General features: G+C 55.8%; 21 protein-coding genes across 21 annotated transcripts; 8 read left to right on the top strand and 13 right to left on the bottom strand.

Moving 5' to 3' along the window:
- Nucleotides 1-229: 229 nt before the first annotated feature.
- On the bottom strand, nt 230-2,368 carry GCG54_00013014 (Serine/threonine-protein kinase PRR1; the record flags this gene model as incomplete). The annotated part of the gene is made up of 2 exons (XM_045412877.1): nt 230-789; nt 844-2,368. 2 exons carry the CDS (start codon nt 2,366-2,368, stop codon nt 230-232), a joined length of 2,085 nt encoding a protein of 694 aa, XP_045267535.1.
- A 6,391-nt stretch (nt 2,369-8,759) lies between these two features.
- On the bottom strand, nt 8,760-10,694 carry GCG54_00013013 (uncharacterized protein; the record flags this gene model as incomplete). The annotated part of the gene is made up of 2 exons (XM_045412876.1): nt 8,760-10,404; nt 10,456-10,694. The coding sequence occupies 2 exons, from the start codon at nt 10,692-10,694 to the stop codon at nt 8,760-8,762; spliced, it is 1,884 nt and encodes a 627-aa protein (XP_045267534.1).
- Nucleotides 10,695-14,393: 3,699 nt separating this feature from the next.
- On the top strand, nt 14,394-14,781 carry GCG54_00013012 (uncharacterized protein; the record flags this gene model as incomplete). Its single annotated transcript, XM_045412875.1, has 2 exons — nt 14,394-14,519; nt 14,575-14,781. The coding sequence occupies 2 exons, from the start codon at nt 14,394-14,396 to the stop codon at nt 14,779-14,781; spliced, it is 333 nt and encodes a 110-aa protein (XP_045267533.1).
- Nucleotides 14,782-22,429: 7,648 nt separating this feature from the next.
- Nucleotides 22,430-24,485, top strand: GCG54_00013011 (uncharacterized protein; the record flags this gene model as incomplete). Its single annotated transcript, XM_045412874.1, has 2 exons — nt 22,430-24,391; nt 24,477-24,485. The coding sequence occupies 2 exons, from the start codon at nt 22,430-22,432 to the stop codon at nt 24,483-24,485; spliced, it is 1,971 nt and encodes a 656-aa protein (XP_045267532.1).
- A 703-nt stretch (nt 24,486-25,188) lies between these two features.
- On the bottom strand, nt 25,189-27,368 carry GCG54_00013010 (Heat shock protein 90-like; the record flags this gene model as incomplete). Its single annotated transcript, XM_045412873.1, has 2 exons — nt 25,189-27,033; nt 27,084-27,368. Coding segments are annotated over 2 exons (2,130 nt in total), but the record flags the coding sequence as incomplete, so codon positions are not given.
- A 2,783-nt stretch (nt 27,369-30,151) lies between these two features.
- GCG54_00013009 (uncharacterized protein) lies at nt 30,152-30,988 on the bottom strand (the record flags this gene model as incomplete). Its single annotated transcript, XM_045412872.1, has 2 exons — nt 30,152-30,849; nt 30,904-30,988. 2 exons carry the CDS (start codon nt 30,986-30,988, stop codon nt 30,152-30,154), a joined length of 783 nt encoding a protein of 260 aa, XP_045267530.1.
- A 1,361-nt stretch (nt 30,989-32,349) lies between these two features.
- On the bottom strand, nt 32,350-34,223 carry GCG54_00013008 (Vacuolar protein sorting-associated protein vps5; the record flags this gene model as incomplete). Its single annotated transcript, XM_045412871.1, has 4 exons — nt 32,350-32,511; nt 32,554-33,156; nt 33,204-33,584; nt 33,636-34,223. The coding sequence occupies 4 exons, from the start codon at nt 34,221-34,223 to the stop codon at nt 32,350-32,352; spliced, it is 1,734 nt and encodes a 577-aa protein (XP_045267529.1).
- A 577-nt stretch (nt 34,224-34,800) lies between these two features.
- Nucleotides 34,801-37,686, bottom strand: GCG54_00013007 (Transcription initiation factor TFIID subunit 5; the record flags this gene model as incomplete). Its single annotated transcript, XM_045412870.1, has 4 exons — nt 34,801-35,926; nt 35,973-36,778; nt 36,825-37,010; nt 37,468-37,686. 4 exons carry the CDS (start codon nt 37,684-37,686, stop codon nt 34,801-34,803), a joined length of 2,337 nt encoding a protein of 778 aa, XP_045267528.1.
- A 556-nt stretch (nt 37,687-38,242) lies between these two features.
- Nucleotides 38,243-38,791, top strand: GCG54_00013006 (uncharacterized protein; the record flags this gene model as incomplete). Its single annotated transcript, XM_045412869.1, has 1 exon — nt 38,243-38,791. The coding sequence occupies one exon, from the start codon at nt 38,243-38,245 to the stop codon at nt 38,789-38,791; it is 549 nt and encodes a 182-aa protein (XP_045267527.1).
- A 502-nt stretch (nt 38,792-39,293) lies between these two features.
- Nucleotides 39,294-45,538, bottom strand: GCG54_00013005 (Vacuolar membrane protease; the record flags this gene model as incomplete). Its single annotated transcript, XM_045412868.1, has 11 exons — nt 39,294-40,917; nt 40,967-42,121; nt 42,172-42,501; nt 42,724-42,881; nt 43,247-43,332; nt 43,495-44,020; nt 44,071-44,391; nt 44,446-44,612; nt 44,858-45,075; nt 45,123-45,333; nt 45,394-45,538. 11 exons carry the CDS (start codon nt 45,536-45,538, stop codon nt 39,294-39,296), a joined length of 4,941 nt encoding a protein of 1,646 aa, XP_045267526.1.
- Nucleotides 45,539-46,348: 810 nt separating this feature from the next.
- GCG54_00013004 (Glutathione S-transferase-like protein gedE) lies at nt 46,349-47,222 on the bottom strand (the record flags this gene model as incomplete). The annotated part of the gene is made up of 3 exons (XM_045412867.1): nt 46,349-46,731; nt 46,790-46,847; nt 46,896-47,222. The coding sequence occupies 3 exons, from the start codon at nt 47,220-47,222 to the stop codon at nt 46,349-46,351; spliced, it is 768 nt and encodes a 255-aa protein (XP_045267525.1).
- Nucleotides 47,223-48,569: 1,347 nt separating this feature from the next.
- On the bottom strand, nt 48,570-50,182 carry GCG54_00013003 (uncharacterized protein; the record flags this gene model as incomplete). Its single annotated transcript, XM_045412866.1, has 2 exons — nt 48,570-49,395; nt 49,446-50,182. The coding sequence occupies 2 exons, from the start codon at nt 50,180-50,182 to the stop codon at nt 48,570-48,572; spliced, it is 1,563 nt and encodes a 520-aa protein (XP_045267524.1).
- Nucleotides 50,183-52,992: 2,810 nt separating this feature from the next.
- GCG54_00013002 (Phosphatase DCR2) lies at nt 52,993-54,796 on the bottom strand (the record flags this gene model as incomplete). Its single annotated transcript, XM_045412865.1, has 4 exons — nt 52,993-53,257; nt 53,304-53,827; nt 53,875-54,720; nt 54,782-54,796. The coding sequence occupies 4 exons, from the start codon at nt 54,794-54,796 to the stop codon at nt 52,993-52,995; spliced, it is 1,650 nt and encodes a 549-aa protein (XP_045267523.1).
- Nucleotides 54,797-56,784: 1,988 nt separating this feature from the next.
- Nucleotides 56,785-57,628, top strand: GCG54_00013001 (uncharacterized protein; the record flags this gene model as incomplete). Its single annotated transcript, XM_045412864.1, has 2 exons — nt 56,785-56,923; nt 56,979-57,628. 2 exons carry the CDS (start codon nt 56,785-56,787, stop codon nt 57,626-57,628), a joined length of 789 nt encoding a protein of 262 aa, XP_045267522.1.
- A 10,723-nt stretch (nt 57,629-68,351) lies between these two features.
- GCG54_00013000 (uncharacterized protein) lies at nt 68,352-72,497 on the top strand (the record flags this gene model as incomplete). Its single annotated transcript, XM_045412863.1, has 1 exon — nt 68,352-72,497. The coding sequence occupies one exon, from the start codon at nt 68,352-68,354 to the stop codon at nt 72,495-72,497; it is 4,146 nt and encodes a 1,381-aa protein (XP_045267521.1).
- Nucleotides 72,498-73,410: 913 nt separating this feature from the next.
- Nucleotides 73,411-73,973, bottom strand: GCG54_00012999 (uncharacterized protein; the record flags this gene model as incomplete). Its single annotated transcript, XM_045412862.1, has 2 exons — nt 73,411-73,854; nt 73,950-73,973. The coding sequence occupies 2 exons, from the start codon at nt 73,971-73,973 to the stop codon at nt 73,411-73,413; spliced, it is 468 nt and encodes a 155-aa protein (XP_045267520.1).
- A 2,549-nt stretch (nt 73,974-76,522) lies between these two features.
- On the top strand, nt 76,523-79,492 carry GCG54_00012998 (uncharacterized protein; the record flags this gene model as incomplete). Its single annotated transcript, XM_045412861.1, has 4 exons — nt 76,523-77,784; nt 78,007-78,137; nt 78,196-78,431; nt 78,494-79,492. The coding sequence occupies 4 exons, from the start codon at nt 76,523-76,525 to the stop codon at nt 79,490-79,492; spliced, it is 2,628 nt and encodes an 875-aa protein (XP_045267519.1).
- Nucleotides 79,493-80,156: 664 nt separating this feature from the next.
- Nucleotides 80,157-80,630, top strand: GCG54_00012997 (uncharacterized protein; the record flags this gene model as incomplete). Its single annotated transcript, XM_045412860.1, has 2 exons — nt 80,157-80,333; nt 80,382-80,630. The coding sequence occupies 2 exons, from the start codon at nt 80,157-80,159 to the stop codon at nt 80,628-80,630; spliced, it is 426 nt and encodes a 141-aa protein (XP_045267518.1).
- Nucleotides 80,631-83,591: 2,961 nt separating this feature from the next.
- On the top strand, nt 83,592-86,753 carry GCG54_00012996 (Importin subunit beta-2; the record flags this gene model as incomplete). Its single annotated transcript, XM_045412859.1, has 4 exons — nt 83,592-83,775; nt 83,810-83,913; nt 83,982-86,603; nt 86,652-86,753. The coding sequence occupies 4 exons, from the start codon at nt 83,592-83,594 to the stop codon at nt 86,751-86,753; spliced, it is 3,012 nt and encodes a 1,003-aa protein (XP_045267517.1).
- A 5,442-nt stretch (nt 86,754-92,195) lies between these two features.
- GCG54_00012995 (uncharacterized protein) lies at nt 92,196-94,462 on the bottom strand (the record flags this gene model as incomplete). The annotated part of the gene is made up of 6 exons (XM_045412858.1): nt 92,196-92,487; nt 92,611-93,587; nt 93,638-93,674; nt 93,728-93,955; nt 94,007-94,306; nt 94,353-94,462. 6 exons carry the CDS (start codon nt 94,460-94,462, stop codon nt 92,196-92,198), a joined length of 1,944 nt encoding a protein of 647 aa, XP_045267516.1.
- Nucleotides 94,463-102,511: 8,049 nt separating this feature from the next.
- On the bottom strand, nt 102,512-102,853 carry GCG54_00012994 (uncharacterized protein; the record flags this gene model as incomplete). The annotated part of the gene is made up of 1 exon (XM_045412857.1): nt 102,512-102,853. One exon carries the CDS (start codon nt 102,851-102,853, stop codon nt 102,512-102,514), a length of 342 nt encoding a protein of 113 aa, XP_045267515.1.
- Between the last annotated feature and the right edge of the window lie 1,885 nt (nt 102,854-104,738).

Here is a 104,738-nt window from a genome sequence, read left to right as displayed (position 1 = left end):
CCCTAGGAAGCGAATGCTCCAACCCTACATGGGCGAGTAATGGTTCTCGCGTCGAACATGATAATGAAAGAAGAACAGATGATAATGCCCACCATCGAAAGTAAGAGCATGTGGTATGATGCCCGATATGCCCCCGCCCGCCCGCCAACCGTTCCTCCTACTCGTACATCCCAATGCGATAATATATCCTAACCTGGTTCCCGTCATGAATTCTCACGGAGTGCTGTCATCATACCTCTGCGCCGGCGACCTCTTCGCGGAAACGCAGGCCGCCTTCTACCTGGATCGCGCCCTTGACCCATTCGTTCTCTGCAACCTTCTCGAGCGTCCATCTACTCCTGGCGCGCTGGAGCAGGCCTTCGGTGATCTCCATGGCCCCTAGGAGGCCGCGTTCCTTGAACTTGGCCTCGTCGCCTTCGTGGTCGCCGTCTTCTCCGGCGTAATCGATCCAGCGCCACTCCGCGCGGGCGATGCGGTGGCTCGTGCGGCTGCGCATGCGGTGGCCGTCCATGGTGTTGGGGTACGGGTCGAACGGCAGGCGGGCTTCGAGAAGGGCATAGAGCAGAACGCCCAGGGACCAGGCGTCCGTCGCACGGCCGTCGTAGGGCAAGCCCATGATGACCTCGGGCGCCGCGTAGTCTTCCGACCCGCAGCGGGTCTCGAGCTTTTCGTCGTCGGCGATGCGCCGGGACAGGCCAAGGTCTGTCAAGGTGATGACCGAGTGCGGGTACGTCGTCCAGTCCGTCGAGGGATCCGCCAGCTCGGTTGCAGTCAGGTTGACGAGCACATCTATGGATTGTCAGTATCGTTTTTGAGTTTGTAGTCGCAACCCGGGTTACCCACTCTCGAGCTTGATATCCCTGTGGACGATTCTGCGTTCATGCAGGTATCTCACGGCGCCCACCAGTTCTGCAAACATCCGCCTCAACAGCGTTGGCTTGAGAACCTGGCGGTGGCCCGTAGCGACATCGAAAAGATCGCCTCCTGGGCAGTGGCCGAGGATGAGAATGGCGCGGCTGGGCTCAATGTTCCACGCCTTGAGATGTACCAGCGACGGATGGCTGATGCTCTGCATAATCTCCAACTCGCGCTTGAGAGACATCTCGATGCGGTCCTCGCTTGCTCCACCTCTAGGGCCATGCTCGCAAACCTTGACTGCGACAAGGGTCTTTCTGGCCGGTCCCATTTCTGAAATTGGCGTGAGGCTGTCGGGGTGTAACGTATCGTCGTCGTCGTCCATCTGGCTCGTCGCCAGCATGACACGGCTGAAGGTGCCCTGGCCCAGGGTCTTGACTGCCCTCCATCTCCTCCTCTTGTTGTCGCGGCGGTCGAAGGCCTCGAAATACTCGGGAATGGCTGTTTTCGGCTTGCTGGTGGAGTCGCTCGAGTCCTTGGAAGACTCGCTCGGCGGTGGGGTCGGCGGCTGGGCGATGGCGGGGGTCAAACCTCTGGACTCTGCGAGATTCAGCTCGCGGCGCATATGGGGTTCGGTGGCGGACTCCTGGGCTTCGGGCTTGACGTGGGAGCCAGAGACGGTGATGTGCCGCTTCGGTATATAATTCGGGTCGGGGATGTACTCGCTGATGCTGCGGTTTCGTGCATGCTCTTGCTTGGCGTTGAGGGTCACCTTTGCGCCTGATCCATCGGTGGTTTCTGTAACCAGACCGGCGTAAACCTTGCGTTTTGAAGCGTTGGCGAGGGCGGCTGCTATTGATTCGCCGGTTGCTGAGACCAGCACGGAATCTGGGGTAGGGTTGGGCATATCCCGCGAGGGTGGTCGTACGCCGAGACGCTTCCAAGGGCCCGGGGAGTCTCCTGATAATAACGGCGAGGGCAACGGGGTGACGTCGCTCATAGCCGACAGAATCGGGCTGGGCAGGCAGGAGCTCGTGGCCGAGGCGGGGCCGAGACTGTGAACAGCCGCCTTAAAGCTAGGGGTTCTCGAGACGGGCTTCAGGCTGGAGGACGATGTCTTGTGGGCGAGGCCGGCACTGGGTCGGCGAGGAGTGGTGTAGACGGAGACGGGGTGGTTGTCGTAGCGGGTAGGCAGGCTCGGGAGCAGGTCGTCGGTCTGGATTCGGAGGTTGTTGTTTGTGACAAGCGGACTCGGGCCGGGTCTGGTGGTTAATGTGGATTGAGGCTCGAGTTGCTGGAAGGAGGACTCGGACAAGGGCGGGGAGGGTGCTATTGTCGTTGTGCGGAACTGGATCTGGGGATGTGTGACGATGTAAGGGAAGGAGGTGTCGTTGTTGAAGTCTGCATTGCGGAGGAGTGTATCTGAGGCGACGGGGTCGGAGCTCCCATCAACCTTGTTCTGGTGTTCCGTGTGAATCGGCGGCGGCAAGGACTGGGGTGGACCGTTTGACATGATTATATGCAACGTGTGGACTGGAGGTGGTGGTGGGTACGGTGTGGTGTGCGTTGTGTGTTGGACGCAGACAAGACGGGACGACGGTCGTGCGTGTGTCGTAGGAAGAGTCGAGTCGGCGAGTCGCAGTCGCGCGCAGCAGCGGCAGCAGTAGTTGCAGTTGCAGGCTGTCGTGGGGGAAAGGAGGAAGAGGGATAAAGCGCGAGGTTATCAGCTGGATGGATGGGAGGGTGGCGACCGTCTGCGATTCGTAGGCGTAGGACGGTGGAGGGTACGGTAGGTGTGAACGGTGCACCGTGTGTATTCGAACAACACCCAAGACACCCGTATCCTCCCGTCAAACAGTCGACGTATTCGTAGGCGTTAGGCGTAGGGAGGAGAGACAAGACGGGGGACGGAACGGCGTTAGGTCGAGTCTGGGTGGGTTTAGGTCCAGTAAGGTCGACTAGCCAACTTGAGGTAAAAAGTGCCTAGGTACTGCGTACACGGCGCCCACAGGCCGGGCCAGCGTCAGTGTGAAGGTTCTTTTCTGGTCGGGGTCCGGCCGACCATTTGGATTGTGGATGGACTGGACTGGACTGGACTGCAAGGTATCTGGACTGCAGTAGCTGTAGACCGTCTTGTCTGCCTTGAGTCTGATGTGGAAACGGTCCGTCCGTGGGGGTGGTCTTTGGCGTGCGTGGTGTTTGGGGGACTCGAGGGTGAACAGGATGAACAAACTCACTGAAGCAAGAACCTTGGCGCTGGAATAACCTTTCTCGCTGCGTATGGCGGATTGACTCGATCCCTTGCAGGGCAGATAACAGAAGAGAGAGGGAGGGAAGGAGGAAAAGAAGAAAGCCAGGGCCCGGAAGGCCTCGGTAGGGGAGAGGGGGTTAAGGAAAGGAGAGGGAGAGGGAGACCATAAGGAGCAAGTAAGGTAAGGTAGTCTAGTGAGTGGTAGTATTCGGTAAGATACCGTACCTAGTGAAAAAGGAAAGGCGAGGAAACGACGGGGCTATGAGGAGAACACGGGCAACGAGGACGAGGCTCAGGGCGTCAGCAGTCGTAATGGCAGCTGCAGGGCATTGGCAGTGGCAGTGGCAGTGGCAGTGATGATGACAGTGACAGTGACAGCGACAGCGACAGCGACAGTGGCTGCACTGCGTTCTGCTTCTCCTGTGCCGTGCCTGTGCCTGTGCCTGCAAGTCGAAAAGGATCAGGGTGCGAACTTTGGAAGGCAGAGAAACAAAAAAAAAGGGCGAGAGGTGCAGGTGCAGATGCAGGCGTTTGGCGCAGTGCAGGGAGGGAGGGAGGCCGAGCGTGGAGGGAACATGGCTGCAGCCAGCGAAAGATTTCGAGGGACCCTTCGAAACGGAACCTGTTACGGCTTAGCTCCCCGACGGTGCGGCTGCCAGAGTCGTTGTGTCAGCAATTGACGGCCGGCCAATCAGCAGCAACACGGACAGCAGACAGTGCTCGTCCTCGACGGAATACCCACACTGTCTGTCTGTCTGTCTGTCCGTAATGGCGCTCAGAACACCGACAGCCGTTTGAGTTACCGGCCGCCGAACGGATTCGATCCAATACCACTGCGGATCCGGCCCAAGGCACCTACCTACCTTGCGGACATGTACTCCACAGTCACGTCGCCTGGCATTCGAGCATCGAGCATCGAGCAATTGGTCTCTTGTTGTTTTCTTTTCTTTTCTTTTTCCCCCTTCTGCATGATCAACCACTCGGTAATTCAACTGCTGCAAGATTAGGAAGAGATTGCGCCCCCCATCAGATATCGATATCAATACCAGCAGATGCCTATCACCTATCTGCGGATATAACCTACGCGAATATCCTTCCCGAAACTGACGCACTGCTTACTCGCAGATAACGGAGCCGCTCCCACCCACCTTACCTACTTACTCTAACTAGCCGTACGTACCTTATCTTGCATCAGCTGCAACAGCAACAGAAGAAGCAAAATGGACGCCTACCTAATTACAGATACTGCTATCACTAATTGCTCTGGGCTGCACCTCGCCGCGAGGGAGGGAACAAAGAATGCCAGCCCAGATCCACAATTACCCGAACTGGCCAGTGATTCATTCAATTAAATCAATCAGCCATCACCACTGGTCAGGTACACATACAAAGAAGAGGACGATCAATGTCCAATATCACGCCAGACATCCCAAGCTGCCAGACGACTTTACAACCACATTTCGCCCCTACCTTCCCTCTCACACGTCACAAACCTCGTGTGTGCTTCGTGGCCCAGCAGCCCACACACGGAATGGGCGTGCTGGCGTCTTCGAGCGAACATGTGGACGGACGGACGGACAGACGGCCGGGGACGGGTGACAATCTGCGGCGCAGTTCTCGTGAACGGGCCGAGCGGTCCAGCCCAGTCCTTTCAAGGGTCTAGATTCGATTCTCTCCTCTCACTCTGTCAATTCCTTCTTCCTCAGTGACGCCTGGGCAACAGAGTAAGGTGAGGTCTGGTAGTACCGCGCCGTATTGTGTGCCGTCTCACAGCATTCTGCAACCCTTCCCACCTGCTGTGCCCTTCCGCCCGGTACCTAATCATCTCCTGTGCTCTCCCTCCTTCCGTCCCTCTCTCCCTCCCGGGGCATGCAGTCGATCCAAAAGATGGGCAATGCAGAGGCCATGGTAAAGCCGGCCCACGTTGCCTCTGGCCGCGCCGCCCTCTGCCAAGCTCTCCCTCGTGCGTCCAAGTCTTCGTAGGCTTGCCGCGCGTTTTGCTCTCTCTTTCACACCACGTCTCGAATTTCTTTCATCGAGCAAACAAAAGGCTGAAAAGTCGAAACGGAGGGGCTCGGGGCCCAGACCGTTTAAACTCAATGCCTCGCGTGAGACAAAAGATATTGACGGCCCCGTAGGCGAGATTGAATCACCCAAACTATTGACTTCCCACTTCCGGCCACTACCCAGCAGAACTTCCCCCGCAATAAGAGAGCCATAGTCAGTCGTGTCACCAGTCACACCCGTCACCTACCCAGAACCGCAGCCTGAGCCTGAGCACAGCAGCGATGCAGTGCCCGTAACCGTAGCCCCCCTTCGATGCCCCAGGGTGATGTGCCCCTCGGATATTACGTTACAGTGCATCCAGGTGGGAGCGAAGCCTGCGCGACAGCCCGTGACAGGCACCACCTCAGCAGAGTGGACGTCCACGGTGGGGGAGACCCGTCCACAACCTTGACAAACCACCTGCTCTGCAAGGTATCTAATTGAGATTCAACCCAGCCCGCACCGCGCCCGCCTTGGGCTGTCCAACGCTCAAATGCCATAGGGCCAGCCCGACGCTGTAAAGGGCCCCGGAGCGGACGACGTAAGATTGCCCAGCGCTGCCGCCGCTCCCCGTTAAACCCCTTTGGGCTTCCCGGCTGAGGAACTGTTCCCACCTTCAAATTGTGCTGGATCCAGCGTCCCGTTGTTTAATTCTCCATTATTGCCAGGTTACACCGGCTGACTGGTTGGGCCTGGACTGCGCGTTCCCCCGTCCCGCTATGCCCGTCCGGCCCCTGTCTGTTGGTCTCGTCCGTCGCCCTTCTTCTTAACAGCTGACCTCGAAGCGAGGACGACGAGACCGTCTTTCCCCAAGCCTGGCACTGTGCTCCGTTCCAAACGTTCGCCGTTGGCTCCTCGAGACTCCAAGCTTCGTTTTCAACCTGCCAGCGCATCTAAGCTGTTAGCACTGAGCAGTTTGCGTCTGCACCTACCGGCGTCTGACATTCCCATGTGCATGCATTCGGCCATTAGATAGGCCTGCCATTGGCACTCCCAATCAAAGACGCACCCTTTCTTGTTACCCCAATCCAAGCCGCTAACGGTTTGTCATTCTGGGCCAGCCGCATGGAATTGAGTTCAGCCAGCTCCCACTGGGGCTCATGTTTCGACACCGTCGTCATCGCCATTGCTCTTAGTGATGCACCAAGCATGCGCGTTCTCATGAATCTCCTCGTTGGAGTCCGCGCGGGATAAGGCGGGACCGTTCCACTGCGCTACCCAGTTGCTGATGTCGCGTTGCTATTGGTGTTGGGCCGCCGCAAAATGAACTGTCTCGGAAGACATGAGGCTTCCTCCAACTGACCCGATACATTCGGATATCTTAAGCAAGACGGTCTCCCCGTCCTGGGCCTTTCCACGCACTTGGCACTGCTGGAACACATCCAACGCAAGCGTTCGGCGATGCCAGCGACATGTCGCGTGGCAGCCCGCGCGTGACAGTCCAACAACCAACGTTCGCGCCCGAGTCATTCGCCGCGGCCGCCGTTGATTGTTGCCGGTGCTTCCTTGTTTTTGTCCCGCCTCCAACGGTCTAAATGACGGATGAGAAAGAGTCAGGTCTCTGCAGGACCACGAGACCGATCTCGGTCAAACAAGGCAATCTCCCTTGATGCCGGTGAGAGTGGATGAGCTGCACGATCGATTACTGCAGAGCTATCGTGCGATGATCTTATCTCTGCTTCGGCGTTGCAATACCGGCCATTTCCCGGCAGGAATGGCAATACCGTCCGTTGACGCAGGGGGGGGCGGAGTCCAGCTGGACCTCCGTTTTGTGACCGGCAAAACGGCTAAAGCCCGAGAACACCAGAAAATGTCGCTTGGCCGCACAACGTACGCCTCAATAAGCACGCTGCACGGCATTGAGGAGAAACGCACCCCGGATCACGGAAATACTTCGAATTGGACGCGGTCCAGAGTCCGTCAGCTTCCACGTCTCCAGACATTCAATCTGAATCGTCTCCGCCCGCCACTCAGATCGTCCTGCCATGTCCCTCCCTCCACGTTCGCCAGGGACGGCGTCGATTGGCTGCATGCACCCACGATGGCCCGTTGGTGCGACCCATTGGTGCATTCGGATTCCGTAACCCCAAGGCCAACGCGCCAATGCCGCGACTCGAGACCAACGCTTTGGGAAGTGTTGGTGCAATGGTTTGTCAGACAAGGAGCCCGGCGATGCGTCAATATGCGTCTACCGGCGTAACAGTTGCGCATAATGACGTCTTGGAGCCGTGTGCTCGTCTTTGCTGCATCCACCAGCATCAAGATCGACGTGTGTGAGAGGCGGAGACTTGGCACTGATTTTTCTGCTCTGCCGGTGCTTCCGTGCCTATGACCGAGCCCTAGGAGTCCGAGGGACGCCGAAGCCGGTGGGCAAGACGAAGCCTCCGGGGCGAAAAATGGGCACACGGCGCCGAGACCTCGGGGCCGGCAGTCCTCGACCGGGGCCCGAGGGGTGCGTCATTTTCGATCTCGGGGCACGGGGCCGGTCTGGCTACCTCTTTACCATCATGCTCGACACGTAGGCTTGTAGGCAGCGGGAATGGTGACCTTGAGGCAGCAGTCAATGGCGTTGTGCTGACGATGTGCAGAAGCGAATGGACCCCTCAGTGGCGTCCGGTCTCGTGTCTATCTAACGGATTAGCAATGCAAAACCGAGTCCGCGGATTCGTTGGCCGACGCCTTTGTGTAGGCTGCCATCATTATTGGAAATATCTTGCCTGTTGGGGCAAGTTTGCTTCATTTGTGAATCAGTGGAGTTGGACGGACGTACGTGGTCTCGTCGTGTTGCGTGTCAGAAATAGGCAGCCTCATTGTGGTTGGAAGACTTAATGTATTTTTTTCTTGTTCTCATCTTTTTTGCTGTACAATAATTTGACAGAGTGGTATATTGGTTGCGCTTGCCGATGTTAAATCCTGCAATTACACGCTCTGCTTCTTTCCTCGTATTGCTCCTTCTCAATGCTGGGTGCGAGAGGCGGAAGGCGCCTTCCTACGCTCCTTCCATAACGTTCCTACAGGAAAATTTGCGCTGCCATCGCGCCTTCTACCTTGGACTTGAAGAATCTTCAAGCAGGAAGTTCACCTGTCGTGCCTTCATTTTTCCTCTCTCAAGCATCCAGAGCTGGCCCAGTAGCCGCTCTCGGACTTGTTTCGCTTGGATAGCCTCGCCTCCTCGACAAAGAGACCACCGTTCGAATGCTGTGTTCAAGCGACGTCTCCAACGATCAATCGTCTTTCGGAGCCCTTCCACCTACTCCGTCGACGTTTAAAGTCCGCCTCCGAGATTCGTTCATTTCTCAATCCCAACAGCCTGCGGACCTGATGCTTCCCGCAAGTCAAGTCCGAGAGAGCCACTACTTCCCGGGATTTTTCGAAATCTTTCTGGCGCCGGAATTGAGCGTCTTTGCCTTCCGTCTCTGTCCTGGGGCATTTTCAACCGCCGCGAGCACTAGTACCGGAACGCAAGCACTAACGCGTCGACGCATCTTGACTGCTTTTCCGGCTTGTCGCCGACACGAAGCCCCAGGGCCTCCATGAGTGGCAGAAAGCAAAAGGATCGAACGGAGCCCTCGACTTGGTGTCTTGATATCATCACTGATGGGTCGTTTCACCGCACCCCGCCTGCCTGTGCGTATAGAAATTCGACCTCCGGATCGATCAGGTGGCTCTCGATTCGGGGAGAGTATTCGGTCGATATTACGGCGGGAGACTCGGGCTGGGAAGTGTTTGCCCAGTCCAACGCGCCGCTAGGATAAGCAGCAAAGGAAGCTGGTGATTGCTTGTCCCAGGTGAACGGCGTCAAATCAGACCATACTTCAGGCTCGTCTTCGATATCGTCGCACTTCCACAGCCATTCCGGCAAGGCATCGAGTTCGATGGAAACGTCGTCGCTATCGTTGTCATAATCGTCGGAGAACCCCTTTTCCAAAAACGCTGATTTCTCTGCAAACTTGGCAACACGGTCCATTCGGTATTGGTGCACTCGGTTGGCCATGGTCGTTTTGTCCATCTTCTGGAATGACGCCTCCAAGTTTGACAGCGCCAGGTCGCAGATCCTCTCGTCTCCGTCCGATGTCAGGGCAACGCGTGCCGCCGACTTGAAGGACGCGATGGCAGCCACATCGTTGTTCATGTTGTAATATTTGACGCCCAGCGTGAGGTGGAGCGAAGCTTCTTGGTCGTTGGCCATACTGTACGCGTTCATGTGCGCCGCCAGTACCGCAATCGCTTCGTCCGGGCGCCCCTGGTTCTCTTTGCAGGTTGCGAGTAGGCCTGCGTGTGAGAGGGCCATGTCTTCAAGCCACAGATGTTCCCGCCCTGACCTTTGACTCCGAGATATATGGCTGCTAATTACCGACTCGCAGTCTTCCGCAGTCCTCCTACCATGCATACAGTCGAGATAGTCGCAGTACAGAAGGAACGTCAAGTAGTTGGCTGACCCAACGCGACCTTCGATCTCGGGAACCAACAATTCATACAACCTCATGGAAAGCTCGTAGTATGACGAGAATTCGGTCATTGCCAGCCTCCGCCAGATGTGCGCGAGAATATGATGCGGTCCCAACACAATCGGCATCAGATCTGCGAGGTAATGGAGGACAAGTCGTAGGAGATCATGCTTGTAGTGTCGCTCCAGATACCAAAGCAGAGAAATCGTCCTCGCAACGAAATTCGGGGTTTCGGAGCTCACGAGCCTCTTCAGCGTGTCGAAAGCCGGGCCGAGGACGCGGTTGATATCGATGTGATCACCGCATCTCATGCAGCGGTTGACCAAAGCGAAGCTCGCAACCACCCTTTCGAACAACTCGTTGCTTTCGTCGCTTTGCAGGGTCTGCGGGGCGCGAATGCTCGAACACTCCACGTCGTACTCGCACCACCAGGTACCGGATGAGAAGGAACCGTCGATATAGTCCCGGAACAGATACAGCACCTGCTCTGTGCTTTGCATTTCTGTCGTCGGGGCCAGGGCTCTGAGGGGACTCGGGGGCGGTGAAGGTGTTCGGCAAGTCACTTCGAGGGCTGTCTGGACGCTGGGCGTCTGCCCAGCTCTGAACTTGGCCATCAAACCCGGGTTTCGTTTGAGGTACCGCTGGATATTCTCCATGTCGACGGGCTGCCCGCGTATCCTGAACTCTGTTGGTCGTTTCAGAGCCTCGCGGTCACGTTGCAGCAGCATGATGGCCAACACCTCGTCTCCCTTCAGCTTCTTGTCGAGACCCCATTTCCAAATTCTGGACTTGTACATCTTGACACTATACACACCGTAAGCAAGGCTCACAAGCTGGAAGGAGCGTACAACTTACGTTGCAGTGAAATGGTAGTCTCGCTCCATGATTTCCATCACCTCCTTCAACGATTTCTTCTCTTCCTGGTACAGCCGCGTTATGATTGGGCGCTTGGTCTCCCAGATCTCAGCGGGAACGCGCTTGCGCGGCTTTGCTGACTTCCCAGGACTTGTCATGTCGTCGGCCTCGGAATCGGTAGAGGCTTTCCTCTTCGCCGGCACGGGGCCGTTGGGTGCTTTCACTGCTGATGATTTCATAATGTTTAGGGGCCGAGACCGCGACAAATCCACAAATTAACGCGCCAGACGAAGGCACAGGATGCTCGAGCTGTTCTATATCAAAAGCCGTCAAGTAACAATCGCCACGGAATGTTGTCTCAACGGAACGCGGGGAAGCGGTTGGATGAGTTTTTGAAGCAAGAACGAAAAGGGGATATGCCAACGAGAAGACATACCGCTAAGCCCGGCAAGGCTCCATTCGTCGCCCCCATCCAGCATGGCCAGGCTGGTGGTGTACGTTATTGGACCCAATTGCACCCCTCTCCCAGCGGCAGCAATCACCCCCTGCAGAGTGACACTCACTACTCTGCAAAGAGACCTTGCATTTCGTCCCCATCGTTGCCAGCGGACGACCGCACCTACCCGCCGAAGCGCTCCCGACTCCCACTACCCCCCAAGAAGTGTTACTCGCCATTCGCCAAGTCCTTCACCACCAACAGGGGGGGGCGTCTTCGTCGGTGGGGACGGTGTAGGGTTCGCAGGGCAGGGGGACGACAGGGAGCAGCGGGCGATCAATCACCGTCAGATGGCAGTGTGCGTGTGTGGCTGTTCAACAATTGGCAGGTGGAGGGTGGTGACGGCGGTTGACCGTTGAAGCTCGTCGTACCATTGTGTTGCTGACCAGCTGCAGCTGGGCTGCAGGAGCCCAGCCTAATTCGGAGACGTCCTGTTGGAATCACTCTCTCAGGATGCAAGGATGCGGGAAAAGATGCAGCCAACTCGATAGAAGCGGTTCTTACCTCTGCCACAGCCCTCCAGATCAACAACCGCTGCGCACCGCTCACAACCAAGATGCCTAACCCCGACGGTTCGATTCCAAATGAGTTCTCCGGTTCGGATTTGCCCCGGAATTAGGACGGTAGATGCCGTTGCACCTCTACAACATTGTCTCAATTTGAGAATGCTGCTGCCTCACGGGAAGTTCGACAAAAGTCAGGGTTTAGATGGAGAAAATCAAGCTATCCTCCTTACCCGACGACGGAGGTGTGGAGAGGCGGGTGTCATCTAAGCGCAGGTCAGTGCTTCTGGACCTCGCCTGCGGCCTGGCTGCCCTGTCACCCTAGGTCAGCACCCTAACGGAGCGGATGTTAGGACGACTAACCCGCTTGCTTGATGGAGCAGAGACGTCAATCAGCTCGCTATCCCGTTTTGAACATGCAGAGATGGAGACCACTATACAGCATGTGGTTTGGAACCAATGGTGCTGCCTTCGCCTAACCTCAACGCTGATTGGTCCTTAATACGGATTGCTTCGATCGTCGAAGAGTGGAATGCAACCGTTGACCAGCGGCCGCAGAGCCCCAGGAAGTTCCCCCTGCAACGGGGCCTGCTTATTGCTCCATCTGAAGCGCGCTCAATCCTCTGCAAAGCCGGTCAGTCGGGTCAAATCGCCTGTCGTCCCGTCCGTCCTGCCCCGGGCCTTGTCACCGGCCGAAGGCCTGGCTCCCAATGACCTCAGGAGCCTGGTTCACGGCTCCCACTCTTGGTCCGTATCCCGATGCCCATCTCTCGGGCTAGCTACCAAGTGGACAAGACAGTATGCGAGGGCGGCCGCTCATAGCGCAAGATCTCCAGACGCAGCATAGCGACAAGGATGATGTCTACAGAGAGCCCTAGACCAAGGGCTGAGGAGATCTGGAATCGAGCATGCGCAATACCTGCCAACCCAAATCCTCCCTACAGCTCCCCCGGTTCCTAAATTCCTAACCAACAGATGATTCATAATGACTCTCACCTCCGTACGCCGAATACGCAGCAATATCCGCGAAGCCCCGATGCATCTCCCTGCGTTATGCCACCCGGAGACCGTTCAGAAAAACCGGCCCCCGCCTCTCCACCAGGCCTGGCTCCCGCGCTGATTAAACCAACGCAGAGACTGAAGGCCCCCAGTCAAGGGGTGGATCTTGCAACTGTACATTGCATGGACCACGGCGCCAGAAAGGGTTACAAGATTCCGTGGCCCTGGTTCATGGGCAGTCGATGTTCGGTGCAGGGTGATCCTTCAGCTCCTAAGATGAGGCCAAACAGGAACACCCAGCGGAAGAGAAGTGCAAAACCGGACGACGATGTACGGCCCGCAACAAGAGTTCTACGTTCCGGCGTCAAACCTGCTGCCTGTTGCGGTTGTCGATTGACCTGAAGCCAGCCCCGGCATTTGTGGCCGATTATTTCCAGGCTGCAGAATTCTTGTTCCGCGGCAATTTCTCTGAGGACCACCGTTTCAATGCTGCCTGGAGTGAGCTAGTCGCCATGCATCTTGCATGCCTCGCTTCCATGGTTCCATCGCGGTTAGCACACCAATGTCTCATCAACTGCACACTGGCGCTGGAGCGGCCGCTCCCCCCCNCCCCCCCAAGGCGCCGCACTCAGCCAATGTTCGGTTGCACCAACAATCGGCACGTTGTTTGCGCCCCCAAACCAACAGAACAGACAGCCAACAACAGGCAGAACGCCTACCAAGAACGAGAAAGCCCGCCCCAAGATGTTATTCCATGCTATCTGCGCGCAAACATGAGCATCGCAATCAAAGAGCGCCCGACATATTGCGAAAACGATGAAGCGCCGCAGGTGAGCTGCGGCATCATACGGCGAAAGACGCCTCGTGGCAATCCGCAGATAGCAAAACCTGCCCATATGACTTGATATTCGTCATTGCACGTTGCTACGCCGCTGATAGTGACTCTCCGATTTCAAATCGGCGCCGGTAGGATCACGGCCGAATTGGCCGTTGCCGCGTGCGAAACAGGCCGCAACCATTACCGTTCAGCCATCCTCAGGTTCACACGCAGGCTTTGGATTGGATGGCTCCTCTCAGCCCTACGCTCAAGTAGGGTACGCTTCATGCCATGATGCGGCGTAGAGGAGAAAGTCCCTTTTTCTCTCCGTATTACTCAAATCCCGGGGTTACAACAATCTTTGGCTTTATCAATTCCTCTCAGGCCATTGGGTCACATTGCCATCACTTAGCATCACAACGGGCGTTTCCTTTGGCCGGTATCGAATTGAGCCATTCAGAATCGCTTTGGTCAGGTTTTGATCAGACAGATGACCTTGGAGCAAACCACATTGGGAGATCCGGCATGGTCCAGTCAATTACCCACATCGGAGGGGAATCCTAGCTCGCTAAGTGTTGGTACTCCCAGAACTACGAGACACATGACTTGTCACGACGGGACTTTGGTTTACACGCATGGGCAGTCATGGCTGTGACCGCACACCTTGAATATGCTCTGCCGCAGCCTAGTGGCTTTGCTATCCCTCCCTTTCACAACTTTGCTGCTCTTTTCTTCCTCGAAATGTGCTTGACTTCAGAACACAAGCAAGAATAGCCCCAAAAGTTCTTCCTGAAAGGAATGACGCTGGTTCTAGAAACGGGTCCATCAGGCAGATTATACCCATCAAGAGACATCCCTTCCTAGTATATTGCCTGCCTGACAAGGGTGTGGGAGGTTGAACTTTGACCACAAGGCCAGGAACTCTCTGCCTAGTTTTCAGCAAGGCGTGTTTCGAGACTGTTGAGTTGCTATGACAGCTTCGCCCAGGAAGGCTGGTTCTTCGACTTCCCAAAGTTCCTTTCCTTCAATCTATTCTCGTCTTGTATCTTAAGACGGGCAGAACTCTGTCTTCTCTCCCTCATCATCTTGGAGATATAAACCCTCGGACGAGGCGACCTTCATGATGAGCCAGCAAAGTCAACAACCTCTCAAGAACTCCATGAGCTCATCGCCATCTCCAGCAACCATTCCGTCCGTCCACAGTCAACAAGCATCCAGCGACCTCTTGCGCAAACTCCAAGAAACCACCGTGAGTCGAAACTGCTCCATCCTTCGCCTCACTGGCTCTTATATCGACTTTACAGATTGCCGCTCTCAGAACCTCAAGCAATAAGATGGATTCCAACTACGGTGGCAGCTCCAAGGGCACCTCCCCCGATACCAAAGGCAAGGGCCAAGAGCAGAGAGCCGTGTTCGACGGACTTTTCCCCCGAATAGAGACCAGAGGCCAGAGCAAGGTCTCTTCGAAGAATGGCAGTGGCAGGAAGAAAGAGGGCAAGAGCTCGCAGTGAGTTTCCTTGGTCCTCGCTCGGGGCCTGGCGTTGACGTCTTGAATCACAGCTAGGAACTCACTCGACCTCACGGAGCCGAACACCACCACATGAGGATCTGATATGAATTGAGAAGACGCCACGGTACCATGCCATGTCACTGGAATGGCTCCAACATGGCCGAAGCCTCGCGATATGCGCCTTCGTGCTGCGCTACGGACCGAAAATATGCCTGCCGCTGCAGATCCCGTACGGCCTGACGAGCTGGAGAATATCAAAAGAGAAAATGCTCGGGAAATGGCCACGACTCGGCCGACCTTCATCTGGCGGGTGTCAGTCATCCTTGACAGAGCTTCGAATGGGGTGTTGCGTACCATAGCATGTGGGTGCATTGTGGAACGGTCTCAAGTGAGATGGAGGTTTCCAGGGTTTATGGCGGGAATGGTTCGGTGTTCTTTGGCGACGCCCGCGATTGATGTGACTCGACAGAACCGCGGGTGTCTTTGGCGTTGCCTACCGGGAATTAGACATTGGGATATTCGCATATGATTTTACAGGATTTATTTGAATCTTTCCTCTCTTTTTTTCCATATCTGCGTTGCCAGAATTTAGCATTTTTAGACGAGTCTGAGCTGTCGCTGACAGTCGGGTTGGAAATGTGCACATTTGCAGCGATCGCATCACGTTTTGCCGTACCCTTACATGCATCCATGATACAAAAAGAGCCGAAGGGAGAGCATTTACCGATTTCGGTAAACAATGTGGATGCAGGTCAAGTATCCATGCCGAAGGGGGCAGGCAATGACCGGGCAAGGCCCACGAACCAAGTGGCCATCATTATGGCAACCTAGCGGCAAAGGCTCCTCTGGCATCTAGACGCATCGACGGGATGGCGTTTACGGCGTGAAACGACGTCGGTGAGGATTTCGACTGTCTCAACAGCTCGGTGAGAGGCAAACAATTTGGGACTTTTGTTCTTCTGTGATGCTGACCAGCCCTCGAGGCAGCAGAGACGGGTAGATTCGCAGGCTTATCGGATAAAAACACCCGCCAAACACTTGGGAGGAAATCAGCCATCAAGTCCAGGTACCCATGCCAGCCACTTCGCGCGCAGGGTTTGGTCATTAAGGAGCTTGACAAGTTTCCAGGTTGTCGGAATGACACACGCGGCACGCACGCAGACATCAACCTTGGCAGGATGGTCTGAGAAGGCCGGCCATTGTCCTCGCACCATGGAGAGGAAGAGAGAAAGAGCGAGAGTCAACAACGAATTTCCCCTTGTCCAGCGATGGAGACGCCATGGGGTCCCGCAAGAGCCATGACCCCATGCTTGATCGCGTACCTCGAATGGCAGTCCAGGAAGGGAATAGAGTCGTGTCGGCCGCTCTGTGGAGCATTTTTCATAGTGCGAGGGGCCCACCGCATTTGAATCGGGGTCGTGCGAGCAAGCGACCAGAATGCAACGTTCCAGGTTCATCTGTTTGATGCCTGAAGACGGGGAGCGGGGTGGTGCTGTTCGACAGCGTCGATGGCCGTACGTACGTATCGTGAGAGCAAAAGGGGTGGCCTCCGGTGTGTTAATGCCGGCCCGGTTCGGATGTTAAACAAACCACGCGAATTGGAAGAACAGGGAACGCGACAGCAGCCGCCCACTTCCCCATCAGCTATGCTAGGAACAGCGGCCTGGTTTGCGTCCTCTCTTACCTCCTGACGACGGAGACTGCTCCGAAGTCACTCGTGGGCATCCGGCCGCGGCATTGCGGCACAGCAACGGCCAGACATGCAGGCATGACATTTCCTACGTCTCCTTACGGAAACTCGTGCTTCTGACTTGATGCACATACGCACACACACGCACACAAAACGTTATGGGAAGGAGCTTGGCCCCCAACGTCCGCCGGGCTAGCGCGAACATCCCATCAATCAGACTTCACTCTAGAGCTCAACACCCCGGTACCCGGACGCTTAGACTCCCGCGTCGTGGCTGCTGCCAGCGGGCGGCGGAGATGGAGTGACGCACGAACCACTGCTCTCTTTCAGGACCAGGACTGCGAACGACCGGGGTTGCGTCCTTGACGGCAGGTGATTGGGACGCCTCCGAAGGAACCCGATGCCTCTTTTCCTTCCCGCTGCCCTGGGACGACCAAAGGGCTGAGAGGGAGTCTGCCGGCAGGATCCAAGGCAAGATCCTACAGAAGCATTCTGTATGCTTCGACGCCTTTGGGACTTTGGAGCCCCCCTTCTAGAGTGAGGTATACTATTCTGTTGTCCTGCTCAGCGCGAGGATTCGATTCCTTCCTCACCGCGGAGGGCTGGGAAGGTGTGGAATCATGTGTGGGAGGTGAGGGATTCGGCTACGGCCGCAAAGATGGGTAAGGTACCCCAGACCCTGGCGGTGCTGGATGTTTGTTTTCCTCTTGGCTGATTTGCTGAGCCGTCAACTTCTTGTCAATCACCTTCTCCATTCTCTCTCCGGTACATGGTCTTCAACGGCTGGAGTCACTTATTCAGCGGATAAAGCAGCGCACCAACTCCCTGCGAATGACAACGAAAGACCAAGGATGTCCAAGGCCAGCGTCGGTTTGATGGGTCAGTTTCATGCAGCTCGAGTTCTTGCTCTGCCAACTTGGCCATGTCGATCTCCAATCAGGGACAGATGCAACGACGTCGAAGATACGACGGAATCCCTGCATTTGCGTTCCCAGTCTCCGAAGTCTTGAACCCATCTCGACCTCGCGGCGTTCGGCCGAGGGGAGGGGTCCTGCTTCCAAATCCCTGACTACAAAGTGGAATGGCCACATTCTGACCCCGGCGAGGTACGGACGACCTCTGGCGGAGTCTGACAAACCCAAGCACACGGCAACGCCTTCCTTCAATGGGGCCCGTCTTATATGGGTCTCAGACCAAGAAGCTCGCCATCGTGGAGACTTCCAAGACCAGCGGCTAATTAACGAGCCCCCTAGGCTTCCGAATAACCTCTCGAAGCCCGCCAAAGGATGCACATGTTTTAGCCAGGGGACGCCGTCAGGAGGATTCACGGCGATGGCTCGGACCAGAGGCTATTCAGACGTCAACAATGATGCCCCGTCTTTGGCTACTCATTGGACCTCTCAACAGACGTGTTAATTTGACTGCCTACAGCCACAAAGCTCGGCGGAGATGGCCGCAGGATGAACTTTGGTCGCGCATCTCTTGCCCTTCTTCAAACCCGGCTGCCTCCCTCCCGTTTTGGGAAAATCAGGCAGCAGACATGTGCATGTGTGTGGTGTGTCGAGCTTATTCCACGATCGCAATATACGACTGCCTTACAAGGCCGGCGGCAAGGCAAGCAAGCCTACGGCAACGCACGATGCAAGAGCACAACGCCCTTCCCGTCCCGCAGGTTCCTGGATCATTCTTCCCGGTGGCCGGGAGTCAGGCGGCGTAATGGGACTTTGGTGTTTCTACGCTATGGCTGCTGTCGTCGTTCACCATCCCGTCGGTTTCCACGGAGCGTTCCACTGCTTATCCCCCACGGAGAAGTCGGGACCAGCAGCAACAAGGTGATCGTGACGTTGAACGGGGTTCCGCGGGCGTATGCCCTTTTTCCCGCTTTAACTCCAAGCTCCGCCGTTCCATGCCCACCCCCCCTCCTACTCCCCGTCCCCGCGCGCCCCTGAATTCAGGTGGATGGTGCTAGGCAGCACCAAACGGCCGGTTTCTGGGAGATGACGAGCGGCCAGGCGATCCCGTCTCCCCCTTCCCCTGGAGTTCGGGAGAGTTTGCTTTTTGGTGCGGTCTGGTGCGGCCAGCATGTGCTGGTCTTTGTGTTGCTCATCGCCGGGTCGGCTCGTGGTGAACCTTTTGGCGATTGTAGGTATGGCCATGAATGTTGGCGGGTGCTGGGGAAAGTGGGAAGAGTTTTTGAGGTGTGGGTTTTGGAAATGGGACTTTGGTTCGCCTCGGTCTGGAGCCTATGTAGTGGGGTGATGGGGAGTGTTTAGTCTTGCGGGAGATGTGGGAGATGCGTTGATGTGTGCGTTTGAAGGTTGAAAGTGATTCTCGACGAACTCATGTAAAGCTCGTGTTATCGTGTCATTCCATCTTGGGTCTTCTTGAACTTCCATACAGTCGACCTGTGTGCTGCAGCTACCCTCGTCACGAGCGCGGAGGACATAATCAAGAGTCCGAGGCCATTTGTTCGCTCTGCAGATAATGCGATCGGTTGCCCGGTACAGAATGCAGCGGCCTAATGGTTCTAGGGTCAAGAGGCATCCGGTCCAAGTACATGGACGTGTCGCTCATGAACTTTGCGCACCAGAGCAAGTCCCTATCACGCCGACTTTTACGATGATTCGAGCCTGAACAACTGTCTACGGGTGACGAAAAGGGGCCCTGAAGCCGGCTCCCCGAGAGACCTTTGCCCTTTCTTTCAAAGCCATACGGAACTGGAAAGACTTGTTATGAGACCCTTGAGCTGCTCGAAGTCCGACCCCAATGGCATAGGACCATTGCCGTCTTGGGTACTTCTAAGAAGGCCAAGGGATATTTGAAGTGTCCGCCTGCGAACCATTCATGCTCTGCGTCTACCCTTCGAGGCCATCGCCGCCCGCCGCTCTTGCGGGTTTCAACGATGGCGAGGAGCTATATAAGTGAGGGTCTGTTATGGACGCATACTGACTCACAGAGCGAATGAAACGGATCCAACGGCTTCTTCTCCGAAAAGTACATCAGATACCACAGTCTTCCTACGCAAGCCGTGTCTGGCAGCCGATCTGGTCCCATCGTGTGACCATCTTCGTCCGTCCTCGAGTATCCCGCCAGAAACGAAGTCCAGCGACGAACGATACCACAACATCACAGACTCATGCAGATAGCACTATGTCTGTAGACATCGTCCTTACAATGACGCGATCGCGTCAGACGAAACCTGGCAGCTGTGGAACTGCGGGTTCTCCTTCGCCAGGACCGACATCATTGATGGAATTTCCTGTCTTTGTTCGCATCGAAATGGATTTGATACTGCTTCAGAACGGAGAACTCAATATCAAATGGAGTTAGTAAGTTGACAACGCATGGCATGTTCTCAAATCATTCCGGGCATTGGCGGAGTACGACGTTTTGCTAACTTCAAACTCGACAGACGCACCCTCAAAAGGTCGGCATAAAACACGACCGCTCCCCGAAGCATTGGTACTTTTTTAACAGTGATACGGAGGTCTTCTTCGGTGCGCACCAGCGAAATGATGAGGCGGTCTGTAACTTCTCCGTTTGGGGTATCGCGAGCCCAATCAAGACCTATACTATGACTTGGGATTCTCCACCAGGAGTTTCGCGTCTGATCCGACATCCGATCACTGCCGTCGCCCATCAGTAGTATATCCTGGAAGAATCAATGGAAAAGAACGACGAGAGATCTTGAGTGATGTCGCTTGTCAGTCGAAGTCGGCCCAAAGCATGATGGACACGCAAGTCGGCAGCGTCCTAGACGTAACTTCTAGGCATGAAGGCAGAGGTATATCGCCTGCGTCTCCATTGGCGTTTACAACCTGCCATTGCTGGTGACGAAGTCAGTGTTATATACTACCAAGGCAGGTCTGTAAAGGTCCTCGAGAGCTTCGTTACAAGAGGAGTGCTTGCGAAGGCGATACCACCGCTCTCAAGACCTCGTGTACTGTACAACTCGGTACCATGGCTAAGAGTCAACTCCGCAGAATCGCTTCAAATGATCCATCTTGGTCCGGGGTGTCATGTCTCTGAAATTGTGTTTCTTGTCACGTTCGAGGCGTTGAGATTGTTTCGAGAAGCGCCTAAACCCCTTCAACATCCCTCTTCTCCCGGCTTTGGTATAGTCCCTCGTATCGACGTGCTTCAAATACACGACCAATACGGTGCCCATCGCTGCCCTGCTATGCTGTTGTTCTATCCAGAAGTCACCTCCTTCGAAGTTCGCAGCTCTCGGTCGCCACCTAAGGCTTGATTGACGGGCGTTACCGTGGGCTTTCAAGTGCAAAGGATGGAGAAAGTGCCCAATAAATAGCGGCCCGTAGCTGCTGTACGGAATCCCATAAATATGGACATTCCGCATGAGCTTAATCACACAAAAATGAGGGTTATTCCCATACCGCCGGCTTCAGAAGAGCTAAGACGGTATGAGTACTTGGCTACACATCGGCGCCCCGTGGTGTTTTGAAAGTTTTCTTTGTCTTTGGTTCCTGTATATTACGGCCGAATCAACCAGTAGCAGGGACGAAAGCTAGCATCGAGCTTCGTGTTTTTGTACATGTCCATGCCCGTCATCCGCATGACATTGTTTAGGTAGTCAAGGCTGTATACTTCTTCAGCCCGGTGTGGAAGTTGGTTGACAATCCTGGTGGACGAAGAATACCAAGATTTGCATGTTTTGAGGATAGGACGTACGTTGCCATTTTGCATAGAAGTTGGGCCGGGAGCTTCTAAGGAGAAATGGGGCCTTGGTAACTAGACATCGGTCAGTCATGGAGTAATGCGCTGCCCTGGATGGCGATGGAGAGAGTCCTCTTCTCGCCCAAGTTTCTTAAAAAGGTCGAGTCCAAACCGGGAATGGCTCCCTCACAATAGATTATTGAATATCATCTTTTTTCGTCCGGAAACAATCTCAACTGGAAGAGTATGAGGCTACATAAAACGCAGCTACGAAGCCGAGATCATCACGTTCGGTGTATCAACATCGACTTCCTATCGCCCTCTGTGTCTGTCTGTTCGTGAGTTTTATGTGGACGAAGACGAGGCCATGGACGGTTTGCAGCCTATTAGATCCTTGCACTGCTGGGTTGATGCAGTGTTCTTTGAAGACTTAGATCTATGTCCGGGCACAGCCCTTCAAAAGGAGATATTTGTGAGAAGGCAAGCAATGTCCGACGTGGCTTCAGTGTCACTTTATACCTAATATGGTTTGATACTAAGTAAGGCTTGACGAGTTCGAACAATCCAGAAGTTCAGATCCTCTAAATACAGACTTTGAGCAAAATTTGTGACAAACCAGCCGTATTTCATCAGTTGCTCAAGCTCAGCATTGTATCAAGGACATGTCTTCGAATATTGGACGATGAGACTTTGAAGCATTCCAGCCTGGACATCGACTAAATGAGTCCGGCACGCAGACGGGCTGTTGGAGTTGCCCAGTCGTAGCTCAATACGAATGCAATCAGTCGGGTGCATAATGCCGATATGGACGCAGCAGCCATTGAAGCCTAGCAGTCTTCACCAAGTCCGCCATCGTGCCTCAACGCAACGCGAGATCTCAGTCTCATTAACACTCCATCGACGTTGCTCACCACTCACCTGACCACCCACAACACCTGCACGCTGACATCAATCTGGCCTGCAGACACAATCGACCCCAATGCTACTCACCGCACTTCGATCGCAAATGTGACGACAAACCTTGGCAGCATACACGCATACAGCCTGCATCAAGCCCACGGCGCAAATACGACGATACTCACCGTTCAACCCCGCCCGCGGATAGACGCCCCCCAATCCCCTCGCGCAGATTTACCCCGACATCCCCTCAATCTGGAGAAATCGCGGGGAAATTCTGTCCATCTCCAACCCCCACTACGACACCCAACCACACAACACTATAGAAATAGCAACCACCAACCGCATACCCAATCTCAAAAAATGGCACGCCTCGCAAGGTCTCACGATGGCACGCTTCGGCTGGCTGCTGGCCCTTCTCCCCTTCGCCCAGGCCATTGAGCCGTCACCGTCACGGCCCTGGGAGTCTTACATCAAATCTCCGTCAACCCGCCTCGTCCCCCCTAAACAAATCCACGCCATCACCTCTGACGCCGAGGTAACGACCGCTCAAGATGGATCCTACATCCTCACCCTCCCGGCAAACTCCCAAATCTCCCTCGAGTTCCCCTACGTTGGCGGCCTCATCTCCCTAAACACATCAACAAACGTCACCAACAGCACCACCGCGCACTTCTCCCTCGCCTTCGCCGAATCCCCCTCCTTCGTCCGCGAGATCTCAGACGACACAGGCGCCGTCCCGACCCAGGACTACGACAAGGCCCTCAACGTCTCCCTCGCCGCGTCCCAGACCTCCTACAAGATGCCCACGGAGCGCTTCCGCGGCGGCTTCAAGTACCTCACCATCCACGCCTTCGCGCCCGTCACCCTCTCCAACATCATCTGCCACCTCGCCTACTCCCCCTCCCAGCCGGACCCCTCCGCCTACCACGGCCACTTCCACACCCCGGACGACGACCTCCTCACCCGCGCGTGGTACGCCGGCGTCTTCACCGCCCAGACCAACATCGCGCCCCCCAACACCTCCCGCCACCTGCCCCAGGTCAACCCCGGCTGGGCCTACAACGCCACCCTCGGCGCCGAGGGCCCCATGCTCCTCGACGGCGCCAAACGCGACCGCGCCGTCTGGCCCGGCGACCTCGGCATCGCGGGGACAACGGCCTACCTCGGCCTCGGCGCCGTCGGCCTCGAGTCCGTCTACTACGCCCTCGAGACCATGTTCATGTACCAGAACGCCACCACCGGCGCCCTCCCCTTCGCCGGCCCGACCACCGGCTCCTGGCGCCGCGGCGCCCGCAGCGACACCTACCACGCCTGGACCCTCATCGCCTGCTTCAACTACGCAATCTTCACCAGCAACGCCTCCTGGGTCGACGCCCACTGGCCCGGCATCTCCTCCGGCGTGTCCTACATCCTCCGCGCCCTCGACGCCAACCCCATCAGCCTCGCCGAGCAGGTCGAGCCGAACGACTGGGCCCGTCTCGGCGGCGGCGGCTTCAACTCCGCCCTCAACGCCCTCAACCACCACGCCCTCGTCTCCCTCGCCTCCCTCGCCGCCGCCACCTCCCGCCCCGCCGACTCCCGCGCCTGGTCCGCCGCCGCCTTCCGCCTCAAGACCGCCTACAACGCCGTCCTCTGGGACCCCGCCGCCTCACTCTACCGCGACAACGAGACCGAAGCCGGCGCCCTCCTCCACCCGCAGGACGGCAACGCCCTCGCCCTGCTCTACAACCTGACCACCTCTGCGTCCCACGCCGCCGCCCTCTCCGCCGCCCTCACCCGCAACTGGAACCCCATCGGCCCCGTCACCCCCGAACTGCCCGACACAGTCTCCCCCTTCATCTCCAGCATCGAGGTCCTCGCGCACTACGCCGCCGCCCGCCCCCTCCGCGCCCTGCGCCTCATGCGCCGCACCTGGGGTTACATGCTGGACGCTCCGCAGATGACGGGCGGCGAGACCCTCGTCGAGGGCATGTCCGCCAACGGCTCGCTGTACTACCGCTCGCGCCGCGGCTACAACTACGACGCGGCATACACCTCCCTCTCCCACAGCTGGTCCACGGGGCCGACGCAGGCGCTGAGCTTCAAGGCTGTCGGGCTGGAGGTTGTCGGGTGGAAGAGGTGGGTGTTTAGGCCTATGCTGGGCGATTTGAAGAGTGTGAGGGCGGCGTGGGGTGATGGCGGCGGTGCTGGAGGGGAATTCGGGGCCATTGTGGAGGCGAGAGGGGATGCGATTGAGGCGGAGGTCTGGACGCCGGAGGGGACATCAGGCGAGGTTGAGTTGGGATGCGAGGTTGTGTTTGTGAATGGGAGGAAATTGGACGGAGTTGTTGAAGGTGGGAAGATGAAAGTAAGAGGGGAAAAGTGTCGTGTAAGCTGTTGAGACGAAAACATTAGCCTCTTTCGAAGAAACGCACTATTACACTAATTTACAGCTGAAATGAGCAAAAATCACGAAAGAAAATGGAGAGAACGCGATGGTAACCATCTTCATTCGAAAAGCGACGAAAAAGCAAAAAGCAACTGCCCCCTCACGGGATTGAACCGTGGACCTTCGCATGACGATGTGCGTACGAGTGCGACGCTCTACCACTGAGCCAAAAGGGCTAGCCGAAATGATCAACCGATTTCGGATGCTGGGAGAGCTCAGCAATCAGCTTATGATTCGCGTGAATCCGGTTGCGGAGTCAGCTTCGTCAAGGTAGTCCACGCGGGGTCAACCGCGGGGCTTTGCCTTCGATCGCCAGTAGATCTTAGGGCTGTGGCGATTGAGGCTGCGATGAGTCAGGTTGAGCGCTGTGCTGCAAAGCTCGTCGGAAGCATTGTGGCATCGAAGCTCCGGGAGTTGGGATTTGTGAACGCTTGGTGAACTGGCGCTCGCTGAGATTTTCATGCCTTCCTTCCATCAACAGCGCCAACTGGCCTCTGAGGGAACACACAAAAGATACAATCGGACCATGATTAACTGTTTTAACCGTTCCAATTCTGGCGTCTACCTCATCTGTCTCATGATCATGACGGGCTAACTAGAATACACCCATGCTTCTAAGCTGGGGGAATTATGGAAACATTCCGAAACCTTAAAAAACCGAAAACCGTCCAACTCCAATGAACTTTTCTCTGGTATCCGTATCATTCCAAACCCATTTAGTCAACCTCCTCCATGGCGCTGTCGCCGGTCTCGACGGCAGGCGCGTCGGCGGCGGGAGCACCCTCGGTCTTCTCCTCCTCCTCATCAATGTTGAGGCCGAGCTGGACGAGCTTGTGGATGCGCTCGGCGAAGCTGGCGGGCTCGTCAATGGTGAAGCCAGAGACAAGCAGGGAGGTCTCGAAGAGGAGCTGGACGATGGACTTGACGGTGCGGTCGTTCTCGCCGTCGTTCTCGACCTTGGTCTTGAGCTCCTGGATGATGGAGCTCTTGGGAGAGATCTCAAAGGTCTTCTTGGAAGACATGTAGGAGGACATGGAGGTGTCACGGAGGGCCTGGGCCTTCATGATACGCTCCATGTTGGCGGACCAACCGAACTGGCCGGTACGGATGGCGCAGGGAGCGCCGACGAGCTTGTGGGAGACAACGACCTTCTCGACCTTGTCGCCGAGGACGTTCTTGAGGGCCTTGGCAAGACCCTCGTACTCCTTCTCCTCCTTCTCGCGCTTCTCCTTCTCCTCCTCGGTCTCCTCGAGCTCGAAGTCCTTGGTGATGTCCACGAGCTTCTTGCCCTCGAACTCCTTGAGCTGAGTCATGGCGTACTCATCAATGGGGTCAACAAGGAAGAGAACCTCAAAGTTCTTCTCCTTGAGGGAGTCAAGGAAGGGAGACTTGGTGACGGCCTTGATGGACTCGCCAGTGATGTAGTAGATGTTCTTCTGGACCTCGGGCATGCGGGTGACGTAGTCGGAGAGGGAGGTGAGCTCGTCGCCAGACTTGGTGGAGTTGTAGCGGAGAAGCTTGGCGAGGAGGTTGCGGTTCTGGGAGTCCTCGTGGATGCCGAGCTTGAGGTTCTTGGAGAAGGCAGAGTAGAACTTGTCGAACTGCTCCTTGTCCTCGGCGATCTCCTGGAAGAGCTCAAGAGACTTCTTGACGATGTTCTTCTTGATGACCTTCATGATCTTGTTCTGCTGGAGAGTCTCACGGGACAGGTTGAGGGGAAGGTCCTCAGAGTCGACAACACCCTTGACGAAGCCGAGCCACTCGGGAATGAGGTCGGTGGCGTCGTCGGTGATGAAGACGCGGCGGACGTAGAGCTTGATGTTGTTCTTGGTCTTCTTGGTCTCGAACAGGTCGAAGGGAGCGCGCTTGGGAACGAAGAGGATGGCGCGGAACTCGAGCTGACCCTCGACGGAGAAGTGCTTGACGGCAAGGTGGTCCTCCCAATCGTTGGAGAGGGACTTGTAGAAGGAAGCGTACTCCTCCTGGGTGATGTCCTGGGGGTTGCGGGTCCAGATGGGCTTCTGCTTGTTGAGCTCCTCCTCCTCGATGGAGGTCTCCTTGACCTTCTTGGTCTTGGGCTTCTTCTCCTCCTCGTCATCGTCGACCTCCTCGACCTTGGGCTTCTTCTCGTCGCCCTCCTCGGTGGTCTCCTCGGTGGCGTCCTCATCAGGGACCTCCTTCTCGGTCTCCTTGGTGACGTGGAGGTAGATGGGGTAGGAGATGAACTCGGAGTGCTTCTTGATGACCTCCTTGATCTTAGACTCGTTGAGGTAGTCGGTCTGCTCGTCCTTCAGGTGAAGGATGATCTTGGTGCCGCGGCCAAGGGCCTCACCCTCGGTGTCGGGGGTGATGGAGAAGGTGCCGCCGGCGGACGACTCCCAGATGTACTGCTCGTCGTCGTTGTGCTTGGAGACGACGGTGACCTTGTCGGCGACGAGGTAGGCAGAGTAGAAACCAACACCGAACTGACCGATCATGGAGATGTCGGCACCGGCGGTGAGGGCCTCCATAAACTGCTTGGTGCCGGAGCGGGCAATGGTACCGAGGTTGTTGACGAGGTCCTGTGGGAGTCAGCAGCTGAAGGTGAATTGGGAAGTGCAGGTCTACTTACGGCCTTGGTGAAACCAATACCGGTATCGCGGATGGTGAGGGTCTTGTTCTCCTTGTCGGGGATGATGTCGATCCTCAGGTCCTTGCCCGAGTCGAGCTTGCTGGGGTCGGAGAGGGACTCATAGCGGATCTTGTCCAAGGCATCAGAGGCGTTGGAGACAAGTTCACGAAGGAAGATCTCCTTGTTTGAGTAGACGGTGTTGATGATGAGAGACAGGAGCTGAGAGATCTCAGCCTGAAACTCGAAAGTCTCGGGAGAAGACATTGTGATGGAGGATGTGGGTATCTAGGGCGTAACAGTCGTGATTCTGGAGAGGTTTGTTAGCTGGTGTTGCAAACGGCCGGGGTGGTTGGCGGTGAATGGCGGGGTAGAGGGGTCAAGACGAATTCGAGAGACGGACGCAATCAACGCCTCCGGACGAGGATTCTGGGGAAGATGGGATGCAATTGTGAAGCTCGTCGACGAGGCTGACGACGATTGCGACAGAAAATGCAGGCCAAAAAGTGAAAGAGGGGTGGCGTTTCTCGATGCTTGGACGGGGGACCGGGGACGAGGGGCAGCAGGAGGAGCAGCAACAGCAGCAGGAAGCAGCTTCTTACCTTGATGAACAAATCTTCTACGATGCGGCAGGTGTTTCGCTGCTCTGATCGAGATGGACGTAAGAGAAGAATGTGAAAAAAGAGAAGAGAGGTGTGTGATGTGAGGAAAAGAATTGGAAGAAGCGGCGACTTGGGGAAGAGGAGGAGGCTAAAAAAGAAACCCGCCTGGCCAAAGCAGCGACGCTCACCCCCCAGCTCAGAAATTCTATGCGATTCCATCACCTCCAGGCCTTCCAGACCCTTCTCTGATTCGCTTGCCCTGCCACCACAGCAACCGTGCGGGGGGCTTGATTGGCTGATCTGGGGGCCACCTTTAGCGGGCTGGATGGAGATGCACCACCGGGCCACTGCCTGCTGCGTAGGTGTATGGGCCGTGGTCCCTTCCAGCAGATGGAAAAAAAGAGAATGGGAAAGGCGCCTTCTGCGATTGCCCATTCCCCATTGTCCGCCGTTCGTTTGTCTGCCTGCCGGTGCCTTTCACTGTGCCATTACCACCAAGGGAGCTGAGGCTTGAGCTGTCTTTGCCAATGCCTCACAGACGTCCAATAGAACAAGCAAGCAAGCATAGGTACACAGCTTTCAGAGCTTCGAAGTCCTTCTGTCCAGGTAAGGCAGGCAGTGTCCCTCCTCGTCTCTTGCCTCTGGAAAGTGGCCCCCTCCCCTCAGTGGGGTATTCCATCCGGGCGGTCATCCTCTTTTTTCCATCTACGGTGCTGCCTGTCGCCATTACCCCTCCTTGAACATCTTGCGAATAGCCTCAACAGCCTCGATGTTGCTGGCATCTTCTGTCCTGTTCGTAGCCCACAGCATCTCAGGTAGTTCTAGATCCTTGGAGCGAGATGCGACGGCGTGGGCCGCCAGACACAGTTCGCACCCTCACCGTCTCCAATCCCGTCTCTGGTGCCTGGACTGGCGCTGGTGCCTACCTGCAGGCTGCCCTGCGGCAGACTAAGAGGTGCGGGCAGCGCCCGGGCAGGCAGCTTGGGTTGGTCAGCCCGGGCAAGGCCGTGAGGTCCCCTGAAGTGAAGGCCGCTAGGTCCCACCCTCCCGCGAGGCTGAAAGTGAGGCGTCCATCTCCGTGCCACTCGGTCTGCCTGTGCCAACGCATCGACACCCATGCCGGAGCTGCAATTATTGGCACAACAGGGTTGTCGCACGGTCCATGTCTTGTTGCGACATTGACAGCTTGGTCCGGGGGGCCTTCAGATCACATATTAGACCATGTTTGCCTGCGTTGACCGGGGCTATTGATCACATTCCTGGGGAGTTGCAGTGAGGACGCAGGGCGTAAGCACAGCCAGCCATCCAGCTCAGAAACATGTTTCTATGGGCTTCTCCCGACTTCCATTCGTCCTTGTCTTGGTTGCCAGCAAGGCTTGAATACTCGGTGTCAACAAGACTGAGCGATCCAGACCGAGGTTCTCAATTTCTCTAGTATGATCGCTCTTACAGGGATGAAAAGAAATCAGCTCCCACAACCGCCAGAGACACATCCGCCCTCAAGCGCCGTGTTGAGTCGATTTTTCTAGAACAGGCTGCAAAAACAAGAGATTGGAAAGGAACTCTCTCCAACTACGACTGCATCCGATTTCTAGGCTCCTCTAGTAGATCTGCATGCAGCTAGGTCGACTCCTGGATCTCTGTTGTTTCTTCAACACTACCAAACTCCGGCAGCCGGCATCGTGACCACCGGGCGATTAATCGGATGCCGGATCGCATCCACCCCGTGACCCCGCCTCCGCCTCCGCAATTCCGATGAAACGGCCCGGCCTCCCGCAACGCCAACGGCTATCCCGTCCGCCTGGTTAGGCACCTAAATCATCGCAATGCCTATGTGTCAAGCGCATGTCAAATTGTCTTCCAATAATATCAAGGACCTTTCGACGATGACATTCATGCCCAATGCTCGAGTCTGATACCCGCTCTAATGTTGTCGATGTATTTTGGTTCCTTCATTTTGTCACCTTTCCTTGAATAACCTAGCTCTCTGTTTGTTGCCTAGCTGCAACGAATGATCTCAACATGGGACACTCCTAAACGAGCGTCACTATAGCTGACGGTGATTCCATGCTGGAAAGGCCATAAAAGTCCCTCAACACAGCCGACGGTGATGCTGGTATCTAAATGCTTATTCATAGGATCTTAACCGCGGCCTCTATGTCACACCTTACCCCCCCTCGGGATCGACCGACTGGCTTATAACCCCAGGCTTCTTCGCGATGTGGAGAACNACCCCCCCTCGGGATCGACCGACTGGCTTATAACCCCAGGCTTCTTCGCGATGTGGAGAACAAATGTTCACAATCACCTCGCAAAGCCATACAAATGCCTCCCTCAGACATAGCCCCCAATATGTTCAAGTGGGCGATTTTCCCTAATATACACTCTATCCGCATCTACGCATTGGTATCTTACACCTCGCACCCGCGCACAAATCGATTCATAATACTGAAGAGTGCCTCATCACCTCTACTCCCCCTTCACCAAAACATCCCCAAGCACACGATACCTCCGATCCGCATAAACAAGCCCAAACCCCTCGCCACCCCCCTTCCTCACCCCCTCCACCTCCCCAACGACAACAACATGATCCCGCACCCTCACCACCCCCTCCCCCAGCACCCGACACTTCAACACAAACAGCACCCCTCGGCCCCCAAGCACCGGCGCCTCCCCATCCTCCTCCTCAACCTCCACACCACTCGGCAACTCCTTGAACACCTCGCCGTCCGAGTTCCCCCTCGTAAACCACTCCGCGACCCTCGCCCCAGCCTCCCCCTCCGCCAGCACATGCACATTAAACCGGCCGCCTAAATCCTCAATCGCAGCCAGCGTCCGGCTCGGCGTCCGCACGTTAAAGCTCACAAGCGGCACGGGGTCCATGCTTAGGCTCACGAAGCTCGACATCGTCATCCCCCGCGGCCGCCCGTCCCGGTCCGTCGACGTGCACACCACCACCGAGTGCGCCAGCCGGCGCATCACGCCGCGCAGCTGGTCCGGCAGCTCCTCCTTCATGTTGACCTCGTTCGTCGGCGGTGTCGGCGGCTCGGTGCGCCATGTACACGACGCTCGCGGCGGTGATGTGTGTATCGCTCGGAGGAGGTCGGAGGACGGTGTGGGTGTTCGGCCGAGGGGGCATTGCGGTCTCGTCGGGACAGGAATCTGGGCTGCAAGACGTCAATTGCACGCTAAACACCATGGAGAAGCAAAATGAAGCTTACACGCTCCGAAAAGAGCCCTCCGCGACGTCTCCCCGCAGACATTCGCCCGGGCCGTCCGGCGCAGCGCATTCCCCAGCACACTCATTGCGCGCCAGGTACCATGCCTCTGTGGTGGTTTCTTTACCAAATTCTGCTTCGCTTAATCTTTCAGTCGGTTGTAAAGTCGCGGTGCCTCAATCGCCGCTGTATCGTCTAAAATTCCGTTCGTCGGTGTAATTGTATCGTCCTCTAGGCCCTTGCAGCAGCTCCCAGAAGCTGTGATGTAAAGGGTCCCTCATCCCCAAGAGCCCAGAAAAAATCCTTATCGATAAGAACATCCCCCCCCCCCCCNACCCCCCCCCCCCCCGGTGCGCCATCCATCCAAACCCACCTCACCGTGCACGGAACCTCCCGGCCCCGAACCGAAATTTTGGCAGCACGCTCACCACCGCATCGCAGCATCACGAAAGCTTCACATCTGACCTCTCAATCCACCACCACCACCACCACCGGTCAATCGCGCCCGCCCGCCGCGCACCCGCCCTTCCCAAAATGTCAAAACTCCCTTCCCACCTCCCGAGGCCAACAAGCCTTCTCGCCCTCCGCCCAACCCTCACATCAACCGCCTCCCGAACCTCGCCAGCGCCATACAACTCCACAACGCCCACCCTCACGACAACGCAAACCCGCGCAGCAACCTTCGTCCCCCGCGTCCGCCGCCCCTACACCTTCACCCAGCTCATCCAGCTCTCCGACGGGTCGACCTACACCCTGCGCTCCACCTCGCCCACCCCGCTCGTCCGCTCCGCAAAGGACTCCCGCAACCACGCTCTGTGGCAGCCCACCGACAAGTCCCTCCAGAACGTCGAGGTCGACGAGGCCGGGAAGCTCGCCGCCTTCCGTCAGCGTTTCGGCCGCGCCTTCGATCTCGCCGAGGGCCCCAAGGAAGCCGAGGGCGGTGACGTCGCAAAGGCCGGCAGCGGAAAGGATGCCGCCGCTGCAAAGGACAAGGACGCCGCCACCGCCGCTGAGGACGACGCCTACGACCTCGGTGATTTGATCGGCGACTATGGCGCTTCCATTGACCAGAACAAATTGAAGTCAGCAAAGACCTTTGGAAAGGTCAAGGGTGCATCATAGACGTGGCGATGATGGATGACGGAACTTGTACGATGGATGATGGATGGAATGGTAAAACGGTTGGAGGAGATTCAGAGCGCCCAGGCTGCCCGGGTCTGCAGCGAGTCGGGGATTACGGAGAGCCCTGAGCCTATACCACTGGGGTCTCTACTGTCATATATGTACAACAACAATAAACAACCAAAGAAAGGCTCGACACATGCGCTTGGTTCCAAACTCATCCGGCCCCCCACGCCATCTCATGCCTCATAAGAAGAAGAAACTGCTGCTCTGCGTTGGAAGGATGGTGTAAGCTAGCTTTTTGCGCCGTAACTCTGCGCCGGCCCTCTAGTCGGAGTCGTCGTTGATAGTCGCACGAGCCCTGTCAATAGCTGTGTTGCCGGGCGGCTTGCCCGAGGACTGGATGACCGGCGGCCGGTAAAAGACCGTCTCGTCGTCCTCGGCGTCCAGCTGCATCAGGAATGTCTCCCATTTTTCAATCAACTGCGGCTGTTAGCATGTGTGCCTGTGATGTATGGATATGTGACGTACCTCTTTTTGTGCCTCGACCGCGCTCTCCAAGAACGTCTCAACTCCACTCTTGAAGTCCTCCACCTTCTCCCTCTCGAAGCGATCTAACTCCGCCCTCATCAGACGGCCCATGTCCTCAAACAGGAGCCTAGCCTGGTGGACCTTCCTCTCCGCATCAGCCACCTCGGCGCTGACCTGGTTCAGCCTGTCCTGCTGGCTCTTGCCCTGCCGCAGCAGCTTGTCCTGGGTGTTCTTCTTCTTCTGCATCTCAGACTCGGCTGAGTGCCACGCGTAGAACGCCTTTTGTCTCTGGCCGAAGGCCTGCTTGACGGAACCAATGAGACGGATGTACTCCTCAATGATGATACCAAAGGTCAAGACATCCTGCTGCGCTTGGCGGTCGTAGACGTCGCGGATGGTCAGCTGGAGCTCTGACAGCGCGTCCAGGGGCCCGGACAAAGATGGCGAAAGCTCGACGGTGGAGAGGGCGTGCAGGGACGCCGAAAAGTCTCCAGCAGCCTCCGCCATCATCTTTCGCTGGCCGACCATTGTCTCCATAGCCTTGAGCAGCGCCTTCAGCTGGTTCTCGAGTGCGTCGAGGTACACCTTGCGGTCGTGGAACCACTGCAGCCGTCAGTCGCGCACCATCCAGACAACATCACTGCACTTACATCATCCTGCTCAACAAACTTGCTGCTGCTGCCAACACTGATGCCCAGACTTCCAAGAACGCCCTTGCTCTCGGTGGGAAGTGGCTCTCTGCGCTCCTTGTGCTTGACATCCACGTTGAAGGACTCACTCTCGAGGAACAGCTTGAGGTCCGCGTCATGCTGCAGTGTCGGGTGGGCAGCGGTCTTGTTCAGCATCTTCTCGAGAGCAGCCCGACGTCCCTCGACAAAGTTACTCTCGAAACGACCGACGGCCTGCTTCTCCGGCGGGGGCGGCACAACGACTCCAGGGTTGTTTCCGTGCAGCGTGTTGTAGAGCCACAGAAAATCGCGGTATCTGCGCTTGACCTCGAACTCGGGCTGCTTGTAAGCCTTGGAAGACGTCTACACCACATTAGCGCGAGTCCGACCCATCATGCGTTCTTCCCGACTAACCTTGGTCCGCACCGAGTAGACGATATGCGAGCTGGTCAGGTCGCCGACCTTGTGCGGGTCGCCCACTGTGATCTGGAAGGTCGGTTTGCTGGCCTGCTCCACGCTCACGCTGGGCTGGGTATGCGTCCGCACGGGACTGGGATGCGCGGCCTGCACCGGCGGCGGCTGTCTTGGGCCAGAGGGGCGGTCGTACTCGTCGTCGTCGATGCGGTGCGGGTCGGCCGGTCCGGAACGTCTGGCCTGCTGCTGCGGCATCGTGGTGCGGATCACCATCTGCTCCTTCTGTGGCGGGACGGGCGGAGCGTCCAGGCCCGCGTCGGCGCCATTGTCGGCCGCGGCGGGAGCGCCGAGAGGACCCAAGGGGCCGAGAGGATCGTCGACGGCCTCGAGGCGGGTGGGCTGGGCGACTAGACGGCGGACGGGACCGGAGCGTGACGGACGGGGTGCGGAGGTCGAGCTGGGAGCGTCCGACTTGGCCTCGGCCTGCGACGTCGTCGTCGATTGCTCGTTCTGGGAGGAGGGCGCTTGGGAGCTGGGCTCGGAGGTGGGTTGCGAATCGCCCCAGGGCGACTCTTCAAGAGGATCCATGGTAAGTGTATTTGCGCAGTAATCGGGATACTCGTGGATTGGATTGGCGTCGACGAGATCAAGACCACGCAGGCGGATGGGGGAGAGTAGAGGGCGGGATGTCGTAGTTGGAGGTTACGCAAGGCAGGACAAGGCAGCACGGCCGCTTCTGGTTCTGGTCTTACCTCACCTTAGGTACTGACGCTCAATGCGAAGGTACCAGCTGCTCCGCACCATGTGATTCGCTGCTGCCCATTCGGTATTGGGAGCTACAGCCACAGCGCCCGATCGGGAGCCCCCAAAGGCCCCTGTAGCTGCCCCAGGCCAATGCTTAATGGCGTCCCCTGTAGTCATCACTCACCGCACACCGAAGCGGTGGGTGACATTCCAGCCTGACAAACGAAACATCGCGAGTAAGGAGATGAAGTAACTACCGATTGTATTTCTGATTTACAGAGACAGCTAGCATGCGTGCTGCCTGGTCTGGTTATCCTATAGAGACATGCCTGCCCTTCGTCCCCCCCCCAACGCCAAACTGGATGAAAGCAATCTAATTCCACCCGCCCAGAACATTATTCGGCGGCCTTCATCCTTCTTTTCAACGGTCGGGGTCGTAGCAGCCGCCGGCCACAATCAGGTTCATCCGCGTGAACTGCACCTTCATGACCGGTGTCTTCTTGGTCGGGAACGCGCTGATCTGGTCAGGCGTAATCATCACCTCCTTGCCCTTCTTCTTGCCACCGCTTGGTGCGTTGGAGCTACCACCAGCAGCTCCCTGAGTGCTTGCGTTCGGACGCTCCGTCTGTCCAGTGGCAGCGACGATAGTATCACTCCCCTCTTGCGCAGGTGCTGTTCCAACCTGTTGCTGGACAACCTTATGGCCCTCGGCAGGCAGTTCAACATCCCAGACACGCACAGAGCCGTCTTGTCCACCAGACACGAGAACATTGGACTCGACGCTGAAGCTCATTGACCAGATACCACCCTTGCCGTGGCCGCGAGACCGCTTAATCCGCGCGCCCTTCTGGATGTCCCAGAAGAATATGTTGCCGCTGTTATCGGCACTGGCGAGGATCTTGCCGTTGGGTGCGCACTCAAGTGACGAGATGTAATCCGTGTGTCCACTAAAGACGCGGACGCACTGGCCAGTGACTACCGACCACATGCGAACCGACTTGTCCGTCTCGTCAGAGGCGGTGAACACGTAGGTACCGTTTGGATGCCAGGCAACCGCAGAGATGCTGGAGTCGTGTCCGACAAGGATACGCTGAGCCGAGGCGTGGTCCTGCATCCAGATGCGAGCTGTCTTGTCCCAACCGCCCGTCAAGAAGTAGTGTCCGTGAGGGCTCCAGCTTGCTCTCAGAACGGGACCGTCATGACCCTTGAAGACGCACACGCAGGCCCAAATGTCCAGAGACCAAATGCGAACGGTCCCGTCGGCGGAGCTAGACAGCAACAGCTTCGAGCTGGTCTCAATGGGCTGCTCGCCCTTGCCCTCCTCGCCGAACGGCGCGTGTTCAAGCTTGGCGATGGCGTCAGAGAAGGAGACGGAGTATACCGGTCCAGAGTGGCCAATGAGCTTGCGGTTGTTGAACTTAAAATCCTTCTCGTCGGCTCTCTTTGACTTGAGCGCCTTGCCCTCGAGATGCCACACGCGGATGTAGGAGTCGGTGGTGCCGACTGCGACCAGCTCGTGGTCTTGGGAGAAGTCCATGCATGCGACACTGTTTGGTTAGCTGCGTTTACCAGCAAAGAAGAGACGAGATTTACCTTCCGAGAGTGTTGTGGAATGTAAACATGCATGCGCTGACGGGAACGCCAACGCCACCGGTGCGGCCCTCAATCTTGAATCGATCGCGATTTTCTCTAACCTTCTGCATCTCCATTACAACATCGCGGGCGCGGGACGGGGGAAGGGGCAGGTCGCTTCTGTTAGGGCCATCCGCACTCTCCTCCCTCTTGATCTTGCGGTCAAACTCGTCGACCAGAGTAGACCTGCCATCGGGCGGGGGGTTGAGAGCGTCCTCGTCAGCAAGCTCAGCCCGGACGTCGTCACGGAGATCTTCCTCCATTGGCAAAGCACCCAGCTTCAAAGGCGCAGTCTTGTCGAGCAGGTCTCGATTAGAGATACCCGTAAAGGCTCCAGGGATTCCCTCCTGCAGGTCGACCTCGTCAAAGTCCAAGTTCTGACTTCGTCGGTAAATCGCCTCGAAGCTGAAGGGCTCGATAGGCCCACGAGAGGTCGAATCCAGCTGACAGAAGGTCTGGAGGATGTAGGTGATGACAGCGCCGCCGTTGTCACGCTCGCGCTCGAGGAAGTGGAAGAGATTGCCGCTAACATGCTGGTTCAGGGGAATGCGATACTTGTTCTCGCGGTAGAGCTTGGTGGTGGGGTTCTCCTTGGCGTGCAGGGCCAGGGTGACGGTAGAAAAGGTCTTGAGGTCGTCGCCGTGGATGTTCTCAAAGTATGGCTTCAGGGTGTTGAGGAGGCTCTTAGCATCTTCCGAGTAACCTTGCGTAACCAGCTCGAGCCAGGAGTAGACGAAGACGGGCCAAAGCAGCTTATTCAGCTCGAACTGGGAGGTGTTAGTATTGATAGATAGGAGGAGGCTGAGAACACACCTTGTAGATGTCGAGGTTGTTCTCGACCCATTCGCGCAGCAGGTTGAAGGCCTTGAGGTACTTCTTCGGGCCTAGATCGTCGACTTTGTTGTGAATGGGTCGACCGTCCGGGCCCAGATGACTTGATTCTTGGCGGAAGATGGTCTCGGTACGGGTATAACCCCTTTTGAGAAGGTAGTCTGTGACCTAAAGCTTTTGTTAGCAGTAATCCAAGGATCGTTGAGACGTGGATCAAGATGCGGGATCAAGATGCGCGCCTTGTGCCTCTCCCAGCCATATTTTTCCAAGTCGTAGAGTATCTGGCGTCATACTTCTCTATGCACCCTTTTCCGGAATAGATCATCAGGAGCCTGCACATGTTGGGCCACTTGGACCGTTGCAGCTCGCGACATAATTCCAGATGCGCAAAAGTCGTTACAGAAATGATGCAGGGTCGACAAATGAGGCGGTGACGATGTTTCGTCGTGGCTTCTGACAGGTGAAACTGGTGCAGCACATGGGAGAGCGAGACCCTTTGTGGACAATCTCACCTCATCACACTCGTGATGAAAGGGCCACCGTCGCTACGGCCACCTCGCAGGCAGCACCTTCCCCATCGACCTCACCCCGCCTGAGAATAAACATGGAAAAATAGGGCACCTACGATCTGATTCAGATTTTGATTCGACATTGGAGCGGCAGCAGGCGCCGGCGCGGGCGCTGGTGTGGTGGCAGGAGGCGGTATGGGCGTTGTCGAGACTGGGGGAGCTGCGGCGCCTGGTGTTGTAGATGCAGGTTGCTGATAGGTACCCGACGCGCCTCCAGCGTTTGGAGCTCCTCCTGGAGGGGCTCCTGCTCCCGTCTGACCGGGGTTGGCCGACATTTTGATCGTATCTTCCTAGATTTACAGTCTTCTTGACGTCCTTTTTCGATTACTCGGTCCAAAACTGATGGTACATCCTCCTCGTCGGGCAGATGAGGCGCTTGGTCGCAAACGTGAATCTAGGTCGAGAAAGAGCGACTATATCTATACGGAAATTCGAACTGAGAGTGATTACGGCGAGAAAGTGATCCGGGCCTTGCTCGGTGTTGATGGCTAGGTTTTCGCTGAGATGAGCTGGATGGTTTTGATGTCGTCGCGTCACCCCGATGAGTGAGGCTCGATCCCCTGCAAGGCTGCAAAGACGTGGAAAGAGTGGTTGGCAGCGGAAAATATCCATCAAAGGTCGCGCTAGCCTCTTTCGGGACTGGGGCCCTGCGAGCTTCCCCAATCATTGGAAGGAGCTCCGACCTTTTTCACCTTCCAGGTCCACATTTTCTTTGCGACGCGGTACCTCATTGATGTATCTTTGACCTTCACTCATTCAACCTCTCATCTCATCCTCGACGTCGCTTTGAAGGATTCGAGATCGAGACGGCAAACAAAGAATCCTCAAAACATGGCCGACACAAACATGTCAGGCGACCAGCCCGCCGAGCCCTTCACCCTCGAAGAGCGCATCCAACAGCTCTGCGACATCGACAAGAACATTGTCCAGCTCATGAACCACACCTCCTCTGCCATGTCCGCCCTGAGCAACAAGCCCCAGTCTTCGTCATCCAACACCACGAGTACCGTCTCCCCCGAAGACCAGAAGCAGCTCTTCAAAGACTCAATGGACTCCCTCTTGTCCACCCTTCACACAGTCGACGTTCACATGAAGCGCCAGATCATGGGCCTTGAGGAGGCCGGCATCATCAAGCTCCGCAACGACGCTTCTAAGGAAAGGCAGGTTGTCATGAATGAGGATGCAAAGATCGTCGCCAGACCCTCGTTGGAGCCAAACGGAGTTGGCACCATTGGCAACCTGGATGTTGGGTGGCTCAACAGCCGCAACAACAAGGTCGAGCGCGACATGGAGGCCGAGCTGTGGGCGAAGATGAGGGAGTTCCTTGAAAAATACCATGCAAATGAGCAGCCAGGAGGAGCCGACAGGATGCAGCAGTGAGAATGGCCTTGGCGAATGCAGTACTGAGAATATGCGATCGAGACGCCCAGCATGACGAGAGAATGACACAGTAGGTGACCTTGTCATTTATGTTCCCACGCAGTGCTGACCGTTCAGATAAAATACCCATCGTCAGCTTGATGCGTGACGATTAAAACTACGAGGCCGAGGGGCACGATGCCCGTTATTGGGGAGCAAAACACTCGGCGCTTTGAGCAGATAATGAAAAATGCTTCTGATTAAATGCTCCTAATTAATACTACCTATCCATGCTTCATGTGGCATCCACCCATCGTGACAAGGCATGTCTCGTAACAAGTGCGTGCTGATGATAAAAATGACCAATAACCGTACCCAAAGCGATGAAGCCATGCTCAAACGCCAATGCAAACAATGTGACAGACAGTCCCGTCCGAATCTCAACCATAGTGAGAGAAATGAGGAAGCGTTTTCCGTGTTGCCCTCCATTCAACTGCCGTAGAACGCATTAGGTATGGCCGGCTCAGATCTTAATGCTCTGATAGCCCTCGACAAGAGCGGCGGCGTTCTTAGTGACCGCAATCCATTCGGGAGCATATTGCAAAGCTTCATCAAACGCAGGAATGGTGCCCAAAGCGTTTGCATCACTCCATGCGCAGCTAATCTTACCCCTAAGCCGGGGTAGATCAATCAGAAGGTCGTCTGTTTGACGGAGTCGGAGCTCTTCGTGGGGGTCTGGACCAACGGCGGAGGTTGGAGAGTCTGCCGAGGGCGAAGACGCAGCGACCTCCGGGGCACCTTTACCCCATTCCAAGTCCACAGTCCAAGGCTTTGACCAATCTCTGCGCCAAAGGACGATGTTGGTCACAGGGGACCCTTCTGCCCTCCCCAAAACGGTCTCAATTCCAGCGTTTCCATGGACGTGCCAAGCCGAGACCTCGTCATCAAACCACAATACACAATTCTTGGACTTTTTGGCATCGATTTCAACTGTGGCCTTGTAGTTGCTCGAGTTTGAGCGGCTCACATTGAAGGTGATAAGGTCAGCGTACTTGTTTTTGGCCGAGTCAGTGGACAGGCTGCTTGTTATCTTGGGCAGCAGGACCGTGGCGTTATACACGCATTCGTGGAGTTCGAGTCGAGATGGGTGACATGAAATATCTTGGCCGACAGCTGAAGGAAGCTCCTTAATCATCTCGCGAACATACTTCTCGATGCCGGTGATGTGAACGAACGAGTACTCGTCTTGCAGTTGGACAGACTGCTGGAATCTGACCTTGAGACGACTTTCCGAGGAAAATGGAAACGCAACCAGATTGTAGACAAGGGTGATGCCAAAAAGGAAGACCAACAGCACAGGCAGATGGTATGTGACCCGGTGAATGAAAGGGATAACTGGCAGGAGAAGGAAGACACTGAAGAGAGCCAGGATCAGGTATGACCATAGCGAATCGATACCATCTGCACTGACTTGATTTAACGCAGACGTAATGAAGAGCGCGATTTGACTTAAAACCACAATGTTGATCGGCGCCAGTACCAGAAGCTGAACAATCCAGGTCCACGAGGGCAACTTGGCAGCCCATGGCTGTTCCTTCTCGTGTGGCGACTGGGCATCTTCCTTTGCTTTGGAATCACTGTCGCTGCCTGCAGTGGCTGCGTTAGATCGTCGGTAGCCCGAAGTGAAAGTCTGTCGAATCGTGCCGTGGTTTTCATTCTCCCCGCCCAACAGAGCACTGGTCTCTGTCGGCTCTCCGATTTGTTCTTCCGCGGGTGCGCGAGAGGCGGTCTCGCTTGGTGCGGGAGAAATCAGAGCATCCGAGTTGGGAACTTCGGCAATATCATCGCGATTTTGTTGGTCGTGGTAGGCTGCTTCGGCAAAATCCTTCTTCGCCGGCAAAGCGAAAAGGTCCAAGAGGCTGATCAGTGTCGCGACAAACACGGCCGAGTGGAAGAAGGCGAATGGATAGACGCCGGCGATTTTGAATCGATCGATGAGGACCGTTGCAGCAACCAGAAGAGTCCAGCTGAGGATGAACAGCCAGATGTGGGCATATCCTCGCTGTATGCCGCTGGGTCTCATGGAGCTTGCTCCCTTCGAGATCAACCAGAAGCTAATGAAGAATAAGGAGAGAAAATTCGCCCATCTACTCGTGTTAGAGGTACTCAATTTTGTTTGCTCTTGAGGGAACTTACACTACATATTCACTGCTGTAGATGATCTCAGGATTGACTTTGTGAGTCAAAAAAGCCGCAGCAAACGTGAGACCGGCGGAAAAGACGAAGGCAAGCGGAATTCGGAAGAAACCCTTCCACCCTCCAAGGGAAATGGACGTATCATTTGCGTCGACCTTGGCGTTGCGAGAGAAGTAGTAGTACTTGTCATTTCGGGACAAGAGGTAGCTGACGAGGACAAGAATCAATGGTGTCACGATGAGCAGAGTCAAAGCCCATGCGAAGAGGCCACGCAACTCCAAAGAGGCGAAGCCCTGTCCAAACATGTCGAACCAGGCACCCTCGGTGGGACGGCCACTTGACACCTTCCTCTTGTCTCCTTCTGCTGGTGAATCACCGGTGAAGGAGGACGTGTCTTTCTGGAGATGGTCGACAGCTGCCAGGGAGTTGGTCAGCATGTGCCACATGCTCTCTCTGGACGCATGGCGGGTGTCGTCCTGGTTGGTGTGGTATCTGGCGCGAGGACGGTAGAAGGCGATGTCAAGACCACGCTGGCCAAAGTTCTCCTTCCATACACTATAATCGGTTCCACTCTTAATGAGGCCCAACTGGAATCCATCGAAAGCAACCACAGAGCCGAAAGGATGTGGCGCATGATTGTATGCTTTGACGACTTCCAAATCAGTGGCGCGGAACAAAATTGCTCGTCCGCCCGCGCCGGCACCCTCAAGATTGACGAACGTGGTGGTGAAATAATACAGAGGGCTTTGGACGTATGCCATGGCTCCGTAAAGGCCATCCTCTTCGCCGTTGTTGAGAAGGAGAACAATGCCACGCTTGGGCTGACGGCCCGTGGCATTCTTCGTGTAGTAGTCAAGCATCTGGAGTACACTAACGCACCCCATACCGTCATCAGTTGCGCCATAGCCAGTGGAAACACTGTCGTAGTGAGCATTGACGAGGACACCACCCTTGCCAATCTTGCGGCCTTCGTCACGTTTCCACCACTCGCCATCCTCGTCTTCAGTGCCCCGGATGTACACGAGCTTGTTCGTGCTTTCAAAGTAGACGCCAGACCGTCCCCCGTTGTAGGATATATTCGAGATCGTGTCGTCAAATACTGTGACGCGAGGACCCTGGGAGGCTATCTTGTCAACTGGCGAAGTAGATGTCTCGCTGCATGAATGTTAGCTTCGGCATCAGTCACCTCTATGCAGAATACTCACACAAGAGCCTTGGGCCGCACAATGCCACCAGCATCCTTTTCCTTGGTCCATTCGACACCATTTCGGTTCAGAATCTCCTCGATCCGCTTCAGCAGGTAGTTGCCGACCTCATCGTTGGCACGGCTGTTGTACGGGTGGTACTGCCTCGTGATGGTCGTCAGGTCGTGCCACGCCTCGGTGACGTTCAGTCCGTCGGTTGGCTTGACATTGGGAACAGTCTCGTGGATCCAGACAAGCGGGATCAGGAAGGCTGCGTACACGACAATCAGCCAGAAGGTGACCGGTCCCTTGGTGAACCCGAACGGGTTGACAGCCATGGCTGCCGGTAGTCTTGGGTATCGCTCGGAGATAGCGGTACTTCGAAAACGATGGAAGATGACAATATTCGGTCAAAAAGGAGTGTGGCAAAGGCTCTCGCAGCACGTATGTCGGTCGGAGGATTCGGAGTTGAGGAGGCTGACGAGCGGAAACATGAAAGAGGACGGGAAGGCGTCATGTCCAGGCTGGTCTGCTGCTCCGCTGTCTGGGGACCATGCTGCGCTTGCCCCGTACCCGTATCTCTTGCGCAGGACGGCGGAACGCTCAAAGTGGATGATGCACAGCACTCCTAGCGCAGAAGGTGGCCCAAGCTCCCGCCTGCCCTGGGTCCAGCGTTCGCGACCTCCTCCACCAGCGCCCACTAAAGCGCCTGCGGCGGCCTGTACCTTAGGCTGCGATATAGATGTCATTAATGCGGGGTTCTCATGCAACTGCGACGCTCGACATGCAGCTTGCGCCTGCTTTTGCGACGGTTCGCCTTTCGATGTCTTGGGGTGGTGCGACTCAATTAGGACATTGCACGTATTCGGGGAGAGTCCAATCACGAACGGCCAATGGTGCACGAAGGTTTGAGGGACATCTGTCTGGAGCAACTCTCGGCGTCCACACTCGGATCCGACTCCGAGACAGCGCATGGGCTGTTACAAACAACTTCACGTGAACCAATTCAATTTTGATAAATGGGATGAACTACTACTGTCCATGCTGTGGCGTACGAAGGACCCTATAAATTAGTGCCGACTTCAACCTATCATACAATTTCATCTGCGCCTTCTGCTTCTCGAATCTGCTTCACATGAACGAGGGTACGGGCACCGGCAACCTGGAAGTCATGTTGAATCCCTGGTCGTTAGTCCATCGTTAGTCGGCGCGTGCCGTCAGTATCCTGTTAGTTGCCTGTTGTCCTTGCTGTGTCGCATCAAGCACCCGGGGGAGGCGGGGGAGGTTGGTCGCTTGGGGGCGGAGGAGGAGCATTGTCGGAGGGAGGTGGAGGGGGGGCACCACCGGCATACTGCTGAATGAGAGCGTTCAGACCACCGGCCAGACCAGGAGGAGCACCGAGACCGGGGGCGCCGGGGGGTGGAGGCGGGATGCCCGCGGGAGCACTCATGCCAGGAGGGGCACCGTATCCAGGGTAGCCGCCGTAGCCACCGCCGTAGCCGTTGTTCTGCGTTCCAGGAGGTTGATGCCAAGGGGCGGCACCGGGGGCGGCACCAGAGGACTGGCCACCGTAGCCCTGGCCGTAGTAGCTGTCGCCGCCGCCGTTTCCACCGTGATCATCACGGCGGCTGCCACGGTCACGAGCCCAGGGAGCAGCGCCGCCGCCACCGCCGCCACCACCACCGTCGCGGTCACGATCGTCTCGCGAGTCGCTGTTACGGCTGCGCCAGGGAGCAGGACCACCAGTGGGACCACGTTGCCAGGGCTTCGCGTCGCCGCTGGGACCATTGTTGTACGTGCCAGGACCGGCCTCGATGCGCGCAGGAGCGGCGCCGCTGGAGGAGCCGCCGCCGAGTTCTTGCATAAGTTGCTGCTTGGGTTAGCTTGTGCCACAAAAGTCAACGGATTGTGGGAACATACCTCGTACTCGCGGTCGACGGCATCTCCGCCTCCAATACGACCGGCAGGTCTGCCACCGGGGGCGTTGCCGTCGTTGCGCCAGCTGGCGCCCTTCTGGCGGTCGGGACAATCTCTGGCCATGTGTCCTGCGTTGCCACAGACACGGCAAATAATGCTGGCAGTGTAATTTTGTCTCTCGGGGCAGTCGTACTTGCGGTGACCGATTTGACCGCAGTTCTGGCAGGCCTGGTTCTCGTCGTCTCGGAGTGTACCGTTGAGAGCAGCGAGCTCACGAAGCTGGTTACGCTTGAGCTCGTTCTGTCCCTCGGGAATCGAGGCGGCCTTTTTCAGGGGTGATTAGCGAGTGGCGAAACAAACAAGGGGTGGAGAACGTACCGTTTCAATGATGTTGTGGATGAGCTTCTTGGCCTTGTTGACCTTCTCCTCTGTGTCGGCCATGATGAGACAGTGCAGGTCCTCCTCCTGGTTGCTGGCGTGGGCGGCGTCGGAACGACCCTTTCCCTCCTTGACGGAGCCTTTGCCACGAATGGCAATCTTGGCGCCTGATTCTGTTTCCATCTTTTTCAAAGTGTTGCCACGGGGTCCGATAAGTAAGCCAACTTCAATGGGAGAGCTACGCGTTAGTATCTGTATCAAAAGGGTGAAGCAAGTAATGACGGTCCCGGTCTGACAAGGCCAGGTCTGACAAGACACCTGGAGGATGCATGACAAGTTTGGCCGAGATCCAGGCAGGGAACAAGGGAAACAAGAATTTTGGTTAGGAGGGTTAGAGGGTTAGCAATCATACTGAAGTTAATCTCTGGATAGTCGTTAACAGGCACGTAGACCTTTTCCTGGGTCTTGGTGGGCCTGCGGTAATCCTGCGGCGGGTGGTAGTTAGGAATGGTCTTCATGGCCTTCTCGATGAGCTTGTGCCGCTCATCTTCGAGGCGCTTGCGGTATCGGTATTCGCGGGTGTTGATACGGCGACCGTGGTTGTCGTACTGCGGAGGCGGAGAGGGGGATCTAGAGAGTTAGCCAAAACCATCGAGTGCGCACGCGAAGGAGCTTACCTGTCTCCATCCGCGGGGACGACGTCGTCGATACGGAGCTTCTGGCTGATCTCCGTGATGCGCAAGTGCAGAGTGTAGGCCTCCAGCTGCTCGCCCGTCATGTTCGCCGTGATGGCCGTCGTCAGGCCCATCAGGCCGGCAGCCTTGTTCTCCGACGCGTCGCCCCAGCGGTTTCTCTTCTTTCTGCGTCGAGGTCCATCGGCGTCGGTGCCTGTTCGCGATGTCAGATTCTGTTGCAAAAACTCGGGGGCGCCAAACCGAAGAGACTTACGAGGCTCTGGGCTGCGACCGCGCTTCAGCTCGCCATTGCCGTTGCCATTGCTGTAGACTTCAGGCTCCTCATCGTCGCCACCGAAACGGCGCTTCCCGAGAGGGATGTTGTTGGAACCCGTAATTCCCTGGTTTCTCCACGACATCTTGTTTGCTGCGCGATAACAATGGTATGTCGCAAGGAGGTGATGTGGTGTGATGGCGAATGGGGATTGCGATGAAGGAGGAGGGAACTTTATATGGAACCGAGTTTAGCGTGGACCTGCGGAGATGGAAACCATGTCCGGGGCACTGGCTGACCTTGATCGGCTGCGACTGGTGCCAGCTGCGAGTCTTGGCAACGGCGAGGCAGGTGGGGCTCGCCACGTGATTAAGATTCAAAGTTTTTAGAGCAAACTCATTCAACCCTTCACTCACAGGCACCCGCTGCCCAAGAACGATAAGACCAGCAGTAACTTAGCAAGAAAGAAGGAAATCTGCAAAACAGATAGTGCTAAAAGGGCAAAAAATTATGATCAGTGGGAGGCTTGAACTCCCGGCCTTGGCATTACCAGATACACGAGGTGATGTATTAGTACCACGCTCTAACCAACTGAGCTAACCGACCTGATTCGGCTCATTGGAGCTTGAACGTGCAGCTCAGTTCTGGCATATTGTACCGAGGCCTAGGCCGTGCATTCGACCCAGGTTTGGGTCTCAGTGGGTTAAGTCTCTCATCTGTCGGCAAAGGTCTCAGTCATCTCTTGGGATGAGTGAGATGAGTGGATTGTTATCCGACTACTTAATTAGAACAATCAACATGTCCTGTTCACCTCTTATTGTATCTCACACTCAACTCAGCCTGCTAACCCAGTCTCGACTGGCTCCCATATCTCCCATCACGGGCACCACCAGATGTCACATTACTTAAAACATCAAGCGCTGGAATGAATTACTTTTCACGAGGTATCTACGCCCTATTTCTTGGCGGCATCCTCCTGCATGCCCTTCAGGATCCACGCGCTGGCACCCTTGGCCTGCTCATCCAGCTCCTCGTCCGTCTTGCTGTAGTGCTCCAGCGCCTTGTGAGGCGAGGGGACGTGACGTCCCGCCTCGAAACCGGGACGCTCGACAAGCTTCCACAGCCACGCCTTCAGCGCGGGGAACTCCTCGAGGTCGATGCCAGCCCACTTGGCAGCCGCGACCCAGCCCCAGCACGCCATGTCGGCGATGGTCACCCGGTCGCCGACGAGGTAGCCGTGGGGGTTCGCCTTGAGCTGGGTGTCCATGGTGCGGTACAGGCGGCGGGTCTCGTTGGTGTAGCGGTCGATGCCGTACTGGATCTTCTCGGGAGCGTAGCCTGGGCGGAGTGGTCAGCCTTTCTTCGGGATAATCTGTGACGTGCAGTAGCAACTCACGCTTGAAGTGGTTGGCCTGTCCCTGCATGGGTCCGAGACCACCCATCTGCCAGTGCAGCTGCATCACATTAGCTCAACTCTCTCAATCAACCCGCTTGAAGCATACCCAGTTGTTCACCTCCCAGTACTCGCGAGATCCGTACGGGTAGGAGACCTTGTGGTCCTTGTCGTAGCGGTCGACGAGGTACTGCATGATGCTTCCGCTCTCGAACAGACGGATGGACTTGCCATCCTCAAAGGTGTCGGTCAACGCGGGGATGCGGCCATTGGGGTTGATCTCGAGGAACCAGGGCTCCTTCTGGGTGTTCTTGGAAATATCAATGGCGGTGGTCTTGTAGTCCAGGCCAAGCTCCTCCAGCAGAATTGAGACCTTGATACCGTTGGGCGTGCCCATGGTGTACAGGTGGATATCGGTCTTGGTCTTGGCAGCCATGTTGAATACTTGTTTACTCAACTGTCCCAGTCGGGTAGTCATGAATGGGTGGGATGAACAAGGTAAGTGGGCAAATTTCGCAAGAGAATCAAGAGATGTCGTCAGAACAGGGTGTCGAAGATGGTTCAGTGCAAATGGTGGAAGAAGTCGACGCCGAGGCCAGAGTTCCTAAATACTAATCCAGAGCTCATTGACCCCTCCCCTCGCCCGCGTAGCTGTACAGCTGTTACCTTAATAATATGGGGTGGGAAAGACCCGCCAGGACCCCCGTGGAACATCGCTAAAGCCATGCCGCAAGCACTGTTCCAATGTTGGGAAATGCTTCCGTCACAGTGACCCCTCCACCGCGCCCTTCTTCCGCGGGGCCATCCAGACGTGCTTAGAAATCACACACCCAAAGCCACTGCTGCAGCCCAGGCATCCCACCACAATGAAGCGATGGCGTCACTCCGCTCCAGTCCCCCGCGGGCGGTTCGCGTGCCGAAAGAAGTGGGGCCAATTATAGAGCTCGGAGCTGCAGGCATGGAGCTGCGGCGTGTCCCAAACACGATAACTAAGCATCCCAACCTCACTTCACCTCGCCTGGTTGTATCGGTAAGCAAGAGGCTCTTCGCCGTCCGGCTCGTTGTCGAGTCGCGCCGGTCAGGAGTGCCGGCTCCGGATCAGCAGATCAAGTCCGTGGGGCTCCGGCTCCCGTCAGCAGAACCTGCCTATTGGGGTCATGCAGGGCCACGAAGGATGCGCTAGTATTCAGGAACCAAAGTCCCTTCGTGGTGTTTTCTGTCGTACCTTTCTTTTCATCGCCTCTGCGATTTCGTCTCATGATACCCACGTGGCCTCGCGTGTGTGTTATGGACCTTGATGCAGGATCGTGGCTAACATACATCCACCTTTGTGTTGCATATTTGTCTAGATGTGTGATTTAAAATCTCCACATCCCCCTCAGCCAGCGACGTGGTTTTTTATACTCTATATTCACCCATCACATCGCCAGGGACACAGACACCGGGGAATCGTTTAAACTGACACTGCGATTTCATACTTGTACTAACTGCTACTCAGGCTTACGCTTCAATCCCGTTAACTCCATACTCCTCATTGCCACGACGCTTGCGCCTATCCCGGCGACTCCTACAAATCTTATCGCTGGACCTGCTTCTACATGGAGGAACGCGTCATCTCCATCATTACCTCACATTCCGAACCATCTCTTGACCGATGGTCAAATCCTGATTCGCCCCAGCCTCTCCAACAAACCGGCTTCACGGCGCCGCACATCCCGTTTTATAACGCCCCTGACCCCGTCGACCAGTGCATGAACTGGGACCTTTGCCACTGCTGCTGCAATTATTGTTGCTGCTGAGGCTGTTGCTGTTGCTGTTGCTGTTGTTGTTGCTGTTGTTGTTGCTGTTGTTGTTGCTGTTGTTGTTGCTGTTGTTGCTGAACTTGTAGTTGCAGCTGCTGCAGTCGCTGCCGAGCCTGTTGAAGTTGCTGCCGAGCCTTTTGTCGTTGCTGCTGAACCTGTATTTGCAGCTGCTGCAGTTGCTGATGAGCCTGTTGAAGTTCCTGAGACTCCTGTAGCTGCTGGGGCTGTTGCTGCTGAGGCTGCTTCTGCTGTTGTTGCAACTGCTGACCCTGTTGCTGTTGAGGCTGTTGTTGCTGACGTCCCTCGTATACAAGCTGCATCTGCGGGTCTAACGGCAGATGGAATTGCGTCGACAATCCCGACGCAGGTTGCGATGGAGTCTGACCTTGCCGACGTAATCGTGAAGTCCCCCGTCTGCTGTGTTGTCGAGGCGGCACTCCATTCTGCGACGAGCTTGGCCCTGCCTTACAGCCGTGTCCATGCCACGCATATCTGGGTCCCCGGCCGTCTTCCAAGCGCGTGCGTCGCATGTCGTTATTGCGCTGGACTTCCCAGCGGCCGTCTCCCAAGGGCACGCATTTGACTCGGTCGTTGCCTGGAGAAGAAGTTGGGTCCTTGCGCATATACTCTCGCATGCCGTTATTGAGCAACTGAAGTTCCAAGGGAAGGCATGCTGGACTGTGCTTGGAATGCCCCGTCCACTCGATTGGGGTGGGTGGCAGTTCATGATGACCCTTTGCGTACAGACGATACGAGGCCAGCACACTCGACATCGCGATGCCTCGCGGTATACTTGCCGGCTGCCCACTGCGAGATCGTCAGCTAATTGATTACAGGTGTTTGTGGATTCAACATACCTCCTCAGTGCGGCACGGGCATTCCTCACAGTTAGTGACCATGCCATATAATCGCAGAAATCAATGAAAAGATGCTTCTTCTTGGCATCGGGAGTGTTGCCAGATCCTCGATCAATCTGTGCGGGGCCCCCGTTTATGGTCTGGCTCTTCCCGTTCATGACCTGGGCCTCCGCGTTCATGATCTGAGTCTCCGCGTTCATGTCCTGGGCCTTCGCGTTTGTGATCTCTGGCTCCTGGTTGGCGTAATGTGCCAGCAAGTCATTCAGGGCCTGCATCTCCTCGTTCATGGTCTTGGCCCCCGCGTTCGCGATCTCGGCATCCACATCCATGGTCTGGCTCTGCCGATCCTGGGTGTTTGCGCCACCGAAAGGAAAGACAACCGACGTGGGCTGCAAATCCGGTTGGAAAGGCTGGCCGGGCTGGTCAGTCTCCATCACCATAGGCTCTTCTGGGACAGCCGGGGTCGGCCATTGAATCTGAGGCTGCTCGCCAACTTGACTAGCAGCGCCAGAGCCGACCAGAGACGGGCTTGACTGCGGAGCTTGCTCGTCAATGCTGCCGAGCTGGGCATCTTGGCTTGACTGGTAGCTGTTGCCTGGGCTGGCTCCGACCGTGTAATCATGGCCTGGGCCGGCTCCAGATAAGAGTGCGTCCGCCCAACCGAGGTCCCTGACAAAGTTCGAATGCATGCGGTCACCCGCATCCGCGGAACTATCATTGAAAGGGTTGGGGTCCATCTTGCTTCTGTCGTGTGCAAGTCCGCGCGTAGCAGGTGAGGTTATAGAAGGATAAACTCAAATACTGAAAGAGATGCTCCAGGTCAGACGAAAAGAGACAGCGCAACTATGGCGGTGATGTGTGAGAGATGAAGGTAGGTGGAAATAGGCCAGCGGAAATATGTGTAATGTCAGGAGAGAAGAATGAAAGGACGGAAGGAAAGAAAGAGGGGACAGGGAGGGACAGGAAGGAAAAGGGGGAAGCAACTCACTATCTGGTACGTCGGCTCAACGCGTTACTCAACGGAAGAATTCGACAAGACTGACGCTGTCACAGATGCAAAAAAAAAAAAAAAAAAANAAAAAAAAAAAAAAAAAAAAGCCTCGATATTTTCGACTCAGGGTCTCTGCTCTCAAGCTTCGGTTTTGCACTGTAAATCTCTCTTGACCACGGGTGTTCGCAAATAATCCACGGTAGACCAATGTCAGAAGACACAGACACTTGAACGTCGATGGCAACTTGATCTTTTCTGGACGAGTGTTCGAAAAAGGTGCTGCTGGATGGATGGTGCAGAGGGAGAGGTTGGCCAAGAAGACAATGGGACAACGGCTACTTATACTGTGATGGCAGGAACTGGAATCACCCAGCCTACTTTTTGGCCCGCTCCCTCCCTCTTTGTCACTATGCTCAATCAGGATTATGGTTCATACAGGCGAGGGCCTGACATGGCTAGCAAGGTCGCGACGCCGTCAGGTTCGGTGTGTATCTCCTTCAGACGAATCGGAGGACATGGCCCAGCGCCATACTGCCAAGTTGAGTAAGCCCAGTGGTTGTGGTATCGGTACTCGTCCGCTTTTGTTGTGGGAAGCCCGTCTAGGTGTTCGCGAGGTCCAGAAGTCACGGGATGTACTTTTGAGAAATCTGCTGAGAAAAAGGGCGTGGCGGAATCACTGAGGCAAGAGTCATATCAGAGAGAGCAGTACCACAAGTCACGTACTCAGGGGAATGTCAAAGAGCGTATTATCACCACGCAATCTTCCACCAAATTTCCAACATTGATTCTTGAACCACGGCTTGTCTGAGCCTTCCATATGAATCTACTCTACAAGCCTCCCTCTTTGGAGACCACACATGATCTCGACGCCGCCCTGCTGAGATCCATACTATGCTCATTTTACCACAGCCACCTCTCAACACATGTTACACACATCTCACCGAAACCAGACGTGAACAAATCAAACTCTATTCAACTTGAGCACTTGTTGGCCTTAAGAATCAGTACCGCCGGTCACTCGCACGCTATATCAAGAAATTTCTGAACTCAGACCAGGCCATCTATGTTCGCGAAGTGTGTCACAATCGACCGTTGTGAACCATTGCCATTTTGTTTCTGGAACAAAAAATGGGGGAAAGACATTTGTCGATGCTATCTCGTGCCTCGTTTTCGAATATTTCAAGAAACAGACGGATTATCGTATGACCGGAGATATAAGGTGAGGCGCAATTTAGCTTGCATCTGTTGGCGTACAGGTCGGCAGTTGAACCAGCTCAACGGGCTACCACACCACGCCCAACACCGGACCCAAGTACATCTACGTACCGATGGCTTTCGATTTTGTGTTTGGATCTTTATGCCACAAAGGTCAGAAAGCTTTTCAAAAGTCATGCGGGCTTTCCGTAGAAGTTACGAAGGTCAACACAGCAGACAACATCCAGGTGTCCTCAAATCTGGTTCTAGAGCGCTCAATAGCTCGAGTCTTGACGAAAACATCCTGAACAAGGATCTACCGCTCTCCAGCGGGCTGACGGAAGATGATCGGGAAAGACGTTTTGCTTTCCTCATTCTGCAAACGTTATGAGTATGGTGGACAGGTTATTCAGATATGCCATCTCCGGCGCGACTGAGATGTGGACGCATAGGCTCCTCTTAACACAGCCAGTAACATACACGGCAGCACAAAGCCACCAAGGCTGCTCGTACAGAAGTGGCCAAGATACGATTGCCAAGGAGGTGTGTCGTGGGGAGAACCGGCTACGTTGCCCGCAAGGGTCTGTCATAGAGGTAGTTGGATGAACCTCAGGACAAATTCGAGTATCACATTCAGCCTCAATGTGGGACCCATGGCTTTGAGATAAATGTCTTTTCTTGTACCTATGTATCGTAGGTGCTTGGATACTTGGCCACTATCTTCTGCTCTTCAGGGTTATTTCAAGCTCTGATTCATCGCCTCAGCGCTGTAAATTCTCTGATTGGTCTAAAAAGGGGGTTGGGAATCTCAACTCTCCAAGTCCGTACAGTATTCTGAACTCTTGAGTAGCAACTACACGATTCAAGCCATCCACATGGCCTCTCCGCCACCGTAGCCACAACCCTTATTCGGTGAGGGACCCATCCACTTAACGGGTTAATGAGGCGCAGAATCGGGCAGAGACCACGAAGGTAGCCGGTCTCATTGAGGTTGATACCAGGAACTGTTCCGATGTGCAAAAAACCCATCAAGGCTGTCCGTCCGCCGCCTTGGTCATCAACTTGAACAAGTTTGATATAGATAAGAGGGAGGAAATCTACCAAGTACCAAATACATGTACATGTCGTTACACCCCTCTCCGCCTGATGCCGATCCATTAGATGCTTCTCAGGAAAATACATGCTATGAATCCCTTCGTCCGAGTCAACTCAAACGTCTCAGTGTCCTCATCTCGGGACTGGTAAAAAATGCAAACCCAGACTCCGTTGCCCGCCAAACTCCTTTTTTTCCGTATTTCATTTCAAACTGCTGTCTGGAACGAGACGAGCCCGTCAAGAAGTTTGAGCCTTGCGCTTGGTGCTTCAAGGCTGCACCCGCAAGCCCACTGGCCTTCCCTCGTCGACAATCATCTGCTCGTCAATTCTCTTGCCGGTATCGCCCCATTCCACACGCTTCCACGTCAATATGCGGGCCTGGTTGGTGTCAACTTCGAAGACGCGTATCCGCCGGTGGTAACCGCCGTAACCGCCATAGCCACCAAAGCCGACGCCGCCGGCGTAGCACATCCACAGGGCAGGTTTGTTTTCCTTGTCAGTTGAGAGAGAGCAGTAGTCGTTCGCGTGGTCACTGCGTTTTGTTAGACACGTCTGCGGGGAGGAGACAAGAGACTTACTGTCCGCAGCTGACCATGACGACGCCCTGGTCGACGAGGGCGTCGCGAAAACCAGAATTAAAGTTTGGTGCTGTCACACCCTCCCTCCATTCGCCCTTGATGGCGAGCTCTTGATCTCTGTACTCGGGAAGAGGGATGTGGATGAATGCCAGATCCATGTGAACATGGGTGTACTGCTTATGCGCCTGCTTAAGGCTCTGGGCCGTCTTCTTGAACCAGTCAATCTGGTTCTGCTTGATCCAGTCGTACCCATGCCATTTCTTTTCGTCAGGCGAGTAGGCGTGGGAGTCGAGCATATACAGGGTCAGCGCCGAGTGATCAGACTTGCCCCTAGCAAGAACCTCAACGTAATAGTTGCCGACACCCTCAATGTCCTCCGGGCCAGCCTGCGCAAGTGAGTATGGCAGGGATTCGAGGATGGACATTTGCGCGGAGCGAGGTAGCGTGAGATCGTCATGGTTGCCAAATATGGAGACGTAAGGAATCTTCATCTTGATGAGGATCGAAGCGATTTTGAAGATGGCCTGTTTTGTCAGCGCACGTCCATCTTTTGACCGCGGAGATGACCTACCGATTGCGCATCCGGCGCCGATTCACCATTCACTTGATCTCCGCTCAGCACAACCAAGTGTGGCTTCTCCTCGGTGAGGATCTTTTGCACAAAGTCCAGCGTCCGGGGGTCCGCCTCGCACACGTCCCCGTTGTAGCCCTCGGGCTGGGCGTCGCGGCACTTTCCAACGCCAGTGCTGAGGTGGAGGTCGGCGAGCTGAACAATCTTGAACTTGCCATTGTCGGCGATGCGCGGGTGCGGCTTCGTCGGCTCCTTTTGGCTGCCTCGTCGAACGGTGAGGTGGGAGACGGGAACGTCCTCGTTGAGGGGCAGGAGCAGGGGTGTCCCGCCAGTGATCTCCCACCCGTTGCGCGCCTCGACGGCATCGTCGCCGAAGAGGACGTCGACGCCGGTGACGGCCTTCTTAGAGTCGCTATCCTTCTGGTTGGACGAGCGCTTCACCCACAGGCCGTAGGGCCGGCTCTCCCACCGCTCGTCCTCCTCTCCCTTCTTGGCAGTTGTGGGGTCGAGTCTGCCGACGGAAACGTCCATAACGACCTTGTCTTCGGCGACGAGCTCCTCCTCCTTTTTGCGCGCAACGTGAACGTATGCGCTCGTCGTCCATGACTTGCCGAGATACAGATCCTTCTCGATACGGTGCCACTTGTTGATGTCGAGCTTGCAGGAGGAAAAGACGTTGAGGGAGGAACACTTTGTTATTGTGATGTCGGTGACGATCAGCCCATGGTGGTGTTGGGGCATGTAGTGGTGCATCGACTTGGGGAGGACTCGGAAGTTGCGGTCGAGGAAGACGACGACGATGAGGGTGACCAGCGTCACCGCAGTGAGCTGGACTATCGTGCGCACCTAAGGGAGGCAGGGCATCAGCGCGCGGGTCTTGGACGACGGGCAGACGGGCAGGACTTACTATGCGGCGCGTCATGTTGGGCGACACCGGGATTGTCGCAGAGAGTGGAAGGAGTAGTATTGTTTGGGGGCGATGGCCGGTGGTGGCGGCGTAACGTAGAAAATGCGGGATGCTAAGGGGAACACGAACACGAACAATCGGCTCCGGCGAGCCTAATTCAAGCTACTGCTTAGGCCATATCATGGCCCACAGACTCGGTATACAAGAAATAAGAGTTGCAGATGGGGCGACTGAGCTTGTTCTCGGATCATGAACGACGACAGCTCAGCAGGGCGACAGGGGGGGCGGCAGAAAAGGAGCAAAAAAGGCACGATGGACGATTTCATGGACTCGGTCGATACAGGTCCAGTTTAGTGGAGCCAGCTGCCAGAATCTGGGGTAGCAACCTCACTTTTGCTCACTTTCACAGGTCAGGCCTGGGTCCTTGGGGTCTTTGGGTCACACCAGTGACTGGTCACTGCCCACTGAGGTTGGCGCAAGGTCCCTGAGTGAACCCGGAACCCAACCTTACCACGCCAGCTGTTTGCGCGCCTGGTGGAACGCGGGCTGACGGGTAGGGTCGACAGATACGTACCCACCGCACATCCATCGATTAGGTTATCAAGGTTTGATTGGCTGGGCGGTCGAGATGTGAGGCCAGGAGACACCACCGACCCCTCCCAGGCCATCGCACGTGCCTCCCTCCTTCACCCCTTCTCTCTCTAATGATTCAACACACCGTTTCCGTTCTGGTCCAACGCATTGTGTCTCTTCAAAAGGCTTTGGAGAGACGGCCACCAAGCACACGGGCCAGACGACGGGGGGACGGACTACGGCACGGCAGCATCCAGCATCGTCCTCCCTCACGGCAGCCGGGGCGTCTTCCATGTCGGTGGAGCAGCCCTGCCCGGCCGTCCGCCGTTCCATCTTGACAGCGTCACAGTCCCTCCACGCGATACACGTAAGCTCGAGACGTGGAGGAGTTGGTCTGATGAGAATAGACGGACTCCTGCAGTGCACATCAGGCAAGAACTGCTGCCCCGTTGACGCATTCCACCCAGCCCGGCCGCGCGTCAATGGCCAATTGAGTTTGATTCGCAGCCATGCTCCCAGTTGATGGCAGTCTCGACACACGCGACGAGATGAAATACCGCTCATCATGTCGCCTCCTCTACGGATGACAGAAGCATAGACGGACCGGCGGGTCGATTAGGTTGAAGATCAGTTGGGGCTCTGCTGCTCGACGTCACACGGCGACTATGCGTGCGGCGCAGCTTGAGTCAGTTTCGACGCGCCACGAGCCGAGCGGAAGTCGTGACAGCGGAGACTCGGGGCCAGTCGCAACACGAGTGTCTGCAGACACGCGAACGAAGCCATCTTCATGCTTCACTTATTCTTTCAGATGTTCTCGACATCACTCTATGCCTCTCGACGTCCAAGTTGAAGCTGGACATGCCTGACTGAAAACGTCCTTGCAGCTTGCCGAAACGAGGCACACTACAAGATGAAAAAACCGCTGAAAGACACCACCCGTAACGCAACAGCCAAACATCCTTTGTTTCTTCTCCAACGGGAAGCCGCAGCTAATCCAAAGATAACCTCCATGGCCATTGTCTTTCCCATCGTCAATTCCATCAACAGTTGCAGCAAGCAATTTGGCTCATGCAGGAACAGTGGCCCGTGCTCCTGCATTCTCGCTTAGCTGCGCGGTACGTACCGCCGACAGCTTTGGCAGGCGCAGGAAGGCGCACCTAGGCACCTCGTGCTACCTTCCCGCCGCCGCTGCTGCCAGCTCTGCTCTGCTGTTGTCGTCCTGCGAACCAAACCAGCAACGACGCGCCTCACCTCAAAAATCGTCATAACCCCCGACGATCGTCAACCACCAGCCTCCCTCCACCGTTCCACTTCGTCATCATCAATCTCTTCCCATCTCCGCTTGCGCAGTTATCCATCCGCTTGCGCAATAACAATTCTTTCACATCTCGAATTATCCCGTATCCCCCAAAAACCACACAGTCGCAAGCATGGCCACCGACTACAGCTCATTGAAGGTGCCCGAGCTCAAGAAGCTTCTCCAGGAGAGGAGCCTTCCCGCCACGGGCAACAAGCTTGACCTGGTCAACCGCCTTAAGGAGAACGACAAGGCATCTGCCCCCGCGCCAGGTACGTCGACGGAATGAATGCGCCTCCGACCCCAAACTGACCGTCGCAATCCCAGCCGCAGAGGAGGACGAGATCGACTATAGCGACGACGAGCCCGCCGCGCCTGCCAAGGCCGCCGAAGCATCCAAGCCGGTCGAGGAGGCTGCACCTGCCGCTGAAACAGCCGCAGCCCCAGCTCCCGCCGCGGAGCCCGCTGCGCCAGCAACCACCGAGGCCGCTCCCGAGGCTGCGCCTGCCGCTGCCGAGACGACCACCGAAGAGAAGCCTGAGGAGGCCGCCGCGCCCAAGGAGAACTTCGCCCTCAACCTCGGTGCGACCGACGCCTCAGAAGAAGCTCGCAAGCGCGCCGAGCGTGCCAAGCGCTTCGGCATCGTCGAGGAGGACGACGACGCCAAGAAGAAGGCTGAACGCGCGAAGCGCTTCGGCGCCGATGCCGACGCCGCCAACACTTCCGCCCTCGACTCGGCCCTTCCCGAGAGACGCCCCAAGCGCGGCCGTCCCGAGCGTAGCGACGAGCAGCCCGGCCGTGACTCCAAGCGCCAGAGCACCGACGGCCGTGGACGCCGCGGCGGCAGGGGCAACAGACAAGGTCGCCAGGGCGGCGGTCGTCAAGGTGGCGGCGGCGTCGAGAAGCAGCGCAGTGCTGCGGTCGACCCGGCCGAGAAGGCCAGGATGGAGGCTAGAGCCAAGCGCTTTGCTGCCTAGATGGGGTAAGACGAGTTGGCAGGGGATTATGTATACTACTATGGTCGGGGAGCTGGAAGGCGTTTTCGTTCACGACGATGAACATGGAGACGCAAACGCAAAATTTGAAAAACGACAGGTCTTGGTCTACGCCGAACGAGACAGCGTGGTAGTTGGCACCACGCGTCTACTTTACCAGATATCTTTACAGTAATGGAATAGAGCAAAAAGCTTTTTTGTATCCCAACTCGGTTTCGTATGTGTTGGTCGATTTGAAGTGAGCTGGCATCGTTTAGATTCAACCGTGAACTTGATAGCCCAATTACTAGTCTGCGCAACGGGAAGAAGTCCAACGTTACCTTGCTGAGCGGAGGCGAAGTGTGGCAACTCCATGCTAACCGGGTAGTCGGCTCTCCCACAGCAGATGTGACATTGGCGATTGAATCCACCTCACGTCCCGAGGGCCGACTCCCTGGCAAACAAAAGTCTGATCGATGACCCAATTGAATATTACTCACTCAGAGATGCGAATCAGTTCGATGGCGTCTTATAAGGCTACCTATTCCGTGAGTGGCTGGCTCTTCAACAATGAGAACGCCTGTCACGGGTATTCGGCACCGTTGTTGAAGCCGTCCATCGACGCAGTCCAGCACCAAACATGGACCCGGAGCAACGATTCATTTGCATCTGGGTATGGATCGCCGTCCTTCCTTATGGTCACTTGGCGGTTATTCATCCTAAAGAGCTACGAGTTTGGAGACTGAGGCTATGCATTTCCGCAGTATACGACCCTACGTTCAGGCTTCATTCTTGTCCAAGCGACCAATATCACCGCACAATCGACTCTGTCGTCAGAGACATCATTTATGGAATATACTATAAACTTCACCACCATTATCTATATCCCAAGGCACAAAGGCTCGGCACAGTCCAGGGCCAAAGGCTAGGCGCTCGAAGAAGTATATCTATACACCCAGGCATGGCGCCAACAAGCGCAATTACCTCCCTCGACAAATTGTACAGTCTTTCCCCTAATTTTGAGAAAGAGAAATCAATCCTGCGTATGATTCAAGTTTAAATAAGCACAAAAACGTCGGTTGCAAGGGCTTTCGTAACGCCCTCGGAAGCCCTGTTGCCACTTTGCGAGCCTCACTCGGCGCATTTAAAGAGAGGGACAGAGCAAACTTTTCGGTATTCCACACAAACAATCAGGGGAACATCGCGAAATTCACATCATTACTTGACTCGAATTGGCTTTTCTTTTCGCGCATGTCACTCTGCCTGGACACGATTCCTGGATTAAAGCACAAGGCCACGGCACGTCTCATTGTCTGCGTCCTTCAAAGGTATTGCCCGAAGCGTATTCATACTTGATGTTCTGGATTAGACTTTAATTCAAGCGAAATATGGAAGTATGACCGAGCTTGATTCTGACATAGATTGCTGTCCGCCAAAGACTTGCCACCTCTAGCTCCGTTGAATCGCACTCATCGTCGTCTAATTGGTCGCTGAACGAGGAGACCTAGACTTCTAGGGGACGTTGTTTATATGGCGCTAGAAACCAAAGATAGTCTTAGAGCAGTTCCTTCACAGAGATCGGGGCCTCGCCTCTGTACGAGTCTTTGCTCAAAATGGATGCAGTACCCGCACATGAGCTGCGTACATCGGTGAAGATGAGTGCTAGTACCTGGGTTGTATATTGACACGGCCTTTCCAAATGTTATCGTGATTCTTTTGCTAGCGATGCTGGAATTCTGTTTCTGCGTGGGCTAATGACCTACCGTGACATTCTTCTCCAAGGGAGTTGTGGTATACTGGCGCGTGTAACCTCTCTATAAAGTTCTCTATCGCCCGTCATGTTGAGGATATTCATGGTATTCTCAACACATAGCTAAAAGATTGGCATTTATATAAGGCTGAGATAGAGCTGCGTTACAATATCCAACCACTGATACTTGCATTCCAAATCCCGAAGGACAGCCCAAGGGCACTTCTACCCATCCATCCCCGTCAGCTAGCAATCCGTTGACAAATGATGTCCGAAAACACAGTGTCGCCCTCCCTTAAAGACGGAGAATCCCTGGTCCTCGTTCTCCAAAGAGAGAGAAGCCGAGTCGTGATGAGGCGGGAGGCACTCCCGCAGCCAGCCAAAAAATCCTAGACATACGTGACAACCAAGAGACTTGCGGCTTTGAACATTGTGAGGGCTGCAGTCGATGTTTGATGGAAGGTTTCTCGTCCTCATCTGAAACGATGTTTAACGTATAGTAGCTTAGGAAAACATACCAAAAGTCATATGAAGAGTCACTTGCTTAGACTTTCAGCTAACAGGACGATGCTCTCATTCATTGCAACGCCATGGACGGGGATTGAGCTGGCGCATCGCACCCCAAATACGCTGATCTCACACCTGAGGTCAAAAACATGAGACGCGTTTTCGATGATGCTTAAGACCATCATCGTGTAATCTGGTGCTTATTCTAGACGTCTTCCGCGTATAAAAGGACCGAACCGATGAGGAACGAAGAACGAAGCGGAACCAAATCTCTCATCGTCAGTAACGTTGCCCCTGCCTGGGACATCACCTCCCTACCCCCAAGTGTATGATGCTCAGCATAACGCGAAAATAACCTACATCTTCTGGGCCCTGATTTGCCTCAGAAAAAAAAAAAGGGAATATGCGGAGATCACACAATATATACCACGAACTACATCCTAGACTTATTATCATTTCCACCTCTGAGCTCACGTACTGGAATTCCGACCCTGCCGTTAGCTCTTTGGGTAATTCCATGGCCTACTGGTGAAGTATAAAGCTCTACGCAGGCCACACCATTTTCCACAATCCACAATAGAAGTACAATATCCCGTGCTTTTTCTGAAGGTGATTGCAAAGGTCATCCACGTGATGCCACACCACAATCACTTACTTTTTAGTACCTTCACCGCCCATCGCCCTCAAAGCAGCCTCGTATCGTTCATTCTGTTGAATAATTCAACGATACTGAGGACGAACAGAGGCAACGAAAACCTGTATTGGCTGGGCATTGAGGAGATAGAGTGTCAGTGAGCACCACAGGGCGCGCTCACCCAACAGGAAAGAATGCGATCTCCGTCTTCTGGTCACACGCCCGAAGTCCATTTTCGTGTCCCGCCTAAAGAGAGCAAAAGACGGCCACAAGGCCTCTTATATCCTCAAGCAGGTCTCTGGACTGGAAGCCTTCACTCATATAAAGAACCTTCGGCACTATTTTGAAAGTCGCCGCCACCGACAATGATGTCGGTTTCTCGTTCTAGGAAGTCCTCCCAGTAATCCGTTGCAGTCCATGACGAGGCTGATAAGCGTAGTTCCCGTCAGTATCGCAGACTCTCACTTACAGCATCGCCGACCTCCACCTCTGCGACTCCTTACTTTTTGTCAGGTATTCTCTCCATGACGAAACCATTGAACTCTAAAGATGTTCGACGGTTCTCGAGATTGACGACATTAACAGGCGTAAAATTTCCAATGCCAACCCCCGGTCCAGACAATACAGACCCAGCCATGAGTCTTGTTGCTGCTATCTGAGAGCATGCATGTCTTTCACTCACTTATAACCAGATCTCACAACGTCCGTCGGGCCTCAAAACAATCCAAGTCCAATACAAAACCACTCCTCGCCACAGACCTCATCCCTTTCCCAAAGTCACATCCCCATCCCCTCTCATCTAACCCAACCCAAGCGCTACCTTAGTCCACTACCTCAGCCCTTCCCGCGGATCCAGTAAACCTGCCAGAAAAGCGCCCCCTCCCCCTTCTCGCGCAACCCAAACAGAGCGAAAGACCAGGAACGACCTCCTTCGAATCCCATCCCACTCCTCCGCCATCAGCTCCAACGAACAAAGCCACGCCGCCAACCCGCTTCCCCAAAGGCCCCTCCTATCACGATGTCCAACAGGAGATCCATAAAGCAAATCAACATACACTCACAAGTCCCTCATCAGTAAGTGGCTCCTTCCAACACGAAAACCGCTACCCGCCCACCTTACCTTTCAGCCGGACCCTCGTCCGTCGCCCGCCGGCGTCTCTTAGCTCCCGGAGTTTTTCTAGCAAATCTCCTGGTCAAGAAAGAAAGAACGTACGTGCGCCAAAAGGGTTAGGTGAGCAAGAAGACTTGGTTTCCAGCTCCGACCACGTAACGCCTTGACTGGAACCGATACGTCGATAAACTTGCCAACGCATCATTACTCACCAGCTGAAGAGTTCTAGCTAGTCCCCGTAACCTCTCAGCTCTAGTATGAGACGCCATAATTTGCAACATCCCACGCCCAGCGCGCTAATCCCGCGTTAACGAGAAAAGACCAACAAAAAGTCCGACGTTTGCGCTACGGGACGGACGGGCATTTCTCTGGGCTTCCTTCGTCTGTGCGGACCCTCGTGGGGGATGACACCAACACACACCAACTCCAAAATCCAAAGTGAACAAACTTTTTCTCGCTTTTTAATTATTTTCTCATCCATCCCCAGCAGCCGCCGATGGGGGGTGTGAAGAACCGCCGTGCAATCCGCACCTCGTCGCTGTCACGTTACTCGCTACTGAAGACTCGTGAGATTGCACATCCCTGCTGTCTCATCACCCACAAGCCAATCAACGCCCGTAACCCCCTGTCCGCCTGAGCAACAACCCCCCGTCGCGGGATCTCTGGCGGCTACGATTGGAGAAACTGACAAGGGCTAGGTTGCTGGGTTCGTCTTTCTCTCGTCTTCGATGTCATTGCAGAGAGCATGTCCGATTTTCATCTTGTTGCTCCAGTCTCGCTTCTGCAGGCCTCTTCGTTTGTGATTCAATCTCGTTGTCGATGGAAAATGCCAGGTTTGTGCTCTACCATTCGGAGTCAGCGAGACGATCGTTGCCCTTCACCGCTGCAAGTACCGAGTACATGAGTACATATGCGATGTGCGCCCTCTGAACCGGGAAAAAAGAGCCCAGAGATCTGCGATTACCGCAAAAAGCCGGGCAAAGCCACAGGGTTGCCGTTTTCTCGCTCAACCGAGCCCGGCTCCGTTGGCACTGAGCCACCCGAGACCCGCTCCATCGGGTCTGAATGCCACGTCACCAGCCTCACGGCACCAGTTGCAAGGGCCACGGATGAGGCGCGTGGCGGAGTGCATGTGTGAAGTGGCCCCTTGTGGCTTCAGGTTGCCTCACTACCGTCACTCTGAGCGCCACCTTACGGCGCCGGTTTGCGAATTGCTTCCTGCACGTCGTCTCGCTCGCTTCGGCGGGCGACCTTGGCTGTCTTTTTGCAGCAGAGACCCGGCTGTCGGCCCTGGATGTGCCTGTTTTAGACGCGGCCAGCGCATAACAATCGCCACAATCGAGCTGCAGGTTTCAGCTGCTCTGGTTTTGTTTGCTGCGTCGCTGTCTGGGTGTCGTCGCTGGCACTGACGTTGGAGGAGACGCTGCCTGGTCCGGTGAGCCGGTCCCGTGATTCCACTGCCGGACAGACCCTGCTACGGCGGTCTGCCTGACGGCGCGCTGTTGGATCGATGATCCCATCTGGGTCGCGGAGAGGGCCTGCTTCTATTCTCGTTATCTTGCATGCTGCCTTGCTGCAGTGGAATTTCATGCCAGGCATCCCAGAGCCAGCAGCTCCGTCGCCTGTCAACATTTTTGTTTCTTTTCGGATACCGTGCACTGTGAGCACCGTGCTCGGCCTGTCAAGGTTGCTCCATGCAGGGCCATGTGCGACGGGAGCTGTCATTTCGCGGCCGTTGCGGAGAGACTTTCAACGGGTCTGGTCAAACGTTAGATGAGACGGTCATCTCTGACTAATGTCCATGACGCCAGAATCAGCTCCTTTCCATCCCGGCGGTCCTTATCGAGCAGTCTCGTCGTCAAGCCCACGCGGTCGATTGGTGAAGAGCGGTTTCCAAAAGCTGCGGGTAAGGAGAGACATGCATGAGGGGAAATGGATGCTCAGGGACGCGAGATGGATGGTGGGAAAATGTCTCGGGCAGCTCAGGTGATTGGACATAATTGATGACGAGCGGGCCAATTGTAAATGCAGAAAGGGACCGAGCCCCCTGCCGCCCAGAAGATCCATTTCGGCCCGGCCAATGACGGCGACGGGACTGTTTCGACCCCAAGCAGGCCAAACGGCTAATCGTAAAGTCGGCCGTGGTTGGGTGCGTTACGTGAGATGGAAGCAATAGTCGACGATGAGCGGATCTGAATTGGGGTTGAGACAATCTCCAAACTCCTGTTTCTGACCAAGACAGGGCCTGGGAGATTAGCCGTGGCGTAGCAGTGCGTGCGAATGGAAGTCTTCGAAATGGCTTCTTTCTGCAGTTGGAAAACGACCCCGCGGCCACACGGCCTCGAAGCGGCAGGCTCGCGGGTTGGTTGCTAGCGCGACCCAGACTCATCCGACGATAATCTCATGGTGGTAAGCGAGTTAAACGATAGAGCCTTGGGAGCGTATCGTTGCCTGGCTACCCGGAGAATAAAGTCGTTGGTTGGACCCTCGAGAAAGGTTCGAATCCATAGTCTCCCGTGCCCGGATTTTTAGGATTTAGATGAAGGCTGAGACTCGAGAGGGTGTGCAAGCGAGCAGACTAGACGGGCCTGGGTCGTCATCACCAAAGTTCTAATTCGACGTTGACGACAACAACCGCGTTTGGTCGTTGGTGTGCTTCCTGGTAGTTGGAATGGCGCGTCCATGAGGCTTGCGGTGCAGTCGAGATACTGTTTACTGGGTAAGTAGGTGCTTCCTGCGCATCCATCGCGGGGTCCTCTGTCGATCCTCCTGCGAGTCTCTGGATCGAGCAACGTCGAGGAGCGAGCGCCCAGGCGATGTTCCCTTGTTGGTTTCCCGCAGGAGCAGGCGCGAGGATTCAGAGCAAATCAAGTTGATGCCGCGGCGGCCGGTCTGTACACCTTCCACACAAACAATGTCGAGATAATATCAGAATATGATATCTCGAGTGGGGTGGAGTGGTCCGTGTCGACAGCCCTTGAAGCCGTGCCCACCACCATTTCTGAAGAGTGAGGTTGGACTCCATCTGGGATAGACGACCGAAAGGACGTCGCCAAACAAGCGCCGGGCAGCAGGAAGAGGGGTGGGGCAAGCGTGAAAGCGTATCGGTAGCGTGGGCGATCAACAGGGAGGGTGGGACAAGAGTAAGACATGCAGAAACATGGCCTCTCGGGCAGCGTAGAGTGAGACATGCAGTGGATCATTGATAGATGACATGTTGACGACAGTCGCGGGGGTTGGTGAATCAAAGGCTCCCGTGGTCGTTGCTTTTGCTCGGTAGCAGGCGGTTCACGGGCGCTGCTGCTGTTGCTGTTGACAGTCGACTGACAGCGGTTGCGGAGAAAGGACAAACGATGCAGGGGAAGGGAGGGAGCGTCGAAGAGTTTGGCGAGGAGTCAACTCTAGTTCGTGTATGTGAGGGCTCCCATGAGCTGTCCAGAGTGGATTGGTTTCCATAGAATTAGAAACGACCAGGTGTCGAGAGGCTGTCGACTGCAGCGTTCAAAGTGCAAAGTCCAAAAGAGAGTCAAACCCAAAAAAGAAAGAGCCGTTGGACTCGGAGTGGCAGTTGCGCACGTTCCAGTTGAGCCGTCTGGACCCGCAGGTACATGGGCGAAGTACCGCTGCGCTAGTGCCGCTTTGGGAATAGGCAGAGCTGCACCTGGCTTGTGCGGTTGTGGTGACCCCCGCTCCCTGGGCCGCCTGCCCTGCCCGCTCCCTCCAGCAAGTGGCCTGTGACTTGAGTCTGAGGTGGCCTGCAACTGTGGTGGTCGCCGCTTTCCTTTCTTTCGCTTTCGTTCTCCAGTTTCCGGTTCCCAGTTTCCAGCTGCTGCAACTGCGTCTTTTCAGTTCGACGGCGTCGTCCTCGATGCCTGCCAGTGCTGCCATTGATGGCCATTTCCGTCCGTGCCCCATCCGATGTCGTTTCCCATTAACAAACGCTCAGCCAACATATCACCGTCTATTCGACAACCGCGTCCAGCCCCATCCCTGCCCGCTCCATCCTTATTACACCGCGCCTATTACTTTTGCCTTCTCACTCGCAAGACGACAGACGACGACAACTCTTCTGCTTGGCTTTTCCTCTCATCTTTCTCACTCGTCCACACCTAGCGGGGCGGGCCATCCCCTTTGTGCTCCAGGGTCGCTCCCAGCCGCCAGCTTGGACACTTTGGCCCGTTTTGCCCCCGCCATCCAGTTTCCCAAGAGTCAATTCGAGTCCCGTGCCGAGTTGCCAACCCAAAAGAAACTACCGCCCTCGCCGTCGGTGAAGGGCTGCGCGGGTATTTTTTGTCCGTCAGTCTGTAGCGTCGACCGACTGGCGGTAAGCACAGCCATCTCTACGGGTCGCCAGCACCACTACCACCAACATCGTCGCCGTCACTGGCCGGGCTATGATGCCATTCTTCTGTCCCAGGTAGTTGTCTCGTCCCGCGGTTCTCTCTCTCTCAATTCTGCAAAAGCAAAACATCGAATTCAGCGTGCCCACAACCCCCTTCCCCTGCCCTCACCCCCAGACTCGCAGCATCCCAGCATCCCAGACGATGCAGACAACCCCCAATCCGGGCAAGGGCACGACAGGGGGTTGCGGCCCAATGGTGTCGTCCAGTTGCCTTCTCAAGCCTTCTCGCGACTCCCATAGGACGAGCCGTGTATGCAGAGTACAGGGCGAGTCTCTTGCCGCATGGCGGCACAGCCCAGCAGTTGCACGCCTCGCAGTCTGCAGAGATTGCCGCCAGCCAGCCCTTGGTTGTCGGTGCCTCTTCCAGCGTCTCTTCCTCCTCCCCACCTCGTCTCCCGTCGCTTCCCATCGCTGCCCTCCATGCCCTGTCTGCCTGTGTTTTGCTTCTCCTGTGCATCTGCAGAAAGACCCGTAGGCCCACGGCGACAGTTCGCGTCTGCTCCCTGTCTAGTCCTCTACTGCTCCGTACCTACACAGTGGTAGTATTCCCCTTTCCAGACCCTCGCTTCTCTCCCCCAAACGGCCCAAAGATGACTCAACATCGTGACTGGCGCATACCGCTGTCTGATCTGCTCCCTCCTGCGCGCGTTCCCTGCCTCGCCTGCCCAATCCCAGGGCGCTGCCCTCGGCGTTTCCAGCAGCTCCTCACCTGACCTGGGCCCATGATTCCCATTTCTTGACCGCTGCACGCTAGAGGCTAAAGCCCGGGTGCAAGGGTTCAGACGCCACGCGCAAAGAAGAGCAGCAATCGAGTCCATCTGTACCTTAGATACCTCAGATGCAGATGCAGGCCAGATACACCTCTCAGACACAGAATTACATTGCAGGTCCCGAGTACTCCGTTACGTACGGCCTACCGTCTTCTGTTGCTAGTCATACCCCTGCTGGCTAAGGTTCCCTACCTAGGCAAGGTACCTTGCCCTCGCCGACGTCCTCCGTCCATCCACGCCGGCTGCTTTCCAGCAGGCCGGCTCCAGGCAAAATGGAGGAGAGACCGAGATGCCTTGCTTGACCTATATACAATCCAATCTTGCCTTTCTCTGTCCCGACCTGGCCGTTGCGACTGTAGCTTTCTTTTTTCTCTCTACTGCCACACGATACCTACCTACCTACCTTAGATACCCTTTGCCTGCCCTGCCCTCTCTTTTGCCACCAGAGCTTGCCGTCTGCCCCTCCGCAGCAACTTATCTGGACTCCATCCCCATCTTCAAGGCTAAACCCAACGGCCTCTGCTTCCCCAGACGCTTAACCAGTCGCATTCTCAAACATCCCCATCAGCTTGCCGTCACAACACAGAGGCTGGCTCATACTACACAGCATCCCACCGACGGCGCCAGCGCTGGTGTCTAGACGCGGCTTCTGCCCACCATCTCGAGGACCCCTCCGAACCCCTCCACCACCACCACGACCCTCCCAGCCGAATCGGCTTGCCCTCGACAGCCGCGCAACCTCCCACCACCCCACCATCACGCCTCACCACCACCATCTCAGCTCCGGATCCCTTCCCCCTCTTCCGCGCCCAGCATTCCCTGTTGATAATTTTCTTCACTTACTTTTCCTTTCTGCTCGTTCCGGGACGCTCATCTTTTCTCGTCGACTCTGCCTCTTTGATCCGTCTCTTCTTATATCCCCATTTCGCTCCCCTTGGCTGTGCTCGGCGTCACATCCCAGCCCCCAAGCTGCCTACTTGGGACTGCTGGACACCCTTTTATTCCTTTGCTCTTAGTCAGTCGAGGTCGAGGGACTCACTCTTCTGTTTTCTGTGATCTTGCGCCTGGTCCGTTGCGCCCAGCGTGGTCAGCACCTAATTGAGGACGTCCGGTCGTCACTGCCAGGTTGTTCCCGTAGCCACTATTCGCCGTTCGCCGCTAACTCCTCGGCAGGCTTCTCGTATCCATCGTGACTGAACATGGTATTTTGAGAAGAGTTGGTAATGGTGGAAAGGCCCAGAAATCTCTCCAGGACAATATGGCAACCCTCCGCACGGGTGCAGGCTTGCCGAGTCGTCCAGATGAACAGATACGAGCGAGAAGAGCGTACATGGAACCCAGGGAAGAAAGACGAGTGCGCAGAGAAGGAGAGAGCATCCGAATCCCGATCCAACAACCGATCCAGCCCCAGAGCAAACCGGCGCGGGAGCTCCAGCCTTCGTCGAGGCGTCCAGCTCTCCCGGTACCCTCCAACCGACCTCCGCTAACACACCAAACGCAATCATGGAGCTCCAACAGCACCATCTCGGAAAGACCGAGCCACGTTCCGACAATGTCAGGCTCGTCCTCTTCGGGACGCTCCCAGACCGGCCCCAAGCCTCGCAACGTTCTGCGAAGGAAGAAATCCTCCGTCGCCCAAAAGACCCCAAGTCTTAGCCATGGCTCGACCGACTCCACACGAACGAGCTCCTCATCGTCTGCACCTCGATCGCGGTCCTCGCTCGACCCGGGAATGCAACTCGACCGGGGCATCACCGAGAGTCCGACAGAGATCCGGATCGCCCACGTTGTGGACTTGCCCAAAACCCAGGCGCAGCCCGTCACCATCTACCCCGAATTAGATCGATACAGAGACTATGCCTACACCGGACGACCATCAACCTCCTCCGAGGGCTCCAGCGTGGACTTCCTCCACAGATTGGCTACTCACGACCTGCCGCCTCCGACGCCCGTGTTTTCTGGAACAAGCAGCCAGCTGAGCGCCTTCAGCGGCAGCCCCTCGACGAGATTCTCCGAGTCGCCCGGCCCAGGACCGTACAGCCGAGACACGACTCCCACGTCAATGTCGTCACAGTCACCTGGCCTGGTGATCCCGATGCGAACCCCTGCCCCCCGGACGAGACAGTTGAGCCCGGCCGTAACCCGGCCACCAGTGACCCGGAGAAGAGCCGGAAGCGCGAATGAGATGGATGCGTTTAGCGCCGACCCCCAAGGTCTCGCCGCCGTCCGCGAGTCTCTTACATCCTCGTCGTCAAACTCCACCGTGAGGGAGGTCGAGCGGAAATCGTCCGTAAAGAAGAAGAGGCTGTCGCCCCTGCCCCCGAGCCCGCCGCCCCGCAAGTCGTCGCAGAAGTTCACCCAGAGTCCCGGCAATGACGAGTCCCCGTCCAAGGCGGCCAGAGAGCCGGCCATGCCCATCATGACCCCGCCGTCACCGGTGCAATCTCCCCCGCGTCTGATGACAAGTGCTTCGCCCCGTCAGACACCGCCAGCCCGTCCCAGCAGGGAGAACACCCCTGACCTACAGTCACAGCTGTTTGGGCCGCTGCCCATCATCCACAGCAACCTCTCGTCTGCGTCCCTGGTCAACGACAGGCGCCCGGAGCCGCAGGTCCTCTCGCGGTCTGTCACGCCTCTATATTCAGAGAAGCCTCCGCAATCCCGCCTGCCCGCAAGCAGAGAGGCCACGCCGGCTCCTCGACCAGCGACATCTGACAAGAAGAAGGAGCGCCCGACTCGCACTCCCAGCCCTGGAACGTCGGCGTTCAGTCGCTTCCCCTTCTTTGGTCGTCGCAAGACGGCGCCCGAGGTCACTCAGGTCGACAAGAAGGAGAAGCCGGCACGCAAGGGGCCTGCCGCTGGCACCGGGCACGAGGGCTACGGACGGCTGGGTGCGATTCGGCGACGAAGCGGCAGCTCATCCGCCAACGGGGCCCGCAACAGCATGGGCCCTGCCTCGTCCCAGGACAGTCTCAGCAGCAATCAGCCAACCGACACCTTCCTTCTGGAGCGCATGAACCCCGTCATCATCTCTGGCGGCGGTGTCGTTGAGAATAGGAACAACAGCGTCGACCTGCCTCGTTCGGAGAGCAACCAGAGCCTCGGGTACGCCTCAGAGACGTCAACCACCTCCAGCACTGGCCGATTTGGGCTCGCCCCCTCCGCCATTCCTCGCGGTCCTCACCCCTCCCTCAGCCACCGCCGTCCTTCCGACAGCAGCGACTCTGAGGCCGTCACCATGAAGTCCACTTTGGCTTTCAGGAGGTCCGTTCAACGGCTGAGGACGTCGCCCGACCAAAGCCCTCTCAAGCTGCCGCAGCCCATCAACACCAGCGGCATCTCGGCGCCGTCAATGGACAGCCACGACACCACCATCTTGTCTGACGACTCCCAGTTTGAGAAGCACAGAGAAGTCATCCGCGGTCGCATTGCCGCAGCCACCGCGACGCCGCCTAAGAAGCTCACCAAGCGAGCTCGCTCTCCAAGCAGGTGGAAGCTCTTTAGCAGATCTCGGAGCCAGCCCAACAAGAAGGAGCCCGAGCCCGTTCCCGTTGCTGCCACCGTCAAGGTGGTCCAGCACAAGCCGGCCGCCTTTTACACGATGATGGACGGCTCCGAGCAAGAAGACTCTGGACCGCCAGATGTTGAGGAGATTCTCCGCGAGGCAGCTGTGTTTGACCTGCCGTCTCCACCGCCGATTAAGGAGACAGTCAAGGAGCGACGGGCATCCACCACAAGCCAGGACCAAAGGAGAGAGTCGCTGTCGAGGCTCACTCAGCCGACAAAGTCTTCACAAGCACGCAGGAACTCTGCCTCTGCCAAGCCGACCTCAACATCCATCCCTGCCATCCGCTCCATGAAGACGCAGGCTTCGCAGTCCAATGCTGCCAAGCCAGCTGAACGCCCCAGTCGTTTGCCTCAAGTTGGGCGCATCCCAAAGGTAGTCACCTCTCGACCCGAGCACACGTCGTCGAGGAGTTTCTCGCGCCCATTCAACAGGATCAGCATGAGCATGCCGCCGGACGATGCAGGCTTCAACCCCGACTTCGTCGCCTCTGGCCCAACCCCGGAGCTTTCTACCCCGGAGCTCTCCCGCGGCGAGTCCGCTGCCACCACCGCAACCAGCGTCGAGACCAACTCAGATCCACGCTCGTCCATTGTTCCCCTCAAGACGCCTGAGATGGTCCAGATCGGCCGCGAGTTCCTCGCCTTCTCTCCCCGAAAGAACTCGGAGTGCACCACTAGCACTTCTTCCAGCGGCGGGATGTACACCATGGCTGACGCCCTTGCTTACGTTCCGGACCCCAATGCGCCCCTCGTGGAAGATGAGATCTGGGACGAGTACAACGATCTCATCGGCGAAGTCCCCCCTTCGGCAACCTCTTCCAAGGGCATTCCCTTCCATCTTGAAGGCCACGATGGCAGACTCTCCAAGCGCTCCCTCAAACCCCTGGAATCACCCACCATTGTTCCGCCCAAGGCTGCCGAGAAACCCATCGAAAACTCCACCGCGACCTCGTCGAGCGTCTACAGCGCAGACATGACTGAGCGCTTGAAAGCTGCCTTTGCTCTCAAGCCCGAAGCCAGCTCCAACTCCCTGACCCTGATCCCCATTGCCGACGTTCCCGCCAGCGCGATCGACCGCGAGAGCACCGAGTTGGCCCGCAAAGCCACAATCACCTCCCAGCGAAGCAGCAACTCCTCCCGCAGATCTCGCCAGTCCATGTCCAGCTGCAAGTCCTCGGAGGACGAGTCTCCTCTCTCCCAGGTAAACCTCCGCGTCGGCTCCATGACGGTGTCCAAGTGGCTCTCCTTTGGGCACGTCCTCTTCTCCCCGGCGCGTGACCAGCTCGTCCCCGTCGTCGGCTCCCTCAAGCGCCACTCCATTCTCGTCGTTGACGGTCTAGGCAACGACGACTGGTCGTTTTACGCAGCAGAGACGTACCCAGCCGCAACCTTTTTCAACCTATCTCCGCGGGCGCCGCTCCCCGACGAACACAAAAACTCCTCCAGCTTCCCCTTGAGCCCGCCCAACCACCACCAAATCCAGTACCTCTCCCACACCGCCAAGTTTCCCTTTGGCCCCGAGTCCTTCACCTCGGTCGTCTTTCGCTTCCCCACCGCCGCCCCGGAGTCCCACTACCGCAACATCATCTCCGAGGCCCGCCGCGTTCTCAAGCCGGGCGGCTACATTGAGCTCTCGATCCTTGACGTCGACCTCAACAACATGGGCAATCGCGGACGCCGCACCATCCGCCGGCTCAAAGAGCGCATCCACGAGCGCAACCCCGAGATCAACATCAGCTCCAGCTCGGACCTGATCCTCCGCCTCCTCGGCCGCAAGGGCTTCACCGACGTCAAGACCTGCCGCGTCGGCGTGCCCGTGGCCAGCGTCGTGCCTCGGACCGAAGGCGGCAGCAAGCCCCCGGTGACCCGCAAGGCCAAGGAAGTCCGCAGCCTGGCCGAGATGATGAACGACGACGGCGACTCGGCGGACGAGAACATCACCAAGATGGTCGCCAAGGTCGGGCGGTGGTGGTACAGCCGCTGCTACGAGAGCGCCGCGGGGACCGCCGTCAGCCGCAGCATCTGGGGCGATCGGGCCCTGCTTGCGGAGTGCGAAGAGTGGCGGACCAGCTTCAAGCTCATGGTTTGCTACGCACGAGTCCCCGAGAGGGCCCGCACTGCGAGTATCTAACAGAATTTCTTTGTTTTATTTCAGCGTTTCATAACCCTCGTTTCGTATCCTACATACCCCTGATTTCTTATTCAAAAGGCATCATTATCAGGTTCCGGAACAAGAGGAAGATCTCGCATCAAAGATTCAAGAGGGCGCAAGCCCGTCTGCAACACCAAACTGGTGTTGAATTTTCTATATCATCACACAAGAGCAAAGCAGCCGGTAGACACAGGACGGCGTTTGCGTGGCCCGCCCGACCCCTTGACTGGGTTGTCGGTCGCGGTTGTATCCCATACTATCCATCTCTTATCTCTTACAACACACCACTGGCGACAGTTGTAATTCATAGTATAGGGTCACGGAACCCTCCTGTATCCGCCGGCCTGGCTGCGCCGAGGCATCAAACCTCCCCTATCATAACACCCCCAAAAGCGATCAAGGCAACACGATATTTGTCTATTTAATGTATTTCATTCTTTTACCTTATCTGCGATAGGACATATTTTGGAAACGCAATGGAAGGGAAAGCAGCGCTGGACTGACCGGAACACCACGACACATTCTACTTTGGAAAAACACGGAATTAGGGAAACATAATCTGGATTGGCAGGGCCGTTCGCTCTTTTCTTCGTCTTGTCTGGGACATTTACTTTCATTCGAAACGGGGACAAACCGAAGAAAAAAGCGCGCGGGACGACTTTGGAAAGAAGGCCATGGGTGGAAAGAAAAAGACGATGATGAAGCACGACATGATCGATGATGACAGAAAAAATGCGTTGGATGATGTCTGGACTGTCCTTTAGCGTTGCATGGCATGAGATACCCCCACCCAATCTTTGGTAGCGAAATCGATATTATTCTTCAACGATCCGTCCAGTTTGGTCTTTCGGTTGCAATGTATGCCGTGATGCCCGACTCTATGTCTCATACTTCATCTTTTCCGACGCTCGGTAATATCTTTCATATTTTCCAGAGTCTCGTGTACTCTCCGAAAAATAGATTTGACGTAGGCCCTCCTCAGGTCCTCCTCCGTTTCCGAGATGTCAGCCCAGTCTTCGGCCGCGGCGTCGGCGTCGCTATCGATGCTGCCCTGTCTCTCCTTCACCTTGGTCTCGACCACAGCCGCCTCACTGTTCTCGCCCTCGACCTGGGCATCCTTCTTATCGGTGTCGACGTTCTCCATGGCGGCGACTTTCTTCTCGTTGGCGTTGGCTTCTTTCTCGTCGACGGCGACTTGATTCTCCATGCCAACCTTCTTCATCGCATTTTTCTCCTTCTCGGCAATGGCCACCTTCCGCTCTTCAGCCTCCTTCTCCGCCTTTTTGGCAGCGGCCTTGGCTCGTCTGGCCTCAGTAAATCGGGAAGTTCCAGTGCCCTGGTGACTAGGTAAGCACTAGGAGGATGAACGAAGACAGATATAAAAAAGGGAAATTCAGGGGAAACTGACAGGTGCCTTCTGCGGCTTCTAACCCTTTTAGCTACCACTGTCGACATCTCCACGAAGGACCGCGTTGATGATGGCAGTCGCGTTGCGCACGTCGGCGGCGGAGAGGTAGCGAAGAGCCCCTTCCCCGAAGAGGGAAATGCCACCCTGGGTGGAGTTATTCGTTGGGTGTTTTCATGCGGTATTCATGAACCCGATGGGCTAATGCTGGGCTTCTCGGGGCGTTGAGGGGGGGGGTTGGAAGCGTGGGGTTGTGATGAGATGCACGATGCTCAGTATATGGTAGAGAAGGAGGAGGGGAAAGTGCGAGCTCGCACGCGGATGGAGAGATCCCTGATGAGCCGTTCTCTGAGGATTTTGGCAGACCTTTGCTCGTGTTAGGAAGGGGCGAGATGCTATTGCCTTCCATTTGGGATACAGACCACCCTTTTCTTGCTGCGCTAAATCGAGAGTGTTTCCTCCAGACTCTGTTTCGGTCTCTCCTCTCGTCACCTTCGTAATTGCTCGTCTCCATCACTATTATCACACTTTAGTACAACACAGCTTCCAATGAGCATCTGATATCAGTACACGAGAATTGTAGCGACATGGATGTAGGGAAGATATGCGGTCCTCTGAGGCAGACCCTTGGATACTGCAGTGATATAAGTAGAATATTTGCCGCATAATACAACTGCATGTCCTCGACAACTTTCGGTTTGCGCGATCCCATGGCCATCGTGGTCATACAACCTAACCTAGCGTTGAACTGGTCATACGCATCAATACTAGACTCAGTTTCTGAACAGAGACTGAATCGAAAACAGGGTAGAAGTACTCGCAGGTAACGTCAGACGCCACAATTCCAAAGTTACGGCGCAGGCCAAACGAAAAGATTCCAAAGAGTTGACGGACACCATCATACCTCGGCATAACCAGGCTACGGTTCAATGAATGCAAAACTATTAGCTATGTCAAGGACTGGAATACAATGGCACTGGAGCCACCAAGTTTGCCACAAAGGGTCAACTCAGCGTCCTGCCTATAAGATGGTGAATAATCTTGTTCTCCCGGGCCTCTCTCGCTCGATTGCGTTTCTCGAAGATGGAGCAAGCGAGGCAACCCAAACCCCTGCATCTCTTCCGTCCCCATACACGGCATAATCTGTCAATCTCTGAATTGCATTCCTAATTTGCGTCCCCAGGGAACACAACCTTCGCAATCTTGCCTAAACCATCCAAAGCATATGCCTCCAAGGCCTCGGCTGGATCCAACAACAGTTCAACGGCATCAATGTTGTTTTGTGCTGCGGACTCCTCACTTTCAATCTCGTCGTTTCGTAACACCACAGACACGAGAGTCGAACCGATGTGAGAGGCGTATCTGAGAATCGATCTGTAGTCGTCCTCCTAGACGGCTTCCTGCCAGATGGTTATTCCATGCGGCATCCACTGGTTTCCATGGACGCCGGCTCCCGCTTCCATCAAGACATGAGCTGTGGTGTAATGTTGGTGTAGAATTGCCAGAATGCAAGCTGTTCGGGGCCCGTTCATTGGCCACTGCATATCTTCCTGCCAAGTGTTTCCCACACAGCAGCCACAAATGTTGACAGAATCTTCGAAGATCGACACGCCTTGCTGTATAAGCCATTTGACGACCTCGGTGTGGCCATGCATGGCTGCGTTGTGAATGGCTCCGTGCCTCTGGCCCGTACTGAGCAGCACCTTCTTCTCTCCTTTCCCTCGCACTTCCAGAGGCAGACACTCCCTGGGTGGAAATACGTACCAGTTCCAACCCGTATATTCAATCGCTCCAACGTTCTGGCCGTAATATAACAATAGCTGCAGGATGTCAATATGTCCCTTTCTAGCCGCCCAAGTCAGAACCCGGTTCTCTCTGCAGGGTTTCCGGATTTCTCTGCGATATAGAAGTGGTTTAACGAGGCCATATAGATTACGTGACACTCTTCCAAAACGTGAGAGGTGTGCTGAGTCCATCAGATAACCGGCGATGATCAGACGGACCTCCGGAGGGAGGTTGTTGAATGTTGCCATCCTGCCTAACCGTTGTCAGTGACGTAGGAAGGGGGCTTTGCGTGCAGTTGCCTGCGCATACAGTATCACCGACTTAACTATGCGTGTAATCCTTTTGTCAAAAGCTCTGGCATCTGATGGCAATGGTGGAAGGATATTGGTTGAAGTCCTGGCTTTGTCTGGTGGAAATGTTGATGATTTGGTGAAGTTGGGGCAAAGGAGAGGAAAGGTACGTCGATCAAGCATTTTGGCAGCTTGACACCTTCCCATCTCACCTCAATCGTTTTCTCGCCCCTTCCTTTTCGGGACAACTCACCTTCTGGTCCTGCCAACATTGCTGGAAACGCTCAAAAACCCAAATCTGAAATTGCAATTTTTGGAACCGCCTTTTGTTCCTTCCTTTTCGCTTGCCTCTGCGATCCCCAACTTTCCTCACCTCAGCTTTTTTCACCTTCACCTCGCTCTCCTCTTCACCTCTGCCACTACCACGCTTCCACAAACAAATTACACACGCCGCAGCGTGGTATTTTCCCCAACGCAAGGGAAGAACCAAACAGACTGAGACGAAGACACAAACGTCGCCGACTATGATGGCAAAGCTAGAAACCCTCCCCAACGAGCTACTCTTCATCATCTTGAAAGATGTCCGAGACATCCGGGGCCTCGCTTCCCTCGCCCAGATGAACCGCCGCCTAAACGAGGTTGCGACGCCCTCCCTCTACATGGCAGCCGCAAGGAAGAAACGACACCAAGCCCTCGTCCACTCAGCCAAGATGGGCAACATCGCAGCGCTCGAGGTGCTCCGAGTTTGCGGCCAAAACCTCCGCGCAACAGTCAACAACAAGAAGGAGCTGATCAAGGCATGGGTTCAGAAGCAGGCACTCATTAGCAAACGGGATAAAAGCTTGGAGCGCCTCAAAAAAGACATCCAGAAGCTAGAACGCGCCAGAAGCATGCTCAACTACAAGAAGTACCCCGAGATCAAACCGCCGGGGTGGAAAGATGAGGCAGACGAAGAGATCCAGAAGAAACGCCTGGAGATCATCGAGATCGATAAACGCATCGACGACTTCAAGCGTATTATCGTGGACCCTCGCCAAGACGCGAAAAGAATCGTTTATTTTCAGGAATATGGAGCTCTCCACTGGGCGGCCTTCTTTGGACAATCAGAGACTGTTCGCTGGCTACTCAGCAATGGAGTCAATCCTAGGCAGGCATGCTTCCTTCAGTGTACCTGGATTTACGCCAGTGGCAACGAGTATCTTCGTACCTACACCAACGCCCTGCATCTAGCCTTTGACCTTGGACGTTGGGGCGTCGTGCAGGTCTTTTCCGCCAACAAAGCAGGCCATGCCATAATGTACGACACATCGCTTTGGGAAGAAGCTATCCAGGAGGACCAGGCAAAGCCGGCAATGAAGTTTGCTGTTTCCGTCGCATCTAGCTGTTTCCACGACGACGCTGGTCTGCTGAAGCAGAAACCTTCAGAGAAGAGCATCATCGACTCCGTCAACTTGCTTCTTGACCCACTGGATTGTCTTGAAGCACACTGCGACGCCGAGCCGGAAGACATCATTTTATGGAACGAGCGAAAGCAACGGCTGTTGGAAAAGCAAAAAGGCCAAGTGTTCAAGCGCGCCGAAAGAAAAGCGCAACGGAAAGAGAGTCTGTGGGATTCTCTGCAGGTAATCGCAGATCACAAGACCCAAGAGGCGGCAAAGCAGCACCGCACAGTAAACCATCAACTGCGAGTTGAACTTGGCAAGCCGTGTCGTCGTTGGGGCAGAAAGAAGTGCCGAGGTGAAATGGCTGGTTGCTTCGGATGCACAATGTACGGCGAGACCTTCTGGTACGATGCCCAATTAAGTGCAAGAAAATTTTATATCAATCCTCCAGCCTGAGTCGGATGCATGGGAGATGTGAAGTCACGGACATGAGATTGAGGATATGAGGTCAGGGACAGAGCATGCGAGATTCGAGTCATTCCGTGTATGGAGTTATTGCTTGGTAGATACGCTATGAAATGCAGTTGTAGAGTCTTATGCTTCTAAACGAGTACATCCCACTTCAGCGCGCAAGATTTCCGCGACCTCGTTTTCGACATTCCCAAACCGAATTTCCACAATGCCACCCAGACTCTGGCCATTGAGTCTTCCAAGACACCTCAGTCGACCATTGTGCCGGTACGCCAGCTCGGGACGGGTCATCCAAGGTACGGAACCATTCTCCACCACCCAAACGACTTCCTAACACCCACCAGAACACGATGTAATCGTCCTCCGCCAGCGCGGCGACCGCGAAGCCAAATTCCACCTCTCCCCTCCCCTGCGCAGGGACGGCAAGATCAAACTCAGCTACGGCGCAAGGCTCGACGGCTCAGACGTCATCGGCAAGACCTTCACCGACGCCGTCAAGGACACCACCGGCCGCGATGTGAGGCTGCAACAAGTCACCCTGGCGCAATACGTCTCAAACTCCCCACGAATCGCAACGCCGGTACGAGAAACGCCCTTGATCGCATAGCACCGGGAACCGCAGACTGACGGGTGCAGGGTTAGATCTACCCCCAAGACGCCAGCATGATCGTCTCCGTCCTCGACCTCAACGTGCCGTCCCCCGGCGAAGACCCGGACTTTGACGACGGCCCGCCGGTCGAGATCTTCGAGGCCGGCACCGGCATGGGCGCGCTGACGCTGCACCTCGCGCGGGCAATTCACGGCGCGAACCCGCCGGTGCCGCTGAAGCTGCGCGAGGCGCTGTGCACGGCGGAGTACGAGAGGAACACGCTCCCGCGGAAGCCCGCGACGGACGATGATGCGCCGGAATATGCGCACTCGCCGCACGCGCTGCAAATTGCTGACCCGGAACTCGCCGAGATGCACGCGAAGCACGTCGCCAGCCGCCGCGCGATTCTCCACACCCTGGACATCAATCCGACGTCGAGCCGCATGGCCCACAAGCTCGTCAGGTACTTCCGGCGCGGCCTGTACCTCTCCGACGTCGACTTCCACGTCAGCACGATCCGATCGTACCTCTCGACCCGCCTCGCTGAGACGGACGGCGAGCCGTTCCTCGCGCACGTCATCCTGGACCTGCCGGCGTCGCAGGAGCACGCGGACGTCGCGGTGCAGGCGCTGCAGCCCGGCGGGAAGATGGTGGTGTTCTACCCCTCCATCACGCAGATCCTCGAGTTCGAGATGTGGGCCAAGGAAACGGGCCAGCCGCTGGTCCTGGACCGCGTCGTCGAGCTGCACACGTCCACGTCAAACAGCGATTCCGGGTTCAAGGATGCCCTCGGCGGAAGAAACTGGGAGGTCAAGGCCGTCGGCATCCGCAAGTTTGAGCGGGCTGGGGAGACGGGGCCCGCGTCGAGGGGGTATGTCTGCAGACCCAAGGTCGGTACCCTCGTTGTTGGGGGTGGCTTCTTGGCTGTGTTTAGCAGGATACCGAAGAAGTCTTCTGTTGAGGAGGTGGTGGAGGAAGTTGAACAAACGGAGTCTGAAGAGGCTGAGACAGAGGGCCAGCAACCCGAGGAGGACACTCAAAGGCCCCAGTGAAGTGGAGAGCTCCAGAGGCCGTAGGCTAAACACAAGGGCATTGTATACAAATGATAGACCTGTACAACCAAAATGATAGATGAGGTGCAACCATCCAAGAGGGTCAATGCCGTGATCAGTTGGCATAGCAAAACTATGAATGGAAATGATCATAGCAGGCCTAGGGGCAAAACAGAAGGGCAAAAACATACAACACCGGGCATTCGCCGGTCGTCACCGACCCGACTACTACTCCAGCCCTCACTGGCTTATCTATGGGAGAGCGGACGGGATCCCGAGTTCTCCAGTGGGTATGGTCGTATGTGCTGGGCCTGAGAAGCAGAGTTGATTATATTGTCACGAACAGACAGGTTAGCGGTTTATCCTTGCAGCAACACCACATTAGAGAATTGTACCATTTCGAACCGCTCAAGTCTCAAGTCACTTATTTCGTTTTTTGAAATCAAGCTTGTATTTGTCTAGTTTACTTGGTGGTCCTGTTGAAAAGCCAGCTGCTAACCTCTTCTTCGACGTTGGCAGTGGTGTTGCTCACAGTCGAGATACAGTGCAAAGTCTGACCTTCACACTGCGCCGTCCACTCACAATCACAGCGTTTACATCACCAACCTCACTCGTTCACTCAACAAACGGCCGTCACCCTCGAAACCACGGGAAACCATTAAAAATGGCAGCAAGCAGCGTCACTCAGCTCTCCATACCCCTCCCTCGGTCCCTGGATACCCGCATCCACATCCATCTCACCGTCAAGGCTAAAACGGCCACCCTGTTCCTCACATCGACGGCTCAAGACGAGCCCTCATCGACTGCGGCTCTGGGATCCTTCGTCTACGCCCTGCCCAATGTACGTCTTCCAGACACAAACTTCTGATCACCCACTGACCGCCCGCAGAGACTTGATCCCGCCCAGCCTCTTTCAACAGCCATCTACTCGGTAGAGTCGACCGTCGAGTTCGCTACCCGAATGGCCAAGCTGCTCGCCAAGCGGGCCAACATGCCCGTCTACGTCGGCTGCTCCGTGAACTTGGGCGGAACGGCCATGGCCCTTTCCGTCGAGGAAGAGATGGAGGCGTTCCGCGCCGTCGTCGACGTCGTCACGGCGAGGCTCAAGGGCCAGGCACCCGTCAACGGGGTGGCCTGACGTGTGTGTGCCTGCGGATGCACGGATCAAGGGAGAGGCGGAGGACTTTCAGGAGAAGGACAGGCGCCATCGCACAGGTCTACTGTCTCTGATTGCAAGCGCTGCATTCGAGAAGGCCCTCCCCCAAAGCAGATGAGATGCTGGTTGCACCTTCCCGAAGCGGCCAGCGGCGGCGGTTACACGGGGGCTGGCGGGGGCGATATGCGGCGTGCCGGGCTCGCGAGTTTGTCTCAGCGGACCGGTGGAGGGGCGGGCGAGACATGTGGCCTCGGGCCGTCGTCAGGCGTGGATTACGGCCATCGTCCTGGCACTGAAGGCCGAATGGCAAACTTATGATTTGAACGCTGTGGACATCGAGATCACGCAAGTGTCACGGTACTTTGGTGTCCAGAGTCATGATGAATATACAGATACCCAGGACCCGTCGCTTGGACTGCGGCTTAATGTCATGGCCATCCCGTGCCCACGTTTTGACGTCTTCTGGAAAGTGTTTGCCTTGACAGGCAAATAAGGCTAGGACGCGGCCATGTTAAAAGGGAATGCGGTCGTCCGTTCTTCTCTGCGGGCCACATGGCCGTGTTTGGTCCCGTTTCGTGGCAGAAGTTCGGCTCATGTTTGCGGAAAATACGCTCTGACAAGTCACAGGATCTGCACGTAATACCTTGAACCTGGGAAATGCTTCTACGAGGACCGCACAGGTTTTCCGGTCTTTCTTCTCGATACCGCCGGAGGGCTGCTTCTGGGGCTCGATGACTCGGGCGAGGGAGGAGAGCATGGAGTCAGTCTGTTTGGTCATGATCCAGAAGCATCCGCCCGCAGCAACTCTGTCCTGTCGAGAGTACGGGGCGGGGACCCCTGGCGGCGTCAGGTCGATGGGACCCATGGGTTTGATCCTCGCCCCCTTGGGGAGGTTATGCTGTGTGGTGCCCTCGCGGGCTCTCTTGGTGGACTGTAATGTGCCCGGAGGCGACGGAAGAAGCAATGTTGACGACAGTCTGATGGCGGTCTATGTCACTGTGGGTGCGTGTAGCTTGCTCCTGCTACTGGTTCGCATTGTGCCCGCCGCTGGTTGTGCAACGCGGTGGAGTCCCACTGCATTTTGGCAACATCAAAGGCCAGATGCAAGATGCAGGACAGAACCGGTTGGGCTGGCTGGGCGGCGGTATCGTTGCAGGACAGGGGACAAGTGTGCAGCATTCCAGTTGGCATGTTTCCACGGTCGTCCTGTCTCGACGGGATTCGAACAATGGTAGACGGGCACAATGGGATTCCAGAAGGGAGGGAAGGGCGTCTGGAAAGCTTCTGCTCGGATTCCAGTGCGAAACGGCAAGAGCAGGCGGAGGTCCACTGTCTGAGATAAAAGCCTAAGGTAAGGTTGGGTGGTGAACCCTGGCGGGGTCATTCCTGCTTGTCGGGGTCACAGGCGACAAGAGGGAAAAAGGTTGCCCATTTTGCCTTTGGGCGTTATCGATAAAAAAAAATATCGCCCGTCCAAGTTTGAACCACGAAGAAAGAGGAGGAGCGAGGGGTAGACAGGAAGCACGGGCCATGTCTTCAGGATGGCGAGCTTGGGGCAGGCATTTCATTCAAATTTTTGGTGTTGGCAGCAGCAGCAGCAGCAGCAACAGCAGCAGACGGGTGGGTGTGGGTGTGCATGTGGCATGGGAGGCAACGCAGCGCACCTCAGCAGACCACACCCCATTCACACTGGCGCAGTGCATCAACGCTAGCAAAAGTGGAAGGACGGGCGGACTGGCCAGACTGACACACGCGCGGCGGGAGTGGGAAGGATGGACGGACTGAGGGACGTGGAGGTCGCCGTCGAGGTCGAGGCTGCACTTGCACTTGCTTGCACTTGTTGAACCGGTACCGGTACTGGTACTGGAACGGGTATTGGTGCTGGTGCTGGTACTGGTGGTCAAGTGTGAGGTAGGTAGTGCGTCCTCCCATTTCCGCCTTTTCTCAGGTTTTTCCTGGTTCCTGTCCAACCGTCTCCTCTCTCAGCTCCAGTCCACCGTCGCCGTGCATGGCTTGTCCTCCTCCTCCCACTCTTCACTGCCACTGCGCGGGCAGCAGTCAATCAATCAGTCGGCTCATGGGCAGTGGGCATGCCTCCTCCTCCATGGATCCCCATGGACCCCGGCCCAAAACCCCAACCCCAGCCGGACCACCCACTGCATCCCACCTGCTGCAACCTGAACACAACGCTGAATTCAACATGTCAGTACTCGGGAGCAATCAGCAACGAGGTACCGACGAGGAGGAGGCTACGGGCAAATCTTTTTGATTGGGGCGGGGCAGAGGCAAAAGTCACCACCTTACCACTAGCAATTACGCAGTACCTACACGGCGCACCACCACTCTCACCCTCACCACCTGTTCACCACCCACCACCACAATAGACTTTGTCTGCTGCAGTCCTCTTCCGCCTTCCAGGCTCTCTGAGCGGCAAGAAGCACGGCTAAATTTAGCATTGATTTCTTTCCTGCTGCTTTTTCCCTGGCCACAGACCTTCTCATTCATCGAGCCGACGTTGGACTTGTCGCCATGTACCCCAGCCGAGAACAGACGCCGAAATGTAAAGGTACGTGAGTTTCGGTACCAGGCGAGGCTTCCTTACATAAGACACGGTACTTGTCTATCCGTACTTCCACCGCTGTTCTGATAGGTATCTGCGGTAAGGTACAACTCCCATGCTGCGGCCACCAAAAAAGGTCAGATCACTACAGCACCACTAGCGCTGCAACACTGGCCTGTCCGTACCTTTCTTCCCCCTCAGACTGGCCCAATAGCACGCGGCGCACTGCTGCAGCTACCTCCGCCGTAGGTGCTGCCCGCCTACCTTACCTTGCCTGGTAGGTACAAGGCCATTCATTCCCTTGCCCGCTACTCCGCCGCACCATAGTTATCGCGAAAAAAAAGCTGACAGGGTGACCCCACCATCCGCCAGCCCGTCGCCCAATGTCAACGCCCACTGCCCTCGCTCGGTACTGCGTGCCCGCCGTGCTGTGTCTACGCCTGGCCTGTGTCTTGAACGAACAACTTCAACGACTGCCCCTCTCGCTGCGATCCCGCCCTGCTCTCTCAACTCCCGACACTACAACATCGCAAGCCGGACCGACCTCCGATTTCGACCCCTTCCCCAGTCCTTTGACTCTACACATCCCCAAAGGCGCCAGTCATGGCCTGGCAGCCGGCCCCAGAGTCCTTGAGCCAGCTGGCCGCTTGCCTCAAGGACTCGCTCAGCGGCTTCGACAAGAATGCGCAGAAGCAGGCAGACCTGGTGAGCTTCCTTCCGCCAATTGCCCCGACGCCTGTCCGCTGCGGACGTTGCTGACTGACGATGCGCAGATGCTCACCCAGGCAAAGTCCTCTCCCGACATTAACAACTACCTCGCCTATCTCTTCTCCAGCCCCGACCCCCCCTCCGGCGTACAATGCTCCGCCCAGGACTATCACACCGTGCGGTGTGCCGCCGCAATGATGCTGAAGAACAATGTGCGCTCTAGCTACAAGCAGATTCCCGAGAGCAGCCTCACCCTCGTCAAGATGGCCGTTCCCATGGGCATCCAGGACAAGAACTCGCAGATTCGCAACTTTGCTGGTAACATTGCGACTGAGATCGTCAGAAGAGGTGGCGTCCTGAGCTGGCCCGAACTGCTTCCCCAGCTTCTCAGCCTCATCACCAACGAGAACGGCCAGGTCTCCAACGAGGCCCAGGAGGGTGCCATGTCCGCCATGGCCAAGATCTGCGAGGACAATGTGAAGGTGCTGGAGCGTGAGCACAACGGGCAGCGGCCCCTCAACTACCTGCTCCCCAAGTTCATCGAGGCTACCAAGAACCCGCTGCCCAAGGTTCGCGCCCAGGCGTTGACCGCCATCAACGTCTTCACCCCGCGCAAGTCCCAGGCCATGCTCAACAACATTGACAGCCTGCTGTCCCACCTGTTTGTGCTGGCCTCCGACCAGAACCCCGACGTGCGCCGCCAGGTGTGCCACGCCTTTGTCCAGCTCGTCGAGACCCGTCCCGACAAGCTGCAGCCGCACATTGCCGGCCTCGTCGACTACATCATCACACAGCAAAAGAGCGACGACGAGGACCTGGCCTGCGAAGCTGCCGAGTTCTGGCTGGCCGTTGGCGAGCACGACGACCTGTGGCGCGCTCTGACCCCCTACCTGGATAAGATCATCCCGGTGCTGTTGGAGTGCATGGTGTACAGTGGCGAGGATATCGCCCTCCTCGGTGGCGCGTCGGACGACGAGGACGAGGAGGACCGCACGGAGGACATCAAGCCCAAGTTCGCCAAGAAGCAGGCATCGCGTGCCGTCAACGGAGGCGACGGCCAAGCGGACCCCAACCAGAACGGCAACGCCTACGAGAAGCTCTCCAGCATGGATGACGACCTCGAGGAGGGCGAGATTGATGACCTCGACGACGGCGATGAGAACCCCGACGAGCGCTGGACCATTCGCAAGTGCTCCGCCGCGGCCCTCGACGTGTTTGCGCGCGACTTCTCCGACCCCGTCTTCACCGCCATCCTGCCGTACCTCACTAGCAACCTCAAGCACGAAGAGTGGCAGTACCGCGAGGCTGCCGTCCTCGCTCTCGGAGCCGTGGCCGAGGGCACCATTAACGCTGTTACCCCTCACCTTCCCGAGCTCGTCCCCTACCTCCTGTCCCTCCTCGAGGACAACGAGCCCATTGTCAGGCAAATCACCTGCTGGACGCTCGGCCGTTACTCCCAGTGGGCCGCCAACCTGCAGGACGCCCAACAAAAGTCCACCTACTTTGAGCCGCTCATGGACGGCATCCTGCGCAAGATGCTCGACAAGAACAAGAAGGTTCAGGAGGCCGCGGCTAGTGCCTTTGCCAACCTGGAGGAGAAGTCGGGCAAGGTCCTCGAGCCTTACTGCATACCAATCCTGCGCCAGTTCGTGCAGTGCTTCGCCAGGTACAAGGACAGGAACATGTACATCCTGTACGACTGCGTGCAGACCCTGGCGGAGAACATTGGTCCCGTCATCGCGCAGCCCGACGCGATGAACCTGCTGATGCCCGCGCTCATCGACCGCTACCAAAAGGTCAGCGACGATTCCCGGGAGCTGTTCCCCCTGCTCGAGTGTCTGTCGTACGTTGCGATGGCGCTCGGGTCTGCCTTCACCCCGTACGCGCAGCCCATCTTCACGAGATGTGTCAACATCATCCACGTCAACCTGGAGCAGAGCCTGAACGCGACCAACAACCCCTCTCTCGACTCCCCCGACAAGGATTTCCTTGTCACGAGTCTGGACCTCCTGAGTGCCGTCATCCAGTCCTTGGATGAGGAGAAGAAGCAGGAACTGGTGCGATCCAACGAGAAGACCTTCTTCGAGCTCCTTAGCTTCTGCCTCGAGGACCCCCAGGACGACGTCCGGCAGTCAGCGTACGCCCTGCTCGGCGACTGCGCGAGATACGTGTTCCCTCAGCTCGAAAACTACCTTCCCTCGATATTCCCTATCCTTCTTAAGCAGCTCGACCTGGATAACATCCTCGACGAAGAGATCGATAGCGGGTTCAGCGTGGTTAACAATGCTTGCTGGTCCGCCGGTGAGATTGTCATGACAAACAGCAAGAACATTTCGCCCTTCGTTCCCGAGCTCCTCCAGCGATTCGTAGAAATCATCTCCAACCCCGGGGTTCAGGCGGCAGTCTCCGAGAACGCGGCTATCGCCCTCGGCCGTCTTGGTCTGCACAACTACGAGATCATGGGCCCCATGCTGCCCACGTTTGCCGAGGACTTCCTCACGGCCATGGAGCACGTCGAGTTCCTCGAGGAGAAGGCCACCGCCTTCAAGGGCTTCACCATGGTCGTCGGCCAAAACCCGCAGTCCATTGAAAAAGCCCTCCCTCAGTTCTTTGTCGCCATTGCGCGGTACAGAGACATCAACCTGAAGAACCCCATCAAGCATGAGTTGCATGAACACTTCCAAAAGGTGAGCTCGCTGCCGTCTCTCTTGTATGACCACCGCTAATATCAACAGGTTATCAACATCTACCGGCAGCTGATTCCCCAGTTCAACGACTTTGTGAACCAGATGCAACCGCAGGATCAGCAGGCACTCCGCCAGTACTATTCTACATGACGGAAGAAATAACAACACAAAGGGTCCATTATGAGCGAGTTTCCAATGATATGACTTGGGGAGGAAAATACCACTGGCGTCTTATGAAGTGATGACGACGCACGCGTTTGAAGAGGCTGAACATATCAAGGGAGCAAAAAAGGCTTGTAACTGGGCAGCAAGAGACATCGCACAACATGACGAAAGAGAGACTCTGTCGACGTGAAACATGAAAGGTGGTTTTTTTTGAGTGATTGGAGGATTTGGGGTCCACGGAAACGCCAGCATACCAGCGGAGCCAGCATCATGGGTTGTGAGGGTTCGGCAGACGAGGGAGGGGGCCCACTGAGAGAGAGGAGCGGGTCTCTGGGAGTAATTGGTGGGGATGCTCGCCTTGGGGATTTAAGCAGCGGATGAACAGACGTTTCGAACACGGCCGGCATGGCTATCATGATGCAAAAAAACTGGTGTTTCTTTTCGTAGATAGGTAGATAGGTTTAGATAGCTTAGCATAGGGAACGCCGCCCCACGGGGCCGGAATGGGAACGGAGTTAGGCTGCCTTCATAATGCTGCGGCGGGTGAGGTTTGATGGTGTTGGCTAATGATGACGTGGTGCGGTTAGAAGACGAGGACGGTATTCAGAGAGTCCTATATGAGTGCACTTGCTCGTTCAGCTTTGTAGAATAAGGCTGGAGATTCTAAGCGTCAACTTGGGCTTTTGCAGAGCCTGGCAGACATGCTCTGCTGGGGTTGGCATCGTCCATCATGCCTGGCGTCTTCGCTGTGATACTTGGACGATATTACGAGCGTCGGCCAAGAGATCTCTCGCCTACATGCTCCCACAAACTAAGTTTCGGGGCTTGAAGAAACGGGTTTTCGTTCTCGAAAGGACTTTATGGTGTACCACATCAGCGTTTCACATTTCCATCTTTTGCCTGTCTTGCTCTTGCTTCTCATGGAAGGGGCCGGTCTTATACACTATCACGGCGTCACCAGAACAGGACTGTTGATAGAAGATGCACGAGCGATGTCGTTAGGGCTACCAAGACGAATTGGGGAACACGCAATGCGTTGACAGCCGTGTTTTCCACAAAACTGTGTAGGCTGAAAAATCCGATGGATCCAGTTGTTCCAAGGTGAAGAACTGCCAAATCTGTAAATCAATTACGTGGAATAAGTTCTTGATAGAAATGGCAGATGAGATATTGTCCTTGGTTTGGGACGTACCGCTTCTCTTGCACCAGTCTAACGTTCGGCCTTGCTTGCACAAGTAGGAGATCGTCCCTCGATTTGACACCAAAATCCCGACAATTCGGATTGTCGCCTTGGCTTGCGTAGAAGAATTACCAACAAAATCACCCTTAAGAAGACATTCCGGGGATGGTGTGATCAGCCAGGTCCCTCAAGCTCAGACTACTACAGCAGTCGATATGGTGAGGCCATGCCTTGGGCCGCTGTAACTAATACGAAAAGGGCTATAAAATGTCAATCTCTATGAAAAAGAGTGGTACGCCAAGCCAATGACCAGCTCCCATTTGCAACCGAAATCGCATGTTAAGCCGCAAGTTCTGCTCGAGGTGATACCACCCTTGATTCCGTCATCAGCCAAACAAGACGAGGCCCAAATGGAGTGGAGAGAACGTGACCCTCGACCGTTGTCTCCCAGCGCCACCAAGAGAGTATACGGCATGAATTTCAGTCACAGATCCATATCTCAGGCGAATTTAGCTACTGTGTAATTGCTTCCAACTCGAGGAGAGCGTTCCATCGCATAGTTGCAATCCATCCAGCTTCTCCAGCTTAGCCATTGCCGGCGTGGAGACAAAAGCATGGTAGCACGACATACCGATTGAATAACCATTGACTGTACTGCTTGCGCAAACAGAGCTATCAAAATTCTAGTCGCCATAACAAGGAGCAGTACTGCAATGCATCCAGCGAAGAGGCAGTACATCCAAATGAGGGCAAAGGCATCATTTTTGAAGATTCAAGTACGTGACTAATGGTTGACTGAGTGCGGAATGTTGCCCATGAACCGGAAAATACCGGATGGGCCGAGATGTGCCTCTTGACTTTTTTCTCCTAGTATCGTCGAAAGAGTATGACACAGAATACTCGGCAGTGAGTTCGTAGGTGAGGTATAAGGGCGGCAAGGGTTACAACCTCCATTATTTCCATTGTGTTGGAGCACTGTAGACTCATAAAACCGTTGTTTATCCGCTACAATTGCTGTTTTGAGAAGCTGAGAAGTTTTGTCTACACTTCTGTTTAAATAATCATACCTTGGGCCGCGGATGGTCGGCTCATAGTTGCAGTCCACGAGATGAGAGGTGCGCCGCCATCGCCATAAATAGCGCGTCAACATGTCCAGTCTGAGTGCCTTGTTCAAAATTGCACATAGTCGAGCATCGTATCGAATTACGAGGCATTGGAATATGAGGCGTGCAAAATGTGATCTCTGATCCTCTAGGGATGCCAAGATGTACCGAAGGAATGTCTCATTCGGCCGCTTTCTTCTAGTGTTATCACGAGAGTACGACGCACAATACTCAGATGTAGAGCCGAAGGTGACCCGGAATTGTACGCAATTTTATAAGTACCATTTCTCTGCATGGATTGCGAGGCGCGCATGGTCAGATATCCCTGCAGGAGGTTCCATTGGAACGCAACACAGAAGTATTGCCGCTGCACAGGGATATGCTGCTCAACATTGCGTTTAAATAACAGATATGTTCTGAGACTCTGACGAGCTCTGGCAAAGCTGAGAAATATACAGCTTAAATGGCCAGGAGCCGTTGGTTGTAACTCATGAAAGCACCACCAGACAGAAATGTAATCATCGAGGCGGTTTTCTTACTTTGGGTTGCGATCATCGACGCAATGTCAAACACGTCACCGGCATCAAACGTTATGTGAGCTGGATTCGCGGTATCTTGGCATGGGATGATTGATCTCATTGAAAGATGGACGACATGGTCAACATCTGTCCTGTCTTACCAAGCTCCTAGAACGTTGCCGTAGACCTTCATTGATGCTCTTGACTATTTAAATCATCGTAGGATCGATACAATAGAGGTTTACACAGAAACAACAATTCTGTGAGGCTTATGATATCTTGAAACTACTGGGGCCAGCCGACTTAAGTCCATTGGCACAAGTTGGGAGCACTCACGGTTATCACTCAGCCGAGTTGGTTAGCGAAATAGTCATTGTTCTCCCGCATTTTGGCTTGATTAGTAGCTTCGTATACGCAACAGACCGCCTGAGGTTCTGACAAAGTACGAGTGCCGTCTTCAGCTTCATTCATAAGACAGAGCGTAACATTGGCTGGGATTCATATCAACCGTCAATTGACTCAGACGATGATCAGTTGTCGGGTTGTGGAACAGAACCTCTGATCTCATGGGTATGAGCTGGCTTATAAGCTCTTCATCCAGCAAAAGTTTCGTTGCTACAGAGTGAAATCAGATTCTTTAATTTGAAAAAGTCTAGACAGACGCGCACAATTGAAGATGATTTCGAAATCGGTTGTCAGATCCGTCATTATTCCGAGTCTGCTCATAACACAGCCACGGGCATGGCGTGACGTCTCAGTCGCCTCGGCCTGGGTCACCAAGGCCGTCTTCCAGCACTTCTTCTGACTTATTGGCAGTTTATACACGGGAATTCAAACCGAGACCATCAACAAACCGCAAGACTCCTGAATTTGGGGCGAACGGAAGAGGCAAGATATGGAAACACCACATAAGCAGGTCGTGGATGAGACCTATAAACATCACTGAACGCGAGTCGACTCTAAAAGCATGTGAACGCTTACTTATATAATGGCAACAAGCTCGATCCACAATTTCAATGAGGCTTCAGACAATACTTCAAGCTGTTCGTTGCCGCTCGGTCTTAGAATTATCGAAAGTGTCGCTTAGAAGAAGACTGGAAGAGCAATGCGACTTCGTAATCTCATAGGAAGATTTGACAGCTCCCGAGAAACGTACCTGCTAGAGAGCCAGAGAGCCAATCATACTCCTTGGCCTGGTTCTGAGAAACCATAAGCTTCCACAATACCACAGTCATTGATACCATCCTGAGAGTATCATCCCCAAATACCACGCCAAGAGCAAAGACCAAAACACGCCAAAGACCTCCTCTCCAACACCCGCAAAGCCTCGAACCAACCTACCCGCCCAAAACCAAGACAAACAAACACAAATACAAACTTCGCCAACCACGCGATATCCAAGACACGCCAAAACGCCTCGCCTCGCCACAAAAATTCAACCCGTGTCCCCCGTCCTGCATCCCGCCCGCACCAACCAACCCCCCACCAACCCTCAGCTCCCCCGCCTCACCAGCAGGTCATATGCAAAACCACCTCAACCAATATCGCGAGACGCCAAAAAGCAAGGTCGTCCACCGCAAAACCCTGCCGTCGATCCCTCAACGTGGCACTCCAGACTTGGCTTCGCTTAGCCGCATTCAAAAGACGCCACACTAGGGGGATAGTGTCGGTAGATCTGATTAGGGAAAAGAAACGACTGACCCTCACCAGCTGAGATCTAGCAGGGACATCGTCACGTCGAGAATTGGCCGGCAAAAGCAAAGAGGGCTTCCCCAACAAGTCGACATTCACGCAGGTTGCAGGCGAATCAAAAATGTACCGTTTTGTTATTGCGTGTCGTCAATTGAGTATATTCTTTCCACCCACGCAGCGCGCTCCCTCGGCGGGGGAGCGCGCATAGAGCTATGGAACTCATTACAATCCAACTCCCATCCGCACAGTTGCTATCCCTTTGCTTGCTCCTTCTCTCTCAAAATTCATTAATTCCAAACACTTTGCTTTCAACGCGCGCACAGGTCCTGCGAGGCAAGCCTGCCTCGTAACAAACAAAAAGCAGTGCTATAAAAATCATTTCAAACCCAACGCCGCCTAATGCAGTTCGTGGTGCGGTGACCACGTAGTTCCCTTGTTTGGTTCCCGTAAAACGCCGAGGTAGATTGTGTTGTGCGTCGAACACGTGAAACAGTCGCTATGCAGTTTGGATTGCGGCCAATGTAATCCGTAAGGAGTGTCTTTTTCTTCCGTCTCTTCCCTTCTATAATCCGGAATGCTTTTTGGATCGTAACGTCATGATAAGGAGTGTGATGCAGTGGGGTATCATCCGATGCCGGTAAGGAACGTCTAAGGTTGTCGGTATGTGTTGTGTGTCGAGGGGGTATCTTGGATTAAGGAGTGTAGTCGTATATTAATGTGATTGATCGTCTGTGGTTGATAAAAAGGAATGTCGTGGGGCGCGAGTCGAGGCTCGCTCGGGCTCGCAGCGGCCGGGCTTTTGATGTCTTCAAGGAGCGTGGTGTACATTGGCGTCTGTGTCGATGCAGAAGCAGATATTAAAGGTGTTTCAAAATCAAGGGTCCCAAGCGATGGTGTTGAAAAAGAACTGGTCGAGATGGAGGGGGGAGCGGAGCTATAGCTCTCGCTCCTTGCCCTTCTCGGACTTGATGTGGACAGTCGGCGTCGATCCCAGCCATTGGTTGCGTGGCGGGAAGGGTGCGCTGACGGACCGCGGCGACTCCGTGACTGAGGACGACGGGGTGTGTCGGTGACGCAGAGGCAGGTTGGGAGGGATTGGTGACTCGGGGAGTGGGAGCATGCCGAATTGTTCCGGGTTGAGGAAGGGCGAGGGGGGCACCGTGTGCGAAGACGATGCCAGGAGGTGCTGGTCCTCGGGCGGCGGGTATGTCGGTGTGGTTGGCATCCTGAGCGGCGGTCAATCCGGAGTTCTTTCATGCGAGTTGTTGTGCCGCAGTGGTTATCGAGGGTGCCATGGAGAGAGGGCAGGGCCTGTTTAAGTCCACAAGGGCTGGGTGGGAGAGACGAACCCGACGCCAAGTTGGTTGTTGACCGCGGGCATACCGCTCATGTCGAAACGCTGCTCATAGCCGTAGTCCTCGTTGTCGCTGTACACGATGGAGCCCTCAAAGGTCGAGGAGGCCGGGCTGTAGCCGCCGTAGTTGGGGCTGGGGATGTTGAGGTACTGCGAGTGGACAAAAGGAGACGACAACACCAGCGGCGACATGTTGTTGGGAGGTGCAGCGGCTGTCTCGGGCATCATCAGGGACTCGGTGCTGTAGCTGAAGGCCTGGGTGCCGTACGGCATGTACGAATCGGTGACGGGCGGCAGGGGCACGGGCTCGTTCAGGTAGAAGTTGGGAGGGTTGAACTGAGGGAACGAGGGTGTGCGCGCAGGCTGCGTCCAGCCCATCCTGTGGCGGAACTCGTTGACAGTGTCGATGGGGAACTCCATGAGCGTGAGCGGGGTCTGGAGGTCGCCGTCGACGGTGCCCGAGATGTTGATGGACAGGAGGCGGCGGGCAATCTCCTCGACGGGGCCGATGGACAGGCTGCCAAAGTAGGCGGCGCCAATGTCGGGGAACAGACGCTCCGTCACGAGGGCCACGGTATAGAAGTGAGCAATGACGACCAATGCCGTTGGCGATCCGCCCGTTTGTTTGAGAAGCATCACGGGCAGCCAGAAAAGCCAGTTGCGCAGGGGGCTGAGGCGCTCAAACTGCTGGCAGATGGACAGGCCTGTGTTGAACTTGCGGGCGCCCTTGACGAAGCTGACCAGCTGCTGGATCATCTTGACGTGGCTCTCCTCCTTGTTGTGCTTCAGGTGAATCTCCAACTTTTGCAGCTGCTGCAGCGTCTTGGTGAAGGCCTCGGTGTCCTCCTTGCGGGGCTGGCTCGGCTTGTGATCCGGGCTGGGCGAGCCGGGCGCGGTTGGGAAGGTGCAGCTTTCGGCAATGAAGTCGCCAAACTGGGAGGTGTGCTTCCAGGGGTCCATGGCCTCGATGACCTGCGAGGGTTAGCGTCTTGAAGCCTCGCGCTGTTGTGTGGGTGGCTTACCGATGAGGTTCCTTGCATGAGCTGGGTCCAGCTTTTCCTGTCAAGGTGTGTTAGCGCGCTGCGGGCGGCTAGGTGCATAGTATTGCCTACCAATCCGTGGCTTGCCACGAGAGAACCAGCGAGGCGGCCAAGACGGCATCCGACGTTTCGTGGCCGAAAGTGCTGATGGCCTCCTGCAGGCCGTTCATGGCGAGGCCGCGGTGCTCGGTACCCATGTTGCCGACCAGGGGACAGTCGGTGAGGAAGGCAATGTGCATGGCCGCGAAGCCCAGGAGAGCATGCATGACATAGCTGTGAGTGACTCCGATTTTGATGATGCTGTTTAAAATTAGCAAAGCTGATGGATAGGTGCGTATGTCAGGAACTCACGTTGGCATCTGGCGGGTCCAGATGGTGAAGCCGTTGTAGTCAAAGACGGCCAACTCATCACAGATCTTTGCGACGTGGTAGATCAACCTGAGATCCTCGACCGAGTAGCGCTGAGGATTCGGCTCAGGGTAGATGCCCAGGTTGGGGAAGGGGAAGATGCCGGTGCGCTGCCACTGTGCGATGGAGGCCTCGATCTCGGGGGTCCACATGAGATCGGGCTTGTCGGGGGTTGTCGACCTGTCCTCGGGGATGGGCATGTCGTTGTAGGGGCAGCGGATCTTGTGCTTGGTGCAGTTGCGGCTGGGTCACATTAGTATCGTACGGGACAATGTTCCGGCAGGCATACCATTGAGGAAAGTTCTCATCACATCTGATGTGGCGGCGCTTGCAAGTATCACAGCCCTTGCGGGACTTGGTGTGACTGCGGCGAGGAGGACCACCTCCGGGACCGGCCATTGTGAGCGAGTTGAACGAAAGAACTGAGACGTCAGCCAGAATCGAGCCATGGGAGTCAGAGATGACCAACAAAAAGACACACGGCTTGAACCGTGTGGAAGCGAGTGTAGTGTCGTTACCGGGGAGCGAAGCTGCCCAGACAGAAGTATACCGCACTGACGTGAGGCACAACCCGACGGAAAGCCGGATGTGTAAGCAACTGACAGGAGCGTCAGATGATGAGTGGCAGAAGTTTGCAAAGAATGCCCGAGTACTCGATGGTCGACTCTTGGCGGGTTCCTCTCTCTTTCTGGTCGTGGGTCCTTTTCTTCAAGCGGATTCTTCGGTCTCTTTTTCCCAGTTCCTGATACTAGTAGTGATCGTAGTTGGGCGGGTTTTTGCGATTTTCCCAGTTCCGTCTCTGAATCCTCTTTTTTTTCCGTAAAGCGAGTGTGGTTGATCAAAAGACCAGTGGTTTAGTTGCGAAGCATTGACTGGTTGTGGTTGTAAGCCGGGAGGTGGGCAGTTTGGCTAGCGTTCCCGAGAGATGAGGCTGAAATGACCAGGGTTGATGATGTAGCTTCGAAGCTGGGGGGCGTGTTGGTTCTTGGAGGGTTTTAGTGTCCTTTTCTCTCTCGAGTATCCGGTGGAAAAGGCGAAGGGTGGGTTGTTGATGTTGTTGGAGGAGGAGGGGGAGGGCTTTGAGATTTAGAGGATGGATGAGATTGTTGGAAAATGGAAGAAAAACAAAAAGCGCGAAAGCGAATGACAGGAGTCAACGAGGACTTCCTAAAGGTGAGAGTTAGGAAAAAGCGAATGTGGTTGAGGGCGGCACGAGCAGCTCAACGAGGCTGATTTTTGATTGATGTTGTGGTGTAGGCTGAGGGGGAGACAAAAAGGCGGTCGTAGATGGGCTGGGGGACCGAATCAGTTAAATAATTCCATGTTCCAAGAAGAGGCCGCAGCAGATGCAGGAGGAGGGATGGGGACGTGTGGACTGGGGGAGACATTGGCACCACACAGCACGGCCGTGGAAATGGCACAGGCACAGGCAGACAAGGCACTGACTGGACAGACAGGCTCAGACTCAGGCAAAGGCAAGGGAAGGGAAGGGCGGCAGGACACACACCCAGCTGCACCAGCAGCACCTGCACCTCCAGTCCTCCAGTCCTCCAGTCGAGCAGTCGAGCAGGTGCCACTGTCCACACCCGGTTCGCCCTAATCGGGTAAGACAGAGCCGCCGGGTGGGAAAGACGGGGGTAGGCGGGTGGTAAAGGTGTGGACAGGCAGGGGGGCGTGGTGCTTGCTGGTGTCCAATGTACATCTCCATGGAGCCAGGAAGGAAAAGCAAGGAGGATGGATGGGGGAGAGCAGAGAGAGAGGGCCACGAGAGCGCAGACTGTGCATCCGCCAGACAGCCACCAGCCAGCATTACAAGCGGTGCAGGTGCAGGTGTGTGTGCGTATGTCTCTAGGATCAGTAGCCTATGCTTCCGCAGAGCATGCCCTGCTTGTTTCTCTTGGTGCTTGTCCTCGTCCTCGTCCTCGTCCTCGTCTTCGTCTTCGTCCTGTGCCTCCGGTGCTCTCGCTCTCTCTCTGGAACATGCAGAACCTACCATGTTGACTTTCGGCTTGTGCAGCGGTGGTAGTGTAGTGGTGGGTGGGCTGTGGAGGAGAGGGGAGGGGCCGCCCGTGCTGGGATCGTTGCTAGGTTTCCTCCGTACGTACCGGGTGCTAACGGGGATGGCTTTTGAGAGCAGCCAATTCCTCAGTGCTTCGCTTCTGCTGCAAAGCGAAGCGTGACAGAGGCCGAGTGCCGCAGCAAAGCAACAGTGACAGATTCGACTCTGCCAGGACCGCTACTCTTCAGACAGGGTTCTTTGCGCGGGATATGACACACTGGCCTGGCTGGGGTGAGGCCTGTACCGACGGGTCTGGTGTGGTCGGTGGGAATCGCGCGGAGCTTCTTCTGCTTTCTGAAGGAGGAGCACCAGGAATCGTGATGCTGCTGATGGGATGGGATGAGATGGGACACCTTGGATGGTGCCGGGGGACTGTGTGTGATATGAGCAGGGGTCTTAAACATGGGAAGCCAGAGAAAGACTTACACAAGGTAACGTGAATAGGCGTGTGTACCTGTGTGTGTGCGTATAGTTTGTGTGGGGGGGTGTAGTGTGCCTGTGTGCATGCAGTGTGTGTCTGTACTTCAATGCATGAGGATTGGGGATAATAAGGTATTGGTAAGAATGGGGAAGGAAGACAGCGACTGGAGGACGAGGATGGGACGGGATAGAAAAACAACAAGGGAGGCAAAGATACGTATCGATCAAGAGGACATCGACGTCGAGCATCAAACATCAGACAAGGCCGTACCGAGGAGCTGCCCGTGATGTGCTGCTGTTTGACGTCGTTTCTCAATCTTCTGCTCGGCGTCTCTGTCATTCAGTCAGCAAAAGATGGTGTCTGCACATCTCATCTGGAATAGCGGCACAATTCTGCTGCCAGTCCAATCCCCGTTCATCCGCCCGCCCAACCCAACTCTACCTAAAAAGAGGTAGAATTAAAAATAGGTTTCAACCTGGCCCCTCCTCCCGTGGGTGAGCCGGCTTCTTGGGCCCCAACCAAAGACGGCCGCCAGAGAGAAGAAAAAAAAACTGCTTAGCAGAGGCTAACGCAGAGAGAGGGAGAGGCCGGGGGCCGGGGCGAAGAGCCACTTGCCAGCGGAGACAATCATTGACCGACTCACATTTGAGGACTGACTGCTAGTGCAGAAAGCGGGTGACCTCTTTGGGTGCCTCACCTCACCCTCGAGAGACTTCTTTTGTGGTTCCCGCGTGATGGGGCTAGTACATGTATGGCCTGGTGACATGTCGGAATAGCCTCCCATGGCCTGTGCCTGGGACGTCTCTTTCGCCTTTCTTCCTCCTCACTCCCCTCCATCAAACCACTGGGAGTCTTTCGACGAGAGTGCTGCGCCTCACATTTCTGCTCGCCCTTCGCGCGCTGCTTGTTCCAAACTTTGACGACAGAAACACGCTCAACAGCCAGGAGAGTCCGCACCACCCGGCGACTTTCTAGTGCGTTCCTCTGCTATGCCCTTCGCAGCTAGCCTTGCGCGAGGTGGCTGGTTGGTGTTTGTCCGTCCACAGGGCACCGTTGCCTCTGTTACCTCTCTGCCCTGGGAGCCCGTGGGCTACCTGCCCTATGGAGTCGGTACCGAGCGATGCCTGTAGTTCGCGGCTGTTTCGTTACTCTTTCTTCCCTTCTCTCCCCCGCTACCGACCCATGATCGCATCACCGCATCGCGCCGCTGATGCCATGCCATGCCACGCTCTTCATGCCGCTCCGTATAGCTTCTATTCTCGATATTCGTTTCCTGCCCGTTTGCGCCGGAGCTGAAAGAGACAAGGCCCCTCCCCCCGACTCGGAGAATAGGGGCCAACGGTCAATCTTGTCCTGATCCAGCCAGTCCAATGCCACGCTGCCGGCAGGGAGCTAGTCACAACACAATCGAGGCGAAGCAATCACCAGTCAGCGACTCTGCGTCTCTGCTCGTCTGTGCCTCTGTCCGTGCCGGTGACTTTGTGTGCCATGCCGAGCCAGTCATGGTTCATGGGTGTCGTTGCCATCCCATCCCATCTTTTCTGTCTCTTGTCTATCCGCCCCTGCGCCTGGCTCATGCAAACATGCCCGTGCTCTCCTTCTCGTGCAACCCGTCCATTCAGCGGATGACAGAGCACCGCTCACCGTCCAGTCCTAAACACACCAGCGTCAGCTTCATGCGTGCGTACGTTCGTTCTCTGGCAGCAGCCGTGGCATCCTTCAGCAAAAAGGCAATATTTGGCAGATTTCCGTCGTCAGACGGTCGGAACCCGGGCGGCAGCTCTTATCCGCTTCTTTTTTCGTCCGTCCCAACTGCTGCTGCTGCTGCTGCTGGGCAATATCGATGAATGGCATTCAGAATTAAGGGGCATTAGACTCCAAAAGTCCAAGATGACAATCCCCATACCTCGCTGTAAGCTTCAACTTTGAATCGCGCGGGTGTAAATCTCTCCGTGGCCCCATCTCTCGGATGGGCCTCTCTCGTCAAGCTGTGACTAAGGTCATCTCCATTGGACCTTGTTCGGTCGACCACCGCTTCTCCTTGACCTTGCCTTAGGTAATGGTGAAGACACAACAGAGTTGCGGGGCCTATAGCATGAAAATAGGTAGTAGGCGGCAGCTATCTCTCTCTCAAAGGTCGACGAGAGAGCACTGCCCAGAGTAACAATCCATTGCATTCGGTACTCGCCCCCTCGCCTCGGCCTGCATCCGACTAGCCCCCCGAGGGCTGAAAATGAGCGCCTCTTTTTTTTTTTTTTTTTTTTTTTTTTTTTTCCCCGGGGTTNCCCTTTTTTTTTTTTTTTTTTTTTTTCTTTTTTCTGCCCGGTGTTGATTCGGTCAGAGCCCGACCGGGACCTGGAAACCTGGAGAGCGACATCGTCATGTGGACATGTTCATCTTTGTCGCCCCTGGCCGTCCTGCACCTGTTGGTGTGGTGACATGCAGAGAACCCTACACAAAGGTTCCATCATCTTGGCCCATTGCTGCACTTGAAGCGGTTCTCTCCGTGTGTGCGCCCACAGCGAGAGTGGTCCCTCTCTCCATTCCCAACGACACCCGATATTTTGCTCGCTGATGTGCTGCCCGCCCTATGACCCCAACTGGGCGGCCCAAGCACTGGGTCCAACAAATAGCCTCCCGACATGGGTGCTGTCTGCTGTTCTCTCAGCCCTTGCGAGGAAGAATTACAAAAAATCATGAGCCCAAACCGTGTCGACGGAAAGTCGATCCTCCCGAAGTCGCACACGCAATCGTCTCAACTTGGATGACGACTCCAGAGTCTCGGCCGCGGCCGCGTCGTCGTCGTCGTCGCCCTTCTCATGGCTGACAGAAAAGAGAGTTGAGCTGCAAAACTTCTCATCATGCCATGTCCTTGAGCTTCTCGCAAAAGCTGAGATGCTCGACTCTCGGCTGCTGCCCCGCCCCGGCCCCTGTCTGTAGAAAACCAACCTTTCCCATCCCGACCGGATGAGGAAGGACCCTGTTCCCATTTCCAGCCCACTAGAACGACGAGCGAACGTGATGCGGTCATGGATCATGGGCATCCGTGCGCTTCCCCCCCTTGGGCATCCCATCACTCATGCGGGCCTTTGCCCCGTGGCAGGCTAGGCCGAAGAGATGCGATGCGGCGGGCGATGAAAAGTTGAGAGCGCTGCACGTAGCGTGCCAGCCCAGCAAGTGGAGACCGTCCTGAAGGCGAAGCTCTCCCACTCGACCAGTGTGAGAGCTTCTCCGAGACCAAACCCGCGACACCAGAAACGGCCGGCGCTGCCAACCGGGTTACATCAGGAAGAGGGACCTGACGGCCACTCAAGACATGGTTTCAAACCTCTGTCCATGGCCCGTGGCGTCCGAGCTTTCGAACCACAGCACTCACACAAGTTCCCTCCAGGGACCTGGGTGTTTGTCGTTGCAGGGGAGGCTGACGGCCGACCTCTTGTGAAGATCCACCGTCCACGGTATGGATCTGCTGCTGCCGCTGCCAAAACAAACCATCAATAGAAGCTTGTGGTTTGTGCTCTGCTTGAATCAATGACACGGCATGCAACCATTTGCCGTGCAACGGTTGGGGGCATGTCATCTCCCTTTGTTATTTCTCCGACTCGCGTGCCATCCCGGTAATCCGCAATAATAGCATCAGTCCGTTGTCCGTAGTCCGTCTAGAAGCACTGCGGTATTCGTACAGTCTATTTTGCCCCTGAGGCTGAGAGAGAGAGAGAGAGAGAGAGAGATCCCCATCGGCAGGAATTCCGACACACTTCAGTTGCATCCCGGAGGCAGCCGACGTGCCGCGAACCTTGGGAGGGCCGTCCGGTCGGATCTTGGAGCCAAGGTTTGAGGTTATTGCTCTTTGTCATAGCCATTCCGTCCGAAGGTTATTTCGAAATGCTTCCACGATGTGGTCCGCTAACCTGGAGCTTTCACCTCGGTGCATCATTAGCGTAGCTCTGCCCTGTCCGCGGTTGCATATCGCGCAGCGAGTCAGAGCTGGTTGGATGGTGGAGAAGGCTAATTCAAAGACACAAAACGTTAAATTCCATCACCCCGGCAAAACAAGATGCAATGCTTTCGCCTTTCGTCTCAAATAGACAGCAATTTGTTGGGGGATCTCTGTCTCTCCCGGATTACCTTGTTGCATTTCCTCCGAAGGGCTTTGGAACCCATCCCCCCGTTTTCCCTCCTCACTCTGCCGTGTGTCTGGGTTCAGCAACGGGTCGCTGCTTTTCCAAGGGTCTCTTGGCTTGTCGGTGTTGTTTGAACGTGCCTCCTAGCATTCTGCAAGGGGCTGGGAGATCGGAGTTGCAGGGCTCCTTTCTGATTCTGGTTGGCTGAAACAACAGTTTCTCGTGTCCATTTTTGGCCTCTCTGCCGGGGGCATCAGCCATACCCATGTGCTTCTTTTCCAGCCCTGGGGGAGTAACTGACGCGAGCGGGAGCCCATCTGAGCCAGCCTTCCCGAACCGTCGACAGATTGTCATCTCAGATGTCCGTCACAAACCACGAGGTAACCGGTGCTACGGAGCTAGCGCGGGCGCGACAAATCAACGTCGTCCCGCCGGCGGACTGACGGTTGAGCGGCGGTGGCTGTACTGACGTCCAGCGCGCGTAAGGGCCGCCTGTTTCTGGCCCGCGTGAGGTCTCTCTCTTTGTGCCTGACCGCCCTCACATGCCCCTGGCCGACCCTGTTCAATTTGTCAGGGATGGCCTTTCATGGCGCCAGGCGTCATGGACAGCGCACCAAGAAATGTTTGACATGGAGTCCAGTCAATTTCCTGCGCAGCGGTGTGAAGAGACGATAATATTCCGACGATGTATCGCGAGTGGGTGCGCCTTATTGCGCTGGGGAGCGGGCCCAGGTGGCGAGTGGGATATTGGAAACAGAGCGTATCTCGCTGCAGATCTTGAGCAGAATCGAGTCAAGGCGAGAGCCCTACGTGTTGATCACGAGTGGAATCGAGTCAAGTTTAGAAGCCTTGCGTGTTGATCGCAAGGAGAATGGAGTCGAAACCACAGCCCTATCTGATGAATCCGAGAAGGGGTCGAGTCAAGCGGAGAGCCTCATCTGTCGACATGCTCGGTCTCCTTTTTTTGTCCTCATCATACCTTGCGGCAAATTGTACCTCGGCCTCATCTGTTGATACGAAGCTCGAGCAGGTCGAGTCGAGCCTTGTCGTTGATCCGCAATGCAGGAACGAATACACCCGTCAGGAACGAGAGCACACCGTTGCAGGTACGAATACCGCACGTCTCAGGAACGAGTACGGACGCATCGTTGTCGTCGCATGAACATGCAGAGGTCGGCGGTACAGAGCTGAGGTGTGCATTGTTCTGACATCAACCACTCGGCCCGTCTGCGTCAGTCGGTCCAAACGGGGCTGTGAGCAGCACGGCGTCACGATACTTTTCCCCTCCTCGCCCGACGACTCAATGGAAGTCGCTGTGTGTCTCAGTCCATTGGCCGGCGAATGACGGCATGCGGCCTGAGGCTCTCTGAGATGAGTGCCTCAACCATTATCCATGCGAGGTCATCACCGCCAGGCCGGATAGGGCAAGGCGGGTTTCTATTCTTAAATAACCTTCTTTGCCTGTTGTCTGCGAAAACTCGGTCAATCACACCGCGGACTTTTGTCTTGTCTCCTCGGTCGCCGGGACAAGTCGTCGACGGCTCTCAGGGTCCAATCTCATTTGGATAACGGCATATGGTAAGCTGGGGCCACGAAACTTTTTTGTTTCCCTCGCTCTCGGTACAGAGCGTGCGGCGCAGACGGTCGCCCGTGGCTGAGGGAACGCAACGTTCCATAGTCTATCTCGCTGATGGGCCAGCATAGTTACCATTTGGGTTGTTATGCGAGACGGCTCGCTTGCTGCCTACGCCGTCGCTCACTCCGTCTTGACCGATCGACGGTAGCCGGTGCTTTGATTTGGGCGCGAGAGAGCTGCCCACACTTAGGACGTGTCAAAGTCTCAACTAAAGGGCGACGGATTCAAATCGAAATCGGGCCTGCAGATAGCTGATCTGACATGTCTCCACCTCGGCCGTCACGGCGAACTGGTAGAAATTTCTCAGCGCGGGCTGGTCGCTGTGTGCGATGCTGAAGGCGCGACGGCCATTGGCTGCGCTGGCGACTGGGCAAAAGGGAAACCCTGTGCGCATCATTGACCCGCATATGTGCGTTGAACGTTGTGCGAGGGAGCCGCCGCGGCCGAACGCGGTGAAGAGGGCATGGGGGTTCCCAGGTGAGAGAGATCTGCCCGACAATCCATACGCGCGCGGCGCCGTGTCTGTTGCCGTCACCGTAGCCGTCGCCATCGACCATCGCGCGCACACAAGTATTTTCCCACTCTTTTTGTGGTTTGGCCCATCATTCCGTGGGCGCTCTGGTGCGGCTACCGGAGCACGCGAGGCTCGTCTTCAGGTCTGTGGGTTGCTTCATTCGCCACGAACTAACGGAGTCTCGGGTTCATCTTGTCTCCAGGCGAAGCACAGCAGGTCGGTTGCCGACGACATGACATGGCGCGGGAGTCGATAGACAACTGACGGGCTGGAGGCGGTGAAAAGTAAATTATCGAGCTACCTCAGTGTCGACGATAACGCAGATTGGACATGGAGTGATCAGCCACAGATGCAGCAGCAGAGTCACAGACGGACGCATGGGCATGCAGGTTGCAAGCCTCAAGCGTTGCTAATCGGCAGGCGGGCCAAGATGATTTGCCTGGTACGGCGCATGACCTCGAGATGCTGGGTTTTTTTTTTTTTTTTTTTTTTTTTTTTTTTTTTTTTTTTNGTGGTGGTTTTTTTTTTTTTTTTTTTTTTTTTTTTTTTTTTTTTTTTTGCCCGCCTCGTACGGTTGGGGAGAGCTCAGGAGCTGCTCTGTGCTCATTGCCAGGGGTCTCCAAGGTTTGCTCCGCGTCGAGAACAATTCTCGGTGCGGAGAAGATGCAACTCTGCGCGCACTTTTGCTGATGAGGTAGTTTATCCGCTGCTGGACAAAGCAGGGGGAGGCATGTTTTGGCAGCCCTGGGGATTTTTGATCTTTGTCAAGTGTCAGTGACCGTGTCAGTGTCCAATCGGCCGAGAGAACTGGAGGGCTAACCTCGTCGCTCTCCCTGCCGGCCGGGTCCACGACCCATGAGACTGGCAGCATGAAGCACCAATCAATGGCCTCATGGGAAAAGTTGGCAAGCGAGCTGTGCGAATTTCGCTAGGTCCCGCAAGCGCAACCGCAAGCGGCGGGTTATGGATAAACTGTGGTGTAAATTGGTGGCAGGTGGCAGGCGTGCTGTCCCGTCGTCTGGGGCGCTGGGCTTCTGGAAACACTGTGAAATGCAGGGCCGTCCATCTCCACCGCGCTTTTGACGGCACACCGGGCACAATCGGCAGGGGAGGCGTCGGAGTTCCACCGCTTGGCGGAACGAAGGAATGGAGAGGGAGACCAGCAACAGGGGCCGTATCAACGTCCTCAGTGGTCGGTTTGCGGTGCGGGTGACGGTGATGGGCGGCGGTTGGTTATTGGCCTGTTCCACGAATACCTGTCGAAAGAATTGACTATTTCCTTCTGCTGTTGGTACCAGTTCGGTACAACATTTGTCTGGTACTTTCCAGGTTGTCCGAGATGTTGTGCATAAGGTATCGACATGAAGCCCAGGGCGACGGTGCCGGCGGCGGCGGCGGCCACTCCTGTCGCCTCGACAGATGTGCTTCTGCGCCGTTACCTGGGCCATCGTTTGTTCGCAGCCACCAGCCACCACCACCAGGACCAAGACCCAAGAAACGTGAAGCCCACACCACTAGCAGCAGCAGCAAAGCGAAGCGAAGCGAAGCCGAGGAGCCAAAATCAACGCCGAGGCACGGCAGAAGTCGGTGGTTTGGCGCTGGTGTTAGGTAAGATTCGCTTGGCCCATCGTCCCATCATGACGTCTGGTCTTTGGTTCTTTGACACGCGGGTTGGAGACGGAATCATAGGTCGTGTGCCGGACGCTAATGAGCCGCGGGGGAAAGGGCTGCTTGCTGGATGTCAGTGTCTGTCTGTAAGGGTAGACGAAGAAAAGATGGCTGCCCGTTGCCCGGGTCTTGGCCTCATTCGTCCAAGTTGGACTCCAAGATGAAAAGGTAACGTACCAAGAAGGTTGTGTCCTTCCTACCAGCGCAGCGACCAGTGACCTGTGACCACTGCAGACTGCACCTCGACTGGTGC

The sequence above is a fragment of the Colletotrichum gloeosporioides genome (assembly GCF_011800055.1).
Source record: "Colletotrichum gloeosporioides strain Lc1 chromosome Unknown consensus_21, whole genome shotgun sequence".
In the NCBI taxonomy this organism is placed as follows: Eukaryota; Fungi; Ascomycota; class Sordariomycetes; order Glomerellales; family Glomerellaceae; genus Colletotrichum; species Colletotrichum gloeosporioides.
Note: the sequence above shows the minus strand (reverse complement) of the source record. Positions and strands in the feature narration are given on the sequence as shown.